The sequence below is a fragment of the Antrostomus carolinensis genome, unplaced genomic scaffold, assembly GCF_000700745.2.
Source record: "Antrostomus carolinensis isolate BGI_N321 unplaced genomic scaffold, ASM70074v2 scaffold15237, whole genome shotgun sequence".
Taxonomy (NCBI): Eukaryota; Metazoa; Chordata; class Aves; order Caprimulgiformes; family Caprimulgidae; genus Antrostomus; species Antrostomus carolinensis.
This window is the reverse complement of record NW_010328174.1, coordinates 57872-202050: the sequence shown is the minus strand read 5'-3', so window position 1 is coordinate 202050 and position 144179 is coordinate 57872. Positions and strand designations below refer to the sequence as shown.

At 35.0% G+C, this 144179-nt stretch overlaps 1 protein-coding gene across 1 annotated transcript; it reads left to right on the top strand.

Annotated features, from left to right (window-relative positions):
• Positions 1–32928: 32928 nt before the first annotated feature.
• Positions 32929–141149, top strand: LOC104528227 (adhesion G protein-coupled receptor A2-like; the record flags this gene model as incomplete). The annotated part of the gene is made up of 11 exons (XM_010172165.1): positions 32929–32993; positions 86361–86432; positions 90165–90236; positions 98041–98112; positions 98877–99040; positions 115217–115430; positions 128399–128563; positions 131931–132129; positions 133459–133608; positions 135987–136148; positions 140934–141149. Coding segments are annotated over exons 3-11 (1374 nt in total), but the record flags the coding sequence as incomplete, so codon positions are not given.
• Positions 141150–144179: the final 3030 nt, after the last annotated feature.

Sequence of the window (144179 nt, the reverse complement as noted above, 5' to 3'; positions counted from 1 at the left end):
GGAAGTTCTATTCTTCTTTCCTTTAATGGTGGGAGACTTTGGGTAAGGCTGTAAGTCCATCCAGCAGGAAGCCATCTTTAAGTTTGGCTTTTTTCCAATGGTCGTGCTTTCCTGTCCCCCTTTCCCCCTTCTCCCTATGCTGATAGGGTTACATGTAGTTCTTAGGCTTTGAGGACCTATTTTCTGAGGACCCTGAGTATACCTGAGGAAGAGCAGAGGAGGGCAACGTATGAGATATGAACATCAGAAAACGACATGACATAAATATATCTGTTAGTATGATTTAACATGTGTGTTAAATGAATGCCAGCCACTGTTCACGTTAAATACAGACTTACCTGGCATATTTATGTATTTGCTAGGCCTCATGGAGCTATAGCAGATGTTGTAGTGCTAACATCCTGAGTTTAAATAATGAAAGAAACAATGACATTTGCAGAAAAAGGGAAAGTAATTTTTCAAACACTTTTCTTTCTTTCCCTTTACTTCTAAAATACACTTAAAATGTGGAAAAACTCCCACATTAATAGTCATTTATTGTTGTACTATTCACAATTCTCTCCACTGTCTGTACAACTAAATGTTATAAATAATAATAATGTAATATATAGATTGCAGTAAAAAATAACCATTAGAGCTAAATAAATGTGATAAATTCTAATCTTCTGAATTTACAGCAAATTAAGTTACTGCTCTAAAATACTTCATGCTTATTGATTATCATTATAAACCTGTTTCTAATAAACTATTCTTTATGAAAGAATTCTCATTTATTAATTTGTGCCTATATTTAATAACTAGTCCATTAGTGAATTGGTCCATGAAGTGCTCTTCATAACAATTTTACACAGCTACACAGTAAATTGCTGACTAGGGCAACATGATTTTTGAATAAATAATATAGCCATATTAGTAATTGTTCAAAATGACTTTAAATAAAAATATCCTCCATATTTTTTAATGTATTGTTAATAAGACTAAGGGAGTGGGTTGCTTAAATCTCCCTGCAATTAAATGCTATTTAAGTTTTTATTTTCTGTAGGTACCTTTGAAAAACTCAGGTCAACTATTTGATATTGTTATTACGGTTGCTTTACAAACAAAATATTTGGTTACCAAGCTATTTGGTAATGAAGAGGGATTAGATGCCAAGCCCCAGTTTGGAATAGATTAGAGCAAATAATTTTTTAATGCTAGCTTTCCAGGGTGCTGCTTTAGCTGAGGCAGAGCGATTGTTTTAAACAAATAAAATCCCACAAGTAATAATTTATTAAATAGCACTGAAGTCAAGTTGTTTGGTTTTTTTTTTTTTCTCTGAAAATAGCTGTCAAAATGGTGGTATTGAATTATATGTTGAGCTAGTGGTTCCATATGGTTAGTTAGTCTATAAGCCTTTTGAGTTGGCTGGTGTTTTTTTTTTTTTAATTGGAATAGCTAATAAAGCTTTGGAAGAAGCTTTAGGCTGAAGACTGGGGCAGCTGGGTTTCCCGGCTGTTTTTATGTGGTACTTTGTTGTTTCATATGAGTTTTCAGTTACTAATATTGTTTTGGAATCTGTAAAAATATGATACATAACCTTTAAAAATGTTTATGGCTACATAGCTTTTAATTTTCTGCAGTCTGGATCATTGATAAAAGTATGTGAGTGGCTGTCCTGGACCAGACCAAACATCCCAGTACCCTGTCTCTACTTTAGAAGTGTTTAAAAACAAGCACCGAGGGTAGAGTAACAGTGTAATATTTCTCACAAGGATCTTCTAGTCTCCATCCCAACTCAGGGTTGTAGTTCCTGTGCATTTAACTTGCCAAAATGGATTGTTCTTCCACAGCCCAGTCTAGCCTTCCCTGTGCCAGGTCCTTGTGTGTGTAGCATCCCCTGGTAAGAAGTTCCCCACTCAACTGTGTACAGGGAAGGAATGCCCTCCTTTTGTTTATTTCTGAGTTTCAGGAGTTCAAAACTCTTTCTAATTTATTTCAGCCAGAGTTGACACGTTTATCAAACTCAGAAAAATGGAGCAAGTTCTCTCTTCAATGAAGGAACCTGTCTCTGCTTTTCTTGTTGTCCTCTTACTTTTCTCTTGTTATCATTAGTAAGCTGGGGGTGATGAAATTTCATGAAGTAAAATTAATATATACTGTTAATAGTATGCTTTCTTGTATGTAATCAACATTATGTTTAACTTCGTGAAAAGAGAACAGTGGTAAAACTTTTTTAATAACCAAAGTCATTACATTTAGCTCAATCTGTGGGGAAATGCATTGGTCTTCTAGGGGAAAAAAAGGAAGCTCTACTTCTGCTTTTAACATTTTGGATTAATGAAAAATGAATAAAAGCTTAAAGTCAGCTTTCTCATTGAATGGCCTAGTTTTCTCATGGCAGATTGATAGATTTTCCTGCTTCCCTCTGTATTCCTGAAAAAATAAGTGCATCTTCAATTTTCATTGTTGAGGCCAATATTTTGTGCTTCGTTTAGTTATTGGCACTATGGAAAGGAGAGAGGGAGAAGGTATAACTGAGAGAAAAACTTAAATTGTGAGAACAGCATGCCAGTGAAAAAAGGTTTTGGAGGAAGTAAATGGCTTTAAAAGGTTCAGAGTGCTGGTAGATTGGTCCTTTTTTTTTAATTAAAAAAAAAATAAAAATCTGTTAAAAGTAATTTTGATTGCTATTGATCCTGGCAGTGTATTTGTTCAGAAAGACTGCAGCATGGCTCTGCTGATAGTCACTTTGCTTGAGTTAAGCTTCAGTTTTGTCCCTCATGTTAATACATTTTTTTCCTTATTGAGTACAGGTTACCACTCTATTTGTAAGAGCATGGAAGGAAACGGGTGAAAGAAACCAGAAGTGGCTAAACTAGCATTTCGAGCTTGAGTTTTTTGATTGGGGGAAAACAAATGTTATTTTAAACTGCATTACTCTTTTTAGCTGGTCTAAAATAGGTCTTTTTGTAATGCTTCCTCCTTGAGATAGTCTCTCCACATTGTCTCTGGTGGACATGCACGAGACTGATGCTGTCTGAACATCTACTGTTTTTGTGTAGGCTGGCTGCAAACCCTGTGTTTCATCCCTGAATCTGGTCTTAGGGCAGGCTGCTATGCTTTCTCCTTTTAATTGTAACTTTGTTCTGAACCATTTTCCTGGTTTCCTGCCATACTGCTGACCACTTCTTTTTAATATATTTTTTTTTGAGGGGTGGTGTGTTTTTTTGTTTTGGTTTGTTTGTTTGTTTTTAGTCTGTAAATTATGGGAGCCACCTTGCAGGAAATGACCAACAGGGAAGACTTGTCCCTCAGCCTTTAGAAGGAAAGTCTTTGCCACTATTGACCATTCAGGGTGCCTAATGTGTGCTTCCTGAAAGAGGAGGTGATTAGACACAGAGTTATAAGATACATATGCCCCATGAACTAGATCGGTACTTCTTACAGTAGGGCAAAATGCTTAAAATTAAGATCACTTTTTCACTATATTAGTCTGTGGGAATGGTTTGAAGATTTACAGACCTCACAGAGGAGATCCTGCTCAGTCATCAGAGACAAATCTACTCTGCCAGGCAATTTCTACATGTCTGGACAAATGTGTCCGTGGCGGATGACCAGTCAGAGTTGAAGGCTATCCTGGAGCTGCAGAGGATGCTGTGGGAATTCTCCTCACTGCTGGGTTCCCCAGCCCTGAATGAGGATGTGGTTATAGGGAAATGGCTGCTCACTTTGAGCTTGCAAGTGTTAGCTTCAAATAGTATTTTTTTTGCCTGGTTTTGCGCTATATTGTAATAGGAGTTTTTCTGCAGAAAAAGACATACTGATCACCACACAAATAATGTTATATTAAGGTTAGTTTGATGGTGCTTAAAAGAATAATGAATGAAGGAGATAAGAATTTGAATTGATTTCTTGAACTTATGAATACTCCATTAGCTGTCCTAGTCTGTTCCTCCTTTACTTTTCTGTGATTAAGATGAAGATCCCTATAAGATTGAGATTAAATTCAGTATTGTCAAATGCTAAGTGAAAAAGAGTGTGTGAAACATTTTAACTTTACTTACATGTTGGTTGACTCTGAACTAAACACTTGTTATCTTTAGGAGTGATACTCTGAAGGTCTGGTGCACCCTATGAAAATAACAGTTTAGCAGTAGTCAACACAAGTAACCCAATGAAACATCTTGTTCCCAATGCGTAAGCCCGGTGGTACATCTGCATTGTGGACACTGTGTACAGTTCTGCTACTTCCATGCTGAAAAGGGCATAACAGGACAAGTAAAAGTACAGAGATGTGCAGAGTTCTGGAAAAGCTTGTGTGTGAGGAGTGATGAATATCTGAGGGAGTCTTACTTCAGAACCTCTATGTTATATTAAAAGTGAATAGGGAAGGTTATTCACTGTTTTCTGTAGTATAGGACTGAGGAGGCAAATTATTGGATTGGAGTTTCATAGGACATAAAAAGTATTCCTTCATGGCTCACACAGGCTGGCTGCAGAACTTCTTGCTGTAGTTCTTATATTTGTGTATCTTCTCTTGACCACTGTCAAAGACAGGACAGTGAGCTAACCAGACTTCTGTCTGACCTGCTCCCAATGACTTGTTGCTGTTCTCTATATTTTTTCATGATCCAGATGGAAAATATAAAGTTCTCAGAAGACAGAGCTGGGAGGAATGATTACAGCCTGGGGCAATTCTGTAGAGTAACTGGGATCACTTGGCAAGCTGGACTTGCTAAGTCAACATTCGTTTTAACATGGCCAAGAACGTTGTCATATATCCAGAACAAAGAAAGTAGTTTGCACTTGCACGTTCCAGAAAACAGTTCCAAAATTGTGTCACTGAAAAGCAGTTAATTATAATGGTGCATAATCAGTTAAACATCTGTTCCTGGTGTGATATTACTAAAAGTGCACTGATAATATCATCTGGGATCCAAAAGCAGAGAATAAAAATCAGAATTAAGGAGTGTTACTTTTGTTTGCTGCTACTGAAAAAAGATGACTAGAAAAAGATGTTATAAATTTAAGAACCAGAAAGTATGTGCTATATTCTTAAATGTCTTCTCATAAATCTCTTTTACTTGTTTGAGATTAAGAGGTTATTTGATCATGTCCCATAGGTGTGTACATAGAAAAAAGATGTCTGATATCAAAGATAATTTAATTTGGAAAATAATGAGATACAGTCATTGAGAGCTCAGACCAAATGCATTCAGAATAAGAATGCCAGTGGAAATCTAAGTGGGAGTAATTAACCTTTGGAACACATAGGAACTGTAATGGATACTTCATTCCTTCTTAAAATTAAGACTGAATATTGTAAAAACTCAACAAGAAATTAGTGGCTTGATGTGGCTTTTACTGGGAGAGGTTCTTTGCATTAGGTGACCTGATCACAAGGTCTCTTCTGAACATTAAAGTAAATGAACTGGTGAAATACTACTTATAGTATGTATTCACGCATAGTTATATGTATACTACCAAAACCATGATTTAAGTGTTTCTAGGTACGGGCTTAAAAATATCAAGAGAATCTATGCAATGTTTCTTTCCATATGGGAGAAGCTGTAAAAATGTGACTCATTTTTTTTAATACAGAAGTAGAATTGTGGTAGTATCAAAATAATTTTGTTGGCTGTACAGTAGTACACTGTGTGTTTGGAAATACTAAACACTGGATAGTTTCCAAGTGTCTTTTGGCTTGACACTGGCAAACGTGTTCACCAGGTGTACTTCATCTGTGAATAGTTCTTCTGCTTTGAATTCTGCCAAATACTCTGACTCTGATTTAACTCTTGAGATGTCGAACCCAGTGATTTTCATGGTGCTTATTTATTATTTGAATTTACCCAACTAATTTACTTTCTCCTTCAAATTTAATCCTCATCACTTTACAAAACACTGACCATAAAAAATAAGTTCAATAAATAAATAAATAAAAGAAGTTACAGTTTAAAAATATATCCACGTGCTTCTTTAATGAACTGTATTTCTGTTTTCACTGTCTGTTGCTGCTAGTATGATTTTTATTGGGTGGTGACTGTTGGTAAAAGGGATGCTACTAAAAACCAGTATAGCTCTAAGTCAGTGTATAGCAGCTTTATTGCAGAGATGAAAGTAAAAAAGAGATTTCTGATTTCAATGTTACCATCCTTTGATCTTTAAGTTAGTAATTAAGTTTAGTGTTTCAGTAGCCACTGCTTTTAAAGTCTTCTCCTATTCCTTGTATTTTAACTTTAAAAAAAAGTGATTTCTGTAATTTGGCACTGTTTCTTTCCTGTACTAGGAAGTGGGAAAAAGATTTCTTCTTGGTCTGCTTTAGTATTTTTTTAATAACTTATAAAACAATGAAAGTAGTATGTTATAATTTATAAAGACAGGCTAAACATGTCAGATGTCTGCTCTTTTCACACGGCTTTCAATCAAGTTTACAGCTAGTTGGAGAACCTACAACTACAGCTTGTGTGTATGAATTACTGAAATTACAACTGTTTGAAAGAACATATTAATCACCTTGAGGATTCACTGGTAAATTCTCATGTAATCTAGAATTATTTTTGTATTATTGATGGATAATCTCTTGTGTAGCAGGCATAAGTATATACATTATATTATACCAAAACTATAAACCCAAAGGAGTAATCCAAGGTATTAGGGGAAAGGATAAATCTTCATGCTGACAATTCTTTAATCACAAATGCTTTCTAGACAACTAAGTTTCTGTTACATCAATTTGTAAAGTAAAGAAAAGGTTTCACAGTGCAGCTAGCTTTCAGCTTGTGCTGTGTGTAAAATGTCACCACTAATCATTTGGAATTAAATTAGAATATAATGCATAGCTGCTGGGGGAGAGGGGTTATGCTTAAAAACAAAAAAACCCAAAACACTTAAAAAACTTAAAACCAGCAAGTTTTTTTCTCTTCTGTAACTTAAAACTGCATGACTGGCTTTCCTAGACAATGTGCAAACTATTATAAAAGTATTCAAGAGGAAAGTCCTCTGCCAGAATTCAGTAGCAGGATCTTGAAATGTTTTCATGGCATCCCTGCTGCAGGCATTAAAGGAAGTGGCTGTTCCCTTGCTCTGTTCAGAGCTCTTCACTTCATCTGTAGTGTCTCCAGATTATCAGAATGGGATTTGGTGTTGGCAAAAATGATTGTTGCCCATTTCTGCAAACAAGTAGTGTTTTCACAGAAAAAGCCTTTCCAAGTCACATCAGTTTAATAGCACCATTAATGAGATCTGTATGTGACAGTTTTATGGTACAGCACATATGATTGAGCATCGTTAGTCTTATTTAATACAATATCAATTTATACAGCATTTTGATGGAGTATATATCCAAATGTTATTGTCAATAAATCTTGACAACAGACAAGCTGAGAAAATACAAACTGACAATAGGAGCTGGCACATGAGTAGCAAAATTTATACTCTAGGGATTTCTAATAATATTAAAAGATATTGAATGACTTGAAACAGGCTTTTTCTGAATTTGATTCTTCCCTGGACACATCAATTGTACAGTATTTTATTTAGGCATTTAAATTATGAGCCTGGTGAGAGTGGTAACTGCAGATTTTGGGACTCGTGTCAAGAACACGGAGTGCAGAACTTATTCTGTGTTCTTTCAAGGTGAATTAAATCTTGTTTTATTTTAATGAATACAGAAAGCAGAAACTTACTCATGCCAGTCTGACAAAAATGTATCAATAGATCCTTTACTGCAAGATGGTAGCATGGTATGTGATTCATTTTAATCTTAAATGTGAAAGAGGTGAATTCTCTCTGTGAGAAATTATGTTCTGTATAATCTGTGACAAAAATGCAATATTATAGTATTTATTTTCTGGTGTGTGTACCTTTGTTGACTTAATTTTAGCATTTACCAGAATCTATAGTCTGGTCTAAAGTTAAATTTATGCCATTTTTGTCTGTAATATCTGTTGTTCTGGATATGTAGTGGAAAACAAGTGAAAATTTTGTTACATTTATGATACAAATGATTTGTGGAATCAAAGTTCATGTTGTATTTTGATACCTCAGTCTGTCATTTTTGTGCTAAGATATGTGCCGAGGTTGTTCAGAAGTGACATTCAATATAAAAAACAACACCTTACTGAGTCAGACCGATGGTCCTCTAGGCAAATACTATGTCTCTAAATTCTGTCATTTGAAAAGTATGAATTTAGGTTGCAGGATTATTATTTTTGAGAGGATTGGGGAAAAAAAAAAAGACAGGGAGCAGTGTTGATACAGAGCTTGTAGGAAAGCAGTAAACTGCTAAATGTCATCCAGATTCAGGTGAATATGTCAGCGTAGTGAAATACCATCCTTCAGGTAAATAATGGATACTTCTTTAGTTGCAGAGGGAGGGCTTAATGATTCACCCGCATTTCCTTTCAGTCCTATTGCATTTTCCCATCTACCTACCACTTTATTACCATTTTCTTCCATTATGGTAATACAAAGAAGAACCGTGATGCTGGATTTCTTGCACATGTTGTAAGGGAAATGACCAAACAATTTATTCTTTTCATGCATAAAAAGTCATGGATAACATGATAAAACAGTAGTAGCTCCTGATGTGCTTAATAACTGAAAGCATCACTGTATTGCTTTCCCAGGCCCGACCGAATGGGTGGTCTGTAGGGCTCAGGGCAGAGGTGTGAGAGGGAGGGGTTTGGGAGAGGTCAGTTGTTATGGGTTTTCAGTGTTTCCAAGAGGTTCCTGCCAAGCACAGAAGCTCAGTAATGTATGAGTAAATTAATTGAGCATCTGCTGTGCTTTTGATTCTACTTTCATCTGACATCCCTGGGATGGGGGTGATGGTGACCAGAAGAAATAATTTCCTTTCCCTCATCACTATGTAAAATATAAAAGCTACTGTGATGATGCTTGAAGGCGAGAAGGTACAGTGCTTTAATCCACTTAGAAATTTTGTCTGAGATAAAACTGGCTGCTTTCCTGGGATTTCCAGGTTCCTGGGATTTCCAGGTACCTGGGAGCCAGGTGGGAGGGATGATAGTGAGCAGGCACCTGGCAGCCCAGGATTCCAGCGCAGGCAATGCTGTGGATCCGTAGGGTGAAAGAGCTGGTGCTGAAGGCTGGATGTCCATCCTAGAAAGGTTTCAGTTGTTGGGAGTATTAAATGCTGCTGTAGAACTCCATTATACTTTGTGGACAAGAGGGAGAATGTGTTTGTATCTAATTACAGACTATCTCTAGTCTGGTGGTCTGACAGTCTGAATCCTCCTCTCCTTCTGAAAGGCATAAGGAGCATTCCTGGAGTGGTGCTTGAATTTGATTTCACTTGCAAGAAATCCCATCAGTGTGCTTGGATGCTGTTTTCTGGTGCAAACCAAAGCACAGAAGCCGGGACTAGCAGGATTCCCTTCAAAGCATGATCATGTCCTGAACTCAATAGGACATCAGCACGAGGACATGAGGTGTGGCAAGAAATGATTGCTTAAAGATAGAAGGGATGGTGTAGATTTTGATACAAGCTGAACTCAATGGATTTCTGAAAACTAAATCTCAAACAAATAAGGGAAAAAAACACATCCAAAATTCCCCCTCTAACTCTTTGGAAGCAATTACCAGGGGGAGATCTCAATTAAAGCCGTTTCTATTTCTGTTCTATCTTCCATAGTCAAAAGACTTTCGAGTTCTCTTTAGGGAGCAAACAATAAGGAGAAGGACTAGGCAGATTTTAAAGCTCTTGCCAACTCACACATACTTGAAAATTACTTGATGTAATTATATATATTAGTTCAGAAATTCAGAGGGGTTCTGTGTTGTTTCTGCACACAAAATTCCTGTGTTCTTGATAGGCTCTGTAGAATTTTTGTGCATCTCTGGCTTATGCTATGACATGACTGAGCTTGTGAAAGTGAGCTAGTTGTATACCTTGTAAATGACTAGGATGAAATGATTTTGGATATTTACTAGGATTAGTTCTGAAATGTTCATTGAAAGTTTCATTGAATGTAATAGGAAATAGTGGCACTGAAAGGCATTCAGAAGTGTTTAAAAATGTGCTACCTTATTTTTGTTTGCCAGTATTATGGATAGTGCATTTTGAAATGATTAAGGCATTTGAAAAAAGAAGGAACTAGTTCTACTTTCAAAATTCTTTGTGTCTTGCGATATTATGATTTTTTATTACTTAAGCTGATGACCAGCTCATAAATGAAAAGGCTGGATGGGAGAAAGGGACGAAGTCTGGAACAGCAAAACAAGAAACAGGTTCATTACTGCTGTCACTTAAGACCTCCAACAACCTTCTGACTTTGACACTTAATGGATTTGTAGGACAGATTCATTTATATTAGCTTGGTTTACTACAATGAATTTTAATTTTAACATTGTTCTATGTTCATTGGTCTATTAATGGAGTATTTGAACTGACGCATACATTGGGTTATACATCTTTCTGTTGAAAAAAAGAAATTATTGTAAGCAGTATTATGTCATCAGAGAATTCAAGTCTTGTACTACTCCAGGTCAGAATTCAGTGGATTAGGACTGTCCTAGTTTATATTTAAGCCATTGACAGGGTCTCAGACTTGAGTTTCAAGTGTCACTGTTGCCTCTCAACCAGCTCTGCAGGGCACCTTTGAAGTAGGTCCTTTACCTTTAGGGTTACATGTTCTAAATGGATAATCTTTAAATAAATGCACTCATTTTCAAGTTGTTACAGGCTACTTTTCTTGTGAAGTTTCATTAGCTGGGAAAGAGGAGATTATATATTTCTCTCTTTCCAAAAGAATTGTAATTCACAGAAAATGTTAGGAAAATACTTAAAAAAAAAATATTATTGTTATTCCCCCCTCTATTCTCCTTTTCTGCTGGAGTGCTGTTAGTTGAAACTTACCTTATATACTTCTAGATGGTCTTCTAGCTGTAGCTGGCATCAGCCAGTATAAGTCTGGCCTACTACTTACGGCAAAGTAAGTTTAAAAATAAAACTGACAGCTGCAGGAATACTTAGTAGTTGTACTTTGGAATATGTGCAACACTTAAAAAAAATACTGGTGCATTGTTTTTCCTTTTGGGAAATTCTTATCCAGTTCATATATTTGCTGGCCAGCCATTCTGATCTTCTGAAGAATCTGGGATCACATCCCATTTCAGTAAGGTTTTGGGTCCTCCTTGATCATCTTTGAAGTCCACTTCTGACTGTCTGTATCCAAACTAGAAAAAATAGCTTTGTTCTGTGCGGCCGCTCTCTGCATCAAAGTGTTGATTTGGAGACAGAGGTTCTGATAAGAAAATAAGCATAAAGGGAGTGACAGTGATTTCTTCAGATGGTCAGTTATGTATTAAAAATATCAAGTGCAATCCTCAGTGTCAGTTAAGGATGAGAATGTGATGGATGTGAACAAATAGGCTATGGTGATGCAACTGTTTCTGCATGAAAAGTCATTATTATTTATCATGTGTCATAAAAATGTGCTGGATCTCGTAAATAATCTGAGAAATAGGAGGGGAGGCAAATCAGCTGAAGTCATCAGGGATTTTTAAGTGCTGCTTCAATTCCGCAGTTCTTAATTAAAAACAAAATCATACCTTTTTTTGGGTGGATTTATATATTATAGCTACTGGATTGCTATATTGGGCCAACATGGTTCTGAGACTGCCTCAGTCATTTTACCCCATTAATAAGTTGATTTGTACAAGGTATTCAGTAGACTTTGAAGGTAATGCAGGAATACCAAGTCCTCAAATACATGTTAATTACAGTAATAATATTTTGAAAGTCTGGAGACCAGAAAAAAATATTCCCCAGAAGGAAGACAGCAGTTCCAGTGAATTAACTTTCAAAGAAAAATTTTGAGCTTAAGTGTAAAGAAAGAAGAAAAATCTTCGATGCTAGTATATTAAAAGTATCTTGAATTTTATTATGATATAGTTGTAAGAACACAGATTTTTGACGATCTGTGTTAGGAGAGAAGAGAATTAAATGAAAGGTATATATTAAAATACTTTACTAGCAGGGCTGTTTCTTAACACAGGAATCATTATCATATGTCACGTCTTATTTTTGATACTTTTATTAGATGCTTATGCATTGAACCCAGAAAAAGTAAAAGGTTTTTTTTTTTAATTTCTCAGGAGAGGAGAGGAAGGGCCAGAACTCAGTAGTGTACTGGGAAAGAAATGAGAGTACTAATGAAAAATCACTATTTGCCTGTGAGGCACTCTTGGATTAAATAAAACAATTTTCAGTTTAACTTTTTTATATACAAATTTTGGAATATGAAAATATTTGTCTTCTTAAAAACAATAACAGGTCTCTGTTTAAATAATTTTACTGACTCAATTATCTAGAAACGACAAAGCTGCCATTTTTACTTTTCTATGCTGTGGTAATATTTTGGAGTTCTGACAAAAAACCTCATCTGATAAATTTTTATACCCTGACTGTGTAAAGTCTGCTTATAGACCTTCATACTTCTTTTTGACACAAATGAAACTGGAAAAGCTCAATACTCTGAACTTTGGAGAGTGATTAGAGACGTAATCCTGGGGAAGAGAAGAGTGAATAATGTGGATGCGTCAGCATACAGAGCAAAGAAATACATCGACAAGGTATAATGAGCACTGAAGAAGGAGCTTTTAATCAAATTGGAGAGGAGGTGAAGTTAAGGAAGTAAAATTTAAGTATGGCACAAACATTGCTTATGAAAACAGCATTATTTTAAAAAAAGTTTACCACCACATTATTAAAAAATAAAAACAAGTTAAATAGTCTGTGACAAAATTCTTTGACTGAAATAGAAATACCTAAATGAAGCAGTGAATTTAGCTGATATTGAAGACAAACTGGTAAAGCCAACTAATACTTCTATAAACTGTATCTGAATGCAGGGAGTGAAAATATAATGCTTTAAAAAGAAATTTGGAAAAGAAAATGTACAATGAGAAAATCTGTTTACACTGTAGTACATTAAAAGGGCTGCAGCATACATTAATGATTTTATGGAGTAATAAGCTTATTGAGGACTGGCTTTAAACAATGTGGGGTTTTTGTCATTCCTTTGAAGTGTGCAGTACCTCACACAGTCAGAAACAGGGTTGACAATGTATAATGAAATGTATCAATCAGCAAGATAATTCTTATATTTGTGTTGTGTACTGCCAAAAGCAATCAGAAATATATTTTAAATGTTAAGAAAATGCAAGAAAACCCTCATAAATGCTGAAAAAAGCAGTTAGTTTACACTGCTGTTTTTGTTTTGATAATTTGCCAAATGTTGATATATTAAACAAAGTTCATATCCTTTTTATTTATTGGTGCATGCCAGCTGCTGGTTTAATATGATATGTGCTCAGGACAATATATGCAGGGTAATATTTATTTTTGTTTTTTGTCAGGTTCAGGTTGGCTTCACATTTTGTTATTTTACTTTTTCCTTCCCTCCACTTCCCTTAAGTCAGGAACCATAGCTTCCTGTAATGTGGTTTTCAGATATTCTCTAAGGAAATTGAATTTCTAGATTCAAAAGCTGCCCATCTCAAGTTCAAGAGCTCTTCTTTCTTCATGAAAACATATTTATGAAACTATATAGCTTAAGAAAATTTTAATCAGCCTTATGAAAGTTCTTCTTTAAACATAGTGGGAAAGCTGAAGGAATTTAAAGATAAAGGCACATTGTACAAGTTTCAAAAACTGTCTTGAAGGCTCATAGTAATACCATAGGATTTAGGAATTTAAATTCCTTTTATTATAGAATCAAAACCACCCCTAAGTATATGAAATACTTTGCCTAGTTTACAGACTTAACATTGCAAAGCAGTATGGCCAAGAGCTCCACTTTTATTTTGAGCTTATGGAACTATTAGGAGCTCGATAGCCTTCTCTGAGAAACAGAGTGAATGTTGTAAAATGCTGAGCCTGGCTGGAAAGCAAACTTAACGTATTTTTTTTGAAATTATGCTGCATGTTAGAAAGTAAGATACTGAAATTTTCACTTCCTTAAGTGATAATTCATTTGGGAATGAATGAGACTAGTGGTGGTTTGTAGTTGATTTTTGCTACTCATTCTTTCTGAAACTGTGCATTTACAAAATTATGCAATATAAAATATGCAGGTAGAAATTGTACTCATCATGAATGTTACGTGCCTTGGGCTAATACAGCTTATAAAAATTTTTTGCAAGCTTAAAGAAATGTAAATAAAATAATGTCACATGTACTGTATAAACTTGTTGGTACCATGTTATTTAAGTCATATTCAAGCTAAATAAGAAATCTGTTAATCTGATTCTTGCATGCCTCTTAAAGCCCACAATAATTTTGTATATATTTTTTAAAATTTATGTAATAAATTGCTACCTAAAATGTGTAACTGCTGACTAGTTTGTGGTGAGCTGATGATTTACAGATGGGAATGAGATTATCCAGATTGTAGACCAAAGAGCTTTTTATAGTTCTGGTATATCATTTGGATAAAATTACAGCCATGGATGCTTTAGAAGGGTGATCAAGTAGTTAAAGTGCGGTACCTCTTGTTAGGTTACTAAATCTGTTCTTCATTTGACTATGGTGAAACTTGCTGGGACATTTATTGAAATGTCTCTCTCAGGCATTTCTGAAGAGAATACTGAAATCCAAAATGTGTGAGAAAGTGACAAAAAAGTGAATTCACTTTTATAATTTCAATCTGATCCAGTTAAGTATTTGCCTAATTTGTCTCTATCCTGGGTCTTCTTCCGCCTGTTCTGTTCTGGCGGTTGTCTGCAAACCTGGACCTCTTTTCCAAATTTACTGTAGGTGGAAAGGTGCTGAGCCAAGGGGGGCAAGAGTTTATTCTGATGATGGTTTCTAAGGCATATATGTTGATACTTTGCGTTGGTAAAATGCATACTCTCTGAGAATATTCTAGCTCTGTGCAATGAGTTTATTTTGCTGAGCAATTGACTAGAAATGTGAAAAAGAGATTTATAAACTGGTCTTCTAGATTTCAGTGACACTTGCATAGCTAGTTGGTGATATTCAATAGGAGTAAAGAGTGGCAGACCAAGTATTAATTCTGTATAATTTAACATGATTGGAATTGGCAGGTTCGGGTATGAAGTAATTCTTGTAGTAGTTTTTAAACCTCTTTTAAATTTTTTCTTTTCAATCTGTAAAGGTACAAAAGCAGAAATAATACCTAAGATAAAAGTGGTGTCAAACAAAATGGCAAATAAAAAAGTACAATGTATAAAGTATCCCTACCATTGTTGCTTTATGCAACATGCAAATACATGTTATGACTTGTATTGCTTGATATTTTATAATGTCACTAGCTTTATGAATATGTAATATAGAGATAAATTGAAGAAAAAATAACTCTTACCAATTCTGGCATTTTGAAAAGCACTAATCCGTTATAGACAGAATCAGTGTTTATAGTGAAGTCTATAAAATCTTGAAGATACTTGTTTTGTTTGGTCAGGTAGTGTTAACTGCATTCTGAATGGTTCTTATGTTTTATTGACATTCTTCAAAGGACAGTAGTATTTGATGACTATATTCAGTTAAGTTTTAAGGTATTTCAGGAAGTTGTTATGCATTAATTTTGCTATTTTATTATTATCATTCCTCCCTCCTTTCTTTCTAGTTGAACTCGAACAGATGCTATAGCTGTGAAGGTATCTGATTTCAGGCTCCAGTGCTAGCAGTGAGTCCTTAAAGTTCTGAAATCTACTTTAGAAAATAGCCTTTAAAAGGTTCACAAGAGTAACCATCTTATTTTCGAGTATAAGCCATAACTGCAAATGTGATTTCATCTACATTTAAGATAAATTTTCAGTCACATGAACCATGGTAACGGTGATTTATCACAGCTGTAAAAGGTCGGTGCAAGCTCAAAACCTTGTCCAATGGTGAGTGTTTTCATGAGACTTATTGCCAAGGTAGGTATAGAGGGAGGTTTTGTTTTTAGTATCACAGATGATTTAGTTGATCAGAGTGAGAGTAGAGTGGCAATTGACATACTGAGTTAACTGTCTTCCTGTCAGACAGTATTAGGTGTGGATGAAAGGTCAATGAATGCCACCACAGTTTTTCATTGCTTTTGGTAGCCAAGTATCTACATAAAAGTCAATGTTAGTATTTCACTAAGTGACAACTGATTTAACCCTTCCTGGGCCAATTCCAAATGCAGCCACTATAGTGAGCTGTAGCAGCTATTAAATGAAAGTACGCATCATTAGCTGGGTTCAGTTGTCATCTTAATCTACAAGAATGGCCATAAATTTTCCAGCCTCACACCCTTCAAATATGTGTAGAGATTATCTGTAAAGAAATTTTGACAGTCAAAATCTTCCTTTCAAACCCAAGTACTTAAAGCACTCTGCAAAGGTGCCATTGAGTCCAGCAATCTTTTTAATTTATCTCCAGCACTGAAGAGAGAACTGAGAATACAGCAGACATCTGACACTTTGATGGAGTTCTGTAGATGTGTTCTTAGGCAGGATTTATTTGCTGCTGCTTTTAAGTTTATGATGAACTGTGTGGATCAGCAGTCACATTTTCTTGTACTGGGTTTTAGGTCTTTTGGTACACAGCATCTGCTAAGTAGAAGAGATTTCAGGCTTTATGGCTTGACTTTGCAAAGTCAGTACTCTGTGTGGTGTATTCCCATCCTTTTAATCGTGTCTGCAAATTCATGCCAAGCTATCCCTGGATTTCTATCGAATCATACCAGTTACAATTCGTGAATGCCCCTTTAAAGCTCAGTTGAATATTCCTTAGCGTTTGGCAACAGAGATGAAACTATTTTCCCAAAGAAGTCTACAAAACACTTGTTCTCTGGTATTAACAGAGATTTGATCTGGCATGATATCTTGTGTGCAGCTATCTTCATAACCGCACTTAATATAACAGTTTGTAAAGTCACTGATGTGGCTTGTATGTAGCATAATGCTGACAAAACTGGAAGTGGCCACTACCCTTTCTAGGATTGCAGATGCTTGCTGAAATGATGCTACCAGTTTTCATTTCAGTGGCATATTATTCTGAGGTGTATTACCTGAGCAAATCCCTAAGCATATCTCTTACAAGGGTAGGTAGTTAATTTTCATGTTGGATGATGGCATACAGACAAAATGAACTTGGTCTTTACTTAGAGGTTTTCTATCTCTCTGCTCAGAAAAGCCCTTCCCTGTCCATTGCAGGGTCAGTGGGTGTCCCTGGGAGGGCCCACTGCTTTCACCGCCCTTCTCCTCAGAGAGCTTTCATAGCTGAGCTTGATGGTTCAGCTGTTTTCATGCTTAACAAGAAAAGCACCAAGAAAGCTTTCCCAGAGAGATGAGCTACTGCTTTCCTGAAATGCAACTGGTTTAATGGAATCTGTAAAATGAATATATGTATGTGTGTTGGTTTTTGTACATAGTGATTTAATAAGAAGCTCAGTCTAAGGGGTGAAATTAGCTTTGCATAAACAAGTGCAGCTGGATTTGTCTTAAGCTTTCCTAAGTTGACTCATGCATTTCAGCTAATTCTTGCTTACAATTTTTGCTCTTGCGGTAATTCTCAGCTATGTAATTCTCATTCATCCTAATGCTCAGGTTAAAATCAGTGAAGTGGGAGAGAGAGTCGCTTGCTCAGTGTTGTAGCCTGAAACACTGGAAATTTGATTTTGTTGCCAACTCAGCCACAAGTCCAAAACTGCATGAATGATTCTGTCTTTGGTACTTTGATTTACTGTCTGTGAAATAATAGTATTTACATAAATGTGTATAATTTTAAGGGTAAAGAACACACAGATGTGCTTTATAAAATAAAGCACAATACAGCTTTCATTGGTAGGGTCCTGATGAGGATAATCTCATTTTTTGCTTCTACTGTACTATTCTGGATTTTGCCTTTGATCATAAAGCCTTTGTGAAAGTTTAAATATATTTGTTTCCATTATTCCTCTGCTTGTGATCTAGCTGTTCTCAATACCTATGTTATTTTGCACTGGAAGTGGAGGGAACTTGAAATCCTGTGTCTATTCAAGTCCTGTGTTCCTACCCAGATAGACAGTTGCAAAATAAAAATAGTTTTAGTTTCATTCCACTAAAACAAGTGAGAGAAAGCTTTGCGATGAAAAATAACCTTTGACATTCAGCATTCATAAGATAGTTTGCCATTTTAAATATCTGAAAATCTGTTCACTTAAAGAAGGCTAAGAAAATTCTGTTGGCCCGGGAAAAGACCTTTCAGAGTAAGAAATTATATATTTCCTTTATTATGCATATTGTAATTATAAAAAAGGACACAAGAAGATACTGCCTTTTGCTTTTCTACAACTCCCTTTTGGTCCTGGATATACTAAGCCAGTTTAGTTTAGAAATTTAACGCTAAAAAAAATTTCCAGTACATGCAGCGTGGTAATGGTCTTCAGATGCACATGTATCGCAGTAGATAGCTGTTACGTCATTCGTTATGGTAGATGTAAGAAACATCAAAAGCAATTTGAAATTCCAGTAATCTTGGCTCTGCTGAATCCCAAAATTATGTCTGAATATCTATGCAATATTGTCTGAAAGGTAAAACATCCCTGCTCTAGGTGTGATTGAAAGAATTGTCATCTTAAAACGAGACGTATTTTAGATTTATAGAAAAGGTTTTGAAAATGAATGGAAAAGAAAATCATAGCATGACACAGGGGATAATATTGCTGTAGGCAGACAACTGATGTGGACACGTTAAGCTTGGTTTCAAGTATATCAGTCTTTGGCAGTGTGCAATTGTCTTGCCATTAAAGGCTTTAAAGTAATCTTCTATTATTCGACATAAATATTCAAATTTGGTAGACCAGAATCATATATAATTAAGACATTCAGTTGTTCTTATTAATTTTTTCCTAATCTATCCTGAACATAACTGGCTTTGCTCTGGAGCAATTAGTTCATGGTCACTTTGCTCCTATGAAGGACTTGGAATGAGAATGTTTTTACACATGATTGCAATGAGTAGCCATTTTCGAAGTATATATTGGATATTTGGTTTTGTGTTACAATTTTGAAAGAGTTTATTTTTGGAAATGAAACTTCTGCTTTTACCTAATCTTTAACACACATTGTTCTGAAAGCTTTATAGATGAGGGGTTTTTGATATTTTTGACTCTTCTGTGGCACTTACTGATTGAAGATGCTAATTTGTGGCATCAAATCTCTCGAGCTCTTTAAGTGCTTTTCTGATACTCTAAGAACTTGGAGTCTGATGGAAGGTAAGTAAACGAATTTTAGAGGAAGGGGCATAACTGGCAAGGAATATCGAAGTTAGCTAAATTCAATACTGGAAACACAGCAGAAATGGATATTTAAATTGAGATTGAAGGAAAATAATCATATTTACTTTTTCTCTTTAATCATTATAGTATCATAGTGTGAGGGGAAAACTGAAACAGTATTGAAATACTCTGGTTTCATGTTGCAAGTGCTATTTGATAATTCAGACAGTGTATGTTACAGGCTTTTCTTTCTAATCCTGATCATTTTTTTGTTTTGTCTTGTTTGTTTGGTTTTTTTTTAAACATGTGGCCAGTACTTGGCAGCTTTTAAAAAATCTTACAAGATTTCAATCTAAATCCAATAATGGGACTAAGTATCTGTATTAGCAACTTGGTGCTTTAAATACTCTATGTTAGACATCTCATATCATAGAATCATAGAATGGTTTGGATTGGAAGGGACCTTAAAGATCATCCAGTTCCAACCCCCCTGCCATCAGCAGGGACACCTTCCACTAGACCAGGTTGCTCAAAGCCTCATCCAACCTGGCCTTGAACACTTCCAGGGAGGAGCAGCCACAACTTCCTTGGGCAACCTGTTCCAGTGTCTGACCGCCCTCACAGTGAAGAACTTCTTCCTAATATCTAATCTAAACCTGCCCTCTTTCAGCTTAAACCTATTTCCCCTTGTTTTGTCATTAATTGCCCTTATGAAAAGTCCACAATATGCACAAAATGGTGATCTGATAAGTGTCACTTGTGTGGGTGATCAGTAAAGAAATAACCACCGTGTGTTGCACGCATTACAGTTATAAATGAGAAAATGGCATTTTAATGTAAAACAAACAGCTGGGTACCCATGCTGATTTTGGCTGTTTTCGAACTGTCTATTGTGCTCTGCACTTTCTTGTATCTTCTTGTCTTTGATGGATTATGCAGCTTCCATATTGGTACACCCACCTGTCCATTACTCCAGCAATGGCTTGACCAAAGAATGAATGTCTGAGCTATTTATTTTAGAAATAATTTAAGGATCTGCTCCTTTTTTGTTATTCAGTTTAACTTCAAACAGGTCATGTTGCTTTCCTAAAGAAAAAAAGTTGCATTTCACTTCCAGACCAGTTTAATAAATAGCTTATTAATTGTATGTGTACCAAATGAGACAATCTTTATGTTAGTTTCCTTTAGTTGTTTTTCTTCATTAGTACTCATAGCCATACTCTCTCCCCTACCCCTGCTTTTCTTTTTTGCCTTTTATTTCTTCTGTTCTTCCTGTAGACATTCTGTTTTTAAAGTACAACTGGTCTCACTTAAACTAGCTCCTTTCATGTCATATCAGACATCCCTGAAAGGTGCTATCACTCTCATTATTTATTCAAGGATCTGAAGACAGTTCTGAAAAATGAATAAATTATTGTCATCATTATTTTAGGAAAACTTTAAAAACCACTAAAATGAATCGGGAAACCATTAGGAGTATCCAAGCTTCATTTAACATAGCTGTGATAGCTTCAGGACATGATTCCTTACAAAGGCTTTGGAATTCCTTGTGGAAATTGCTGCTAGAGTTTATTATTGTAATAGCAATGCAGTCAGCTACAATTATTGTACATCTAAATATTTTAGGAGCCATTTGGCAGCAATGCATGGTGTGAGGTAAAGCTGAATATTCTTAATCAAGTGTTAAAGAAAAGGTGGATGAATGGACTGAACATTGACTAATGTGAAAGAAACAAAGACAAAGCAAAGTAGGAAAAAGTTAGTTGTGTGATGCAAGTCAGATCAAATGTTAGGTTTCTTTGTTTGTATTATTTATAGCAGAGTTTTGAACAGTTGTGCTGAAAGCTTTATTTCAAAGATTGAAGATATAACTAAAATGGAAAGAACATCAAATATTGAACAACACAGCCTTGGGAAGATCATTTTAAGTACCTGAGCTGATAGAGAGCATTTGAGGCTAAGATTAAAAAAAGACAAATCACAAGTAAGACCATCATTGACCATTTTAGCTTGGAAGCTGAGAGGTAGATGCACTTGGAGATGATTGCTCCTGTGATACATTCATTACATGGGGTGAGAACTGCCTTCCCACACTGCTTATGAGAATCTTATCTTTTAGCCCAATTTCTAAAGGTAACCATGTTGCACTTCAACAAAATCCCTTTGCAGAGGTAAGACGCAATAACATTGCTTAGGCTCAAAATTAGTGCTTTTAACTAAGCAAACTGAGTCTTCTATCTGTACTAATTCATTATTAATTCTGTGTACTTATTTGTCACACCTTAATATATTTCCAAATTGGAAATAAAAATCTAGCTGAAAGCTTAATTATTTCTAGAAGATGACGTGAAATGTTTCTTCCTTTCTGAATATATAGTCAATAATAATATATTAACATGGAGAATTTTTGAAGTAATTTTTAAAAATAATATTAAATGGTGCAGGAAACTGGAAATTCTATACAGATTATTTGCAATAAATGTTTCATTCTAATAGTTTTCTCTTTTGACTTGGGTTGGCAATATAGAACTCGGATTTATATGACAGAGGTCATGGTCTCATCTGTGACGTATGGAACCTGAAAAAATTAGTTAAAGGGAAAGCATTGTCACAGAAATAAAACACATCCAACCTGTAGGCTACACATTGGTGATTTTGCTGTATAACCCCTAGTAAAAATATTCTTAGTCCAGTTAGGGACCCACATTGGGTAAACCAGAAGGAGATTTGGGTAAAACTCAAGGTCTGCATCCTCATGTTTAGGGTTCCTCAGTTTGATCCTTGTTGTGACAATCCTGTTTTTTGCCATAACTATCTGGTCTCTACAGTAGATGTGTGAGCAGAGTACCTGTGCAGTCTGGATTTAACTTCTGAATTTGAGTTTTTCAGGGATTGTTTAATATCATGTAGTCCACTTTATAAATAGTGCTTAATGCCAAAAATAATCCACAATGGCTAATGTCTCCATTACAAAAAAGTGTCACTGTTTCACCACTCTGCTGTGCTCTGATCTAACTGGACCTGCTTTGAGCAGGTGATACAGAGATTGTAAATTAGCTGTGGCCCTGTGTTTCCTACCTCATCTGGATGTTATGCTGATTCTCAGTTTTTAAAACCATTTTCAAGCCATGCTGCAGCACCAAAAGAACTGTAAATGGATATGATGGCCTGTATGCATTTTGCGGGGGTTGCTTGCTCTCCGATTTAAATGTGATCACCAATTGTTTCAAATTTTAGGATCTCATTCTGTCAGAGCATGTATCAAGTAGCTGTCCGAAGTACTTGAGAAAAACTTCTTTGTCACTCCCTATTAGCAGTTAAATCTCTGTTCCTCTCAGTCTTGGAAACCAAATGGAAGACTAAGAGGAGCATTCTGACATGCAGTTCTACTGGTTGAGGCAAAATAGAGCAAACAGTTTAGATTTAATAACCTAGCTCTTTAAAATGTCTCCTTATGAGAAAAGAGTTTCTCTTCAAATTCAGCTAGGAATTATTTTATGTTGTCAGACCAGTCTTTTTTTCAGGCTTTCAGTTTTCCGATATATTGCCCAAAGGATCCAGAATGAGTTTTGTATTTTATTAATTTATACATAATCATTTAAAAAAAAATAATACTGCAGATATCTCTTTTGCAAAGTACCATTACAGTCTCAGCAGGACACATGAGTTAAGATATAACCATTATACAACCAAAACAATTTTGAGGAAAATCAAAATAAATTACTACAGTGAAAAATGTGCACTGTTTTTCTGGATTTATATTCAGCAATTGTTACTGCTTATCTGTTGTAGTAACTGACACACATGAGTATTTTGAAGACAATTCTGAGCATGTTTTTCAGAAATAATATGGAAACTTTACAATGCTGTTTTAGAAATACATACAAAATTAGCAAAACTGGGAAAAGCAGAACAGGTGTTTCAGGATTTAAAAGAAGGGCAGTGGGCTGAGTTAGAATAACACTGAAAAGATCTTATGAAGGAAATAACAGAGAATAGAAAAATTATAATAAACAAGGAATGGTGACTCAGGAATTGTCAATCCTTTCCCAAAATGACTTAGAAAAAAGAAAGATGTAGTAGTATCCAAATTAGGAAAGGTGAATTATTTCTCAAAAAAAATTGACCAAATAAAATTTAGTTAATCTTATTAAAATTCTTTACCTAAAACAAGGATCCAAAATTTATTTGTAGAATGAAGCCACTGAATGTATCGTAGGTAATGTAAACAACTGGTTTGGCTCACCTGTGAGAACTGCAAGGCAGATCAGGATGCTGATGATTAGTTAGCTGAGCAGTAGAGTGTCAGCCCAGGAGAATGGAAAGGCATGTTGTTATGTTGACCTTGCTATGAATCAACATGGTAAATTACTTGCAGTAACCATTTTTAAATGAGGAACCTAAATGAACTCCTCAGTCCCACTGAAATGAGTGTAAAAATTCCTCTCCTACAGGATAAAGATGCTTCTCAGCTCTTGTCTGTCTCATTGGTTCTGAGCACACCGAAATGCTCAAATCTTCACATTGTTATTCTGCATTGTTCACTTAGCTGCCCTGCTCCTCCCGGTATTGTGTGCACCATAGCTATCAATGAGTTGTATAAAAGTTTGAATGAGAAGCAAATATAAGAATGTCATTTCCCAGTAATATCAATTGAATTGAATGACAAGCAAATCAGGAGCTAATTCTGCTATAAACAGTCACTTCATTAAATCTATTTGCATATTACACCAGCTTAGTCAATGAAGAAGAACTTGTTACGTTTTTATATTCTGTTGTATCATCAGTCTCATTTTTCCCACTAAAAATGCATTTAAAATATATATTCATTGAATTAAGGCTGTACAGTGAGTCAAAAGCAAAACCAGGAACTACAAGGCATGCGGACCCATGCTGTCACCAGTTGCCTACATATGCTTTTAGATACGGTGTTTTATTGAAAGTTCAGATGTGAGGATTTCCTTCTCATTGTAGAGAGAGCTTTGAACAATTCCTCCCTTTCTCCAAATAAAATGTTAACAATAGAATCTTTGATCTTCAAAACCTAATGCACATGATAAATTTAATTAATGTAAATAATTCTGCTAGACTCAGTAGGACCCATCACAAAGTTAAGCACACATAACTATCAACTAAAGACCATGCACATGGTAGCTATAGTGGCATAGTCGAAAAGTTCACTTAGATAAAATTATCTCTTTTTCAAAAGATGTGATGGAAATACTGTCTTATCAAAAGATCATGTGTTAGTTTTTGTGCATTACATTTGAAAAAGTTATCTGCACTCAAGTTCAGAACTTCTAAAAGCAAGATTTATCTAGTCAGTTTAATGATGTTATAAATACATGTACATGTAGTAAAATAGTAATGATTCATCACATTTTTATATCCTCAGCACTTCAATAGTCTATGATTTCAGGAAATTGCACTATATAATCTTATTCTATGTATTGTTTGTATTGCCAAACCTTTTTCTATAATCATCCACTAATGACATAAGTCTTTCAGGTGTTGACTTTATTGAATACAGTTGATTAAACTTTGAGCATAGAATCCTGTATCATACTTGGGATCTTCCCTGATCTATAGATAACCTTTACATCTTAAGATTCTTCTGGGGAAAAAAAATGTTTTACTTAATAGGATCATCTAGTTCCGAAATGTGCTGGTGCCTGACAAAAGTAATAAAACAGACAGCCACATTTCTTTTCTGAAGTACTTACAGTCCTATTAGTAATGCTTTTTGCTGCTTCTTGTCCTGTTCAGTCAATGAATATCACCCTGTAGTGGAGGGGGCTTGGTTCTAAAGCTGGGAACTCTTTAACTCCCCCACTGTTAAGAAATCATATTAAGATTTCAATGTGAGAGTGACCTTGCTGCTTCCTTTTGTTAATACATTAATACTGCTGACCCGGTATTACAGAGAGGATGAGTTGTGTCCTGCTAGTGATGATGATATTTTGTTTTACTCTTTGAATTGTGATGTAGCTTACATAAAAATGCTCTTAAGTATGATTTTAGTTAATTAAATTGGTTGATGTGATGATTTATGCCAGAACTCTCTGGCTTTGTTATTTTGAATGTGACTTAGCAGTCTCTCATATCACCTAAGAGGACTATTGATGAAAAGCCACCGGTATAAACTCTAAAGCAACAAAAATAAGAGTTTTGCCTTATATTTTGAATTACTGAAATTGAGGCTATTAAACAATGATTTTCCACAAGAGGAGTATTATGTTTCCATAACATGAGTGGTCAGCTACAGTTTCTCCTACATTCCATGTATGGAATGTATGACAGACTATTAGCATTTCTTTGCACTTTTGGAAGGACTTTGGTTTAAATAATTACCTACTAGGAAATTATAGCTTATAGTTTCATTTCTTCTTTTGCTATCATCGAATAGTGTCAAGATCTAGAAATACCTGTTCAGTTGGTACTCTTCTAATTGAAGGATAATTAGTACACTAATATTGCTTCTTTGGCTGTAGCTGTTTGGGGTTTTTCACCACAGGTAACACACTATCTACAATGGAAGGTCATTTTTGAGTATTTTTCTGTTTTCACTAATGCTTGGGATTGGTTATGCTGCAAGTGAATGGGTTTAACAGAACCTGGTATGTACTGAAGATAATGATAAAACCAGGTGGAATTAGAGGTGCTAAGTGACTAGATTTTATTACTTTCTACAGGACTTTTGTATGATTCATTTTAAGAATGCTGACAACACACTTTGTTTAGTTGGAAAAAATGATACAGTGGGCCACAATCCCCTTAGGGAAGAGAGGTGTCACTTGAGACCATTATATGCATCTTTAGCATTCTGACAACTCATCTTTTTTAAGTTTTGGTGTTCTCAAAGTCAGACAGGGTAGTAGAATTACTGTACACAAATAGTGATATATAATGAATTGATAAATACTGCTCAATTTTTTACAAATTTTTCCTCCTTTCTGTTTGGTTTTAAAAATATGTAGGTGTCTGCCATACCCCATTCATCTAGTGATCTGTCAGTACTGTTCTTCAGTCATTTTTCTCTTCACTTTTTCAGTTCTTTTATTGTTCTGTGACTGTCCTTCAGGTTTATCTGTGTAGTTCTGATATTATCTATTGAAGCCTTAGTTGGTAGCTCAGCTTTGGTCTTCTGTTTGGAGGAAAAAAAAAAGTGCAATTACTACCTGTATTTTACAATAGCTCCATATGTCTCTACATATGTGGCACAAAAAGCAGGCATTCTTTTTTCCTTTCTATTCTTACCATTTTTGTGGTGCAAGATCCTTCTTCATTTGTTTTTATGGTGCATCTCTCAATGAATTATGGATGTTGTGGGAGTAAACAATATTCTTGTTTACCAAGAAGGAGTTTAAAACCCTAAAAATAGATTTGCATTTTAAACTGCAATATTTCAATATCAATGATTCTAGTCTTATTCTGATACCATAAAGAAATTAAATATTTTTCTCACACATTTTTTCCCACCATGTCCAAGTATTTCATAGGATGTCTGCTCACACTCCTTTTGTATCTAACCACATATCATGTGTGAAGAGAACAAACAGATTAAACTGCAACATGCCAGCTGTTATCTGGTTTCCATGTAAAATGCTTAACTACTATTAGTTCTTATTTTTTAATTATTTTAAAATAAAAGATATTCCCCTCTGCTTGAATTGAAACTAGTGTGTAAGAAATTACAGAACTTGAAACACCATTTATTTCTTGACATAAGCCCAACACAGAGGTTCCACATGTACGATCTGAATGGACTTAGCTTTCTGTCTTTTGTCAAATTATCTTCGATATCCATCTAACACACCTTTTAATGTGAGAAATGGAATTCCCCAGGAATTAAAAGGAAGTGCACAGCAGGGGCAGGTATGGTTGGTCTTCTGGTTGGTATCTGCTGCAGTACTTCAGTGTACCTTCAGCTATTCTGGGTGAGTGGGCCTTAAAGAAAGGATTTCAGAGGGATTAATTTTTTAGACATTGGTTGTTCAGCTTATTTATCAGCTAGACACAGTTCCTGGGGCCACCCAGCAGAAAATCAGGTAGAAGTTGACATTTTACTGTTTTTTTCATGATGTTTGGGTGTGGGGTTTTTTTGCTTGTGGTTTTTTGTTTATTTTCCCCTGTGAATATTATCAGAGGAAATACAGATTTTCAGTAATGGGTCACACTTTCTTCTACATTCACTATGCGTTTGGGAATAGCAGTCTTCATCTAAATGTCTTTCTTGGATTTGGTTATCTGAGATGTGCTTTCTCTGTGGATGCTCTGCTGCACAAACTCACAGTCTTTAGGCTTTATGGGGTGGGATGCAGTGCTATCTCACTGAAGAAGCCTTAGCTGTGGAATTTGTTTCCTCTCTAATGCTGAGTGAACCTGAGTCCGTTGACTTTGAAGGCATGGTAAAAAGATTATTTCTCTCTGCTTGAGGGGTTATAGGAAGTTGATGTTTGTTTGCTTAATGATCAAGAGCTTTTATTTGTTCCTTTTTAAATACTGCAGTTGATTTTCTTGTACTGGGCATGTTTTATACCCGAATGAGATTTCTGTTGCACAGGATTACATCTTTTTGCATTTTTCATAATTACACAAAAGCAAAAATCATAGCATTCACTTAAGCAAACTGTGATAAGATTTGTGCTTGGTTAATTCTAATGGAAGAACCAGAAAGAAAATCAGAGAGATGGCTTGTATCCCATTAGAAAAATTCATCCTTTTAGATACGTCTATATTGCTAAAGAAAGAGCTCCAGGAGAGAGTGGAAGCAATGTCTCATTGACCATCCATGCTTCTCAGTTGTTAGCATGCTCCTTGGCATGATGACGTTGGCTGATTTGTTTGCAGTGCAGGATGAATGAAGTAGGATGCAGCCTGTGTTGCAGCCCACCAGAGAAGTACATTTGCATCCTGAAGCTCTGTGTATGGATTGCATACTTCAAGGTGTTGCTGTAGGCCATGAGAGAGTGTTTGAAGGATAACCCTTCAGACTCTGCAGGAATAGTGCTGGAGGGCTCAACAGGGCCAGGAAGGACAAACCTGGTGTAGAGTTAATGTCTTCTGATCATGATCCCTGAGGTAAACTGTAAAGAGTCCTGGGAAAAGAGGCAGCAGAGGAGTAAAATGTGAAAGGGTCAATGAATTGGGCAAACAGTTCATAATGTGTCTGATCGGTGGAATGGTGCTGGGTAGTGAATTTCTCACCAGGACTGTTTTAGTTAGATGTATCTCATGAGGGCTATGGCTGAAAGTACCACCATTTTACTTTCCAGTTACTTAGGGTTGGGATCATTATGGATAGCAAAGACAGTTTGCAAAGTGAACTTTAAGAAAAGTAAAGTTTTAAGTGGATTTTGGTTTTGGAAAATAGCCTCACTGAAATAAAGTGTGCTTATTTTCTTAGTGTTTCTGTTCTCAGAATGAAATATTTAAAATGTGAGATTCTTATCACATGGCTAGAAACTGATAATTATTTAAACCAGCTGCCTAGTTGCAATGTGTAGCAATATTTATCACTGTGACTTGATAGCACATTAGAAAAAAAAAAAAAAAGACAAGTGAAACTGCTGTGAATAAATAAAATGTGAGAAATACTTAATCATAGTGGGTGCATGGTGGTGATTTGTTTTACAAATCCAAACTATATTTAATCTTTTATTAAAATAAATTACTCTGATTCTGTTACATCTGAAAGTTATAATTATGTTATAAGCTATCCAAAATCAAATGCATGAATAGCACCTTTTCCCATGTATTTATCCCATAAACCTTTGCATCTGTAAGTACAAGAAAAGAATGCTCTTCATGTCTCTGTTTTCCTGCAGGATCCTTTGCAACCTGCAAGTGAAAAAATAGCTGACTATTTCAGCCATACTTCATACATTTCATGTCCATTCTGTTACTTTTTGAGGAAGTAATCTAAAAAATTATTCAGTGTAATTTCATCATCAGGAGTAAGAGCCACAATTTGACCAGGCATTGATTGCTTGAAAAGATTTTTTCATCATCTGTGGTTAAGCCTCATTTCTGAGTTAGTATATTGAACATTGTGACCAAAACTTTCCTCCCTTCTAGCCTCATTTCCACAGCAAATGTCCTCAGGAGAGAAGAATGTTATAAGTTGCATCAAAATATTAACAAGTGACTCATTACTGTATGAAATATAATGTGATTTAAGTTTTCCAGTGAAGTTGTTAATTGTATTCACAGGATTGGTTTTCAGTGTAAACCAAACCCTTCTTGATAACAGCCCATTGCAAGTTCTTGGGCATCACTAAAGTTAATTAAAACTACATTCTTCCCATGTAGCGTACCAACCAGCTGAATGAAGAGTACATAACTTGTATGAATTGTTAGAGAAGATGGGGTTTTTTGTTCCCTATGGACCTTATTGGAATGCTAGGATTCTCTAAAGTTGTGATTATGAACAGAAAAAGATTTGTATTTTAACTATAATAGCTATATTACTTTGTTTATAAAACCTGAATTTTAGTTGGCACTGTAGAGAAGAGAAGGCCCTGAAGGAAACTTAATTTTTGAAACCTGATCTCTGTGTGAAAGTTTCTGTGAAAGTCTGGTATAGAGATATGAAAGGTTTCATTTACAAACTCAAATTTACATAGTTAAGTTCTATGATTTTTATTTTTTTTAAATTTTGTGGTGTCTGTTATATTTTTCAAGACTCAGTTTATCTTTCAGAAAAAGCAAATGACTAAATGAGATAGTATTGCAGAACATGAGCTGTGTTTACTGAATGTGCCATTTATGAACTAAATGTTCTGCTTAATCTTGTGATTTATTACTAGTTAGATAGTTCTCTTTAACTTCTAGGAGTTTGTTTCATGTGGATTAACGACACTGGTTTCAGTCTACATGCTTAAGGCCATACAGAGGGAGACCCAGCTGTAGAGAGCAGGGGACCTCTGTGCTGCTGACTTGTGCTGCGTTTTCATGGAGTTGCCAGCAAAGTTCAGACTCTTTTTCTGGGCAGAATGAATAGAAGGCTGGAAAAACAAATTGGCACCATGAAAATTTTTCAAAGGCAGAAATACTTGTATCTCAGCCAGAGGAGAGTTCTGAAGTGCATGTATCTTTGCAAATCAGGCTTTGCAGAACAGTCCAAATATAATATTTATATCTAATGTCATTGTAATAGACCTCAAAGACGGTCTCTCTGTAACACAGCATACAACCAAATGACCCAATATGAAGTGGAATTTATGATGTTAGTCTTTCCAAGCCCAGCCAGTTTTGGGACTGCATTTTTTCTTGACTGACACAAGTTCTGTGCAGCCTCAGAAGAGAAGGTGAATAAAAGAACAGAATGAAATAATAGAACATTTCCTGTATTTACTTTTTCTAGTTTTGATATTCAGAATTTTACAGCAATCTTCCAATTTAGTCACCCTATGGGCACCTAAAAAGTTCAGAAAATCTGACAAATAATTCAAATTGAAACAGTTTGTGGTCTTTCATTGTGTCACTGCTGAAATATATTGCTAAGATGGTAGTGAAGAGTTGGTAGACTAGATAAATATTTAATGTCATGCATACGACTTTACTCTGAGAAGTAGAAGGAAGCTCTTGAGAGACATGGAGTTTCTTAGTTGATGACAGTAGACTGTGCATCTATTAGAGCATATTTAATTTTTGTTGTAAGCATAGGCTTCTCTATGCTTTCAGATGTCTGGGTTTAAGAGTTCATGACTGAGCCCTGATTGCCTACTTGTGGGTTATACTGACTGGTTCTGAGTTCTGGGTGAGGAGTAATGTTGCTGCACAAGTGCATTCAGTAACAACACAGTGTAAATAATACGGGGATCTCCTAGAGAGAGTCCATTGTAGGGCCACAAAGATGATGAGGGGCCTGGAACACCTCCCGTATGAGGAAAGGCTGAGAGAGCTGGGACTCTTCAGCCTGGAGAAGAGAAGACTGAGAGGGGATCTTATCAATGTCTATAAATCCCTGAAATGTGGGGGCCAAATGGATGGGGCTGGGCTCTTTTCAGTAGTACCCAGGGACAGGACAAGGGGCAATGGGCAAAAACTGGAACACCAAAAGTTCCACACAAACTTAAGGAAAAACGTATTTACTGTAAGGGTGATGGAGCACTGGAATAGGCTGTCCAGAGAGGTTGTGGAGTCTCCGTCTCTGGAGATGTTCAAAGCCTGCCTGGACGCTTTCCTGTGCAAACTGTTATAGGGAACCTGCTTTGGCAGGGGGGGTGGACTAGATGATCTCCTGAGATCCCTTCCAACCCCTACCATGTTGTGATTCTGTAATAACATCCAGGTCACATCTGAGCTGCTCAGTTGTCCATATTGTCTGACAGTGAGCAATCAAATCTCATCAGAATATACTTACACATGTTTATTGATGAATTTTAGAAATAACTTGCAGAAATCTCCAGATCTTACTAATATTACAGTATTTTAACTTTCCCACCTTGGTAATTTTTTAATTTTTTTTTTTCCCCCACTATGGGTCAGTGTTATGTGTTGTCTTTTGCACCTTGGGCTTGAGATTTTATGTAATAGGTGTATGCTGGAGCAAAGCACTTAAATTAGAAAATGCTAAGAGAAGACAAGTTAGTCTTGTGTAACAGATTTGATTTAAAACCTTACAAAAAATTGATTCACAAATCTCAAGTTTGATGGTTAAGAGCATAAAATTTCTTTTGATTTTTTTTTTGTTTGTTTTATTTCTGTCTTTATTGCAAGCTGTGTCTTTTATTTTGAAATGGAATTTTGTGCACAGGAGAAATATAATTTGTTGTAAATGTTACATTAGAAGACACATTTCTTAAGCAGTTGGAATTAGGTTTTTTCAGAGAAAAACGTTTCTTCTGCACATTGCATAATCATTAGATCTGTTAAAAAATTATTGAGCTTCTAAACCAAATTGCATTTCTTTTGTATATTGTAAGGTTTTCAAGTGGTAACATTTTCAAAATGAGTGCACGTTCATATTGTATTGCTTCTGAAATAACTGGGAAAACGGTGATCAAATATCACTAAACTGGAAAGAGACACTTTTGACATTGGAAGTACTTTAACATTAAGAGGAAAAAATGGACAACTCTTCCAATAGTTTGCATGCAGGGCCAGTTTACATGTGTATTTGATGGTGGTGGTATTTAATAGGCCAGGCATAGCTTGATTACTGAATTTCTACTATGCAATAGGAAAACATTTTTGGAGTCTCTCTTTTGTAGTAAAGGGGTGGGATTTTGTTTGTCTTTCCTATAGAAAATGAAATATTTGGTCTGTATCTATCAGCCATTGATGGTCTCATTCTTTGTACAGCCCTACTACAGCAACCACTGCAAAGTGACTGTATTGTCCTCTAACCTACTGGGGGAGTTTTAAACATATCCCTTGCTTCATCAGCCTTTTGCTGACTGGGAAACCCCAACAAGTACCTTTCCCAGTGGTAATTTAGAATCCACTAGTGAAGGGTGGGCATTTATCACTGTTATAATTTTCAAGTTGAAGCCAAAATTCATTTGTTGACATATTTCTTGAAAGTGCTTTTATTTAATAAAGAAGAAACTATGCCCTTCAGGAAATGATAATCTTTATTTACTGCTATGATGTGAAAATGCAAATAAAGCAGAGAATTTTGTGATAAGTATTTTCCAGAGCAGTCATTTACTATAATTACATGTTTTTAATCAGTAGAATTATGTTCTATTAACCAGATTCTTTCCTGACTTCTTGTAGGATTCTGAGTAACAACAAGATCTTATGGTTGAAGAATGGCTCTTTCTTCGGACTGAGATCCCTGGAGAGATTGTGAGTAACTGATCAGCCTTGTTCCACCTTCAATTAAAAAGTCTTTGTATTTTTAATACAAAAACAAACATCAGATAATGAAGTTGAGATGCTCTGAACTATATTGCACAGTAGAGTTCCTAGGCAGTAATCAAGTTAAGAAACAGCATAAAAATGAGTGAATAGGGATGGACGTGGAAAATACAGAAAAGCACTACCATCAATTTGGAACTAAAATAAACATCCAGTCAAAGACTTGTACTCTGCTATGTACACTATTGCAGTGAAGACTGGTATATGTAATGGTAACACTAATATACCTGACATGTAGTTTGGGTTAACTCATTGGTCTCTAATACTTCCATTTTAATTCTGTTCTACTTTTAATTTTATTCTACAAATTATTAATTTTCTAAAGAAATTGGACAGTATTTATCACTGGAGCGGACAATGACATTGATAATGCTCTGTGACTGTGTATTTCTAGCCAATATTTGGAGGGGGGAAGAGGAGCTCAGGAGCAGCTAATGAGTTAGGAAGAAAACATTCGGAAACATCAATGGAATAAATAAGCAGTAACAACTATACTGAAATAACAGTGCTTTCTGTATATATAGGTCACTCATTTGAGAATAATAATGGGAGCAAGTCTAAAAAGCTATTTTTTAATATCTGTAGGCAAGTTACTTTGCCAGTGCATCTAAAATGAGTAATTATATCATGTCTATCTTACAAATCTCCCACAGCTTAAGGTAAATTATTTTTATATTGCTTTGTAAGAATACCTTCATTATGCAGAACTGTTGATATAAAGTAATTGCTACATTCATGAATGCAAGAAGGTATTCTGTGTGGTATGAATATTTCCTTATGCAAGAAAATTACATATTAAAATCAACTTTAGCTAATATTTTACTATATATGTGTATGATATGCATGCTGTTCATGGTTGTGTAGTACGGTGGGTAAGTGTACTGATGTATTTGAATATTCTAACTGTAATTTAGAAATAAACAATGTATTTCAAGGTCTGGAGCAATCACTTAAGTACTGTGAAGCCTTATGATAAAGCTAACTGTCTGAAGAGTTATGTAAAAGAATACTAAATTTTCTCTGCATATAGCTGTAGATATAACAAAATCTTCTTTAATATTGGTAATATTAAATGGTATGGAGCAAAGAGTGGCTGTGTATTATTTACTGACTGGTTTAATCTTAGAGGTAATAATGATATGAGGTTTAGAAAGAAGCTTTACAAATATTTTAGACAAAACAATTTAGAATAGGGCATATGATTACAAATTTATGGCAAGAAGGAAAATTTGTAAATTAAATACTAATATACTGCAAGTAAAGCATTAGTGTACAGAAATACACGAAAACATTTTTTTCTGGGTTTTTTCTGGGTTTAATTTACATTGTGGAATGATACTGAGCATATACTTTTTTTTACATCCCAGTAGTAATCAAAAACCAGTTATGAAATGTTAGTATATAAAATTATATAGTGATATTATGAAATATTGCTGAGCAATTTGTAAAAGTAGTTTGCTTTGAGAAACACCGTCTCACAAAAAGTACTTTTCCTGTATTTTGTATGTGTGTGAACAGTGACTCATGAGTGATCTGTAGAGATGGCAATATCTTTCCACTTAAATTTGAGTTTTCTGAAACTAAGAATTGCTGTCTTGTGCTGCTTTGGAAAGGTTGCCTCACAAATGTGTTATGGCATTTGGATCATGATGCACCTCTGTGCCACTGGGCTTACTTTGTAGTACTAACAAGAGGCATTAAGAAGTGAATATCATTACTTAAATACTATGGGAGAATAAAAACTTTCTGTAAACAGGTTTTGTATGGTGCTCAGTTATGTAGGCCTTGATTTGGAATAAAATCAAAAGTGTAGATAAGAAAACAAATAAACTTTTTTGAAGCAAGTGTGGTGAAGAAACAGTTTGTTAAAATATGAAGGGCTTTATGGAATTTAACCAGAAGAGATCTACAGACCATAAATTCTACAGATGAGACTGAGCACCTTGAACTCATTTCTGTGATACAACCCTTCAGACAGCTTCATATTCAGGAGGCTGAGTGTTCACTTTGTGTCTGAAGCTTGGGGCAAAGACTTGACGGCTTGTAATGGTTTCAGTTACAGTGACTTCCCTGTATGTAGTCGGTGTCCCGTCTTCTTGGAAGATGCATTGATCTGAGCATTGGTTATTGTAGACATTAAGTTTTTCATATGCTCTGGGTATCATAAAAGAAAGGCAGTGAGCTTTCAAAACCATGAAATGGTGCAGTAGTGCTTTTAAGTAAGTCTCAGCAATCCAGAAGTTCTCACTTAGTTAAAATAATTTGGAGGTTCTGAACAACTAAAAAATTAAGTCTGTGTAATTTGATGATAATAGTTATTCTATAAATTGGAACAATATATTAAATAGAAAAATCTGTGACTTAGTTTGTTTTTTTTTTTTTTTTTAATCTTGTTATTAATTTGTTTCTTTTTAATTTATGGACTGTGGGATTAACCATTGCTGTTACCCAAGGAATCATAGGCTAGTGCAAATTACCAGGTTACTAGCAGATACCTTATCATGGCAGTATATGGTATGGACCCCACTCCAAAGACATTTCAGGCTCTCAACAGTGTGCAGCAAATTAATATTGTTAGTAAGAGTTGTGGCAAGTCTTTTTATGCTGGAGAGTATTTAGCCAGCTGTAGTCCACATGATGCTTCTGGAGACAAGGACTGAAGTTGTAGGACCAGGTGCTCCAGCTGTGCTTTACCCAAAGTTAAGATCTAAACTAGGAAACTAAATCTTATACTCTCATCTTGATGTCAGCTGGCACAAAACAGTATGTGTCTGAACTATTATCCACACTACTAATGTTCTTACCCTCCACAACAACCACTGCCTCACAGCTGCCTGGATAGCCCCTGCCCTGCACTAGCTTCCCACATTCCCTGTAGCTGGGGTCAATCTGTTGTGGCTGCTTCTCACTGTGGACTTCCTGGTGCTTAATGGCATTGATCTTGTACTTGGCATTTTCTGAAGTGAGTGTATGAAGTCTCTCTCCCTCTGTTTCATAACCAAATGTACTTTTTCATTAAGTTTATAGGAGCATAATTACCTCCAAGGCTGCTGCTCCTTTGTCCCCTGTGGCTGAAACCCTTTAACAGGTTCAGAAGCTATTTGGAGGGAACCAGCAAATAAAATAAGGAAACATGCACAAGCAGACTGTGATTGCATAAGCAGTGTTTCCTTGGGAAATCAGGATGAAAGATCACTAAGCAAGATTACACATATTTTTCACAGTTGACCCAGAAGAAAAGCATGCCAGGCACGGATACTTCAGCAGTTACTGTTTTATAGAAACTTACTGTTACATTTTCCCAATACTCCTATACATGTTACTAGACAAAAATAATACTGAAGTATTTGCAGGAATTTATCATTGAATTTATTTATTTTTATTTTTTTTTTTAGCTGTATAGATCAGTTTTGCTTGACCAGGTCTCACTTAGACTGTGTGTACTTTTATTAAGTGTTGCTGTAATGTAAAGTCACCAACTGTGTGGCAGTGCTGTGCAGTCACATATTATTAGATAAGTTATTATTAGATAAGAATGAATAAAAGCTACTTTCAGTGGATTTCAGTATGACATTCTGCAACTATATATTGTGGCTGTGCAGTTGAAGTAATAACACATTAACTTGAGGGAATGAAAGGGCAGGAAAGACAGGCACAACGAATTAGAACATAGTAAGAACATGTTAAATAACTGGTATAAAAATATGGTATTTAGATGTTCCTTTGCAAAACTCAAGTGATGAAAGGGTAAAATATAAAGGTTTTACATTTTGATATACTCATGTGCTTCTTTAAACATGCAATTTACATTCTCTGTATTACTGACTTCATTTCTTTTTCTGCCTATACTTCTGAAATGTGCATGCGCACATATACACACACATGAAGAAACAGAGGTGTTCCTCCTAGGCACTGTGAAGGATTGGAAATATGCTTAATTAAATTGTTAAACAATTTATTTTTTTTCAACACATATGGTTGACATCTTTAAAGTTAGAAACTTCATAAATTAAATTTAGAATTATGCGTTCTTCTTTGGATTGTTGTAAAAATAGAAAAATACTAGTTATTATAGATGAATAATATCTCTGACAGCCAGGATTCCGTTGTACAATGAAGGAGCATGCCCCTAACTTCATGCAAGTGCTTTTAACAGAAAATAGATTAATAATCTTGGAGACCTCAAATGACCACATTAATTAATCTCAAATGCCATTTAGCCGTGTTTAGAGAAATGCTGTGATGTTATTTAGGGAAAGGGCAATTTAAAAACCTATTTCTTAGAGCTGTCTGTTGTGTAAGTAGTCATGGCATGATTGAAACTGTTTGGTCTCACCTATTCTTTGTATTTGGAGAAATATGAAAGGAAGACAAATCAATACAAGTTCCTTTCAAATATCTAAGGTTTTCTTGCTGCTTTTTTGTGTATTTTAAATACCACATGGATTTAATCAATTCTCTAGAACTAATTGATAATGATAACAAATAAGTTCTTTGTTTAAATTCACCTGAAATATTCTCAAAGAACGAAATATACAAATGCTCCAACTATTATTTTTCCTTGTCTACTAATATGGCTGGGAGTGCTGGGAAAATCTAAGCCATTTTTCATGTTAAATTTCTTATTGTCTTACCCTGTTGTAATTGTTTACAAAAAACTCATTATGCTGCATTACTGTTTGAAGTGGTTTAGCATATTCTAGTAGAAGAGGACGGATGGGAATAGTCATGGGGAATGATTTTTCTCCTGGAGCGAGTATCTGTACTTTGTGTACATACTCTAAATTAGACTGAAAACAATTCATATTCCTCTTGGTGCTCGTTGAACTTTGAGTTACCCTGTTGGTTTCAGTGTCAGATTAAGAGATTGTCTTTCTAATTACGATGATGTTAGTCTTTCCATGAAGTAGGATAGTTCCCTTTGTCACTTCTAGATGCAGCTAATACAGCCGGAAGTTTTTAATCCATGTTAAGTATGCTTGCTTGCAATATATTCAGTACTAAGGCAATAGTACTCAATAAACTCAACTAACTCAATATAAATATTGAGCTCAAAACAGAATATTCTGAAAATTTGTACTTTACTGAAGTTACCTGTTCTTCCAGAGATACATCTATTGCAAATAACAGCTTTGAAGGGTTGGAGATACTCAGAAAATAAAGAGCTTTACAAATACAAGAAGGGGGAAAAAAAAAGTTGTGAACTTATGTCAGGCACCAGACAGATCAGAAAGAGGGAAGTATATATAATAATTATTTATCGCCTAAAATTAGAATAGCTTTTTGGGAAGGGAGTGTTTTTTAAGGCAGGATGAGCCTGGAGCTCTCTCCTGGAGCATGGAGAGAAACAATTTCTATCAAGAAAATGAGTGGTAAGCTAGTAAATTGGGCAGTATTTTTCAGAGCTTAATGCACACAGCTGCTTAGCCATCTCATTTTTTTTCACTGGTCATGAGTGCCATGGTCAGCCACTGAAAGATCTTTTTATCTGGGCTTTCACCAGATCCCTGTGTTAGGACCAGATTCCTTACTCATCCTGGGTCTCCATCCACACGTGTCAAAGCCAGTCTTCCTTTGTGGTGGTAACAGCCCGAATGCTCTTTTACCTCCCTTTGGTGCTTGGTTCTCTGCCATTATGATAATTATGGTCATGTTACTTGATAATGCCAATGTCACTTTTATTCTGATACTGCCAGAATATAGAGATGTCCACTTAAATGAATGTGTTCTTTAAATATCTAACTTCCTGTATCTGTCAATGAAGTTTGTAACATTTAAATGAATTATTGCTAAATAATTAAATGCATGTCAGAAAAAAGTATTTTTACATAAAATCCGTTTAGTTCCACAAAATTCAATTTCTATAAAATCATTTTGCTATCTTACAATTTTAATGGCATGGATTGATGAGATTAGTATGAGTCTGATATCAGACTGAAAGGAAATACAAAATTGGTCCTTGTAGCACCAAAATATCCTCAGTTCCTCACATTGAAGGTATTTTTTTAGCATCAAATATGGATTCCTCATTAATATTTAAAACATTTTAATTATATCTTGTAAATCATGCAAAATTACAAATTTATTTGTTTATTACAAATAAAATGTAATTTTTTAAATGAGAAGTTTCCCCTATCGCTTTACTTAGGTAAAATTATCTTATTCATAGTGGATAAACTTCCAACTGACTGTTTAAGTTGGACAACTTTATTGCTTGGTAATATTTATTTATTGGCAGATTTCTTTTGTCATCTTCAGATCCTGGAAGATGCTATGTTTTAGACATTGCATTCAAGTAAAAATACAGTGTTTTAGCTACTACATCTTTTACCTAAAGGTATTTAACCCTTCTAATCATAAAGGTGTTTGTGTAAATAGGGAATTTTATGAATGCTGTAGCAAATGCATAAGTCAGGTAATATAATACTTATATATGGGTAGTAAACAGAAGGATCTTCTGAAAGAAGAAAATCCTTTTATTTGAGACAAATGATTGGAACTCAGAGATCAAATGATGTGACAGAAGTTGAATGAAAATTTATGGCAAAATTTAAAAGAAGAAAGTCTCTATCTACCTCTCTCTGTTTTTCATCTGCAAAATAGTATTGCTTGCCTAATATCAAATCTAGTAATACTCTGGATGCAATGGAGGATCTCATTGCCTCTAGAGAAAGAAAACGTTCTAAGAAAAAGTACATTCATGATTATGTAATACCAATTACTTTACATTTCTACCTTACATAGATTGAGTCATTTATTTATTTTTGATAGACTACTTCTAACCTGACTAGCAAGAAGTCTTAACAGACACAAATACATGAGTGCAGATAGATAGAGGATACTGATGCTCAATTGGCATATTTTGAGCAGTTCCATGTGTCACAAAAATTCAGTTGTTTTGGAGTAAATGTAAATCTCACTTTTTTGTAAGCAGTGAAAAGGCAGATTCTATAGAGAAAATATCAAAAAAATTTTTAGCTTTGACTACAATAACTGAAGTAGCACTAAATCCCATGGTGCCAGTCGGACCCTGGTGTAGGCTGAATAGCGCAGGGTGTGCATGAGTCTTAGGGATGGAGACAACTCTCAACCTGTCATCTTGGTGACAAGGTTGTCTTAGTGACAAGGCTGAGGCAGTGCTGGAACATTTCTATACCTGAGAGGACTGTGACAAATGCTAGCAGGGCTGCAGGGGATGTGGCACAGGTCCTCCTCTTGTTGTCTTCATAAGCTTTTTAGGCTCAGTTTTAGTCCAGAGATAAATTCGATCCGTTCTTCCAGTAATATAATCAGATGTAATCAAGTATCACAGGGAAAAATACAAATAAGATGGATCCATATATAAAACACTTGTATTAACTTACTGTCATTAAAAGTTGATAGAATACTGCTAGCAAATAGTTCTAATTGTAAAAAATTCTATTTTTCTTTTTTTTTTTTTTTTTTTTTAAATGGATGGAAATCACTTGTAGCTGTCCTGTTTTCTGTGAATATTAAATTAGAAGTATACCAAGCAAGAGTTAATGTAATGAACCAAATTCTGACCCAGCACTAGGAATTCGAGTTTGCTGATACTCCCCTTCTAGTACTGTCATCACAACCAATATACATGTGTATTTTCTGGGTTCAGTGTTGTAAGTATAAAATGAGAGAGATCCCATGGATGCACAGACTACTGTAGCTTGATGAAAGTATCTGCCTGGTTGCATAAGCAGCAAGAGGCAATAGCAGACCTGAAGGATCCTTTGAAAACATCATGGAACAGAAAAGTGGAATTGAAAAAACAACTGGTGGTCCTTATGTAGAAGTAAAGGAGTGCAGGGTGAAATGCATTTCAAAGTAAATATTATTTGGCTGTGGACATTATTTTAATGAATTGCACAGAAGGATGATAGGAGTGTATCTAATTTGCAATTTTGAGCAACCAGAGAAGGAGAAACAGAGGCAGGATCAATGTCACAAGTCCAACTGGGTAAACAATTTCAAATTACATTTTCATTTTAGTTCTGTCACCCTTTGTGGATATCTTGATTACATCCTGTGACTAACATGTAAGTTACTCATTTAGTAATGCAAAAGCTGAGAATGTGCGTTTTTGACACATCCCCACAAAAAAAACCCCAACCCAAAACCAAGCAAACAAAAAACCTCCAAAAACTCTCTAAGCTCCAGAACCTCTTATGTTCTAGTGTGCAGTATCAAAGAGAGATTTAGCATTATGTCAGGAATTATAAAACTCTTGTTATTTTTACTATTACTGTCAGAAACAGAGGAGTTAGAAATTAAAAGGAAAAATTACATTACTCTCTTTCTAATAGGCATATGTACTGTAAGTCTTACAAGCATGAAGTAACTATCAAAGCACTTGTAATGTAGTCTGACAGAAAAATAATGTATTTTTTTCCTCTAGTCATTTGTTATTTACCAATACAAAGTCACAATACGTACTATTAGACATCACATACTTTATATTTTAGAGGATGAGACAACAGGGAAATACCCTGTATATCTACTAGTGTAGAGCTGGTACACCATAATGTGCAAAAAAAAAGGAGCAGTAATTCTAAAAAGAGAGGCTATTTCCTTTTGGATATTACAGTGCTGTTTAAAAATAGCAGTAATTAACTCTTTAAAATAGGTTAGTAAAATCAGTCCCATGTTTTCAGTGCAAGGGTCCAGAACCAGATGTATTTCCCATCTTTCCTTTCTACCTTAAGCCTGTTTTTTATTTGTTTCCTAAACTGCCACATCCATTTCTCTGGTTCTTGTGGTTTTTTTTCCCTCTGATAGAAACAGCATGGGCTACCAGGCCATGTCTTTGCTCTTAATTCCATGCTTTATAATGAGACATAAGACTTGCCAGCGCCGCATTCCCTCACAGGCACTGCTCATTGGTGTGACAGGCATTTATGCCATTCTGAATCTGCTGCTGGGATTACATTCCTCCAGTTCTGGCATAAAACTATGGTTTTAGCTTGGGCACAAAGTTGCCAACTGCTGGGATATACTTGGTATAGTAACGATATTTAAGATGTCAGTGGTTTGCCAGGTTGCATTGCTATACTTTTCAGTGTAACTATTTGCAGTTTTTTCCCTGACAAATCAGAGTTCTGTTGGAAATGCTGGCATGGCAAAATAAAAAAGTTCTGTGGGGACACAGCAGTTTCAGGAACATCCTTGTTGTAAATGTCAGTATTTCCTTTCAACTGTTTTGTATTCACATAATATAGAATCTTTTTGGAATGATAAAGCTGAACTAGACCACTTAGAACTGATGCAAGCTGTATGTCTTTTCTATAAAGAAATGGCAAACTGGTTGGTGAAGTAGGAAGAACAGAAATGTGGCTGAGGGGCAGTTTATATGAAGTCACAGAACAGCATGTTGAGAAGCCGAGCTGAAAACCATTAGTGTTAGTTGATCAATAACTGACCTTATCTTGTGAAGTGAGCTGTGATTTAAGTTGATAGCAGAGTCCTTGTGTTCAGTATTTTGTGGTTGTGATCCCTCAGCTGTAGGCTATTGATGGAATAATACTTTCAAACTCCCAGAATATGATAATATTTCTTGTGTTCATATGCAATGTGATCTCTAGCATGTTTACTGTTCAAAAGACCAAAGTTTGGTCCCTCATCTGGTAGTCCATACATAAAACATGAGAGACCTCAAGTTCTGAATAGGAATATCTCAACATCATGGTGTTGTTGGGGAAAAGTTAGTATCAGAAGAAGGTTCCAAACCTCAATCTTTCCTTTTTTTTTTTTTTTTTTTTTTTTGTGTCTTAATGTCTGACTTGATATCAATTGACAGACATCTTGCATTTGCTTACTTATAAGAAAAAAAATTGTATAAATTATTCTCTTCCAAAAGGTCATGTCTGTAGACTAGCCTGTGAGGTCTCTGATGAAAACGTGCTATTACTCATTCATATCATGCTAGTCTATGAATTCTCCAGGGGTACCTAATGACCCTGGGAGCTAGTTGCTCTCAAAACTTCTGGGGATGCCTGCAGAAAGCATAGCTTGTTCTCTGACACTTGTACTTCACAAATAATCTCTTAGATGGCAAAATAATAATAAAAAAAGAATTTAAAAGAAATAGAAAAAAGAGCTATGTTTTATGCCAGTTTAAAGGAAAAAAAAAAAAAAAAATCCCCAAAATGAGTTGTCTGAAGTAGTTAGGAAAGCTGATGTAATATAACAGCTGTGGGTAGTTTTTCTCCCCACTTCTTAATATAGGCAGAATTGATTAGTTGGATGTAGTATAGTGCTTCGTGTGTCAAGTAGGTACAAAATGGTTGTTCTCACGAGAAAATTGCATACAGACTTAGTACATGATAAGCTGTCTTGTGTTAACACAAATTGCCTCGTTCTTGAAATGGAAAGTGACTGGGAGAGCTATAGAGGATGTCTGTATAGTCTGAGCTATGCACATATTCTGTGGAAAAAAAAAAAAAAAAGAATTACAAAATTCCTCTATGCTCTACTTCAGAAAGTGTTTTGCTGAAGAGAAAACAGTGAGAAACATTGTGCTGGAATAAAAATGTAAATTTTAGTTGTTTGAAGGAATAAAATAAAATTGTTCTTTGTAATTATAGTGAGCTTCATCTTGTAAAAATAAGCAGTTTGAGTTAAAAATAAGTCACTTGTGTTAGCATGTTAGTATAATGCAAGAAACTTGTTGAAACATAAATAAAATATTTTTATTGTGCCTTTATAACTCAGAAAACAGTCAGAGGGGCAGCTTGAACCTCTTAAAATAAACCTATGAAAAATTATGAAAGATGCTAAATCAGGAAAAAATATTTTAGTTGTAGGAACCTGAAAAAAACAGATTTATTAAAAAGTGTACCTTCTCAACCATAATTGTAACACTTTTGCTGTGATCCTATAATTAATGGTCTATGAAAGAAAATTTTACAGCTTGTGCATTCCCCAAACACATGGTGCATTTGTTATCTTCTTCCTTTCAATTTTTTTAATATTCAATATTCACATTTGTTTCTTACTGCAAAGTAAATACTTTTTAAAATACACACTTTTCAGCTGAAATGAGAGTTTAAAGTACATTGTGTTCAGAACAAAACAGTGTTTTCTGTATTTTGTCAGCAGCTGAGTATAGAATTTGATAGCTTTTTTTCCCTTTCTGCCATTAATTGCTTTTAGTTATTGCTGAGAAGTGCCTCACAAGGGACAATTCTCCCATTTGAATGAAGTTTGAGTACTGTATTAAGCTTTCCTACTGTACAGTTATGTGAACTTACAAAAAATGTTTAGGAATGTAAGACCAGAATGGGTTGCAGCCAGGCTGTTTCCAGGCATAAAAAGAAAATTTGTTCAACTCTCCCTCTCATCATATACATCATAAACTAGCCACTCCGTTAATTGCTCTCCAGCACTCCATTAAGAACACTGGAACTTCGGTTCAAAATAATGTCCCTAAAAATGATAATGTGTCAAGGGAGAAGAAATTGTAATATGTCACAGAAGGTTTGGTTTTTGGGTTTTTTGGGGTTTTTTTATGTGTCTTTGCCACTGTAACCAATAAATCCTTATCAGTCCAAATCTGACAGTTACTTTAACCGTTGAGTGTGCCAGCAAGGTACACCAACACAGACACCTGAAAATTCTTCAGTACTGGACCAGTTCACCTTGCCAGTGTAAACTATCCAATGTTCCCTCTCTCAGCGTTTTTTAGCAAAAAGGGAGGAGTGGGGGAAGCTCCTGAAGCCATGATCTGCATAAAGCAAGAAATAAAATGTTGCTGGTCCTTGTGATGCCTGGTGAGGGTTCAGCTCTGAATATACAAAAAATCATGTCACAAGCTGCAATTTCTAGCTCTAGTAAGCCCTGTCCAGGCATAAACCCCCTTCTGTAGCAGTTTCAAACTGCATTTTGAACAAATAATTTGAAGGCTGCTCCAAATCTTTATTTCTGTAATAGCTGAACTTTAAAAAATTTCTGCTTTTTCTAATCTGTGATCTAACTGTACTCATAGCTTATTTTTATCCATCTGATTTTATAGTACTGTTATCCTTTAACTTAAACTAATCCTTTTCTCTTTGGAAAGTTGACCATTTATAAACAATGGTGTAATACTCACTTTCCTTGTCTAAGCAAGCCAAAAATATGATAATCTCCTAGTGACATAATGCAAATAACCATGAAATGTATATATCCTTAAACAAAAAAGTTTATGGACACAAAGCCTAAAATCTAAAAGTAAGATTATTAACTGCAAAGATTATTTTGTATGTAATGACAATATACACTTTTTATAGTCTAAAGAATGGATTTGAATCTAGTTTATTGTATACTCAGACAAGTACAATTGAGCTTAGTTTAACATTCAGAAGTGATGTTCGTGTTGTAAAACTCTTACACAGTTGAATACAAGACAGACCCCTCTGGAGCAGTAAATATCTTGTGGAAATTGACTGAAACTTTAGGGTTTAGGAAATCTGTATAAAGCTGCTTCCTCTGGTCTTGTGTAACTAACTGGTGCTGACCAAATTGTCACTTAGAGAAGCCCAGTGAAACTTTAAAGCTTTCTGCTGATGACGTTGAATTGATTCTTACTTTTCTTCCTATTTTTATTTCTGTTGTCCCTATTTTCATATTGAGTGCTGACATTAGTGGATGGGTGGGGGAGGTTCTTTTCTTTTTGCCTTCTCTAGAATGAGAATTCAGTAAATTGATCATCTTTCTTCTTTTATTCAAACTACCATCTGCACAGAGATAGAGGGTAAAATACCTTTTGTTGCAGGCTTTCTCTCCTGATTTCCTTGCATTCAGGTGTTGGTCTCTGATGATTGCTTTGTGGTTTATTTGTGTGAATCAAATTAAATGCCTTTTCTTCAGAACCAAACAAGACATTTCACTTATTTTTCCCTATTGACTGTTGTTCACAGCAGCTGCTCCCTAGTTTCATATACCTATCTACTCATGTATTCAGATTCTGTCTTACCGTAGAGAAGAAAATTAATCTTAGCTAATAGCTCTAACGTAATTTCTCCTTCATTCAGCCATTTCCTACTTTTCTACTTACTTTGTTCTGATTTATGTTAAGCAGTGACAATAGAAGGAAAAAACATTTAACGAGAGTAGAAAAATGGTATCATAAAATCATAAATATTAGCAGAGGTGGGGAGGACCCACATGGAGTGTGGGAAGGCACCTGAGTGTTTGGAAGGGGTTAGCAGTAGCATGTGTTAGAAATGGTCTTCATGCAGACTTTCTTCTTCTGTTCATACTGACATATGGAAACTTCTGGTCTTCCCACCTCTGCATTGAGTTGCTGTGCTAGTGGATGCGTGTCCTTAAGTTTTGTTTTCTCATTTCAGGTCTCTCTCCTTTGAAAATTCCCCAAAGTTCTCTGTTTTTAGGTGAAATATTAATTTCTCAGGCATGTGACTCCTTATAGCATCATAAAAAAAAAAAAATTCCACTCTTCGTCATTGTATTTGTGTTCTAACATCATTCTGTCTACTTATTCTTATTGTGTTGAAATAACCTACTGAGGCAGGTACTTAGTTTTTATGTGCAGTGTTCTGTATCTGTATTTTAACAGCTCCATAAGTGTGCATGAAGTCCTATGTTCTTACTTACTTTTGGCCCATTTCCCCCACAAATCTGTTAAAACATTTTTACATGACAATTCCTCAGTAAAAGAATTGGGGTTTAATTCTCACATAAGTGAGCTAAGCCAAGTTTCATTTCTTCAGCCTGCCTAATACCCCTCAGTAGCCCTTGTGGCTTTCCACACCTCCATGTTATGGAGGTGCTATTCCCTAATGCTTCACTCTTTTTCACAGGAACAGCCCATGTTTCTTCAGAAAACATAGCTGGCGTGCCACTGAGCAGCCATTTCATTAGCAAGCATTTTAGGGAAACAGATAGGTGCAGGCTGGGAGGTGAAACTCTGGTTGATATCTACAAAGAATATAGAACCATAATTTATGAAGGATGTATACTGAACACATGAAGTTGAACATATGCCAGCAACCAGAGCATGAACTCTTCAGGACTCTGGGTGCATGCCAACGTATGCAAAAGCTGGTATAGGCATGTCATTGTTGCTGCTGTTGCTTCAACTCGTGTAACACGCTAACACATGGTATGCCACACTTTCTTTTGCTAAATGAACCTGGCAAATTCATTTCTTTAAATACTTGATGTGTTTTAGTGAGACTGAGATTCAATGGACTAAAACTGTAGCATTTTAAATGAACTGTAGAGCATTAGCTGTGTGCTTTTCATTTATTTATTTTAATGCTTGCATATTTCAGAGGTTATAAATCTGTTGCTTTAGTGTACTGTTGAAGTCACTGGTGGTACACTATGAAGAAGTCCCACTGATTGCCCAATTTTCCTGGTAAGTTAGTCATGTATAAAAACAGATGTGGATACTGTTTTTGTTAAGTGACTTTACAAAAAACTTAAAACTTACAGAATAGCTGGGAAGGGTAAACAGCATATACAGTTCTTTGTGATCCACAGTCAGACTTCCATGAAATGAAAATTTTCTGAAACCAAAGCTTTGCTGATGAGCTATTTAAGTGACTGTGTAGTTTAACAACATTTAAAAGATTGTATATTGGATATATGAAAAACAAACCCCAATGAAATGTGGTGAGCCAGGAAAAAGCAGACAGGATCACGCAAGGTATTATCAGTCTTGCAGAATGAATGAAAGAACCTTTTACTGTCAAACCTTAGTAATGAGCTAATGTGAAAAGAGTAAACAGTGAGAGCAGCTGCTGCTGACATTCTTACTTCAATTCACAGGCTGAACTAAAACTAGAAATGGTACTTCTCTTGTTTCAATATTGAGGTAGTAGTAGAGCTGTGCAACTTGTATTGATCTTGACTTTCAGAACAATCCTTTTATTTGCACTATTATTTTGGTAGTATTATCTCTGGCTCTCGAGTCGATGTTCTGACATTAAGAATAGCACAAATAATCATGAATTTCTAACTTAGAGCTACACATGAGTGTACTGTTTACGTCAGTTGCTAGGATAAATTCAGGTTAGCTAAGTGTGAACTGATAGATCAGAACAATACTGCCAGTTTGGCAATATTTGTTCTAAATGCAGTTACATTTCATTTCCCATTGAAGTTTCAAGCTTCTGTGTGAGACAGAATGAGTGTGGATTCAAAGAAATTAAAAAAGAGAATGCATGTGCATGTATGTATAGTATCAGTGCCAATTATCCAGCAGTGAGCTTGAAGGAAGGCAGCCTGCCTGCTTCACCACTCACCCAGAAAGTTAGCAGGAGAGTCAATCAGCCAATTACCCAGCAAGCTATCTACATCCCAGAATGCTAAAAGTCAAAGCAGGTTTGGTTTTTTGTTTTGGTTTTTTTTAATTGACATTTCTCCTTTTGCATGTCAGCTATTCTGTGCGTTTTCTGTATGTTAACTTTGCGAATGTATAAGCTTTATTTTCTGGCTTATTTGCTTGTATTTTCCTAATCATATATTTATTTCATTTTATTATATTGTTGAAAACAAGGGATTTGTAAGTGTTATTTTTATTACTATTATATTTGCCTAAGCATACCCATTTAGTTTTATCCTAGCTGACTTTATAGAATTAAACTGAAGGTGGCTGTTTTGCTGCTTATTTGCTTCATTCTTAACAACGTCAGAGAAAAGACTTAAGGGAACAATGCAAGAAAGGGTTGATAGAAACACAGTATGAGGCACTGTGGCAGGTTGTTATCCTCTGACCCTTCTTTGCTCCTTCCTCCTCTTCTCTCAGAGACAGAGGCAATGGAATTGATTAGACCTTACCATACCTTGCGGAGGAAAGTTACAGTTTGGGTAAGGAAAATATCCCTATGCATACATACACTGCCCCTTGATTTGTTCTTCCTGTTTCCAGGTTCTTTTTTCTGTTATTGGCAGGAAACCTTTATCAGAAGATTTTTTTACAAGCTAGTCAGTGATTGTCATCACAAAATTAAGTGCCTATTATCAGAGCCAAGGAAATATATTTTCTCTTAACCTAAACAAACCTCTCTCTGAAGTGATGCTGGAGGTTAGTCTATTTTTGATATAACACAATTTTCATCAGCAACAAGTACATCAGGAATAATTTGATCTGCATGATTTGTACTTAGAAAAATGCTCAACAGTCCAGTTTCTACACATCTCCCGTACTTCTGGATTGCTTTGGGGTTTTTTTAATATAATCTGGACAGTCATAAATTTGAGTACCCATTCTTGGTTTGCTTGGTTGCATGCTGAGTACAGGTCATAAATTCCTTCTTTGAGAAAAAAACATATAATTTACTGCACCCTAGAAATCTTTTAAAATATATTTTATACACTGTTTTTATAACTGTTTAATAGGATTGTTCATAGAATGAACTAGATACTGTAATCAAAAGTAGTGTTGCCATTCTTCAGGCAAATGTAACATTATATAGATTATTTGTACAAAACTTCCCTTTAAAAGTCTTCCAAAATGTGGACTTATTTCTCCAGCGAAACATTTAAAAGGTTAAAACTTTAATTTTGAGATCTTATTCCCTATAAGAAAGTCTCTTCTGAGAGCTTATCACAGATTTGTTCTAATTCTGTATTTTTTAATCTCTACTGTGAATAATTTAATCAGATCATTTGATTGTTGTTTGGTTCATTTAGGTTAAGCCAGGGGTTAACTTCTTACAGAGTTTTATTAAAAAGCAGCTGGGTTCTTTCTGAGGACAAATGAAAAAGTGTTTTGGCCAAGATTTAAAGAAATTATGCTAAAGTGAGATTTTTATCCACTCCCCTCTCCTCCCTCAACACTGTTATGTTCAGATTTGAAATATTCGGACTTGAAATCTGGCAGAGATTTGCCCCTGTTTTTCAGATGTGGTCTTGCACAGTTCAATTATGATCTGTTTTCATTTGGCTGAGATGCAAGCTTTTAAACAATAAATGTTACATTTGTGCAAAGATTTATATTAAACAATGAAATCAATGATCTAACAACATTCACTTGGTACATTATATGTGTATCATATATAAACATAGTGGAAATTCCCAGTAAAAGTCATAATTGCAGTAACTTGCTGGATTTGTGTGCATAAAGAAAATAAGAGAAAAGAGTTCAAATATATGGACTGGGTGTGAATTAAATGCATTGATGGAAAAATTGTAGCCTCATTTGTTGGAGACTGGAGTATCATAATTCTGATTATCAAGTCGTTGTACACCGTAATGGAATTATAAGATCAGTGGTTTAGTATGACTATAAATGAATATCTAAAAGTTGTACAATGAACTCAATACAAAACATCTAATAAAAAAGTAAATTTTTCACCTACTAGTATCGTATTGTCACTTGAAAAAAGATAAATTTTGCTAATGCAGTAAACTTTTGAACCTAGCTAATCTGGCAAAAACCCCAAAATTAATTTATAAATTGAGATAAAAAACCTAAAGAAAAGGAAAATAAAAGTTTGCCATATGTCAGAGTTTGGTCTTGTTGTATGACAAAAGCTTCAGTTTGAGTTGTGAATGACTTATTAGACCTTAGCAATACAAGCATTAATTGCTAAAATAATTATTTTGCTATAAGAAAGTTTAGATTATTTTGTCAGAATGAATTAAGAAATACTGTGCATAAGATGATAAAAAATGACAATTAGACTATAGATTTACTTGCCTTTTCATGTTGATTTTACTTTTAAAATATTTTAAGGAAATAATATTTTAAGGGTTGCTGTGGCTGGAGGCTATAGAATGCCATCAGAAGGAAGCTGGAAATTTTCCTCATGGTGGTGTATCAAATACCTGATACTGTGAAGGATAAAATGTCACCTTTTTCTCAGGAATTCAGGTATCCTTCAGTATAGTTGCCGACTTGATTGTCTTTGCCCATGTTAGATGTGGGCATAAGCATATGAATAAATTTTGTATAATCCTATGGAATACTTAATAATAAACATGCTAAAATCACAAGACTATATAACAAAATAAGTTTATACCGAGTCAAAGACTGAGGAGTATTAATGAACAAATTACATTGATCAAATTTACATTTTGCCTATCTTCCCAAAAGTTTGTTGCTGCTAGCAGCCAGGTTGCATGATTTTGTGACTGACATTTATTGTAAGTATTTGGTCTAACCTGTCAGTTTGAATGTAGCTGTAAGGTATTGTGAGCATGAAAATTTGTAGGCAGAATAGTAGTACCCATTATTAATCTGTAACTAAACTTGACATGGTACAGATGTGGTCTTTCACTACAAAAATATTCTGTCTTCCTGAAGCCAATAGTGAGATAATTGTCTTGGGATATAGAGAATTTTCTTGCCAAGTAATTCTGGGGAATGAAAGTCAAACAGAGAACACTACATATTTTCCTAATATGGTGACACTAGCATTGGATTTATTATAAGAAGAAGCTAGATAGAATTAGAAATTAGTGTATACAGAGGTTGCCTATTTTATCAGGGATTTACATGTCCTGGATGGAGTGCAGAGCAATACCTTTTGAGCTTCTCAGGCACACTGAAGTGTCACAGCACTAAGCCAAATAGTACTTTAACCAGTATCACGGAACTATGCGTGCTCAACTGGAGATGAAGGTGATCTTTATAGATGATAATACTGTTATTAAGACTTGAAGCACTCTGTCTGAGGCCTCTGTTTTTAAAGAGATTAGTAGAAAGGGTAAAAGAGAAGATAAAAATAGGAGAAGGAGAAATGGAGTACGAGATTAAATAAAAATCAAGATGGTAAGAGCAGGGTTGGAAAACTTAGGTTGGTACCACAGTGGAGATAGCTTGGGAAGATGTAAATACAGGACACCTGTAACTGAGTGATGGGATGCTGATGTGAGAAGGGAGGGTACCAAAGAGCTGCTGAAAAAGAAGAAAAAATTCATTGCTCTGAATCTGCTTAAACCATAGGTGTGTGGTATTACTTGAGCAGGCTGGCTAGGCCTGGCCTAGGACAGTGCTGGAAACCTGAGTTTATATGTTTGTTTCATGTTCCTCATCCCTAGAATGAGTGGTGAGTACTGCAGAAGGAGACACATGCCCAGCGCAGCAGAGGACAAGGAAGAAGTAATTCACATTGCTTAAAAATAATACACTTCAGATATGCAGGGCACTGAAGGGAGGATCTGGCCAGTGAGTGAATGGTCCATGTTGCATTGGAAAAAAATGATTTAGGAGTGTCTCGGGGAGAAAAATAAATCAAGTTTAAAACTGTAATCCCTCTGCAGGGCAGTCCTTACAAAGTTATTTGCTTAACTGCAAAACTTTTCCTTTGCGCAACTGTGCCAGAGGTCTAATGACATGTAATTCTGTCCTTCCTCAGTATCTGGTGCAAGCTTGGGTAGCTTGCTTAGGGTTTGCTGATGCCTGCCTGTCTTCTATCTAAAGGCAGTGCTTTTTACCGGGTGCAGATAGCTCTTTTTGGCAAAGCGAAAAATAAAGGAACCTGTGAAAAGTCACATGGGTCATTTGAACTGTGGAAGAAAATGACAAGGAAAAGAGCAGCAAAAAGCTCTTCACTTTTCCAGTGAAAATAAAGTAACAGGATGGGAGACATCAACATTACCCAACCTGTGAGAAATGTCCCCATTACGCCTGCTCTTAAGGAGACCAAAAAAAAAAGATGATAAAGAAAAAATCAGTGCATTCTTAAACAGCAAGTAGATGACACTAGAATCATAATTATCCTAGGCTGACCTACAGAAATCCAGTGTTGAGCCTTGTTCGGACTTTTGACTTAATATAGGGAGGGCTTTTCTTTCCCTTTCCTAATCCTTTTCTGCTTTTTTTGCCATATTATCCTTTGCAGCTAAGGAGCCATTCAAGGTGATCCTCGCTGACAATTTGGTGATTGTAGAAAATGTTTGTGGCTAAGGGACATGATTTCATCCTTTGTTGGGGCAAGAAAATGCAGAAATTCAGAAGTAGGAAATGAGCTGCGGTTGCAGAAATACTGGTTTGTTTTTCATCTCTTCAGACCTTTCTTAGAATGGCAGGCTTTTACAGCAACTGTGCTTTGCTGTTTAAAAAAAGGAGGTTTCTATCTCCCATGAAGAGGGAGTCAATTAAAAACTAGTAAAGTATCTTCTTTCTGTTTTTTCCCCTTTTTAAGAGTTCTTGCTATTGAACTGTAACACTGGCCACATGTGCATTAAAACTATAAAGTCCTCATGAATCTTTAATGAGGAAATCTTCATGTGCGTACAAAGTAGATGGTTTTAACAGAGGTACCTCAGTCACTTTTAATTTTGTTTCCCTCACCATCCCCCAAATACCTCAAGGGCTCCGTTCTGCATTCCTTACACATTTTGCTTACTTGAGAAAGACTCATTCACATTAATTGAAAGACACCATCCCCTTAGTCTCTTCAAAAACCCCACGTAACAAAACCAAACACCATTTAAAACTAATTTTGATCTCAGGAAAGTATATAAATAAATTGTTTCTTGATTATTCTCTGAGCTTTTGATATGAGTTGAGGAACAGCTCAAAGAGGTGATCAGGCACTGTGTTGTGATGGAGGTAGTTAATAATGTTATAATGTTTTGTGATAGTTGCTGCTGTAATTAGGGAGGGAGAAAAAGTGTGCCCAGTCTCAGAGCAGGGGAAAGCAGCAAGTCCGGTCACATCTTGAGAGGTCAGTGAAATGACAGAGACAAGGTTGCTTCTTTTTGACTCCATGGGTAACAGCCTCCTTGTTTTGATTCACTATTGGAAATAATAAAGGTGAATGCCAAAAATAATGAGGAAATGTTTACACATTAATACACATTAAAAATAGAGTATGAGTATAAAGCTAGTCTTGCAGGAAAATCCCAAAGCCTACTAAACATTGCTTAGTTGTGAGTTTAGTGTAGTATTGATGAAAGGTTTATCTCTCTTGTTTTCAGAACTGTGTGGTGAATGCGATCGACAACCATAGGACTATATAAAGTCCCATCCTTTTTATTAATTTGCTTTGCTCAGGAAAGTTGTCCTTGCTTTATTGTCTACATTTAAAAAAGTTATTCACCTTAAAATGTGTTTCTATTTTTAAAGAAAGGAAACTGAATAGAGAAATTAATACACTGTGAAGTGGAACAAGAAACATGTTTTAGTGTGTGGGGTTTTTTGACCTAAATAAGGCTTTCCTGTAATAAACATAATAGTGTTTGTGAAGATAGATATATAATACAATAAAAGGTAAAAAAACCTCTTTTACTTTTATATCTGGAGAGGACAAGAAATAGTTGTCTCTCAGATAAGTTGTTTGTCAAAATACCACTGTGAAGTATTCCCAGCATCTCAAAATGAGCCTTAGCAATGGAATTGCTCCTCTATCACTATTATTAAAATCACATTATGAAATCTGTTTGAAGTCATAGCTGTATACAGTTTCAAATTTAGTGTGTTAGAAATATAATATTCAGAGCAATACAGCTTATGAACACACTGTGTTTTGCAGTTCTCCCTGCTACTACTCTCTCTCTAGTAAAGCAGATTTCTATTAAATGATAACAGTGGGGAAGCAGGTTAGTTTTTGTTTATTGTGACTATGGGATGAGAAGGTCTGCAGCCTGACCCCTATGCAGGTACCCACATCAGAAAACAGGAAACCAGAGGTGGATTGCTTGTGCCTGTGTACAGTAAGTTGGGCATCTTTGCTTTAAAATAGTTGACATTAGCAAAGTAACAACCTTTGTTACTTTATAGATATGCTTGTCTCTGATCAAATTACATTCCTTTTGGTATACTGCAAATGCATCTTCAAATAACATTACTTAGAATCCATGACACATGAAGTCTGGAGGTGGGATGAAATTGTACATCTTAGTGGAATCAAGATTAGGTGCCATCCAAAAATAGCTTGCAGGAGGTTACCCTGAGTTTGTGCTCATCTTCCAAGGACTATTTCAGCTCTTGCAGCACTCTGAAAGCCAGGAAATATAAAAACATGAAACTTCATTTGCCCCCACGGTGCCATTTAGCTGCATCTTTGGACCATCCTTTTCCAAAGTCTTGTCATGTACAAGTACCATAGTGTGCGGAGATGAGAGAATTTAATTTGTTTATAAGTTTATTTTGATGAAATTTATATAAAACTAGAACTGATATGTCTTGGATTGGCTATGACTTAAAGAAATTGGTACTTTGCGTGAAGTTCCAGGACTTAAGTTTTATCTGTAAAAAGAGGATAAACACATGGAGCTCAGCGTGTCACAACACTGACCATAGCTAAACAGCATGACACCACATAGTAATGTATTATGCCAGCTGGAACTGATGGCAGACAACTTAATTCAACCATCAAATTGTAACAGAGGTTAATAGTGGCAACAGCACCAGGCTATGCAGCTGCTGCTGTCCGTGGAAATTTCTCATATGTCAGTAGGTTGCCTTTTAAATGTTTTGAAATGCCACAGAGTTTGGTGTGTGACAAGCCCTCTCAGGTGTGTGTTGTGCCAGGTTGTATGCGGTGTTTTACAAGATACTGAAACATAACCCAGATTTTTAAGGAAAACTTAGTATTCCAAGGAGTCTAACACAAAAGAAGGGGAAAGTTTTTGGGGTTTTTTTTTGCAAAAAATTTTTTTTGCAAAAAATTTTCTTTTGCCTAATGCATACTTGGCTACCCAGAAGATAAAGCTGATACTGTATAAATGATAAAAGTAGCTTCATTTACAGGTTTAAGAGTCTTTTCAATTAAATATTTATTTTTGTTGCTATGCTAGACAGAAGGTTTGTGCACAGACAGTGTATTCTGTTTTTCCCACATCATCAAATGTTTAATGTATGAGCTGTAGGCAATAAGAACATAAAGCTTGTGAAATCCTTCATTATAGCATGCTAGAGTTGTAATTCTAAATATTTTCAGCTCTGTGGGTGGCTTTAAATCTGATTTGGGTTTTTGTTAGTTATGAGCCACACAGCTATGTTGGTATGAATTGGTATGATATTGAGCACTTCTGTTGTTTTAGCAAAAAAGTATTTGGACAGTTAACTGACCTAAATAGTTTCTCATCTGTGTATATGCTCGTATTACAATGCAGTTTTATAAAGTGGAAATTTAAAATAAGACCATGTCTCAAAAACATCTCTGGATTTATTTTTTTTTTTTTTTTTTTTTCAAATGTAGTTGTGGTGCTCTGAATTCAAGGAAATAAAATCAGGAATTTGTGAGTTAAAATGTACCAGTGTAGCAGGAAGTTACATGTTTTCCCATTCAAGCAGCTGTTTAACTGTTCAAAACATTGCAAGCAAATATATTCTTAAAAGTTTATTACATAAATTTTGATTATATGAACAATAAGAATGCCTGGCTACAGCTTTCAGTTTTGCATATATTACAGTAATATACATAATATTATTAATAGAATGCATTATGTAAATAATATATAATGTAATATATGTAATACAGTATGTTAATATGTTATATAACAATGTCTGTAGATACCTATGAGATTATGATTTTATAGATAAAATACACCTGCCTACCATTTCCCTTTCCCTGGTTTCCCAACAGAAGCAAGGTTTCCATTGACAAAGACTGCTGTTCATTCTTAAACTTGCAAATACAATTCCCAAAAAATTCCCATTTTTTTTTTTGTTGAGCATTTTCTCACAAGGAAACTCACCAAACATAATGAAATAAAACTCCCTTTATTTGTACTCAGGGCTAATTTATAGCAGACATCAGGGAAGATGTCCACTTGTAAGCAAAACCAACCTCCTGCAAAATATTCTGAATGACTGAAGCAGCTGTGTATTACTTGAGCAAGAATGCATTGTCTAAGTGAGGAATTTTAAATTAGTCCTAGCTAGCTATATATATACAGACTCACAAAAGAATGTAGTTGGGGGAGCACATGGGAGCACAGGGTGTGGAAAAGCATGTGAGTACCTTCTTTGTGCTCCCAGCCACCCTCTCGTACCCCTCAATGCACTTACATTCTTACAGAAGTCCCAGCGGATAAGTGACTGATTACAAAAAACCAAATATTTTATAGTTGGAAAATGGGGAAAATCTGCTGGTATTACTTCACATATTGTTGAAGTTACCACTTTGGATAGGTTTTGCACTGAAGGATCTTTTGCCCAGTATTCTGTTGTTTTACTGGTCAAGTTTAATTCAGAAGCAATGGAAAACAAAATCTTTCCTAAATTAGGAAAGAGAAAGAAGAAAAAAGTCTTCAGGCAGAACCTTAGACTTGAACAAGTGTGTGCCTGATTCCCTACAGTTGTTAACAGAGTGATGTATGTAATGCAGATTCAGTTTTAGTTGAAGTTGCTGAAAGATTCTTCCACAGCCATACTCAAACCACAGGAAAGCATTATTCACTGAAGCACTCCATATCATCTGTTCTTTTGCTGATTGCATTTTAGTTATAGCCAGCTTTCCTAGAATCATGCATTCCAAATCAGATTTATAGTTGACATGCTAAGAAATAAAAAATTATCCTTTGCCTTTCTTCTGTGAGACCTTTAAAGGAAAATGGAGGAAGTGGACTTCTAGTATTAGTAAGGACTGCTGAAGGGCTAGCTTTTTTCTAACCATTTTCTTTTATATTACTGCTAAATATAGGTACTCCTTAATAATTCCCTCAGGGAATGTTCTTCTGTTGATAAACTAAAGAACACAGTGGAATTCCCATTAATTTTCATTGGTATTATTGATGTCAATCTCAAAGAATACTTCCAACATATAATTGGAAAGTTTGTTGAGACAGTCTTGGTTATATTAAGTTAATATATCATTAATAATATTTTATATGGGAAAACAGATTGAATGTTATGCTTATTTCCTCAATTTATGAAATCTGTCATGTTACCTTGCTATTGATGTGAGGGGAAACCCGCCCCCCCCCTTTCTGTTCCCTAAAGAAGTAACTCATTTTCTATGTTGATGTACTTCCATCCGTTGAGAAAACTCTCTTTATGAAAAAAATGTCATTTTAAGGAAAATGATTAGTGTTTTTCAAAAGCCTGCATAGGAAAAAAAAAGGGCACCAAGTATTGCTTTAAGGTAGGTTCCTCATTGCTATAATGAAACAGTGTGACAGTATAGCAATCACCCTGTTCACTGGACTGGGGTCTTATGTATAATGGAAAGTGTTACTTTTAACATAAAATATATATTCTGCTTCCTGGATTTCCAGAAAGTATTACTTCAAATGAATACTATGAATGTTTAAGTAAATAAGAAAATAGTTGTTTCTGTCTTTTAACCTTTCCATTTTAACTATTTTTGTGAGATTTTTGTCAATTAAGCTCCTTTTTTCTTCTTTGGGAGTCCTGTAGTATATTTTGCTGATCCCTGAAAATACTCCTTCCTTTAAATATGGACAGCTTTTGTTTATCTAGGAGTAGATAATCAGACCTGCAGGTTCTTTCTGCAGTACAGATTAGTTTGAGCAGAGCAGTGTACATATGTAGCTATAGGGCTTTGACAGCTGTGAATTCAGAAGCAGCATCAGAGTTCCATGTGGCACAAAGCTGGAGCTCAAAATATGTGCTGGATCTCTACTGGACCTGGGAGCACTCAGAAATTTGATTCAGAGATAATAAATTTTCAGGTGAGTGACAGCAAAGTAAATACATGTAGGGATGAGTACCATCCTGCTGTAGGCTCCTCAGTCTGTCTGAAAAGCAGTGTCCTTGGAAGGACATTGCAAAGACATCTGAGTAGCAAAGACTTCTAACTTGATGGAACTGGATTTCTCTGTATTAACTACATGTTATCGCAGTTATTAACCAAACTTTCCTAACAAGTAAACTCTGCAGTCCCCTTTGCCCTGGATTAGAGACTGTACTGAATTTGATGACCCGTGGTGGTCAGCTGGATGTTTACAGGAAAGAGGATGGGATGTGGGAACCTGTTCAAGCTCATCTTCAAGCTCGTCTTTTCTCAAAGATGATGTTGCTTGATAGCAAGTCTCATGAATGTTTGTCCACGAAATCTCATAGTGAGACCAAGAGTCAGTTTACTTTAAAAAATATTTCACAATTTACCTCTCTTTTTTTCATATGGAATGGAATTTCTGTTGTTTTCTAAAAATTTGTATACAGGTTTTTCAGATTTTACTGCTTGTAAGCTAAAACACAGTTTAAGACTGGAAGTTTAAAAATATAGGAGTTTTTAATATTTTTTTAAGTAAGTATTTCAGCTGATCATAGGAAGATCATAGTTAGTCTTCAATACTCATGATGGTTTAACTGTGATTTTTTTTCTCACTTGACCCAAGTGGTAGAAAAGCAAGTGGGTTACTAGTTAAGGTACAGGGTTGTGGGCAGTTTTCACTGTGGTGTGCATGCACACACAACAGTAAAGCAGTGGAGCTGCATAGTTAACTACTCCCTTAAAAATCTTGTGTTGGAACATGCTCTTAAGACCAGTTAACAAGATTGCTTTAAAAAAATAAAGGCAATTGCATTTATGTAAAACAAGTCTTTTAAAACTCTAAAAGATGTAGTAGAGCAACACAATACAATGGTTAGTTTATATATCCTGTTTTATGGTCATTATTGCTTTTACAAGTTAAATCAATGTCAACATAAAAAACCTGTAAAAAGTGATGGGTGGGGGTTTTTCCCCAATATGTAAAATTCAGTATTTTGTTTTATGCAGGTTGTTTTATAGTATAGTTTTACTATATTTGGTATAGTTAATTTATTGTTGTGTCAAATACCATTGCCACAGATGTCATATATGAGGGTTGGACAGCTATATGGGAAACTTCAGAGGTGACCAAAGCCTCAATGAGCAGAATGAGAAAGATGCATTACTACTGCCATAGTGTGTGGTTCTGTATTTTTTACTGGAAAACCTCAGACAAAAATATGGATCGATGAACTAGATGGGCACATACTTTGTTTTTTGATCTGTGTATGTGCAGTAAATAAAATGGGTCAAATTTCCGGGTGAATGCTGACCTCTGCAATCCAAACACTGCTGGGTTCAGTGTGTCCCTGAAGTGTCAGATCTGTTATGTGCACTCTCAGATGTCTGAAAATTTTGGACAAATGAATATTCTGCATAGTGATATTGTCAGACTATGATTGTGTTTCTTCTTTGCCTTCTGTTTTCCTCTTCTCTCTCATCTTTATGCAATTTTTGACAACCATTTGTATACCCTGAGTAGTCAATGAGAAATACATTTTGTAGAAGCAGACCTTAAATATGGTACTTACTGTGGCAATGCACCTCATGTATGTGCATTGGGGGCAGCTATCATTGAACCTAAAACAGAGTTATAAATTTATTCTGGAGCTACACTCGATTTACAGTAGCTCAAAGAGTTTGAAACATTTTTTTTTTTTTGCCATTCACTATCACTAATCTTATTAAGGTGTTGTAGGTGCCAGATTTTCCATTGTGTCAAGCAAAATTTTATATTTTGGGGGTAGGAAATTTTGTATATATGGAATGTTAAAAGTAAAGAAGAAAAACAGCGTGGGAAATAATTCTTGATATTATGCAATATGGAAAATATGACAAAAGTGCTATTGGACTGGTTTGTGTTTCCTGACCTTTACCACCTGATGTCAACTTTGTATCCCATTACCTGGTAGTGACAGATATAAATTCATTATGCTGTATGGCAGTATAGAATATTTCAGGCTATTGAATTTTCATCTTTTGAGTGTGGTTCAGACTTTTTGCATCTCACTGATTTAACTCGTTCACAGTTGACAACCTGATGCTACCTGGGTAATGCTTATTTACCTTCTCCTCCTAAACCTTCTTCTACTTGGAAAACTCTTCCTTCATTTTCAGCCCATACCTCTTTTTGAAATTTGGATTTACATCCTTTCATTTTTCATTATGGTTTTATGCCTGCACATTTTCAGACAAATGGAATGGCAGCTGCTAGTTTCCCTATAATGCAGCCTTCCAAATGATGTTGTTATGTTTTCTGCATCTTGGCTTTAATAACCTTCAGCACTTTGGTTTTCAGGTAATATGAAGAAGTACGCACTCCAGCAGTTTATGCAACATGCTTTGTATTTGCTTCTTTTTAAAAACTTGACTAAATATTAGTTTTTCCACCACCATAGGTTTTAATCCATACCACACATTTTACACTTACGATTTAAAATTTGCATTTGTTTTTCTAACCTAAAAATTCATTGTATTTGAAATATGCTCCTTCTGTAAATACAGCAGAAACAAAAAAGGTCATGAAGGGCAGTGTTGCTTCCTGCACTGAATGTGACAGATGTATTGGCTTTGTCTGTCATGTTCAGCCACAGATGAACAGGAGCTAATGCAGAAATCTTTACAAATGTTTTATTTTGATTAATAGTTATAGTAGAATCCTAAATGTGTCAGTTAACTCTCTCCATGATGTCAATATTTAGAGGGCCAAAGAAATACTTTCTACTGTCTAAAATGATAGACTTTTTAATGAAAAAATGGTATATAAAAATCATTCCACTACTAAAATATATGCTAGTATAGAAGATTCTTAAGTCCACACAAAAACATAGAAACACCATGGAGTTAGAAAATGACATTTGTTAATATCTGTGAATAGGGTGATATATCTGTATCACAATATCTGTGACAACTTTAGACATTACATTAGATGTGGCATATATCCACTATTGCCTATTAAAAGTTTTGTATTTAACTTTTTACTGATTTAAATATATTTACAAAAATTATTTAACATCATTTATTTATATTTTATTTATTATTATTTATGATTTTTATTCATAAATTAATATTTTTATACATGTGATTGGATCATGTTAAAAAAAGAACAAAAGAGAAGCCAAGCAACTCTAGTGCCTGTGACTGAAAGCAATACCTAAAGGTAGTAATTCATTTGGAACTCTAGCAGCTAATGTGATTAAGGCATGAAAATACTTTCTCTCAAATTATCTTTTCTGCTAAGTAATAGGCATGCCCTGATTAAATAGAAAGAAGTAGGAACATCTGTACAAATTTCAGAGGTCTACAGGGTGTAACCCTCTCTTTTATGTAAGCCTACAAAAACGCCTGGAACCACAATACTTTGAATACTTTTGGTACTTTTTAGTAGTTTTACTCTGAAAACACCCACTAACTGTTCAGTAGATGTATTTCAAGCTTGCTATGTAAATTTTCAGTTTTACATTTTTAAAATAGCCTGGTTGGTTCTTTCAAATTAAGTAAAATTGAGAAGTTGTACATATATAAAACTGTTCTATTCAGTTGATAGTGTAAACTTTTCTTTTAGGCAGTTGCTTCTTGAAAGTGATATTCAGCACTCAGATGTATTTCACTATAATGTAATATTCTAGAAAAGAAGTCCAAGCCTTCAATTGCGATTCCCTAGGCAGAGCAACTAAAGAGAGCAGCTTTCTGGTCCTTATATGGTCCTTATCTGCAGCTTGCTAAAGTTTCAGACACAGTAGATTTACTGTTTATAAGTGCATGTCTTAAGATTGCTGAGCTAATAGACATCAGACATTGTCAGTGAAAACATTTTTATTTAATAGTTTCTTGTCAATCAATATTTCACCTTTAGTCTCTCTTACCTGGCTGAAGTTTAAAATCTGTTTTGATGTTACTGGTATGTTTGACCGGAACAGGTCTACTACCTTCACTATTTACGCAAAACTTTGTGGTGTGTAAACAATTTTACTTATGTGTGGTTAATGCTCATGGTGGTGAGGTGTAAGTGGATGGTGCACAGAAAAGGCATACGGCTTTGTGTGGCAAAAGAAAATTATGGGCTTTCTTTTGGTCTTTGTCTGAGTAAAACTGCAGAACCATTCTTCAGAGGGCAGCATCAGTGAGGAACACGGTGGATGCCATTTAAAGAACTTATTGGTTAAAGTAGAAATAGATTGAGCCCCTTTCCCTTATGGCTGATTGGAAAGAAACAAAGTTTCCTTTTGTACCAGTACGTTTATTTTAATAGGATCAATTTTATCAATGTGAAATTGGATTCAGTTAATGATGATGGTCTCTTACTCTCAGCTGAGAGCACTTAATTGGCTATTGAAGACAGCAGTATAAAATTTAGAGCATTTATGCTGCTCTTCTATTATGATAAAGTATGTATAATTGATCATATTTTCTATATATTTGTTTATAATTACATTATTATTTAGTCTTTTAAAAAATAATTATAAATACTTGGAAAATAAAAGGTCATGTTGTCCCTTCATAACTGTTTAATTAATTGGCCTCTAGCAATTTGTTTCCTAGACATTGCTGCTGCATGACTGAGGCACTGAAGCCTACTCCTTCCAATAAAACAACTGAATTAAACAAAGATAATTTGCTGCCCTCTAATTACCTCTTTGCTTCTGTTTCTAGGTCACAGTAATAACCGTTATAGGGCTTCTGTTTAAATACTTCATATTTATAGATTTTAAAATAGATGCACAAGTCTCTGTACAAAAATAATGAACAATGGGGTTAGGAAGAAACAAAAAGTCCTGTGGATGAGAAATCATGAAGGGAGAGTTGCTGTACTGGGGTCTCTGGTTGCTCTTGTTTCCTCATCATGTGTTGTATTAGGTAAGGGTAAGTTTTGCCAAACCACGTGCAAGTTTCTAATGTACAAGCATCAAAACCAAGATGTTAATTCAAAGACTTTTCTGTCTTACCATTGCCAACTTGTCTATCTGTTAGAAGTGAGCTACAAGAGCTTTTTGATTTTGTGAGATTTGTTTGAACAGATTATTTGAGGGGAAAAAGAAAAAAAAAAAGGGAATCAAAACTCATATTTTAAACATTTATATATCTGAGTAATGTCAGCCACATTCAGATATGCATATGGTTTGGGGATATCTAGCAACTTTTTGCTTGTTTTTTAATTTTTTTTATTAACCAGCAGATTAGACCTAGGTTTAATGTCGAAGTTTCAAACGTCTACAATGAAGTCTTGGCGGATTACAAAAAAATTTACAAATTACAAATTCTGTAACAACTTCCTTTTGAAGACTTAAAATGGAATATGGAGCTGTACTAATGAAACAGGGAGCTGTTCAACTAATTGGTGGAGGATCTGCTGTGAGGCAGACCTGCTTGTTGCAGTTTGCTAAAAAAGAAAAATAAAAAGGCAATGAAATATTGCTGAATTATCTCTGAACTTTTCTTTCTGGTTTTAGAGGTACTCTTTTGCATGACAGAGGCAGTTTATAACCTTAAGACATCCGTTTGTGTTTGTGTGCAAGTCAGGAAATGCTATTGAATGCATCATCAATATAGTTGTGACTAATTTATTTTTTTACTTGATAAAGAGTTGTTTAATTTTACAGTGGAAAACTTCAATGTCAGGGATTAAGAAAGTCGATAAGGAGGATACCAAATACCCGATTTAGGAGGATATTTGGAAGGCTGATGACAATTGAGATCTTATCTATTGGAAATAGGTCTGGGTTTCCTAAACTAGGAGGGAGAGAACATCACTGTCACCTTCTTTCCTTTGAGAAAAGTTGTGCATTATAGGCCATGAATGGAGGAAGTACCTTCCCTGCAGTCCTGTGTGAAGGGAATTTTGTGCAATAATGAGTGAGTTTTTCTGATGAACCAATGTATTTGCACTTTGTGGGAGAAAACTTTGGAAGAGACTTGCAGGGGTTGGGAGTGCCAGCTGTGAATTCTAGTATTTCCTCACCTTGCACTGTGGTTGAAATCCAAAAGCCATTGTCACCCAGATCTGTTTGACTGTTTGACTTGTTGGTCTCAAACTACTAGCCAAATCGATGTCACTGTTTTGGGTAGCTCATGCCAATAGGTTGCAAAAAATGCTTTATTCATGCCTGGTACAACCTCCCTTATCTATGAACTCCGTACTTGAGAGCTGGAAAAGTTTTTGCACGGCTTCATGAGTATGGGAGGTCCAAAATGCTGATGATAATTTCAGTGGTACAGCGTAGCTCTCACCTACTGTGCTTGTGGCCGTACTTCTGATATCCCAGTAACTGTGAGAAAAGTCATAGCAACTTCCCATTGCATCAGCCAGCTCTGTTCCATCGTGTCAGCATGCTGTCTGTATAATCTCTGTATCAGGGCATGCTGCTCTCTTCTCTCAATGACTAAATGATGATGAAACACATGTGGTGCATCCAGCTCAAGTACGTGAGGGAGGCATGACTCTGTTCCTCATAAGCATTTATTATGAGTTTCCACTACTGGCCACAGCTGGACTTTTAGTCTCGTCCTGTCTGGTAGTTCTTGAGCTCCTTTTGTGTAGGAAGCCAAAGTGTTTCACTTGAGGCTCTGGCTGCAGCCAGGCATTTAAAGCCTCAGCACTTGCCTTCGTAGATTGAACCCACAGAGTCCTGAAAAAGCAGCAGGACACTCGCTAACAAATCTAATAATATCTTTCAGAAAACTGTGTCCAATGTGCCAAATGCTATAAATACGCTGTAAATACGAGGTTCCAACTACTCTGTCCTTTTCTTTTGGTTTTTCAAATGTTACTGTTGCTCATGAAGAGAATGAAAATGAATGAAAACACAATGAAACAAATTGCAGTTCTATAGGAACATATTCATCTGGGACCAGCAGGCTTGAATTTTCAAAATAGAAATACAAACAAATGATCCCTAATGAAAAACTATGTAAAAATAATGGTATCATTTTAGACATTTTTTCTTCTTTTTTTTGATGTTGAAATGAGCAATTATCAGTTTTGATTCAGTGTTTTACATGCAGTTGACAGTTTATGCCTGGCCCAGTTCATAGAAAACTCATGCATCATTATATTTTTGTGCACTTGGAAGAATGCATTCTACATTCTTCCAACAGAAAGCAGCCTCTTTAGTATGTACAATATGTTCATTAAATACCTTTCCTTGTTTATACAAGTGCTCATGTCTCCATTATTCATTCAAGCAGAAACTAATACAAAATGTGGTACATCTGCTGTAGCATGTAAAAGTAACTAAACAAAAAAGGACCCTTTTACTTAGGAGGACGTAATTTTGCTCACTTAAGAGGAATTCTGATGCATGATTTTTTCTATAGTTGGAATGTCATCTAATTTTTGATGGCTATCAGGTGACAGTAGAGTCTTACATTTCCTTTCAAAACTGGGGGAGGGGTGTTTTCTGTAATTCAAAACTGAAAATTTTTGTATAAATGCATTGGTGACACTTCCAGTGGGAGTGGTGGCTGGAATTCAGGGGGTCACTGGGGCTCACTGCTGTACCCAAGGTAAGTGACTTAGTAATGTTTTCTGTTGAACCAGCCCGATGCAGATAGCATTTATTTTATACATGCATACAAAAAGGATCAGTTTTGAGAATTAAAACTGACAAGGCATGTGCCTAGGTTCAGGGAAGTGCTAGATTTGAATGTTTGCTTCACATTGGGCAGTGGTGGCCTTTCCGTGTCATGAGGCATGTCCTGCCTGCTGGGCAGTCAGCCGTTCTCCATCTCTCCTATTTCCTTCAAAAACATTGAGAAACTGATTTCTTTTTCTAGTGCTGAATGAGAAAATAATAGCAAGCCTCCAGTTTCCATGAAATAAAAATGTTTTCTGGCCCTCCCTGTTGTTACTGTATTAGTTAGCACAACTGAGAAACCTTTCTCTAATACAGTGTCCACCCAGATATGCTTTTTATTAAAGTTGTGACAGCTGGTTTCATACTCACAGAAACACTGGAATATAATTTTGCAGATATTCTTTTAAAGTTTGAAGGTGAGGACTTTGATCTTCCTGCACAGTTGTAGAAAGATGGCTGCATTTTAGAGGAACGATTCTTCATCCCAGTTTTAGGGTGGAGCATCTTGGCCTTTGTGTGCAGACCAGACTGTGTGCTGGAAAGATCTGAAGAAGTCTCAGTGATTTGGAAATCAGAGCTGACTACTTGACTACTGGGGAAAGCGTTGTCATTCCCAGGGAGCCAATATGTGAGGGCATTGCATACCAAGGGATCCAGGGATCATGTGCAGCTAGATATGTGTCCAACCCTCACCAAAAGACTCTTACGCTTGTTAAAGCGTATTTGCTGGAGGTATAAGGCAATATCCTTATAAGATCCTTCTTGATAAAGCAGAAACAGTTCTTTGCATTAACCCATGCTGCAGCAATTGCTATAGACATTTAGGTAAACTATCAAAATCTTGCAGTATCTTTGAGCAACAATTTCTTTTTTTCCTTTTCTTTTTAGGGGATATAATCAGTTAAATTGAGAAACTCATTGTGTAAATGCAGCTTTAAAATAACACTCGACTTAGCTATTCCATTATGTATATCTACTGTCAACAGTTTATTTTTTTAATGTGAGTTTCTTAAAAGTTTGGAAGTTTTCTAAATCCTGATACTTTAATGGAGACTATAGATGGAATATAATCCTCATCTATTCATAACCAGTCAAAAATAAACAATTTTTTCAAGCCATTAGAGCATACAGAGGAAAAGTTCATGAACCAATCATTTGGGGCTTTTGGCAGACCATACGGAACTTTTCTAACAGCTATTTATAAGGTCCTAATGTGTTTATTTTCACAATAAATCTGACTTATTGCTGAATGTGTTGGTTTCATAGTAAAATAAACACTGAAGATTACAAACATAACCTTTTGTAAAGTCTTCTGAAAGCCCAAGGCTTAATTTAATAAATGTGATGTTCTCTATATTGCCTGGGAAATGCATGCCAACTCAGGGAAAAAGGGAAAAAAGAACAACAGCCCGAACCCTTGCTTTAAATTCGAAAATCAATTGTCACGAAGTTTACATTATAGCTGAGCCATTTGGCCTGTAAAAAGTGTTAATAATTGATAGATTGATAGATTTAAGAACTAAGAATGGATAAATGAGGGAAGAGATATACATCAGTGCTGTTGTTGAAGGGCCACGTGGAAGAAATACCGTGTCTTTATAAATACACAAACTTAACTTCATTTAGAGATTGTTTAAATATACTTTGCTAAATTCTGTAATTTACTAACAAAGTTACATGGAATTAAGCAGTTTTAAAGTGCTCTGAAAACATTTACATTATGGTTTTTACTGGTTTAATTAGAAGAATTTAAATCATTATGCTGTAAATCAGAGTACTTGTGCAATTTCTCCAATATTTTGCCCCTTGCCAGTGCCGGAGATGAGCATCCTGCTCCACTAGAGTTAGTGGTTCGATTACCAGTGGTGTTCAGTCAGGATTTCAGCTCAGATGCGTAATAAGATTATAAAATCTTTAGAAAAGGAAATAAAAGAGTAACCAATCCATAAAATAAACTTTCTCTTTTTATAATGTGTCCTCAGAGATCATCTCTGATATGTATGTGAATGTCCTCATTAGGCATATAATTCCTGATTCTTTTAGTGAATCCTACTAAGCTCTTAACCTCAATGATATGTTTTGGTAATAAGACTGTAGGTTAATTACATATTGTGTGAGAGTACTTCCTTCTGTCAGCTTTAAATATATTGCTTTTGAACTTCATTAGATACTCCCTTGTTCTTGTCATATTAAAATGTATCACTACCAACCATCAAATAGACTTTTGTGTTGTATTCATTATTTTATTTGTCCATTGCTAAACAGACTTAATTGTTTCTTCTTCATGGTAAAGTCCCTTCAGACTTCAGCCAAATGCTTTAGGTTCCACATAATGAAAAAGTTACTTTACGTAAGTTTTATTGCGCTTGTAGTATGTCCAATTGCACGGGTGGGAAATGAACTTGGCTACAATTTGGTGTAATGCTGAGCATCCAGTGTCAGACTGCTTTATATAACATAGCATTGTTTCAATATATCATTTATTTTCAAAAGAACTTGAATCATGGCCATAGAATGTGCTTTATGTGCACGCTTTGTTCTCAGATAGAAGCCTGCAGGATCTCAAACAATTAAAAAGAAGTTGTCATTCTAGTTGCTGAAATGCTTGTGCTTTGGGGATAGTTTGGGAACGGCTCCAAGGGACATGCCTGGGAGGGTGGACCTGGATAGCAGATTGTTTTTAAGAAAACATCCTTCTTTTGAGTGATTTTATGTAAAAGAATAAAGAGGCCATTGAAATCCATTAAAAATGCTTTGTATTTTTGGAAACGGTTTTTAAAGTTTAGAAAAAATGGAGCAGCTGGACTAAGGATCTTAATACACTATACAGTAGTTATCTGTTTTCTGGGTGACACTGCAGACATTGGTAAATGCCAGAAATGGTGGTCTATGCCAGGTTGTTTGGTTTTTTTTTTTTTTGTTTGTTTGTTTGGGTTTTTTTGTTTTGTTTTTCAGAAATGGGACAGGCTTTTTCTGCTACCGGGAAAGCTGCAAATTTATGATACTTCTTTCACTAATTACTGTATTGTAGAGCTTTTATGAATATTTTGTCTTCTCAGTGAATCACTTAAGCCATATTTGATTAGTTCAAAAGAAAAAAAGGTTATAACAATAAACATGGTCATCACATTCCCCATTTTTCTGAAAGTGATTAAGACTTTACTGGCAAGAGTTCACGCTGTGGTAACCTATAAATCTTATGCAGATCCTTAAATACTGGAGTCATAAATACATTAGCTAAGTCAGAATGAACAGATTGGTTGGAAAGAAGCTTTTTAGTAGAATCAGTATCATGAAGAGTCTGTGCCTGGCCAAATGCTCACAGTTTATAGAATTAGCTTAAAATGAACACTCCCCCAGCATCAGAGCAATCTGGGCCGTTTTCATTTGTTTAAATCATGTTTTATTTAAGTTTTGTTTCAACTGCTACCTTGCATTTCTGTTGCATTTGAAATAGTTGTAAGACAAGAATTTTTTTGGCTTCATTCTGGTCTCTCAGAGGTCAGTGACAAAACTCCTGTGAATTTTATTCTGATGTCTTTAGGGCAGGGAACATAACATCTGTGACTGATCCTGCAAATGATTGTATATGGATGAGCTTATGTCCAATCATTCTAAATATATCCAAAATCGGAAAAAATGTGTTTGCACAGCACAAAAGAGCTCCAGCCCTGACTGGAACTTTCTGGAGGCTTCTATCAGATAAATATAAAATATTTTCTATTTTCTGGTTGTTGTTCCTGGAAACAAGTTGTTGAGCCAAAAATGTACAAAAGCACAAGAATACTTCTATTTCAAATCTTATTGATGCAGCTGCTGAAATTATTCTGGATATCAGCCTCTGTATTTTATTTAATATGTGAATGGCCAGATTTATCAGCTTAGTATAATGTAGCAGTGCTTAGTCATTCCTAGCACAGTGATTTTAGATGGTTAACTTGTACAAGACTGGTACTATCCCAACTTTTTAGTAAATCAGGAGTAACAACTTACTCCGAATGGTGACAAAAGTTTCTAGATTAATTGCAGTATTGTGCCTCCTGAAAAACTCCCACATTGAAGACACAATCAAATTACAAAAGTGAGAAATAAATCACAGATAGAAGCATGCTATTTCTAATGTCTTGCCATGAAACAGTTTAAATCCTCTACTGAAATGCTTGCATGTACTCTCTCAGAATCCGCTGGTGTGTGAAAATAACTTTTTTTAATTACCTAATTCTGCTGCTCTCTGCACTTGTAGCTAGCATGTCAGGGAATTATTTTAAATTTGTACCACCTATATAATGTTGTTTTGGAACAATCACCCATACGTTACATAGATTCAAAGTTAGAATGATTATCTATATTTAGCTTTATATGAGGAGCCTTCATTTTAAACAAAACAAAAAAGAACCTCACCTAACTGTCAACATTTTCAACACTCAAAATTTTTTAATAGCAGCAGTCACCAACGCAGCACTTAAAAGCAATAAAATGAATAGTTAAATACACCATAAATCTTTTATTTCATACATAATAAACAAGTTTGTTGTCATCATCAATTATGGAGAAATACATGCATAGTTGCAACTAAATCTGCCAAATTTATGTGATGATGATGGGTTTTGCTGGATTTTAACTTGTAGATTTTGACTTTCATAGAATCATAGAATTGTTTTGGTTGGAAAAGACCTTTAAGATGATCGAGTCCAGCCAAATTTGTTTTTTGCAAAATATTTTTGAAGCCTGCATAAAGGCACTATTATCACTTTCACTTGTTGACTGTAGGTGTTTTGATAAATCATTTGCATTTTAATTTCTTGAAAACAGTATAGTATATTGTAACTTACCAGAAATAGTCCAGGACACTGTGAGTATAATATTAAAATAATGTGGGGCTTGCATTTGAAGTAATGTTATTAATGCACATTTATAAATATACTCTTTTTAAAATTAATGCACATTTATAAATATACTTTTTTTAAAAATTATTATTTTCAGAAAATGTGGGGGATATTTTGTTTTGAGGATTCCAGTTAGGGAAGGATATAAGCTTCTCATTTTGTGGTTCTGTATATTCAATAACAGATATTTGCATATGCTTTTTTTTATTATGCTGACAATTTCAGAATCAAGATATGATTAACATACTTTTCTTGAGCTGAAAAACTTATCTTCAAAGTAAGTTAAACAGGCTTTACTGCCTTTTACGATTTTGGTTATTGTGTGAGTTTAATTTTTCTTAATTTTAGAATGGTTGAAATAATGTGTCATGTTTATTTTGTTTTATATACCACTTGACAGGAATGTGGTGGTCTACTTACTCTCATGAAGTCAAGATCAGCCTCTTAGCTTCTCTCCCTTGTGCACGGATCTGCTCAAAAAGAGATAGGGAGTGAAGAAATCCAGGCCTATATGTTTGCCTGCATACAGCTCTATTCAAATCAAAAGGCTGCTGTACAACGTTGTTCCCTTTTTAGGACAGTTCTCCATTAATGAGTCTACTTCCAAACAATGGCAACATTTTTTTTCTTTTTAAAATTTGTTTCTTTAGGTAAACTATATTATTTAAGCATTGTATTTGATTTGTACCCAGTTCTTTGTAATAGGCATTTTAAAAAGAAATTATCTTTATTTTCTTCATGTGAAAAATATTATATATTGAAAGATGAGCATGAAATCTATGTGAAAAATGTTTTGTTAAATCATTAACACTAGGTTGTTTGTCTGTTGAATCAACGACCTTTCAATGGCAACAGAGATTTCACTGTGATAGTTTTTAATATTCTTCTTTTCCCATTAGGACAAGGAGCAACAGTTTTAGAGCAGCCTCTGTTTCACTTTGATATGAATAGATAAATTGTCAAAGCTGCCAACAAGAATGCTTCCGTATTACGGGGTATGTTGTAAGCAACACTACATACAGTGTTCTTGCTGGTAAACACAAACTGTGCACATTTAGTGGTGCAGCTCAGTTCTCATCCTTCAGCTGAATTTAATGAGCTGAACATTGATGAGATTTTGGAGAATTGGGTTAGTGTGTGCTGAGTGGGAGACAGATATGGGATGACATTTTTTCTGAGTTGCCCTTTCCCACCACTTATCAGCAGAGGGGAAGGGATAAGAGTGGAATATTGCACAGTGTATGTTGTTCCACAGGAAAGCACTGTTCTCCAGAATTAACCCTTTTTAAAATGCTCTATATGGGAAAGGAAATGCCAAATCATATTTAGCCTTCTGCCCCATGTCTTTTTGAAATTAAAAAGAATGATTGGTTTTCAAACTATTGCCTGCAGTGTTTCTTAAGAGCATTGAACTGTGCCATTACTTCTTAGAGATTTGAGTTGCAATCTCAAACACGTACCTTAGCTCTCTGCTTTGGAAGCAAGCACATGTCATATTAATTATGCTCTCTGCTCCAGTGTGCTACTACTCTCTTGTTTGGTTTTTGCTTGTGGGATTGTAAAGAAAGTTGATTCTAGTCTTGGCCTATTTCAAAGCCATCTGGAAACAGCTAAAAACAGACTAAATGCCAGCCAAATGGGTAGTAAATAATACATACAGCCCTTAAACAGAAAATTTATCAACTTGCTAGCTGAGGGAGTCACTAAGGCTCCCATCAGCTACAAGATATAGTAGACTTAGTGGTTCTCAGCAGTGTCATGCGTAGCCCAGATACTTAGCTTTCAAAATGGGATTCTCATCTATTCTTTGGAGGCCTAAGCTCTTTATACAGCGAATGGGGAGAATTAGGTGTGTAAGAAGAGGATCCAAACCAGCCGTCATGCTGAGGGACTGAACAGACACTGAGTGGCTTACACAAAAGCTGAAGTCTGACATGATTTTTTCCTGTGCAGCACTATGTTAGAAGCCTTTGTGGGACTGGGATTTGCAACCTAATACTTCTGAAGCCATTCCTCTTCATAAGCATAGCTGACTCCATATTTGCTTTTGAAACCTGGTCTTAAAAGAAAGTGAGTGTGCTTTTGTTCTTTCTATACTAGTCTACTGGCTGGAGTAGACTGGTCTACTGGCTTCCCTCTCTTGGGAAGAGAAGGACTAAGGTTCAGCCTCTTCAGCCTGAGCACATCACACATTTGCCACCTCTGTGGGAAAGACCTTAACCAGGATGTGCGTCTGGCTGAAGTGGAGCTGTGCCAATACTCAGTCAACTGTTTAAGATTGATGGGGCCAGAAAGAAAAAAACAGAAGCGGTCAAGCACCAAGGGTATTTCATCCACAAGGATAAAATGGGTTTTGCTATAAAAATTCATTTGATAAAATACAGAAAAACTGTTTTAGCAAACAGAGACTCCTGTCTGTTTCTTCAGCTCCTGTGTGTTTTTAAGTATAGGTATACATCCCTTCTGGGCAAGGGCGATACTGAAACAGTGGCTTTCATTTCCCCAGCTCTAATCACTAGGTTGTCATAGAAAAGGCAGATGGCAACACTTCCTCACCCCCTTGCTGTTCTCTGGGATGCTGGGCTATGCTTTGTTTTTGGGGCTTTGCTGAGTGCACCCCCTTAGCCTGCCTGGCCCTGCAGAGAGCCGCAGTGTGGGCAGGTCCCAAAAGAGCTTTTGTACAAGACCAGCTCTGAGGTGTTCGGCCTGTCCAGCACCATCACTGCGCTTCGGGAACTTGGAAAGTGAAGACTAAGGTACCTGCAGCCATTTGGAGATGTATGTGAGGGGGGGCTGTGAATTGCACTCCAGGACTTAGTACCTATGTCCACTTAACTTTCACTTTAGTCAGCCTAAGTGCTTTTTTGGACCTGGGCCAGCACTTTTCCTGTCATGCTTCAGGTGGCCAGTATATATTACTGTGGTGCTGGTAGGTATTAAGTAATTTCTGAGTTTGATATGCTTTTGAGTATTTAAAAGTGTTCAAAATTATTTCAGCCATTCGGGTCAGTTGATTTGAAGAAGACATTATCTACTCCCGCTGTTTATTTCAGAAATGTTTGTACTCCTGTTTGTGAATACTTTACATGATTTGACTAGTTGTGTCCCAGCATTCTTTACTGATACTGCTTGTATAAATAGAAGGGATTTTTTGTGTCTCAATATTGGCTAAATTAAAATAACCTACAAAAGGAAGAGTCTCCAAAGAACAACATACGCATTACTTATTGAGCTCTCTGCCAACTGTTGCTGTTCTGTTGAGCTGAGTCCTTTTCAGAGTTCTCAGGAAAAGGATGGATTCAAAATTTGGTATTGACCTTAGAAAAGTCAAAGAGTGACCTGCTCCCTGATAAACCAGTTTCACATTAGGCCATCTGTTAAGGAGATTCACAGTCATCTAATAAAAAGGTCAGATTCTGCTAGTTCACAAATAGTTACAGTGAACTTTAATTCACCATTACCTAGAATTTAAATCAACATGAAGCACGGAGTTGTTAGTTGGGTTTTAGCTGAGAAGGTTTGAGATTGCTTGAAAAAAATGGCAATTTAGAAAGGAAAAGTGAGTTTGAAACAGCATTGTTTCCCTGGTAATAAATCTCTCCTAAAGGTGGAGCATCTTTCATATGAGGAACGGCTGAGGGAGCTGGACCTGTTCAGCCTGGAGAAAATACGACTCAGAGGGGATCTGATTAATGTTTATAAATATCTAAAGGGAGAGTGTCTAGAGGACGGGGCCAGACTCTTCTCATTGACACCCAACAATAGGACGAGAAGCAATGGGCATAAACTGCAGCATAGGAAGTTCCACCTGAACATGAGGAAGAACTTCTTCACTGTGAGGGTGACTGAGCACTGGAACAAGTTGCCCAGAGAGGTTGTGGAATCTCCTTCCCTGGAGATATTAAAAAAACCATCTGGACAAAATCCTGGTTCATGTGCTCTGGGAGTCCCTGCTTGAGCAGGGTGGTTGGACTAGATGACCTTCAGAGGTGCCTTCCAACCTCAACTATACTGTGATTCTGTGAAATATTTTACTGTTTTTGAATAAGAGAGAGACACAGCACGGTCCAGGGTCAGGTTTTGTTTTCTTGACAAGTGAAGTAGCCATTGAGGAGAGATGATTTTGCAAAAAACAGTTGAGATGTTTATGCACCTCAATGTAAACTGCGTACTAAACAGTAAATATTGTTTTTCAAATAAAATAATATAATTTTGTAATTAAATCAATGTAAAATAACAAATGTTACAGTGCTTTCTAAATTTTCCATAGATGGATGTTGTTCTGTTGGTCATATTATTTGAGACTTTGAAGGAATAAGAAAAGTGTAGTACTATTGATGAACGGTAATATAAAGCTTAGTTTATGAAGGGCTAGTAATGTCTCATCTGTGAAAGTTTCCTTCACGAAGAGATGCAGGAGACATTTGGAATACAAGGTCTAATTTTACTTGATCAGTACTTAAATAAATATTAAAATTGGATGTAGTATGTAATTGAAATCCTGGGAAGAATTCTTCATGCCGTCATATTTTACTGGTGCAAAGGTCATTATCTTTGTGCTCCTTATGTCTCTCCTATAATCAAGATATTTTTGCCTTTATATAGTCATTTATAGTACATTAATTATCCTAGTACCTAAACAATTAATAACAGGACTATAGGAAGATTATTAGATTTGTTTAGTAAGAATGATGTTTGCAAGTGATGACCATAATCCCCAATTCAATAATTCATTTTACTACATTAAAATACTGAGAAGCTTTTTTAAAATTTTTGCCTAAAAAGCCTTTAGATCACAGTCTAGTACTGTGATGTGTTTTATGAGTGGATACTGGGTTAATCACTTTGTAAAATGGTAAAATACAAACATGACGTATCTTTTCAGATGTAAAAGAAAAAATGTTTCAAAGTGGGAGGAATGAATATAAGACACTTATTTTTATGAAATATAATCCCAGGGAAATGTATTAATGGAAAAACGTCTTCAAAATTATTACAGTTGGTGTTGCATGAATACAAAATGTGCAGAACATGACAAAAGCCAGGACTTTCTACTTGAAATTCAGTGGATAGCAATGTAAGCAAAGGGAAATAAATATAGGGAAAACAAGCACTGTTTCTGAGAGGCTGAGGCCAAGACGATGTGAAGAAGGTAGAATAAGAGATGCCATGAAGGAAGGTATGAAAAAACAAGCTGGGAAAAGAAGTTTTATTAGTCTCTGTGATGAGAAGGATAGAAAAGGAAGCAATATCTAACTGAACAAAACATACTAACAGTGTTCAGCAATAATTATCTCCAACAATAACATACTCCTTCTTTCCCTGCATCCTTTTTTTGTGCTTCCTTTCCCGTTTCCTCCATTTTTTTGTATACTTTCAGGGCTTGGAGACCTGTTGGTGTTCCCATGGCCCCAACTACTGTTGTGTGTTATTATGGCTGTGTTGATTTTTGTTGGTTTTTTTTTAAGTAGTCTTTGCATATTCTAATAACTGAGACATTTATATAAACAAAAGAAAATTTATTTTAAAAAACTGTAGTTTTGTCTGAAACACTAGGAAAAAAACAACAAAGCTTGGAAATAATTGAAAAAGAACATTGCAAGTGGGACCACCAGGGATAAGTTTTAAAGTATGTGCCAACTTCGATTACTTTTTAATAGGAGAGATTTTGGCTTGAAATTAATATCAGTCTGGCACTTCTGAGGTAGAAGAAATATAATTTTTTCAGTTTGTTTAAAATTATTTTTACTTGAAAATCTCACAATGTATGCATTGTATAGTGTATAAAGTATATATTGATGAGAATGTTTAGGGATTGCACACTCATAGAGACCCTCTGGTCTCCTTAGTTTTCATCCTTCTAGTTTGCTCTATCATTCATTCGTATTTCATACTAAATTTTAGCAAAAAGTATTTTCAAATTTCTGCAAGTACCTGCAGGAAAGTGCAATTATAAAAACTGTGCAGCAAAAATACTCAAGAAAGGTCTTCAGAGTCGTTAAAGAGGATACTCATTAATCCCAATTTCTGAAGGAGAAGACATTTCTGCATACCTTCTTAATGGCATGCATAGTTGTTTTTTAAATTACTTAAATTTGTCTAAGTTATTACCAAAGCCCCGGTTTCTATAAAACTGGGGCTTCTGGGGAAGGATTCCTGGACCAGTCTTTCATCAAGATTTAATTCCTTTGAGCTAAGGTGCTTACAGACAATTTTACCCTGTTATCCTTAAACTACTTCTTATTGAGAGTTTAAATTGACAGAATTTCTATGTAATTAATGTTCCTTCTAACACTGGCTGAATGAAATATTCAAATTATCTCTACTTTTAATTCCCCCCCCTGCGTTTATCTGGAAAAGGCTTCCTGCTCTAGGTGCTGCTGGAGTGTATCTGGGCATTGCCATATTCCCAGGTAAATAGGAAGAATGGCTTTGAGTGTACTTGTTCCTGGAGATGGGAAGGTTATTGCAATGTTGTCCTGTCTATCTCCCATCAGGAGCTAAATAAGAACTGCAGGTCACTCAAGATTCAGTATATAATCAGTGACTATGTTCATTCTGATATCATTCATTAAGGTTCTTAGTCTTTTAATAAGATTACATAGAAATAGTAAGCAAGCAGAAAGATGGAGTCCCTCCTTGACATTTTATAATTGAATCACCTTATTTTTAGAATTGTTCTACCTCTATCTTACAAAAGCACTTCAATAAAATAAACATTATAGGAAAGATTATTTTTATTTTATTGATGTCTACTGAGTAGTAAACTATCTTGATTTTGGCTCAATGCTACTCTAAGCTAATCTTTGGGCCATCTGTGGGTACTTATCTTTCCTTTACAGCTCAGGGTGGAATTCTTTCTTCTTTTCTTTCGATGTTTTAAGCCATGGAGAAAAGTATTTCTCTGAAGTTCTAATTGAAATTCAATACAGAATTGCTTGTATTTTTCCAAGTCAATATTGGTTTAGTAACAGAAAAAAAGTCAAACGTTTCCTTAAACCACCCCCCCCACTCAAAACTCCATGATACAATGGTTTGTATATTTTATGATTCTTATACCTAATAACAAATGTTCATTATCCTGATACCTCTGATAACATAGGTTAAAAATGCAAATCTTCCTTTATTATTATGGAAAATTAAATCAGATGCAGTTCTGAAAATAATCTGTAAATTTCCAGTATTTCATTTTCAAAATTGCAGTTATGCTGTTAAACTGCGATTCCAGAGTTTGAAATTTGACCTAAGGATGTTGAATACACATTGCTGGAAATCTGTAACAGGCAAATAGGAAAGTCTTAGAATCTGGAATAACAATTCCTACAATGGAGTTTAAACCTTTCTCAGTAGAAAGTCAGTTTTATCCACTTTCTAAGTGTCTGCTTTACATTTTTTTTTGGTCTGTACACTTAAAAAAAAAAAAAAAAAAGTTGAGTATATTTTTCTCCTTACTTTTCCACTGTCTTTGCAAACAACTTTCTCACTGGTTGGAATTCTCCTCAGAAATGACTTTTTTTTCCTTCTTCTTTATTCCTCAATGGTTAGCCTTTTTTCAAAAGGAGTGGAACACATGTCAAGAAACCTAACCCATGCTGAACTGCCTTCTAGGCATGAACACACAGAGAAGTCCCAGTGGGTGTAGAAATTAAGGAAACCTTTGGCTCTTTTCAGCCACTCAAAGGTTTCTGTGCTTGTCACATCTCTATGTAGTTATGGATCAACACAAACTCTGCTATTGTAATCAATGTTATGCCAAATCTGTTGCTGTACTGCAGGGCATGATTGCCAACATTCATGGAGGTATTTTCTGCTGGCACTGCAGAGCTGCCTGCAAAGCTGCAGATACTGAAGTTCACTTTATGTGCTTCCCTCGGCATTTATTCCTTCTGACCTTTCAGTTGTGTTTTAGCCCCAAACTGATCCACAGGACTCCTTCTGCTGGGCAACACAGACACGCCATCTCAACTCCCCAAGTTATAACTGCCAAACATGTGCTTTTGCACCTACATAGTCAGTAGCTTTCAGGCCTAATGTGACCCTACGTTATAAATCTCTAGTTTAGTGACATTTTCCAGGAAAAGCAAATGAGCATAGGAACAGCTGTGTATGTTTGGAATTGAAATATTTTGCTGAATTTTTTTATTCTTTAAGACAGGCCAAAGAAACAGAATCTGGAAAACATAAATGGTTTTTCTCTATTAGAAAATACATTTCATTTTGAGCTATCATTAGCAAAATGCTAAACGAAAGGCAGGTACCAAATGTCTTTGCATCCTCATCCCAGATTCTAATTGGTTGCTATTTAGAATGAAACTAGAGTTTATTCTGGATAAATTAATCTTTTAAAATGACATTTTCTAATATACACATGTAGAAAAATGTATCAACAAAAAAATTGCAATTAAAGTCTATCCTGCTTTACCAAGCTTTTTACTCACTTTATCTTATTTGGCATACAGCTTCTTCAATTAAAATACTTTGAGCCTTATAGTTTTTATTTTTGCTCATGATTATTACCATTAAAATTAAATACATTGTAACATTCTGTGCGCTACTTTGAGCAAAAAAACTGCCATAAAGCCTGTATCTGTTTTGTTTCAGCTGCCATTATTGGTACTTTGTTTAACATTTTTATGCATGTTCCTAAATAATGAATAACTGCCAAATTACTGCAGTACATTTGATGTGAATGAGTCATTGTCCTTAAGTTAAGAAATAAAAGTGTGATGACCTTTCTGTTGTTCTGTATGTCATTATTGCCATCAAGTGACTAGTTTGAAACTTCCGATCATTCATTAGTACCTTTAACAGGCAAAAGGTTTTTTTTTCAGTCCTTAATGTCTATTGTTTTAGGTAACCCAACCAGTAATGGCTTGGATTAAAAAAGAAAATTAAAGGAAAATACATAATCAACATACACCAAAGTGCTAAACAAACAAAAGACCTGTAGCCTTTGTGTCTGCAAATGTGGACAATTATTGGACAATTACTGTTTCATGGGAGTGCTTTAGTTATTGATAATGTCACCAGGTAATGGGTATCACTTAATCTGCCTGTTTCTCCATCTACAGTGTGTGACCAACAATGCATTCACCAACAATAGAGTTTAAAATAAGTTTTTATAATATTCAGGCCATGAAAGTATAAAAATGATTCACTGACTCCTGACAGGTACTGTACAGATGGATATGTTTGAAATGTCTTCAAACACATTTTACCAATATCATCTTAATTTTTTGTTTCTGTATCCAGGACTACTAACCCTGACAGTCGGTATTGTGACTTCAGGATAGGTGCTAAATGTTGTCTTTCAGCGTTGGCTATGCTTCTTTCCTACCACCGTGATTGTAACGATATTTTAAAAGTGAATTTTCTTCTAGGGTCTTGAGTCTGCATTCAATTCTTGGACAAAGGTGCCATTTAGTTTAGCAGGAATATTTCACATGAGAAAAGTGGAAGATGTGACCTTATCTTTTTTTTCTGTTGTTGTTGTTTTGTAGTAATATGCAAAACGTGGAAAGTCAGACATATTTCATTGGTAGTTGGCGTCTGCTCAACAACTGATTGCTCTTCTCAGAGCTTTTTTGGAAAGTCTGCAGCACCATAATGATAGCTTTCTAAACACAGATGTCCTCTTGGTACAACCTATAATTTTTTATGAAAGATGTATCGATGTCAGGAATTTGAACAAAGTACTGGAATTAGTTGAACATTCTTGTTATGTATATGTATTCAAAATATCTTAAGTACATATATTGTAAGTTGGGGGAAAAATCTGCAGTGTCTGAAGGCATAGATGTTCGTACAAAATGTCAGAATGTAGTTTAAGATAAATTGATTCTTGCGTTAATGGACTGTGTATACTTTAGTGATTTTTTTCCCACTGTTTTATACTGTGTAAGTGCATACTGTGAACTTGAAACACCAAGAATCTCAAGAACACATTTAGATAATCAGGGATTTGGCCACGGAAGATGTCTCATAGCTGAGAGGCCTGGAGTAGCTATTAAATGTTCTTGTAAAGTCCCATTAGTAGCCTCCTCTTCTTGTTTCATTTACCTCTCAGCTAAGCTATCAGGAAGTTAATATTTCAAACACAGATTTCCCCTCCTTAAGTCAGCTATTTTTGTTGAGGTAACTCCTCTTAAATGTCTTTAGTAAGGAAAAGTCAGTTCAAAGATTAATGTGTAAGATGATAAACTCCCAGCAGCTTGTGGTACTTAGTAAAAGAATCCTCAAGTGTTTTTACCTGTGGAACTATTATTTGCATATACATACGAATTATCTACATACATGTAGGAAGACAGTGCTTAATGGCTATTGTAGATAATTTGTGTAAGTTCAGACTTGTAAGTGAAAAAGAAACTCTCCTCTGTTAATTTAGTGTAACCCTTTGAGGTTGGTTTTGAATGATAACATGATCCATTCTGTGTTGTTCTTTTACCTGTTTAGGTCTAGTTAAGATCAGAGTACCATGCAGCAGGTACATCTAGAAAATGTAATAAAATTAGGGTAAATATATTTCAGTAAATATTGTAGTATTTTATTTTTGTGCAGCTGTGCAGCCTTGATATAAGTGCTGCAGTTGTTATGACTACAGCTAACTTCATGTAGCTTCCATCTAACTGTACTTGAAGGCACTTGGTTTTGATTTATTTTCAGGTCATGCCACTAGATATATACACCCACACCACTAATGACACGTCATTCAGATTCAGAATAGATACTTATTAGTTAGAATGCTGCATCAGAAATGATGCAAAACCATAACTGTTAGTTAGAAAATGCTTTCTTTTTGGATTTTAACTGGGTCACGCTGTGGTCATTCAATATTATCATACTGAGGTTCTTTCCTTTTCCTCTTACTTTTGGTTGATGATAAAATCACTTGCATGGTATGTATGCATGTGTGCCTGTGTGTGGCCCAGGCTAAGTTGCTATTTGGCATGCCTTGGATCATAACCTTTTGCCAAACCTCAGCAGTAGCTCTTGGGGAAAAAATGTAAACATACAACCAAATTTACTCTGGTTTCTTTATTTATCTCAGTGAAAGTTGATACTCAGTGCTATAAGGCTTCAATATTACAAGCTCTTTGCTAAATTAGAAAATGGGAGAAACTAATTTAAATATTTTAATAAAAGTAATTCTGTAAGAAATACAAGTGAGAGGCAAGCAAATAGATTCTCCTAATGTAGAAGTAAGGATTGTAAGTGATTAACAGTTGTGGTAATTTTATTTATTTATTTTAATAACATTTTAGTTTTCAAGAACGACAAAGAAGAAAATACCTATTTTGTTAGGCTGGAATTATACGGAAACATGATGGAATAATACTAATTACTAAGAAAGTGCCAGGATTGTGGGTAGTATAATCGTCTACAATTTTCTGAGAATATCCTTACTAAAATAACCTACCTAATTTAAGTGTCCTTTCGAAAATAAGGAGACCAGATGTCTTGTTTGGGACAGTGCAAGTGATAGACACTTTTCCCTGAAATGGTCTGCCTTCCACTAACATTAAACTGTCCTTTTTTCTTCCTGTAGATGATAGTTTAAGATTATGCTGATTTTTCCTATGTGGTTACAAGTTATGGGGAAACAGAGCAGAGTTTCCATAAACTAGAAGGTAGAGGATTTCAGTAAATGGAAAACCTTTTGTCTACTTAGTTATTTTGACTGGCATTAAAAATCACATGCCAACAGTTTGCCACTCATACTGACTTTTTTATATTTGCTGTGAGTTGTTACCACTGTTGGCTGTAAGAGTTGATCACTTCACCTAATTTCAACTTGCAGAGCATTTAGCATTCCGTTAACACGGAATGTGTGTAATTGATATAAAGATGAAAACTGTGAGTTTCCCCTGCCTAAAACTTGTATCTTTGCCCTGCGCTGTGCCTATAAGTGGTTTTCAAATATGTCCCAGTGTAAAGCCTGAGATAAATCAGCATATATTAAAAGGATTTATAGTATTGGGTTGGGGTTTTTGTTTTGCTTTGTCTTTTAAGTTTTAAGAATACAGAAGTTCACAGAAGAGTGACCTTTCAGTCTTTTCCATGTGGACTCAGTTCTGTAAGTTAAAGAACTTCTTTCAACCTGAGTAGTTACATATTTAACATATATTGTTGATAGTGCTGTCTAGAGAAAGGTAAGCCTTGATGTTTGGTGTGAACAGAACCAGAGCAGACCAAACTGTTTAGTATTGAATATTTGAAGGTTAAAAAAAATGAGGCATTGGCTGGCCTCCACACAACAAAAATCCTAAATCATCAAAGGAAAATACACTCATGTAGATTAACTTTTACCATGCGTATTGACTGGTCTTTGCAAATTGATAGGACTCTGGAGAAGAGACTGCAGAAGTTTTGTATAAAGGGTTTTGCTTATGAGAAGATGTGGAAAATTCAATGTTAAAGGTATTGTCACAACTTCCTGAGCAAATGAAGACAGAAGAAAGATGAATCTAGTAGCTGCTGCTGGTACCAGGGAACTAAGATGAAAATGTTTGACCACAACATTTTTTTAAAACATTCAAAGCTGCTTCCAATTCTTAGAGAGTGTTTTCATGATAATAAATGTAGTCCACTGTATTTCATTTGTGATTAAATCAGCTCCTGTCACTTTCATCCAAATCCAGTAGAAGGGAAGGGGGCAAAGCAAGAAAGAAAATGGCTTTGCCTGGTTTAGGGAATTGGGAGAAGGGCAGAGTACCTGCAGGAGGATGACTGTAGCCCCTCATTCCTCTCTGTCGTCCATGAGGTCGTTGTGTGCTTTGCCGGATAAGAATCAGTGCAAGCAGCAACCTTGTCTGTGTTTCTGCCATTGTTTTGCTTATGTAATTTCCAGGATAAAGGAAAGAGCTTAGACTTATACCTAAAATTAGTCATAGACTGTGCAGCTTTCTTATCAACACTCAAATCACCATCAAGGTCCTTGCCCAAGGTCTTCCCCTTTCTGGCACCTTTACCTGTCTCCTGAACTGACAATTTCCTTTTTTTTTTTTTTTTTTTTTTTCCCCCTCCTGTGTGCTGCTTTTGCTCCCCTTGCCTCTGGCTCATATTGCTGATTTCTTGAGACTATGGGTGATTTCATGGGCTCTGACTTATCTCTGTGCTGCACAGTAGCAGGGAAAAGGAAGCACTTTTGGGTTTTGTGCTTTTTACTAGCTTAGCAACAAGTGAGGGACTGCCATTGTGTCTCTGGCAAATAGGAATGACCTATGCCATCTAATGCATATGCTTAAAGTGTCTATGTATGCATAGAGTCATGCATTACTGCTTAAAAGTTACATCAGTACTGGGCAACTGGAATAGCTGGTGCATTTTTGATATGTTCCTGTAACATCCATTGTATTTGCGTTGGACTGAGATTAGCATGTTTTATTGAGTTTATTTGCATAACGAACAAATAATCATTTATTAGTGAAAAAAGCAACTGAAAAAAAGGAACTTTGAAATATCTGAACCAAGCTAAGATACAAACAGTAAGAAACTAAACCACTAATTTTCAGACATGCCTGGCCAAAAAATTTTCTAATATATTTCATTGCTTTATGAATGCCTGTAACTTCCGTTAAATTACTTAATCACAGATACTCCTGATAAGTAAACCTGTATGCTTTGTAACACGTTTTAAAAAGACTCCAAGCGTAGCCTATTGTTTGATTCCAGTTTTCCTACCTTTCTCCTAGTCCTTTGCTTTTTTCAATAACATCGCAAGATCAGGTGCAACGTGTAGTCATGATGAAAGCACTACGTAGAGCAAGCTGGAACAAAGAAATGGTAGTCTAAAATTATTGGACAGGTGATGTTATCATGTATCCTACTTGTGATACCATACCTTGTTGATTATGCAGCATAAACTCTGAGCTCTTTTTTCCACAAAAATTGCAGTCTTGGTGTGCCATGCATTTGATAGCTCTGCATTTCTTATGAGTAAGACGAAACATCTTGTACACAAGTAAAAAAAATGTCTTATCACCTTCTTAAGGACTCTTAGTGTTGCACGTTGCAAACCGAAAGCCGAACTTGACCATTAAGAAGCTGACTGAGATCTTTATTAGGGACAGATCGCTCATCAACATCATCACTAAAGCAAATTGGGTGTGACACACAAATTTTTGGAACTGTGTTCAAAAGATCTGCAAAAATGACTGCCAAAAAAATATATCCTACTGTGAAATAAACATTTGGGATGAAATCTTGCCTATTGAGGGCAATCACAGCTAGTGGAACCGAGATTTTGCCTAGGGTATGTTTTTTTCGCAGTTAAAAAAAAAAAAAAAGTCATAAATAAGATGACTCGTGGCTGTTGATACATCCATACTTTGGCAGAGTCAGGCAGTGTATGTGCTGTAATACCCTGGAAGTGGCCAGTCTGAGAAACAACACTGATATTTTACTGAGCACCAGTCGTTCCCTATGAATTGCAAAATGTCAGAAGATGAACACTGACTCTACAAGAATTTACAATATTTATCTCCTAGGCCTGCTTATCTAACAGCACTGAAGGCATTTCCTCAGGGTTCACATCACAAAAGTCTTGAGACAATTCAGTAGTAAATCTCCATGGGGACTGAGCTGAGAGCAATGTCATGGCCCCAAGCACTGTGCCAAGAGCAGATGAGATTACTAATGCCAGTGAAATATTCTTTATCTGCGCAACAACCAATCCTCTAGATTGTCACCAAGTGCAAAATGAAGCACCCATCTGCCAAATATAAGAAATTACTTGTATTTCAGGACAGAAACCTGACTTATCTGTTTATGTCTCACATGCCAGCTGCTTTTCCTACATTAGGTGGAAATGAGAAATTTATTAAGTGTAAAGTGCACAGCACAATGAACAAGGAAACGAAAAGGCTTTTGGTTTGCTGACTGATTATTTTATTCAATCATTGATTAACATGTTTTTCTGGGGTAAGAATGGCTGGTAAGGTTGTTTTGAAAAGTATAAATAGGAAAAGAATTAAAACAAGCAAATATTTTTTTTAACATCTAAACTTAAACATCTCACTTGGAAAAATATGTTTTTATAAACTGCAAATGATGTAATGTTTTTAATGTTACTATTTCAAAAATATTAATTCTTGGTGTTAGCTAAGACAAAGGTTAGAATTGCATCGCATTTCACACTCCTCGTGTATAACAGTAGTACAGTAGGTAAAGTGGTAATTAATTGCTGTTCCTACTATGTCTCTCTAGAGATCTGAAGAATAATTTGATCAGCACAATTGAGCCAGGGGCCTTCTATGGACTTTCTGAATTGAAGCGCCTGTAAGTATTAATTCCATTTGAATTATTCTGAAAATTGTGTTTGTATCGACATTTCTATCCTTGGGCAACTCAAATATGCCACCAAGCAATAATGACATAAGGACACTGGCTGTAAAATAGAAAATCACACACTGTGCTTTTTAAATTTAAATGCCTTTTACTTCTTATTTACCTTATTTTTTTCACATTTCTTCCTTCTTTTTTTGCCTTTTCCCATTTAAAATTATCTGTTTCCTCTCCAGTAAATGTCCTAACAAGTACAACTACAAATTTAAATAACGTCTAATTAATGACTTAGCAGAAAATATATCACAATAGACATTAATCAGAAATAAAATTAATAGTTTAAATATCTGTAAGCAATGTTTTGTGTTATGCTAAGTTTTTTTCATTGTGTAAGGTCTACTTTTCTTCTATCACAGACCAGATCTATAAAATAAATTCTTGGAAAGGACACTTTGCCATGCTTTAGAATTTATCTACCATTTTCATACCTCTCACTTTAACTCTGCTTGATATTTTTTATTTTTAGTGTGGTTTTCTAAGCAAACAAGACTTATGCAGTATATTCCCTGTCCATCATTCTTGCATTCCTGTCTTTATAAATGTTCTCATAGTACTTTTGAAAACACTGACTGTTTTTTAAACTACATTTTTAGGGGGTAAAAATATCTAAGTTACTAGGATCCTACAAATGAGCCTTTTTGCTTTTAATCAGCAAGCACTACAGACTCCTTAGTTCTACTCAGCCTAAAGTAAAAGTGAGGTGAACCCTTTTTTAATTATAATTTTCCAAGTGGCAGCACCCAAATGTCCATGTACTGGCTAACCAGGCTATCAGCACATGCCATAAATCTGCCTAGCCATTGTGTGTGCTTTTTTAATGTGATGAGAAAACCTATGAGAATAACAGGGATTATTTTTGTGGAATGGTAAGATTTAGATGAGAAGGAATGCAAATCCCCAGAAAAATAAATTTGCAAATCCACAGAAAAATAAATTTACAAATCCTTCTGCTCTTTTGCTCTGAGGTTAAATTCCCTAACAGCTACATACAGGGAGAACTGCGCAACCTAAGTAAAAGGTTTCCATCTCTGATGATGGAGGTAGCAGTATTTTCTAACACCAACCACTAAGCTTTAGTGTGTTTGAGTAGAAAGCCAATGACGTAATAATGAATAAATCAGAGCAGCATATCCATTTTTAATACAAAGAAAAACATTAGGTTGCAACTTTTATACAGGGATAACAAGACAATGAAATCATGAAAATGAGTGCTAATTGCTGCTTTGGCAGTGTACTCTAATAACACAACCCTGACCTCTTGTGGGAAAACCAGGAAACCTGTGCAAGTCAAGCACAGGTCGGTCAGGAGAGACAAATCAAGGAAGAAAAAGTCAGTAGGCACTGGGAAAAGTGAGAAGAAAAGACTCTTCAGCAAGCTAGGAATGGCAACGTTGAGATTTATCATGCTAGATCTCAAAAAAACCGTCGTTGCTGCTATAAGCAAGTAACACTGGGAGCACTCTAGAGACAGGAAATCCATTAATTACTAGACTGCCACATATTTGGTGCAAGTCGGTGTAGTTTCCTGGTAAACAAGAAAATCTCTGCACTCCTTCACTATGCAACTGTTGGGTTGCAGGCAGCAAAAGGAATAGTGTAAACTCCTGTTGAATGCTGAATACATTAATTGCTTTAAGACTGTAGTTTACATCCACATCTTCTTATTTCACATGTAAACTACAAATGATGCTGTGTAAAGCAGAAGCTGATGTAATGTGGGCAACTGCAAGAGATATCTGAATGTTTTCTGTGAATGACTTGGAGAACTGTTATAATTTGTATTTGAATGGCAAATGGAGTTATTTCAAGAGTTTACTCAGAAAGGTACACACAAAATTGATGAAAACTGAAAATTTATGAAGCACTAAAATTATGGCACTCAGTTATTCAACAGAGGAGAGTTTTGTTTTCTCTAACATCAATTTTACAAGTCAGCATTAGTAAGTTAAATGTCTTACTCCTGGAAAGGAACACCAACTTTGTACATTACAAATTGAATTATGTCTAATATAACATGTATTAGTCTGAAGGAATGTGCAGCAAGCTGTCTTTTCTTTTTGCTAATTTTTTTTAGAAAACGTGTTTTACAATACAGAGATTTGAACCACTGCTATATATCTTATTGTGAAAATAACAGTAACTGAAGTAAACATTGAGAAAAGGCTATGTAGCCATTTTACTGAGTGCCACACTTAGAGAAATAGACACTTGTTTTGATTAGTTTAGATGAAATTTACTTTTGCTACCCAAATTATGACCCACATAGTGATATATTTTTTCCATATGTGTTCAGAATTTGCTTGGGCAGAAGTAAAGCATTACCCAACCAAGAATTCTGGGTACCTTCTTGTTTACTATTTACATCTTCTAATAGAAGGATATATAGATAGATATATGAATGTATGTTTGTCTTAAACTTACATTTTTAGATTTTCTATGCAGGTCTCATTGAGAGAAGTTGAAGAATAATACTAATATGCAAGTATTGCACTATATTGTTTTCAGCACTGTTTTCTTAGCTGTTGCCTACTTAATATCCCTGACAAGCATTTAAGATGTTTCATCATTTAATTGTACAACAGTATAATCTTTGTCTGATAGAAGAAGACTTTGTAGTGGATTCTAAAGAAATTGCCTTCACTTTCTAGCTAATTGGATATGTCTTCATGAAAGCAATAACTGGATTTGTCAAACTACAACCTTCATTCTCATGTTTGATTACTTTAGTGTTCTCATGTAACAATGGGGAAACAGGGAATCTGCACAATGTAACAAAGGAATCAGAAGACTGCCATTGATTTTAAAACACATATATTCAGATAAATTTTAACATTTTAATGGGTGTATAATAACTTAAAATCCTTACATTACAGCAATTATTTTAAAAAAACTATACTTAATAAGAAGGCAAATTTGAGTCAAGGTTGAAACCAAAATATGTAAAAATTAAACACTAGTCCAGAATGCACCAAAGGGCAGCATTCATGTTGTTATCACAATGTAATTGTTCATACCTGTTTTTATCTCCTTCCTGTAGGTATCCTATACATTATGTGGTAGCTATGACTTGTACAGAAAACATCCATTCACCTTTCTGCAGACAAGAGTTACAGAATGTAATGCCTTGCGCTATTTGTTGTCTGAGACAGCCATAGTATTGCTCTTAAAAGAGCTTGCCAAGTGCTTATCATTGCTAGCTCAAAAATTAATTGCCCTCTGGTTTCTGTGACTTCTTCAGTAAGAAAGGATGCTGTCAATGAGAAAAGACATTAGTAAACAGTAAAAATATGTCAATTTTTGCAGAATATTGCATGCAACAAAATGCATAGTGTTTTTCATATGTAAACAAAGAGGTGCTAACTTTGATAAAGAAAAATCTTTATATTGAATATAGTTTTCATTTTTTTAAATTTGCTACATATATAAAATAACATTTTAATGCAATTATTATAAGTTACATTATGGTATATTTAATTGTGGAATATTGCTCAATGTTAATATAAAAGTTGTTAAATCTATTTAATTCAGTTATGTTACATTACAGAAGCTTTTATGTCTTGTTTATCTCTAACTTGTGAAGTGTTAAAAATAAAGAGGCTGTATGTGATTTTGTAGGTGTGCATATGAATAAGACCTAATGTTTCATGGTTTTTTTGTTTGTTCTAGGGATCTTTCAAATAACAGAATTGGTTGCCTAACACCAGAAATGTTTGTTGGACTTAACAGTCTTCACAAACTGTGAGTATAACACCACTTTGGTTTTAAACAGGAGAAATCCAAACTGTCACATGGCTTACCTAAGTACAGATGGCAATAAACTTTCATTATAAGAAAGTTACAGGTTTTGTACTTAAAAGAAGTCCTCTCCAGAGCCTTTAATTGTGATAACTTGATATTTTAAAGATGCTGTTCCTATTTGTAATTGTAAAATCTATCAGAACTGCAAAGAATTAAATTTCATTTTCACAAAAGAGCCTCAATGTGACATTTCTATTTGAATGCATTTCTATTTGCATGTGTTGGAGACAATTAAAGGTCAAGCACACAAATGAGACTTATACTGGTTAAAAAGGATTCATTGCTCTTTCTACCCATTACAGCTCAATTAGAATTTTATACATTTTTTTTTTCTGAAGTGTGTTTCATAAAATACAAGTATATATTGAAAATAAAATTATGGAGTATCAAGAAAATTTGGAAAATCAGGGTAGTTCAAATTGCTTCAGAAATATTAATTTTAGGCTGTGTGTTTAAGATGTTGTATTATACATTTTATTTTTCATAATACTTTTTGAGTCATTAGTTTATCACGTGCAAGTCCACTGGAATATGTTCTAGGAGCAAAGCAATCAACTTGCATATCCATAAGCATGCCAGAGAGCCTGTGTGATCAAAAGATTATCAGGCTGTTCAGGAAAGAGCACTCAGAAAACATGAGATTATGAGATAGTATACCCAGGCTGTTCAGTTTTAGGGAGAATCAGATGACCTGGAAGAAGAGATAAAATCTATGATTGCAAAGTTTGCTAGTAGATACTAAGTTAACCAGAGAATTGGAGACAAGAGTTGATTTTGAAGAAGGACAGAAGTAATGTACAGGACTCCATGACTGGGAAGTACAATGGCAAATGAAATTTAACGTAGGTAAATATTAAGTAATGCAAGGGAGAAAAACCAGTCTGTTCTAGGATAACCATTAAAACATAGGAGAGGTGTTTTGACATTGTAGTGGACAATGCCATTGAAACATCTACTCAATGCTCTGTATCATTTAAAAAAAAATAGAGTATTATTAGAGGAAAAGGAACAGAAATTCATTCATAGTGAGTATCCAACATTTGTTCTGTGACAATGTTTGGCTGTACTATCCCGTTCCTCCGATTAAGAGTGTGTCAGTATATCTCTGCATTCTTCACTGATGCTAGAGATGTCTGAAAAAGGCATAATATGCATGCTGAATGCCTGTAGTTACGGGGCTGATCAAGCCACACAGTTTCATTTTGTAAAACAGATTTACCATATCCCTGCTCATTCTAATAACCTGTGTACCTGTCCAAGTGTTGGCAAATCTTTTCTGAGCATATCTGATATCCAAAGAAAGTCTCACCAGTTCCCTCTACACTATCATTAACCTTTATCATTAACAAAATACGGTAACTGTATTTTCCTCCATCTAGTCTTTTTGGACATCGTAAGTAAATATTTATGTTTTCCTCAAGATGGGGCTAACTTTCATTTCCACGTGGGTGCAGATACAGGGTTTTCTCTATTGTTTTCCTTCCGAGGCCTCAGTTTATAGCAGAGATTTGAATTAGACTTTTCTTAATTAAATTCTGAAGTGGCATTCTTATTACACTTTTCACTTTGATGGAATAATGAGACCTCTCATCTTCAAGAATGTTCACGTTGTATGATAGTTCTCTTAATATTGACCAATCCTTAGTTTTGTTATTATTTTGTTATTTTCACATGCTTAATGTTTCTGACTCATTAGTGAAGGCACTGAATGCAATCAGTCACAAGACCATTTCTGCAGAACACCAGTAATGTCTCACTTCCCTCCCTTCTATCCTATCTGTTGTTTTACAGTGTCTTACAGTAAATGCACTTAATGCCAGGTTCTTCAAGCTTTTATGAATGTTATGTCCATGTGTCAGTGGAAAAAATGACAATTCTGGTAACTGTAGACCTGCTAGTCTGGCCTTGTTGTATTTGAGTAACCGAATGAGTTTTGAAAGAAAGAATGTAAAAAAGTTTTGTCAGATCAGAAATGGGGGAAAAAAATCAATATCCATCTATTGAAGATATATCATGTAATCATATAAAAAGACTGCTAATTTTCTAGACAAGGCAAATTATTTATTGATTTTCGTATACATCTAACATTATAGTACATAAGCAGAAGAAACCCATTAACTACTGTTTTTGTGTGAGTGGAATTAGCCTAGAAAGCCTCTAGTTGCCCAGGTATTTTTTGGATTTGAACTAGTTCTGCAGATCAGTAGACATACTGTAGGTGGCCTTAGGAAAGATAATTTACAGAATTTAGTGTATGCTTCTCCCATAAATACCTATAATCCAAATGACAAACCTTACTGAACAGAATAGAAAATAGCAGTGTGGTGGTTTTAGCCTGGCTGGCAACCAAACACCAAAAAGCCACTCACTCACTGTCTTCCAGTAAATCATTTAATGTTATCCAAGTAAATCATTTAATGATTGCTGTGTCAAAAGTTATGACTTTCTCTTTTGTAGGAACCATCCTCCTTACCAAACCAAAGTCAAAAGTACCATTACTCTTGTTGGGTCAAGGATTATTTTGTGATCAAATACAACCCCAATATCAATCAAGAGGAACTGTTCCCCGCTATTTATAGTATCATTTGTTCCTCTGTCTCAGAAGTCTCATATAATGACATAATGCTGATAGTACTTATTTAAGCTGGGATCTCAGTTTACCTCTGGTGTAAGAACTGGTGGTTGCTTGTTGACTGCAAGGTAATGCCACCTGGTACTTTTCTAATGCTTTCTAGCTTTTTTCTCTTTGGAGGTTCATACAAACTTCCCAAAATTAAGCTTTTTAAACATGTTTAAAATACAATAATTCACCTTTCTGTTGCTAGTGATAACTCTGGATTATGTTTACTTGTAATTTCAGGAGTATGAGAAAGCTGTTCTCTGAAAAGGTTAAGGAGAAGCATTTACTCGGTGTAATATAAGTGTATATAATTGTACCAAGGAAAAGATGACAAGTTCTTAAACATGGAACAGAGCCATCACGTGTGGTTTATTGCTGAAGGAGCAATATAAAGATATATGCATATGCGTTGATTTATGTAGTTGTTGATTATGGTAATTAGAGCTCTCCTGTGTAGTTAGCAGAGATGGAGGAACTTTGCAGGCTGTTAACAAAACCAGTAGGGAGAGCCGTCAGTCCACTGAAAGGAGCAAAGAACATAAATCTTTTAATGCTCCTTCTGTGAAGTACAGAGAAGAGATTTTCTCACACTGTTTACAAGCACAAGTACCAGGTGAAACAAAATAACACAGTGTGTTTCACTCAGTCTTGTAAGCCTAATTCAGTTTGAAAAAAATGGAGTTAGGCCCAAACCAACACAGGATGTTTAACCAAACGATATGATGCATATATCTAAACGGAGTAGGGTAAAGGTATGTTTAAATACTTCACTAAAATGAAGGATGAGTTTTGTGCAGTCTGTTTTAGAACAGGACAACCTACAGGATTCTGTAATTAAGAAAAAAATAATTAGTAGTATATATTATTGTTTTGAAAACACACATGCATACAGAAAACAAAAGAAATCATAAACCTTTTGATAATTTAGAAAAGAGGTCTGATTGCAGTCAGGATGTGTATTTCAGTGAATAGGAATTGAATTTCAAGTTACTAATGACAGCTAAAATTTCAGACAGTTCCTGAAATGACTGCAACCAGTGAGTTGTGATTGTGTTCCTTGAGACTAATCTAATTTTTACACCCTCTTGGATTTGATGATTTGTACTCTGGAAAACGATTCCAAAATGCTTTCACATCATATGACAGATGCATCTGACATTGCCGCAGACAGTATAAGAGAAGATTTATTATGTCTTCTAAGATACTAGCTTAACTTTTTTGGCTAATATATTACCCTTTGGCTGTGTTTATGCTGTGATGAGGTGCATGTATTCTAACTAGGAGTGACATAATTAAATGCAACAAATCTTCCAAATCTCCTTTGGCCCCTCAGTGGCCATGTTTCAGTGCTTTGTTCCAGAATTATGTATGCAAATGTATTTCTTCTAGGTAATGGAGCTGCCATCTGCATTAATTCAGTTTATATTTAATCTAAATATCAAGAGCTGTGGAATGCTGGGATGGTGCCACTGTACTGATATACCAGTTTTAATTTATTTAGTCCCCCATAAGTTATCTCTTCTGGTTCTGAAATGTTACAACCTTGAATCTGTTTCAACAAGCAGCTACGGCTGGATCTTCCTTTTGAAAGTTTGAAACAGAACTTCCTCCTTACTTCCAATTGTTTGATTGAAGTATATCTGATTTATTCTTCATCCTGCCTCTGATTCGTCGTCAGCAGTTAGCTTTATGGTAATACTATACCATAAATTCTTGTGTGACTTTCTTGCTGTCACTGAAGCACCTAATCACTTTGTATGGGTTCAGAAATAAAGTACAAAGCCAGTAACGTGGTGAATCAAACAGAACCCACTTTAGCAACATCAAGAAAATATGCACCATCACCTGCCCTGTCTGTATTTGTGTTTTTGTCATTTTTTACCCCTCCTATCCCAGCCTTTTGGCACAGAATATCTATCTGTCACCCTTGAATTCAGCTTTTGCTTTTTAATACTGCTCATGAGTGAAGCATTCTTCATACGCATATACTCCTGCTTGTATATTTTGCCTCAAAATGATCCTTTGAGACACATAAGTCCCTTTGACTGTTTTATGGCGTTCGTCATTTATATGAAAGCTTTTGGCAAAAGTGTTTTATTCATTTCTGTAAAAGCACAAGAGTATTTGGTATATATAAAAAAAAAATGTAGGCCCTAATATGTAAGACCAAAATGTTTTACCTCTGATATAACAGAAAGCACATGCTACTGTTAATGGAGTAAGTTAATGGCATAGTAAGTGCATTAATTTGTTATGTTTGAAATGTTTGGAAACTTGGTGATACAAATTTTTTTAGAACAAATGTCCTTTTAAATCAAGCAAGAGTGGAGTTCTAGGATATCTGAAATGGTGGAATTTCACAACATTATGCATTTCAACATATTTTAACATATAACATAAATGATGTGAACTGACAGAACCAGGCATTTGCAGGGTACTGCAGATACCTAGCTCAGAAATGCATATGCTATTGGGGTGATTTAAGAAGATTTCTGAAAGTTTTGTTAGAGAAGTAGCTATTCTCACTGTTGGAGATCTAGATACTGTGTTTCTTGGACATAGAAATGTATTCCTTTATGACTTATACAGCCCTTTGAACATGATCCTAGTTTGTTAATTATTAGTAGTAGTATTACAGAAACTTCAAGCCAGGTCATTGCCAGAAGAATATGAAAAATTGGCTTGCTGTCTTTATTCTGACTTTTGAACTGTCAGGAACTCAATTTTCCCAGCACTTGGCAAAACCACTGAAGAAAAGGGTTACATACTTCTCTGTCACAATAAAAAGAAGCCCCAAATCTGTAAATGGAACCTGATTTGAGAATTTTTAGGTTAACACAGTGTAGGTCACTTCTGGCTAGGTATCTTGGTGGTTTTCATAGGACCTATGGAAAGCACATAGATTCAGTAGACAGGGAACAGACAGGTGCATAGCTACCATACATCTGCTGAACATCAGCTGTGGAAATGACTTACAGTTTTTCCCTGTTTTCTAAAATATTGATGAGACATAAAGCCTTCCTTTGGTCCAAATGGAATTACAAAACTTCAGACCTAGTGTTTTGTTTGTTTTGCTGTATGAAGCCTGGCTAGCAATTTAAGGGAAAGCTGGGATTTGCATCAAATCAGAAATGTTGTTGTGAAACTTTAAAGTTTTTTTTTTTTCATTATTTCAGTGATGAAAAATTAATTGTGGGGTAAGGCAGAGAAAAGAAAACCCCTGTATTTCTGCCTTCTGGCTGCCATCCATGCAAGGCTAGGCAGATTGCTTTCCCCATGCTTCAGTTCAGCATGATTGTCCTCTGTCAGTAAGTTTATATTACTGTAACTGCTTTCATATTAGTGGAACAACTGTTTTACTTCAGTGTAAATGTCAGGGTTATCAGTTTCTGATTTAGTCCGTTTAACGTCCCACTTCACTGAGCTGCTTCAGTATAGGCCTCCTCTGGCCTTATGTCCAATAAGCACGTGAGTAAATCCATTTTATTTTAAGTAAAGAGGTAACTGAGTCTTTGTGAAATGCTCAGTATTTTTAGTTCCTGTTGCTACACCCAAAATAATAAATTGATAGAACTAAGTAGCTACAAGCAAACATTAATTTCCACCTTTAGACATACCCACACTTGAAGAGATACTCAAAAGCCTTTCTACTTCCAAGAGCTTTGCACCACAGCTGTATCAAAGGTGCATTGTTAGACAAAATCTTAACAATGATTTCAATTATATCAACACATCTCATCGTTACTCAATATAATGAGAAATAATTTCACTTAACATTCCTGAGATAGTTTATTTTTCTGTATTAGTAGAATTTTGCTTTAAATTACCATGAAACTTTGAAGTTTTTTTTCATTATTTCAGTGATGAAAAATTAATTGTATACAAAAACAAGATTTGTTATTGTTTCAAGAATTATGCATACCTTTCTTAAAGTAATTTATAAATTAACAGTATTTTCTCTTTTCTCTTCTTTCTTGAATTCATCAATCCATATGTATCTGTACAGGTTTCTGTAGAAATTGTGATTCTTGAGTATTTTATTCTTTCTTACTTCATGAGGCTGGTTCAGCCTCTTTGTGACTTGGTAGATTTCTCATTGTTGAACATTGCTCCTGATCTAAATTTGTATCTTCACTTTAGTATACATTCTTTACTCTGTAGACAGAAATAAAACATCCTTTTTAATGAAAAAGTGATTAAACCATTTTCTTTGACATTCTACTTTTTAAATATGTATATGTAACAATAAATCTCTAAAGAAGAGATCTGAAATTTCCTTGATAGCAAAAATTTTGTAACCATCCTTGAATTCAGACACGTAGGCTTCAGGCACTGGATAGAAAGGAGCATACATCAGTATTTCAAAAGTAGGTAATTCATATGCTATGAAATGTTAATCTTGGATCCTGCACTAATTTTTCAGTTTACTGGTGTAGAAAAAGACAGTATTACTTGGTGTTAAGAATTTGGTTTTTATACTATTAAGGCACTGGCAGAGCAATACTGTTAAACTAGGCAAAATTTAATTGCATCTATTTTCAGGTATTCAGCCTAATCCATTCAGCTATCAAGACAAGAAATAGTAAAACAGTAGTTAAAATGTAAGTGTCCTTAATTTAAGGATGGGAAAACCAGTTTGTTTAAAGTCCTTTGTAATAAAACTATTTGTGTGGTTACTTTGAAAACTCATTACGATTTCAAGGAATTGCTTGAATTCTTCTGAACATTACTAATTAAGACACTGGTTTTATTTCTTTACCTTGAAGTGACATTCTACATATACTATAAAAATACAAAATAGGTCTCACTGACTAATGGTATGAATATTTTCACTTAAATTCTAGAATATACTCTTCTAGAATTCTAATCTATTAAATATGTAGAAGTATCTCTGTTTATTAGACCACGTGAATTATATGTATGCTGTGAAAATAAAAGAAGTAAAAGTGTATTATTTGATTTGTATATTACTTTCATTTATGAAAAAACCCCATAAAATTTAAATATGTTTTTAGAGTTATTACGAAAGTAGATTCTTAATTATTATTGGGAAAATTATACTCTACAACAATTTTGTTTTCTTCTTGAATTTTTTATAACTGACTGTAAATTGCTTTTTTCTAGGAATTTGTCAGGGAATATTTTTTCAACTCTCATGAATGGACTTTTTTCTGAGCTGCTAGCCCTGAAAGCACTGTAAGTATCATTCCTTATGTCAAGAAAGACATTAGAATAAACATAGGAGAGTTGAATATGAATTCAAACAGGATTATTTCTGGCAGTGCATTCCAAATGTAAAATAGGCAGTATTTTGTTATCAATGTCTGTCTCACTATTGATGAGCTACCGACTTCTGCCTGTCCCAGTGAAATGGATAGAGCTGACAACTTGACCCCATTCCTGACTAGCCCAGTCTAGCCATCCTGACTAGCATCCCTGTTTTTTTGTCCTTTATGATCTTATACCTTTCCATGTTTTCATGCAATATAGTAATAAATAAATTTATTTCATATAATAACTCTAAATACACAAATATTTTTCCTGCAATTATAGTAACAATTCCCAATTATTTATATTAAGTGCACCTCTCTGAGATTTAAAAGTGTATACTGGATTGTTCTATGGTCAAATTTTTACTTTAAAGAGTTTTTAGTAAGGGAAAGTATATTATAGTATGACTTTCTACAGAAGCACATACTAAAATTTAATTCAGTAGTTAGTGGTGCTGTTCTGTAACCAAAACTTTTGGCACAATGTCTTGGAAGTCACTAACAATGGGACAATGTGTATTAGTTGTCTCAGGTTATCTTTATATTTATACATCTATAATTACACATCTGTAGTTATGCATCTATCTAGAATTAGTTCTCTTGGGAGTTAGATAATTTGAATCTTACAGAAGAAAGTATGTTTATGAAAATTGCGTGTGTACCAATTGTGATCTCTCTTTGCCTTTGTAGACATTTCAACACCGATTCACTCATTTGTGATTGTAATCTAAAATGGGTCTTGCAATGGGCAAGGAATGCTTCAGTTCGAATAGCGGAGGAAACGGTTTGTGCTTACCCCAGTGCTTTACAAGGACTGTCATTTCGTAACCTGAAGGAAAACCAGCTGATATGTGGTGAGCTGTACTCTCAGTTAACATTACAAATCGAAGTGGAATATGGAGAAAATACTAAAAAACAGAAATTATGCCAAAAAAATAAAAAGAGTAATAAATCTGACTTGCTTATAGGCCCAAGAAATTCAGATATATGGCACAGAAAATACAGCAGAGATTGAAAGAGAATGGAAAAAAATACAAGTTTCTTATTTCATACAAAGTAATATATATATTGCAAGAACACCACTGTCCTGTCTAAATATAAGATAGCATGTAATTACGATTTAAAACATTAACCCTTGATGGTAGGTAGCTCTGCATTGTATACTGCATGAAACTGACAATTGCTACAGTGATTTATAGAATGTTCCTTTCAAGTTATATCTCTGACACTGTAAATGTCAGATTTCATTCTTGCATTTTTCATTTTTATAAATCAGTAACTATAACTTTTAGAACTGCATTCTGGGAATGAATAGAACTTCTGCAGTAAGCTTCAGTTAGATCAAGTCTGTATTTGAAGATGTATAAATGAGTTGCTTTTTGGAAAAGATTTTCCACCATAGCAAGCATGGTGGATATGGTGTGAACAAGGAAACAAAAATATATGAATGAGTAAAGAAAATTCACCTTGCACTGAACACTGTCTAGCGAAGAGCAGACTAAACCAGAATTTTTTAAAGTATCATATACTGCAGAGAAAAAATCATTACCTAAGATGATGCTGGTGGGTTCCGTAATCAGAAGTATAATTTCACATGTATTTGATTACTCACAGAATCTTTGAATCTTTTACTTTCTTGAATGACAGAAAATTGCTGGGATGGTGACTTTGCTAATGTCTTACAGAAACAAAAGGAAAGTATGCTTTTATCCTAATAATCGCAAGAGGAATGATGTGTGTTACTAACACATTTATAGCTGAAGGGAGATCAGGGTTGACTAGAGTAATAACAAAACATTTGGTTTTGACAGCAAATGCAAATGTTAACAAGTTGGGAGAGATGTCAAAGGATGTGAATACTAGCTACAGACGGTCCATCAGCTGAATTGTTAAGGAAACACAGATACCTTTCTGGAGGCAAATAAGGAATAAGCTCTTGTGAGTGAAAGGCAGAGAGCTTTCCAGTAGTCTGAACATTTGAAAATCTGCAATACTTCTCAAGTAACAAGCTGCCATTTTATAGAGACCCAGCATGGGCATCTTCATAGAGATCTATTTCCCAGCAGGAAAAGTTCTTCTTCTGGCAATGCTGGAATAATCAGAAGAATTTATTAAGGACTTTTAATTGGTATTTCCAGGTTGCCCATGAATATGAGCCTGTGAATTTTACAGAGGAAATGAAAGCAATTTCTCAGAATTTCATACTTTAATTCCTAATTCCTTACCACACCTCTGATACAGAATTTATAATGCCCCATCTAGTTCTCACTGCTATTTATAATGTCCACAGAACACTTGACAAGATTTGTAATGACTGCCAATAGCTTGACATTGCTTTTAATATCCGATGGTTATATTTGCTGAGCCTTCCATCAGCTCTGTAGTGTCTGCCAAGTAATATGAGCACCACTTCATGGTGCTCATAATATCTGTTGGGCAGTTCACGGTGCCCACAGCATTTAGCAGTTTCATTTTCAGTAACTTAATTTGAACTTATGCATAGTAGAAGGCTGTCTGGCACTAAAATAATAACAGCTATTGAGAATGTTTTAAAAATAATGTGTGTTGAAATATGCATAGAGCTAATCAAATTAAGCATATCTTAAAGAAAATATTAAGTGTTTTAAAAATTAAAAACTCTGAATGTGAACATCTTCCATACTGTCACACATTTGTATTTATAGTTACTGCTCTTCCTTCTGCATGCTAGGAGATGTCATGAGGTATTGTAGAAGACAAGCAAAGAAAAGAAGAATGGAAGGGCAAAAATTTAAAAAAAGAAGGGAAATGGCAAAGATCTTTTCAAGCAAGTTAGGGAATGAACCAAAAAGTCAAAGTATGTGGAGAGGAAATTAGACAGTAAAAAAAATTTCTGGATACCTACAGGGAGCAGTTTGCCATGAGCTTTTAAGATTTATTCTATGTTTTGATGGGAAAAGCAGTCATCTTTCAAATTTCTTTTTGGCAAATCTTTCTCAGGCACCTGATAACTCACAACAGCCAAAGTAGTCGCCCACTGAAAACAGTTAAAAACCTACTTTGGGGATTTTTGTAAGAGTTAATTTAAGTAACTGCACAGTTGGGAATTCATGGGGTTCTGCTTGCAAAATACTTACATTTTCTTTAACAGAAATTTACAACTTTCAGAAATGTTTGGCTATAAAACAATTTTTGACAATGTTTGAAATAGGGCTGAAAAGTTAGTTTGATGATAAAAGGTAGATTTGCCTTTGTCTTTTACCTTAATTATGAGGTACTGCAGTGAATTCATAATGATATGGATGGAGTATCTTTCTGAAAAAGGTTTTTGACATTGGCTTCATGCAGTGTCTTGTTACTGTTTCTCCATGACTCCAAATAAAACTTGCACAAAAACTTAGAGGAGGAAAACTGCATTTTCCTGAGTACCAGTGCTATAAATTCTACCTGACATCTGATAGGAGTCTTTGATTTTTCCCTTGTGCACATCATCATCATCAGAAATGGATTCTGTAGGCCACTCAGAAAAGACCAGTCTTTCCACTCAGGAAAGACCTGTATGAGTTTTTTGTCTTAAGAAGATTACAAAAGATTGATCTTAAAGCTGTGTTTTGATTATTTACACTGATGAATGAGATATTAGAATTTAGTTTCTCAGTCCCAAAGCTGTATTGATGCTACTGAACTGACAACAATATGTAGTAAAAGTTCACTTGTTCTGCAAATTATGATTGACATACAACTCTGGTGGAGCCTTTTTCTGTTAGAAAACGTTGATTCATCAAAACAGGTGTTTGGAAAAATGCTGACTTTCTTGTCTCCCCCAGTTAGATTTTATTTAAAGTTTAGAAAGTAGTTGACATGATATCAATAATGATTTGGCTAAAAATGATGTAAATATTTACTAAATTACACAAAAAATATTGCAAAGATCAAAGTATAAAAATCATTTTATAGTGCTTTAAGATATTATTATTTATTTGTTTCCACCACAAAGAGAATTATCTAATTCTCCTGGGACAGCATACTTTCTCATGCAGGTATACTGCAAGTTATAGTATTGCTTTTTTGCATATATATATTTTCTCTACAGATGTGTATAAATAAGTAATTGGGACCATGCTATAACATTTTTTCAATTAAAAGAATAAATTCATTCAAAAGTAAGAAAGGACATAAGGATAGTAAGAAATAAATTATTTTTGCTTAATGTATTTATGCACAATAAATTAATTTTTAATTCCTTATCATTATGCATTTTTTTATGTAGAGAGTGGATAGGTTTAGATCTTTTCTTGGTGTCAGTAGCTTTTCAAGTTTATGTAGTCTACAAGGTCTAATCTTGGTCATCATCTTGTTGCATGGACCTATAAAGCAGTCAGGTTAAAAGAACTACACGTAGTGTCTTGCAGTTCTCAGGAAGCCTAAATGTAGAGAGGCACCTAGATTTTTTTTCAAGTCACTTCACTCTGTTTGACCAGATAGTTTGATACGTATACATCCATGCCATCTCATCACAAGCCCTTCAGGCAAGCAAGTTTTGTTATGTCACCCTTTCTCTTCCTCTTTTTGTCCTTACCTTTCCTAGCAGTCTGCCGAGAGGCAGTCTGGCAGTAAACCTGATAAAGCAATCTTCAACAGGCTTGACTGGCTCTCAGGCCATGTTAGCAGAGCTCATTCTAGCCCTTTGCGTCAGACCCTTTCATGAGGAACTGGCTAACTGTGATATCCCAAAACTATTCCTCAGGGAATAGGGGAGAGAATTGGAGGGGTAAAGGTAAGGAGATTCACAGATTGAGATAGGAACAATTTAATAACTAGAATAAAATAAAACTTAAAGTAATAATTACAATAATAATGATAATGAGTGATGCACAGTGCAATTGCTCACCACCCACCGATAGTGATCACAGAGGAGCAAAAATACTGAACCTGAAACCACAATTCTAGAAGAGAGAGAGCCAGAATTCCGTCCAACCTTAATTTATATACTGAACATGATGTTATATGACATGGAATATCCCATTAGCATATCCAAATGCCAATTTGAATCCATCACTGCAGACTAGCAAAACATGGTAAGCTGGAAAGTCCTTGATTTCCCAGCAACAACTAAAAACATCAGTATATTATCAACATTCTTCTCATACCAAATCCCATATTGTGTCCAAAACATAGTACTATTCTAACTACTGAGAGAAGAAAATTAGCTCTATCCCAGCCAAAACCAGGACAGACTATAGGACAAGAGTTAAAAGAAGTTCTAAGATACGGTATTATTTATTCATCTATATTGTGCACATCTCTCTAAAACCCATGTTGTTGCAATAATTACAACCAACAAGGGCAAACGGAGACAATTAGCAAAGCTAGTATTAATGCATGTCCTTTGTATACCATCCTCGGTCAAGAAACTTCCAGATGAAGGAAATAGATATAAGCTCAAATGTTAGATACATTCATTTTAAAATGCAGTCTTGGGGGGGAAATATGATGGAAATAGAACTTGCAAAGCACAGAGTAATGGCAAATTACAAAATAAAATATTGCAGCTAAGTAATTTTCCTTGCTTGTATTAACATGGCTGAGAGCAGCTGTTTTTATGGGGGTAGAGTAGCCTCCCTCGGCTCAGGAGCCTGTTTCTCAGAGGCGCTGAGTATCCAGAAGCTGGTTTTGAATTCTCTTGTTGCTCTGGGTGCTCTGTGTCCATGAAAATCAACTGTAAGTGTGTTTCACATGGCTCAGAGGAGTTGTTACTGTATGTTATTTTGAAAGTATGTATTAGGACAAAATGTGTATTCTATTCATGGGTAGTGCACCCATTGGTTGCGATGAATAGAATTGTAACTGTTTACTTCAAACTTGCAGTGAGAAATTGTTTGGGTTGGTTCATAATTTACTCATAGTGTTAATAGTAAATTAGGACTACCACAATGGATGACAAGGAATGAGTGCTCAAAATACAAAACTGGAGTTTTATCTGTATAAGATCTGTGTGATTAGGTTTCTAGCATGCCTTAGGAGGTTGTCTACTGAGAAAAGTGTTAACACTAAAGAAGAATAAAAATCCATCCTACTGAAAATAGAGGTGAGAAAGAATGGAAGATAATAGCTACAAGTTGTAAGTGTCCAACAGTGTTGGAATTATTACTCAGTCTCTGAATTCTGTAAACTACTTTAGTTTAAAGTGTTAGCTCATGAGTGAAATTAACAAGTTGTGACTCATAAAATATTATTGAAATAAGCTTTTTTTGGTATAATAGACTCCCTACTTAGGAGGTGTACTTCGAAGGGAGGGATACAAATAGCAGAGCTAGATCCTTTTATGGCTTCTGTATTCTGCAATACAATTCATTAAAAGATTAATGGAAAATGTAAATAATATATTGTGAGGAGGGGATATAGTTGTTAGGGAATTGTTTGTACTTAAGCAACACCGTGTCTTTTGTAGTTTGTCTCACTTCACTGAGAATCAGAGTAATCATCCTCTAATGGAGAAGAGTCAGGTTAAAATGCAAGCACTTTCTGCTCTCATGCTCTGTAACTGTACACATAAAAACGGGCACAAAGCAAAAAAATAAGAAAGCACATTTATATTCTTTATACTTGTGTACTTAGAGATTTCTTGACCATCGTAAGATTTAATTTCTTACATAGAAAGTTATTAAGTACTTTCATAATTACTTACGTACTGTCACGTTTTCTCATATATATTTCTCATGCTCAAATATCAGCTGAACATTAAGGCCTATTTCTCTCAGGCCACATGCAGCTCCCTAGTCTATTTTCATAAGTAATTTTTTTTTTTTTTTCAATCTTACCTGAAATACCACAAAAATTCAGAACATTCAGGACATTTTAAGTCTATTAGTGTAAAACGATTGGGGAAAAAAGAGAACATTTTATTTTCTATACTTCCCGTATAAAGTACTTTAATTTTCTGAAGCAGCTTTTTATTCTTGACAGATGTTCGTATACAGTGTGGCTTTAACCACTTTCTCAGCAAGAGGAATAGCAATGTTTTAGATGCTAGATATATTGAAATGACCTTATAATTTTACCTGATGTGCTTGCACATTGTTTTCCTTTCGTCCCTAGGAGAGTAAGTCTGTTTCCACTGTGCAATAGTAAGAACTTTTAAGAAGTATATACTTTTAAAATGCCAAAAATATAAAAAAATAGATTGATATTGGGAAATTCAATCTTTGAAAGGAGACTTTTTCAACAGTTAAATTTAAGCCTGGAATCAGCTGAATGCATTCAACTTCATTTTGCATCAGCTTTTAAGAATACTTTCAAATATTTTGTGCGAGGGGTATTGGGTGAGAAATGAGATTTGAAGTTGCTTTTTTCATATGGTGACAAAAATTAATTATCTACATTGCCTTTTGAGTCTTAAAATGATAATTGTATACATCTGCAAATAGATTGTTCTTAAAAGTTTTATTTCCTACATGAAATATATTGCAATAACAAATACTGGCTCAAAGTTTACAAGGAACATTTTTGCTTGATTTATTTCTCTCATAGTACACACAACATTTCTTTGGTCTCATTTGTTATTTACTTAAATTTAGGAATGGACTTGAGATTATTTTTTCAACCATTTCTTTATTTACAAGTCGTTCTTACTACATTAACACAATGTAAATATTGAATTGTGGGGGTTTTTTCAGTACGTAGTAACTGACTAAACTCGAAATCTCAAGTACAAAGAATGATGGATTAATTATCCAGATTTAGATTCCAGTCCTGCCGTTTCTTGGCAGCCTACAGATAGCCTGCTGCATTCATGCGGAGCATCATTGTCTTCAAGAATATGCAAGATCAAGACTTCAGCTCCAATTCTGCAGGGAATGCCTAATCATGTGAATAGGTCTAATTATATTGAAATAGGAATATTCCCATTAGTAACCTTTCACAGGATTAGGTTTTGCAAGATACAGATAGTGATACAATTAGCTGTAGTTAAATCCTCTTGCCATTGTTTCTATTTTACAATGTTAGCAATTCAGGATTTTCTTTAATAACAAAATATGGATAATAGCAGAATGTCTGTAAATCAATAATGTAACTGTACATTTTATGTCTTTCAAAGATGAGTGTGGTAGATTCATTTTCTGTCAGAGCTAAGTGGCCCATTTTAAATATCAAGGTTTTCAATACATAACCATTTGGTAGTATGAAACCAACAATGCTCTAACTTTTTGGCTCCAAATCCTAAATTTCTCATCCTAATATGATCAGTCTCAAACTAGAAAAAAAAAAGGAATATGATGCCCTACATTTAATATTAAACATTATTATCTGATTTCTTTAGTGGTAATTTAGAACAATGCTGCAAGGTTGGGAGCACAAAATTAATGACATTTAAAGCTTATAAGCTTGAGATAACAGAATTATTAAAATGGTTAATTGAGAAACTTAAAGGATGAGGTTTTACTACTACATATTTTCTTGCATCTGTGCTCACACATGAAAATATGGTTCAACAGATGCTAAAAATGTACCATTTTTCTTCTCATAGCTTACTTTTAAACTACATCGGTGATTTTTAATGTACAGTTTTATCTGATTTTCTAAATTGTCTTTGCCTGCATGTTCCAAAAAGCATGCAAAATAACTAAAGGAAAATGTAGCTAAGGTGTAGTGAGTAATATCAGTGAAATGAAGCTTCTTTAGTCTACAAAACTTCTGCCCTTGGAGACTTGACTGGCCATCTCCAAAAGCTAGTTGCTCATGAGCAAAAGCAATGATAAGACAGTCCGCCTTGACTTAAGGCCCATGGAGTATCCCAGAATCTATATTCTTTATTCTTAACATGGTAACATTTACATTATAAGACTAGGGTTAAGTTTTATACTGGTAATTTCTGGATAAAATTATATAAGCTTATTTGCCAAATTTATGTTAATACTGACCAGTTAAGAGCACTGATTACAGTTTATTGTAATTAATCTTAATTGTTCTCGTGGGAGAGTTCCTTATAAAGCCTCCATCCTGACATGCTCTGTTCTAATTAAGTGGAGTATACCATAGTGATATTTCACATTTTTATAGCACACTTCATCATACGGCACTTTCTTTAATATATTTATGAAAATGGCTTTAGAGAGCTGCAATTTCTGACACTGTTAGCTGGGCTGAGAGGAGTTTGGAATGGAAAAATGTCATACAATGACTGGGACAAGTTCTTCCTTCAACAGAACTGTCACTTGTTCAGCATCTTTTATGACTTTTACATTTCTTTTTCAGTTGACATTCTCGCAGCTTAGATGGGTACTCACGCAGCCTGCTGGACTCTGGGCAGTTAGGGGCAATCACTGCCACTCTTGTGACCATCCCTTGGTCTGAGTGTGTAGTAATGATATGAAAATAAAAAGAAGGCAGCTAGTGGTGCTAAAAGTTTGGAAAGATGAGTGGGTGCTACCACTTCACTTCCCAGATAGATAAAGTTAATCAATATATTTTGTAGACCTAGGTGCTTTATCCTTGCCACTGCTCAGCCATTTTTATTAACTGCAAGCTGTAATGAGTGTGCATAGGCATAAGTCTGCTGGCTTGCTTGCCATAAAGATAATTTGAGTAATCAAAATTAGCTTTCTAGCAATGGCTTCTGATGCTTGCCAGTAAAGGAATTTGTGTTGATGAATCTTCCAATAACATACCTGTCAATATGTCATGGTCTTCAAGTTCCAGGATGTGGCAAATAATCAAATGCTCCCCAGCTTCTAAAGTAGACTTCTGGAACAATTTGAAAATGAGAAATTGAAAAGTGGCAGCAGTTTTGTTTGATAAGCAAGAAATCGGTGATGAAAAAAAGTCTTTGTCCATTCTTTTAAATTTCTGCTAGATATGCCAATGCAAAACATGGGCTTTATTTTGATTAACTGATTACCTAGAATTAAACATTGAATTTCCTATTGTGGAAATTTTTCAAGTAGCTGTTGCCATTTTACAAATTAATGTTATGATATTTAACATTTATGTGAAATGCTATTAAGTGAAACCTACTACCTCTCTATTTCTCTGCCTCTAATTTACTACCAAGTAAATCACTGCTGTCATCAGTAAATAAGAAAGTATTTTTCCAGTGCTCCCTTGCTTAAAATGGTTGTAATGGACACAACATGCATCAGTCCCTAGACCCAGTGCAAAACTGATAATTTAGTTTCACGGGGGCTTATAAATCTGGGGGAAACTGCTGTAGGTAGAGAGAAGTTAAATAACTTTGTCATGGCTGGACTTGTCATCCACCTGCCAAGTGCTGGGTGAAACCTGTATGAGTTGGATTTGCTAAAAGTGACTAGATTTGAATTGTACTTTTTCCAGCCCAGCTTTTCTTAGTTTCTGTGCAGGTGTAACTTATTTTAATTAAGTAAATCTGAGAAGTTATGGAATACAAGTGCTTCTCAGTGAGGCTGTCATCCAAAGCTATGATTGTCACTCCTCTTGGCATAACTGTACTGACTTTAATCTTCTGTTTTGTAGATATGGGGTATATTTATGAGTTTAGCTAACCCAGATAACTGAAGCATCAGTAGCAGTGGACTGTGACAGCCTGGGCTCACAGTGCTTCTAACTCACTCAGGATAAATCCTGGGATTGCTACTTCTGTTCAGCTCCCTGCAGCAGCGTCTACATTCTTATCAGTGCCTCAGTCCACTGGCTCTGCTATGCCTGCTTGTGAGACATGCACCCATTTTTGCTCTTTTTCTCAGCTTTGATGGCTTTGCAGAAGTTTGCAGGAGTAAAATGTAATACAAAATTTGTAACTTAAAGTAAAATAGTATACATGTTTGAAGTCTTACTCTTTGGTTAGTAGCTGCTATTTCAGTGTAGCACTTAGCATTACAAAACATAAACCTGTGATTTAACTGTGTGTTGCTGAGAAAAAAAAAATACATCTACTTTATGTTTCTGTCTGAAAAGCATGTGTGAGTGTGAAAAGGACTGATAAAATGGTGTGGAATATGCCTTGCCCTGCCAGCATTATGAAGTTGGTGGATATAAGAAGATATTACACAAACAGAAACTACTTTTTCTGCAGTGAGTTGTAATAAATATGGTACAAAGCCTTCTTGTCCTAAGCCCGAAAGACTTATTTTGATGTGTTTAATACATGTTGGCATCTGTATTTTCTTGATATTATGTTAAAATTGGAGCCAGACAAAGCTTTTATTAAATCTGAAGCTTGGCTCCAGTTCTGTATTCATTCTTGACTGCCTTGGCATATGGCACTGTCTGTGACCTTCTACACCAAAACTTTAGTTATTGTCAGCAAATTTTGCAATATGAAAATTGGCATTGGTGTACTAGCACCTCCCCTTCTTGGCAGAACTGTCCTTCAGAGCAATTCTGATGTCTCTTGTCTTCAGTTCCCTTCAGTAAATATCAACAGATATAATTTGCTGTGTCAGCAATTCAAATTTTTAACTAATGTTTTTCAATTTGTTTTTCCTCATCTGTCCTTTTTATTGGACCAGTTCCTTTACTTTGTCCTCACTTCCACCTTTCCCCCACTGTGCTTTCCATGCACATTGCTTTCCCACTGCGATTGTATACAAATATTAGAGCTCTAACTCCCACTTTTGTCAGCAGGATGTGCCGCACTCTGTAGGCACACTCAGTTAAAATAAAAAGCCCATTGGCAATACAATAAATCAAGTGATTAACAAGAAGCAAAATGCCAACCTCTAGCTTTTTTCTGTCCCAAAAGCTTGTGGTGCACTGTAGCAAACTGGATTTTCTACCAAGAGGCAGAATTCAACTGTGTATCCTGAGACATGAGCAGTAATACTGCACTGATGTGTGGGCAACCTGGAGAAACCTGTGGATTTCCTATTTCTGACTGTGTAAAAGCTGCCAATAGCAAACAAAGCCAGTTAATGAGGGACAGAAAATGTATATCAGAAAATCGTTGTTATTGTAAATCAAGAGTGGAATGTGTTAGTGTATTAACCAGGATTATGCACTTAGCAGCTATTTAGCTGTAGAGGGTTGTGCTCCCCAGGTTATAGGTTGTGCAGGAGAAAATGCAACAAATGTGGCTGGAGGTAGGACGTAGTTTCATTTTCCTCTGATCATGTCTCCAATACATTGTACTGGTCGTGTTGAAGAATGTCTAGCCAACTTTCTGTGATGTTTAGGCAAATCTATTGCATGCACCATTTTTTTTTTTTTTTGTGCTTACAGATTTGATTTTGGTCATTCACTCAGAAAACAGTAGTGTCCATTCATTAGAAATGCATACATTCTAAGTGTGATCATATTGTATTTAAAATGTAGCTAAAATGCAGGTTAAAAATGCATTTTATGTTATGTCCTTTAAAAGCATTTGTATTTCATGTATGTCCAGTGACAGCAGTGTTTCCTTCACATTCTTCTCTTTTCCATCTTTTAGAACAGTAAAAAAAAAGCCAAAATTAGATGGAAAATTGAACTATTTTTAAAATCTCAAGAACTGAATGGTAAGGAAAAGACAGAAAGTATTTAATGTGTGTGCATGTGTGTGAGATAAAATATTTTATAAAAATATTAAGGGCATACACATTGGAACATTTCCTTAGAGCTTCAGTGCACCTTACTGGTTTTCTATTTTAGCGAATCGTTATTAAAATAATTTCTATTTTTCCAGCTTCATATATGTCTTGGGGAACTGCATGCATTAAAATGTGTGCAGGGATATACTTTCTGTGAGAAGGACTTTTAAGTGTTATTCTAATTCAGTGGTATTTGAGTAACCTGATTCCTCCTCCGTATGTCGTCAGTATTCTAGTCTAGAGCTAATCTGAAATACAAGAATAAAGAATCTGGCCTTCAGTCAACAAAACCCTTTTCTGCTGAGAAGTGAAAGATAAAGAAAAAGATGTAATTACTGTAATGACAGGTTAGACCTTTAGATTCATGCTGCAATCAGTGATCCCTGTGGTGCTCTACTGCAATCACGGTTTAGTGCTGACTAGAGCAACAAGACAGGTAAAGACTGTAAAACACTCCAGCAGCCCTTGATCTTAATGCCTACAGAAGAGTCACACTTCTCATTTGCAGATGGTGGTGCTGGCTCTAGACTTGAGGGCAGCAGAGTGGATTGTCTTGGAAGGAGAATCTTGGAATATTTTTGATGTGTGTAAAAATTAAATAAATAAAATCCCCCTAAGTTAGTCCCTCCCCTCCCAGGATGCAATAGTAAACTGTACATTTTTTTTTAATCTTATGAGTCTGTTGTATCTGCAGTACACACACACACACACACACACACACACACACACATATATGAGCATCACAGATTATATATATTTATTTGGTCTTTAGTAATCACATAATCAAAGAGAAAATTTCTGTTGTGTAGGTATATGCTAGCTAGAGCTGTTATATTTCAAGTGCTGTCAAATCAATGCCAAAATCATTCCAAATACTTTCAGAGTTTTTTACTTCTTACTTTACTCTTAAAGTCAAGCTTTAAAACATATGTACAGCATTAGTAAATACTTTTATTTTTATTCTGAATTTGAAGGATTGTTGGATTATGGATTTAAAATAAGTATTTCCAGCTGATGCTGACGGAACTATACAATCATTTTATAACCATTCAGGATAAAGGGTATTGGCCCTAATCCTGAAACTCTTATTGATGCAATTAATCCTCATATCTGTGAGCTGTGTCACTGAAGTCAACTGTAACTTTTGCAGGAGTAATAGTTGTAGAACCAGCCTCAGCCATTTAAGTCATTATTATCCCTGGAAAACAAGAGATTAGCTCATTTTTTTGTAGACATCATAGAGATTAAAAGTAGATGTTTTACAAAAGTACTTAAGTGTATCTTCCATGGTCTGGAAATGTCAGAATCCATAGTAATTTTACTAGTTTCACTTTGAAAATGAGCTTGCAGCATTATTTGTTAATTTGGCCAACCCAAATACGTACATTCTCAAAGGGTTCAGCTGGTCAGAAGGGTATTCTTGCCTAATGTTAAACCAAAAGTATGTTTCATTCACTTTACATCTTTGTTGGCACATAGGCTGATTTGAGAAGAAAAAGAAAATTAGTAGGTTGTTGATATGACTGATGTCAATCAAAGGATCATTTTCACCTGTTTTGATATGCTGCAGGAAAAAATGGTTTCATTTACTTTTGATCATTATTTGACAAAATCTGTACAGAATACTTCATTCCCGCTCCATTTCTGGGTTTGGTGGTTCCCAAGGCTGAGCAACAGAAGTGATAACAGAAAAGCCTTAGAGAACAACTATAAAGGCAGAGATAAATTCAAAGTGATAGTGTTACACTACATCCATACGCCAGGCAAGTTATTTAGCTTGACTTAAGAAATATTTATGCTGTAGTTCACAGTCCTACTACTTCATAGCCTGTGACACATAGCACAATGTGTCACTCACTGCATGACCAAAAACATTTGACAAGATACAATATCCTCAGTTAAAAATTACTATATTCATGATGTTTTATTTCTATGAGTAGTAGATATTGCTGTTGAACTCGTGACAGTATGTTTATTTTTCTGGACTCTATTTTCATAATAATTCCATTAATTTATGGCTAAATTTCCACACCATAACTTTTCCTTATATTCTATAATTGACATCGTAATGCAACACCAAGATTGCAACCTTTTGGAGAGAGGTTCTCTCCATCTTCTAGTAAAAACCTTTAATATAAATGACTAAGACCAAGCCTGCAGCTATTATGAATGAGGTATTAATTGGTTTACTTTTTCTTCTTTTAGTTAAAAGCCAAATATCATATAAAAACACTAGGTATGTTTCAAGGAATTTTTAGTAACACATCCATGTCCACAAATAATAGGCACAATCAGAAGATGAACTACAGGATGTATACACAAGTAAGGAGGGATTTCTGAAGCCTGCTCTTTATAGTCACAGCAGATTTACAATGTTACAGAAGATAGTAGCTAGCCCCTTAATCCTCTGTGTGCTTCTCCCAGACAGCAATATCACATATTAAGTCTTGTATAAATCCTGTGTATTATGCTGGTCAGTATTCTTATTCTGTAAAAAAGTAGAAGTGATCCCTCTCACTGTTTATTCAAAGCAGGTGATGAACATACTATTTAACATTTAAATTTCCCAGTAGTATTGAGGGCCCAAAGCAAGGTTTATAAATACAGCTTTTCACAATTAAAGTGTTCCAAAGACAACATCTGAATGACATAAAGAAGCACATTAGTTTGGGATGCTGAGTAAGAAGAAGAACAAACACTATGGGTAGTCCACAAATTTTAGCAATTGTAGAACCAGTGATTATGGCTTGCATTCTGGTTAGGCAGGGTAAATTAATCTGTATTTATTATGGGCAATAGAGGATTTTGAGGAGAAATTCTAAGGAAGATGAAATGGTGTGCAGTGAAATGGAAAAAAAAAAAAGTTAAATTACTCATCAGAAAAATAGATGTTTGACATAGTTCCTAGTGGTGCAAGTGTGGAGAATAGATATTAATGATGAGAGGCCTTTTAATGAAAACAGAAGGAAAATAATAGAGACGATCTAGCTTAAAAATTCCATTTCCTCATCAAGGTAGAAGGATTTACAAGGTGCAAAACTGTAGACATTTTGTTTAAGGTATTTTAAGGTAAATTTTGTTTACAATTGCAGTTGTAAAGTGAACCATGCTCAGTCAATTGCTTTGGCATTGTAGGCTGAGGTGAAAAGGTTGTATTTTAGGAATTATTGTGCAAGATGCTTATGGTAGTGTGTTCATCAGTCACATGTGATTCCTTAGTATTTTTATTACATTTAGAATTCTGTGTGATGGTAACAAAGTATCAGAGGTAGTAATTTTCTTCTCTTGCCTAAGGAGACTATATCAGAAAAAAAATAAAATAAGTTTTTTCCTTTTTTCCATATTATCCCATAGAAGACAATCTTCTTTCTTTAGGTGCAGAGCCTCTGTTTAAATTACTTTTCCTAAAATGCTCCTTTTCAATGTTCTGATACTGATTTAAAGAAATACCATTAATCTCACAGTGTATAAAAAATATTTTACAGAAATTGTGTTAAGGTAGTGTCAGAATCTAGAAATAAAAATGGAAGAAAACAAATACTGTCTAGAGATTTAGTCTGTACAGGCACTGTAGTATTAAAGGCTATAACCTTCAATCAATGCCAAATCTATGAAATTAGCAGACCTTCAGCAGTCCCAAAAATGCATATGCCTTCCAAATTTACAACGCTATTTATTTTTTATTGTGTTTAGGCATTTGAGGATGTGATGATGGCAGCTGGTTTTTTGTAAGATTCTGCTTAAAATAAGAAAGTGCAATATTTTTATTATTAGGGTGTTTTCTGGGGAAAGACATGGGAGATAAGATTCATAAAATAAAGTGAAATGCACTCCACTATTAAAAAGCAGAAAAAGCTATTTAAATATTTAATTTTGAGTAACCATCTAGAGAGTAAAGATTACTTGTGAAAGAGGCAGAAAGAAGTAGAGACAGGGAAATGAGAAATCATAGGGACAGTTGAACTTCAGGGGAAGTTTTAACTTCTGTTATTAGTATTATTATTATCCAAATCCCAGGCATATGAGATACTTTAGGTTCCCTAGAGTGAGTAAATTTTGTTCTGGAGCATAGGGGGAATTTCATCCACTGACAGTGAAGTGGTCTTATGAATGTTAACTGTACCTGTATTAATCACTGTATTTTTTTCTTTAATTGGAAGACTGATTTTTTTTTTTTTCTGTAGTAATGCATCCTTCTTTGAGTAGGAGCTGCACTGGAGCATCTCAAGAGATCCCTTCCAACCCCACCCACACTGTGAAACCCATTTTCTCCAGTTATTCCAGTAATCCTGTAATTATCTGGGCTCACACCAATGAAAGAAATGTTGTCTCTAGAATTCACAACATGATCAGACTTAAGTTTGTGGGCATTTATATTAGTGCTTTAATGTTAAGATCTAGAGAAGCTACAATGGTTTACAATTAATTCACAGTATTCAGGAGAGGAATTAATTGTGAGGTATTTTTTTCCTGTTTTGTTTGGTTTGTTTTCTTCTCTTTTACCAGCAGCTGGGCCTCTGGAACTTCCTCTTTTTGAGCTGATTCCTTCGCAAAGACAAGTGGTTTTTCATGGAGACCGCTTGCCGTTTCAGTGTACTGCAACATACGTTGACAATACCACCCAAGTATATTGGTACCATGCTGGTCGTCTGATCGAAACAGATGAAGAAAGTGGCGTATTTGTGGAGGACAGCATCATTCATGACTGCTGCTTAATTACACGGTAACGTATACTCCTTGTAATAGTCAGACTTTTAGGCAAGGTGAACAGATACAACACTTGCAATAAGCCTCATTAAAACATGGGTCAGGAGTTGTTTTATTTGAAGCAATTGCATGCTTGAATTCGAACACACACAGGTATAGGTTTTTCATGGCTATGAATGGCTGTGGTTCCAAAACGTATTTCTTGTGTCTTAAGTATCCAGATTTGAGCAACTATGGATTTGAAACAGATAAAAACAAAGTTTCTTACACAGTAAACCATGAGAAGAAACTGAATTTAGAATAGCTTCAGTAGTGTATGAGTGACTTACAGACAAACTACTTCTTCGTGATGCCATCAAGAAGGTTGGATTTTGATCTACCTGTAAAGAACTATCAATTTGAAAGGCTTGGATTAATTTTTGTAGGCTCCAATATACTGCATCCTATGTTCTTTAATTAAGTAATCTCATACCTGTTTCTTATTAAAATTTTTCTCAAATTTCTATGGCTTTTACCATCTGTGTGCTTCTGCGTGCTTGAGCCACAGATGTCTACAGAAACCTTTGCTGATGTGAAGAATGCAAGAGGCATTAAGTAGAATAGGCTTCTATAAAAGAAGTAACAGCTATTTGGCAATGATCATACCGTTCCAGTTTTGCTTCAGTTTTCCCTTTTCAATCTTATTTAATAAATTATTACAGATTTCAGTGTTTATTTTTGGTTTTCGTCACAGAGCACAGACTTGTCACTAAAAGCTGTTGCACACGTCCTTTTGTCCTCTGCCAATTTCCATCATTGATCAAAAAAAAGAGTCTGATTCTGGGTCTATGTTCTGCCTTTGTCTTTGTAGAAGATGGAGTGAAAATAGCCATGCTAATTAGCTCTGGATCATCATTAACATCTTTTCACTCAAACAGTTTCTATTAATATAATTGACCTGAAATGCTTCTTGAACTATCAAATGAAATTTATGAAGGGAGTCAAATTAATTCCTCTCCACTGGGGTTTTACAGCTTTATTGATTTTAATTTTTTCTACTCACTGATTATTTGACCCCTTCTGGAGTCGTATAGATCTAGAGGCGTAGATCTGACCTATTCTCACAGCTATGGGCTTTCTTCTAATACCAGTGTGTATGGCTGTAGTGGATAATGAAAAAGACTATTAGACCAATTAGTGTGCTAATGCCAAGTGCATGAGCTATTATATAACTGCCAAGTCACTTAAATTAAAACATGTTCTTCATATTTCCATGATATCAAAATTAAAAGACATGCTGTTAATCACCTCATTATATTTTTCAACTGAATTATATTTTCCACTATATAAGCAATTTGTAAAGCATAGTAATAAACTGAAATAAATTGTCTAAAAATGTTAAGAGCTTCAAAATAGCTATCCTTTTTAAAAAGCTAGTTTAGAAGTAGCTTGACTGAATTTCACCTTGTATTGCTTAGTTTTTGCCAGATTATAAAATAAAAATAATTATCTACCATAGCAATATTTTAATAAGGATCACTGATCTGCTACCTGCCTCATTTACTATGCCATTAAATAGATAACCTTGATGCTCATTTTGCATTATGTACTGGGACCAGGTATTCAGAAAGAATATTCTCTAAATATGTCATCATATTTGCTGTTATAGACTAGAAAAATCCAAATTATGTGATACAGTCTGACAAAATGAGACAAGATATTTTAAAAATTAAACTCACAATCCTTAAAAAGCTAAAGCTTAAAACATTTTAGTTGCTCATTTATTTGAGCTATCAACATCATCAACACTGTACTGCATTGTCCTTATCCAGTCAAAAATGCTAATTCTTTGAGCAATCATACCTATGCTTTGATCAAAAGATTGATTATTAACTTACTAAAGGCATAAGATACCTATACTTTTGAAACCAGCTTTCAAAAAACATACTATTTTGAAGTCAATTTAAAAAAAAAATATAAATTAGAGATGCATTGTGCCTTCATGTTGTAAACGAGAAAACATTGGTCAAGTAATGACTGTAAAAACTCTCTTCAGCATTTCTTAATTTTAATCCATCATCATGACCATATATACTATAACTCCATTTTAAAATTATTATTACATATTAATATGTAATAGCATGCTTATTACTTTACAATAGTATGTAGTAATATGCTTATTATATGCTATTGCACACTAATTTGTGATATTTCTTTAGGCTAAATCACAGGTGTATGAGACACTGTGAAACATCAGAAGGATTATAACTCCCTGATGTTAAGTATAAGATTTGTAGTAAAAATGAAAGTAATTTAAAATCAGTTCTTACAGTGTCATATTTTGCCTTCCTATAACTACTCTTTACGGCAAACTTCCACTCTGTGACTTTCTGTGATTTCACTAAAGGACAGGCTTGGGTTTGGGCTGCTTAGCAATTTAAAGATTTCTGGATCTAGTTTTGAACGAAGAGGTGTAGTCCTGTTCCAACAGCTACTTATTCAAACATTTTTAGTTGGTTATTTTCTTGAGTAGTTCCAGATATTTCTGGACATGGATTTACAACACAAATGTCATACTAAACCCTTCTGTTTTATTAACTAGCACAGTAGAAGGATAAAATATCCAAATGTGTATTTTTGTCTCCTATGATAAAGCAGAATAAACTAAAATAAATGTTTTTGTTACAATAGTGAAACTAAATTTTTGAACTGGATTCCGGCCTGTGACATTTTTCTTGGCAAAGAGTATTCCCTTATAGGAGATCTTGAGAAGATGTTTTCAATTCGACTGCAAGCTCGCATTTACCATTTCTTGCCAATGATAATAATATTGGATTTTGCTCATGTCAAACTTTCTGTCATTATGCCTGTGTATAAATGTCATAGTCATACATGAAAATATAAATGTGATCTGGAACTAATTTCCTGTCATCTGTGAATGGATGTAGCTGAAATTTTTACTTGTGTTTCCATGAAGACAGCCTAATTTCTGAAGCCTGGATTATTAGATTATCAGTTTGATCACAATAAGTGGCAGTGAAACAATCCATATCCCTGAAGCCACGTAGAAGGCAGATTATGTATGATTCGCTGCAGCACAGCATCTTTCCCAACTTCTCTACTGTTCACTTTCAATGTCTGGAGATGCTAGGAGGACAGTTATTAGAATATTAAACTAAAAAAGGAAAAATATTTTAGTTTTATGAACAAAGCAACTCCGCAGTAGTAGAGAGATTTTAATTTTTAGGAAGTTTCTTCTTTTCCCCATAGCCTATGACAATTTTAAAGTCTTTTAGTTGTGTTCTGTAAATACTTGTGTAGAGTATTTAATAGTGCTTATGTCTCTGACAGCTGTAATAGCTGCTCTGGGACCGTTGCAGTTCACAAGTGCTCTTTCTGAAAACATGAAACTGTGCAGAAAGTTAAGAACCCATAAAAAGGGGTGTTACAACTGGAAAAATTAACATACTCCTAACTAAACCTAGGATAGCAGGTGTTAGTATCAGATGTTTTTCAGAGAAAAAAAAAAAAGGAGGTAATCTTAAGAATCTGGGGTTTTTTAAAGCATGTAGTGCTTCCTTACATTTTGACAGCAGTCATTGCCAATATGGGAGGTTCAAAAGTAGATAATGAAAGAAATAATAATAATGTTTGAAATGAGAACATGGAACTACAGCTGATCCTTTAGGTGTTACAAGGATAGGGGCAATAGTAAGAAAGTAGATCTTAAAATTTATATATAAAACATGTATACTTATTTCAGAAAGCTGCTTGTAGAAGTATATGATTATGTGAAAGTCTCCAAAACTTCCACCTGAAAAAAGAAATGTCTAATAGCAAGGAAGAGTTATAAACCATGATCCACTTGTACTGTAATAGTGAAGAAATTGGGAGAAAAATAAAAAGGAATACAGTGTTGTGGATTAAAAATTACGATCACAATTTTTGTAATCTAAAGGGTTTTTCGAGTTCAATTAATAATTTTTAAGTGTTTGAAATGATCAATGTAGCTATTAATAAATAATTTGGAATTTGACTGAGACAATTTCGCTAAAAGAATTCAGGTATTTAAGGTATTATTAGTGAAATAAATAAATATGAGTACAAATCGATTTCTGGAGTAGCCAAGTGGTATCATGACAAGTTTGAAATCTAGGCAGGCATACTGTATAAGAAAGAACAAAACATTTCCAGAAATTCTGGGAGAAAGACAGAAATTCTATACCTATTTTTTGTGGAAAGAATCCAAATGCCCCCTGAACTCTTAACAGATTCTGGCAAGAATACATCTGGAAAAGGTATGAAGCAATCAGTAGTGGTTTGGAGTGATAGTGGGTTAAGAAAAGTCTGAAAATGGAACATCACTGATTAGCATGTTGCTAGGTTGGATGCATAACTGAAAGTTCATCTGTGTGCCAAATCATGGCAAAATATTAGAGATTCACTCCACACAATACTAACAAAAAGAAATGTTAGAACATATCCAAAAGATCTGATGCAGAAATGCAGATATCTCACAAGAGCTTTGTGTTATGCTGTCATGAGCATTTGGAGATGAGCAGCTGAGGGTCATACTGAGAAGCCCAGGGAAATCAGCAGAAATAGTTTAGTACTGAGATTTTCTTGGTTCACCTAATTGGCTGTGTTTGACCCTTAGCTGTCAAGCAGTTAGGAAATAAATAAAGCAAAATAACTATTTAAATTGTAAATCAATGTTTCTGTACTGTTTTGAGATTACCTTAAAACCTGTAGTCAATCATCTACAGTTTACTTCAGGCACTGTCGGTACCAAAGGACTAGTGACAGATGCACCTTTACCAGCAAAGTTCTCATATATCAGACAGGAAGATAATATTTAAAATGCTTTCAGAATATTATGAAATGCACAGGCAAAGGGTTTGATTATCTGATGTTAAGAGAATCTTCATGCAATTTAATTTGTAAGATTAATTAAACCTAGGCCTTTTCTCTAAAAATCTTTCAATTATCTGAATAAAACTGAATGAAAGTTTTACTTCTAGTCAGTTTGGGGAATAATTTAAAATATAACCTGTAGAAAAGTATCCCAATAGTATGAAAAGCAAAAGGAGCAATGACAGTACCCTCTACCATTAAAGAAATAAAAAATCATGTAAGAATTGTGCTGTGCCATAGAAATTGTAGGCTGTGGTGGTTTGGGTGGATTCACCCTTTTGCTTGCAGCTTGCAGCCAAACACAGCCTGCTCTATCACCCTCCCCGCCCCCCCTCACCCAGGGAGTAGGGGAGAGAATTTGGAAAGAAGGGCGAGGACTCACGGGTTGAGATAAAAACTATTTACTAATTAAAAAGAAAAAATGATAACGATAACAACAGTGATAACAGACTATACAAATGAGTGATACACAGTGCTCACCGCCCACTGACCGATGCCCGGCCTGTGCCAACTAACGATCCCGGAGCCGAGACGGTCCCGAACCGAAACCCCGGAAGAGTGAGCCTGAGCGATCCCCGAGAGAAGTGCCCTGTCTTCCGGTCAACCCTGGTTAATATACTGACATGACGTGATATGATATGGAATATTTCATTGGCACAACCAGATGCCAGTTTTGGGTTTTGCTCCTCACTGTGCTTCTCCCTCCCAGTCCTGGTGCAGCTGTGAAACAGACAGCGTGGCCTTGAGCTGCAGTAACTAAAAACATTGGTACTTTATCAACGTTCTTCTCATGATAAGTCTGAACTGAAACACTGAAAGTAAAATACTGCTATTCTAATTACTAAAAAGAAAATTAACTCTATCCTAGCAAAACCAGGACATAGGCTTAATTTGAATAACTGCTTATTGAAACATGATCGAGAAATAGATATTTTAACTGAAAATTTATCTAAGTATTTTTGGCTGATAGACTTAAAAACCTCCAGAAAAATATTAAGTCAGAACTGTAAGAAAATTTTGATGCAATCCTTCTTGGAAAACTTTAAGATAGTATCCTTTTTTTAGTGTTGAGACTAGATTAAGCAGATGCCTTGCACTAAGTTTTGACCTCTCATGTCTATCTCTGCTTATTTCCTGCAGCTATGTATGGTTCCATCCAGCGACACCCCTGAAATAAAATGTTAAATTCAGTACTAAGAACAAAAATTTGAACTTTCTCCCCTACACAAGAGGGAAATGATAACAGTTTTGCTCTGTTTTTTTAGGGCCAGAATGATTTTAATGTGGCCCTTCAAACAGCTGCAGCAATACAGCTGAGGAGATGCTGCACTGCAGGAGTGGTTTGGAGTGAACAATGTAAGGTATAATTATACGTATTCTTGCAGTCCAGGCAGTAGTTTGTAACCCTGTGCATCAGCTGTGATTATCAGAGCAATTCTGAATTACGTTCAGACTCTGATGTAGTCCTTAATCACCCCAGATACTGATGAAGCAAACCATTTTTTAAAAGCAAAGCGTATTAGAAATATTAAAACGAATCACACAGTCACCGAATTGTAGAGGTTGGAAGGGACCTCAGGAGATCATTTAGTCCAACCCCCCTTGCTAAAGCAGGTTCCCAATAACTGAATTACTCTTTACTTTTCTTGTATTTCAAGCTATTCAACCTAGAGAACATGTTGTAAGGCATATTTGTTATGGACTCTTAGAAAGCTTTTTTACTCCATAGTGTGCTGAAATTCCATGAAAACAGGTCCCAGCCGCTCCCCTTCTTTCTCCCTACAGGATAAAAGAACCCTGTTTTAATTGTTTGTGGTATTTTAATTGGATGACTCTTGGCCATGACAAAATAAAATTTACACTGTTGGAAGTACACTATATACTGGAGAAAGAATAGAGATTGTTCCTTAAGTTCTTATGTAGGAATCTGCTATGTCTTAATTCCTTTTTAGATCTTCCCAAATTTCTTGCAGGTCAGCAAATAAAACAGGTCCATATTCTAGACCTAATATACAATTACTCTGTCCTATAAAGTACTCATTAAATAATTAATTTCTGCATATGTAAAATCACCACTGACTAAGAAGAGTGGGAAATTCTGTCAAAGTAGTGTGCATTCGACATATCATTTGAAATTGTAAAAATTAATGTAGTAGTTTTTTGGTTTGTTTTCTTCTGTGTGTTACTTGCGGTTTTTCTGGGGATTTGCTTGTCTTTTTTTTTTTTCTTTCCTTGCTTTAATCAGGTAGTAGGTTTGTCATAAGTAGGTTAACACTTCTGAATGATCTGGGAAATATTTTACTTTAAAAGCTTTTTATGAAATTTTGGCTGTTGGACTGATTGTCATAGTGTCATTTTTGTCGGAGTACCTCTGTTAGTGTACACATCACAAGAGTTATGCTAATGAAATAAAGATTCTAATGGAAGTAACGTTGCAGCATACAGACTACTTAAGGGCAGATGAAAGGCATACAGCAGGTGTAGCACTGTTTCCCCAGAAGACTGCACTTGTATACATCCTGCAGTCAAGCAGTTTGCTGGTAGAACAAAATTAATAACAATAAACACATTTGAGCATCCTCAAACCTTGCACCAACTGACAGAGTGGCTTGATGATAGACAACTGATTCATGAAGTACTTTAAATAAGCCTTGGCCCTGATGTGCTCTTTTCAGATAGCTTTACAGCAGCATGTCGTCACAGACCTGACAGCTGTCTGAAGGTGTCTCCAGCAAGAAAAAGCTTTGAATGCTCCAGAGGTGTTGATACCAATTTTTCCACCTCCCCACTTTATGTTCTCAGCTAGCTAGACCGGCATGTATCGATTCTAGGGCTGTGAGAGTACAGATAAATGCAAACATCATTATGCACACCCTTTCATGCAGCACAGTAGCTGTTAGTCTGTCTCTACCTGACAAGCTCAATGAGAGAGAAAAGGATCATACAACAAGCCATGATTGTGGTATGTTGTAGAGCTATTTAGATTTCTGACTCAGTTTCTGGAGGTGATTCATTTAGTCACCCTTAGTAGTATTTGCTTTCTCAATTTTAAAAAGCAAGTTGATGGCATGTAAATGTAGGTCACAGATTCTCTGACATCCACTCGCAGAAAATGCATCTCGCTGTTCAGCAAACATTTACATAGCAAATGGATAATATTAGCCTGTGACAACATTTTTGAAGATTTGCATTTCAGCCAAATTTGAGCAATACAAAGGAAAATAAAGTGAGAAGGTTTATGAATTGACATATGAGTCTTTTCTCTCATTTTGGAAGCAGGTTTGATTTTTTTTTTTTCTTTCTCTGCCCTGTCAATATGTTGTCATTAAAATTAAGTCCTTTCCATTGGCATTTCTGAAGTCAGCTCCAACTGTTGTCATGTTCCCAGCATACTGATGTGAACAAATCAGCTGATAGGTAAGTAATAGTAAAAGTATGCTATAGCACATTAGGTTTCTTGGGTAGATACAGATGGCATTAAATGGTAAGTTGTGCTTCATTTTTATATTCGATCAGAAGAAACAGAAAACCATGTGTACTGAATTTCCTAGGTGTATGACAAATTGACTACACCTGAAAATATTTGCTAGACATCTAGCATAAAATGAGTATAAACTTTAATCTTTAATCTTCCTTTTCTCTTGCTGTTACCTGGACAGAAGCTTTCTTTAAAGGCCATCAGCCTTCTAAAGCTGTTTCTTTCATGGGTAAATAAGTAATTTTGTCAGAGATCAGACTAGCAATTTAAGTTCCGTTAAAGTGCCTAGATTTACACATTCTCTCTTCATTTTCCATGTTTTAACCTTATATCCCCTGTGAAAGGCTGCTTTCTAAACCGCAGTGTACTCTGGAGATGAGCACTTATTTTTAAAATTCTGTGTTAGTATTAATAATTTAAGGTGCTATGGGTTGGAGGCAGGTTATGCAGGCTTTCTGCCTGAACAGTAGAAAAGCATTCGCTATTTATCTGTCTGAAGAATATGGGGAAACCTAAATTTTATCTGTGTTTGAGTAATTAATTTTTAATTTTCTTCAGGAAGAGCAGTTGGTTCTTCCCAAGTCTTACAGGAACTCAAGTCATACTTTAAAATTTTTTTGTGGAAAGCCAATCAAGAATTATGTTAAAGTCTTCTCTTTATTTGTACTCTTTTTCTTGGCATTAAAATAACTGCTCAGGCACACAGTAAATGTCGCTAAGGTATTACTTCAGGACGTGGTTGAGTAACTTTGCATAATGAGACCTACTTCTGATTGTCTAATTAGTTATGCATAGCTGTAGCAAAGCAAAACTGTGCCTCAAATAGAAATCTTTTGTCGTAGGTTACTTGATTACATGAGTATGGCTTCCACCTGTATTATGGTTCCTCTCTTTGTAATGACTAATACTATGGGCTTCTATTGAATATTGTAACAACTTTTTCATGCAATTGCATCAGCTATACATTTTAATTTATTTTTCAATATACCAGTCATCACATTTGAAAAAAGAATCCTACCATGCATGACATTTCCCGGTACAAAGAAGAAACGTGTACATTGTATTTCTTCCTTTCAGTATTTTTACTGAGTAGGCCACTATCATTTCAGAAGAAAACTTGAGAAAATCTTGCTAGTCATCCTTTTGTTCTCATCAGGTAGCAATCTTCACATTCAGTTTGCCTTGACACCATCTCATGAATGTCTGACTATTTGTTTTATGTTTTTGTAGGTCAAAAATTTCCACAAAAGTAGCAACTATCACACCTCTGAAGAGTGGGATATGATTGCTCATGTAGAGGGAGTAGGAACTCTTTCTGACTCATACTCTATCTTTAGGAAAGCTGCATAGTAAAGGCAAGATCATTTCACTTGTGGCCTGACGTTTATTAGCTTCTGTGAGATAGGATTATCAAGAAAAGTATGGGCAAAGGTGCTGTCCTCTTTTAATTCTGTTGTGCTCTTGTCAAGCTCCTAAACCATAGACTCCTGCCATGTTTTCAGATCATTGGAGGTTCTTGCCTTTTGACAAAACTAATTGCCATGTCCAAGAGAAATCAAGAATGCCTTTCTAGTAAGAGTAAGAAAAACAATGGAACTTCTGAGCATGCTAATGTAACAGTGCCGAGACTTAAAATATGTAACTGACCAACATGAAAATTTTATGAAGAGGTTTAAAATTCTATACAGGCCCACCCTTTCCTTTTGGTCTGCCAGGACCGTGAAGTTGCCAAGGATTGTAAGTTAAAATTAAAAGACTTTTTTTTTAATCCAGTCCCCCAAATTCTCCAGAGGTATAAGATCAATTTATCATTTGTCATAACCAGATGGTAAGTAAATGAACAGTTTCACCATTGGGCTTGCTATCCAAAATATTCCTAGAGGAATATAAATGGATGCAACATTTACAGTGGCCAGATGTCAATTCAGAAGACAATGCCATGTTCTAGTCATTATACAGCTTCTTCTATATTGCATAAACCTCTTCTGGCTTATTTTGATTCACCATCTGAAGTAAGGGCCACAGAAGTTTAAAACTGTGAATGTGAGGATTTACTCATCATTTTAGAGAACTTGATCCAGTGTTCAAGTATGGTGTTTCTAGCAGAAGCAACATTGATGTGTCAGTAAATATTTGTCTGTGAAACTGAGAAACTTCATCTAATGATAGGAGATCCAATGAATGGCAGATAAATGTGCATCAGAACACTATTCAGCAATTTAAATAAATGGAAAATGTACCTTTTTTCTTCACATTTAATCTTCATATTGATTCTCTATAAAACTGATAACATGCTCATGTATTACCTTTACCTAAAATCACCATGGTTCCCACTTTTATCAAATTTGAGTTGTTAACAATGATTATAGATATTTTATAGGAAATATATCAAAAGATCAGCACATCTATCATATCTTCTATTAACCTGGGAAGTCTCCAGGTCTAGATGCCACAGGGGAGTATTTATGCTGCTTATTGTTTCAGTGAAAAAAGAGCTTTTATGGAAATTTTTTTTAATAAGTTCTAGGAATATATTCTTTCTCAACTGTCTATAAAGATGATGTGAGATTGTTGTGACATATGAAATAGAAGATTTCATTAAAAATTGTTATAAACTGACTAATTTAAGTATTTCAACTTGAATGTAAAAAGATGTATTAAGAGTTAGCTAAGAGGCTGCTGTTATTGGGCTTTTTTATCTGAGACTTCTTAAGAGAACAATTGCTTCTTTGACACAAAACTATTCAGCTGCTCTGTCTGAAAATGACTAGTAATGCTTTCCTTTATTTTCTGCAATAAAAACATGTTAGAATGCACTGTAATAATGAAATAGGGCATTACTAGGTACTTGGAGCTCAAAGCAATGATAAATAGGAACAGTGTGAGATTTTTTTAAAGTTACTGTTTAATGATAAATTTGACTGAATATCTGGAGAACTACACAAAAATTCTGAAGCAATTTAACTTCATTCAAAGGCTATTTACTGTGGTTTGCTTGTTTTCTGGGGACCAAGATAATGGTTCTGTAGTAAGTACTTGAGAAAATCATCTTTCGTTGTATGCATATTTCAAAGGGAAAATTACATACACAGCTGTCTAATCCCTTCCTACCTTGATTGTTAGGTCTACTTTCATGTGTATCAGAAGTAGTCTATATACAAGGAGATTAATTTGATCCTTTCTTGTAGCAGAGTTAATAAAAGTGCATATATAATATGCAAAGATTTCAAATGAAAAAGGATGAAATTTTTAGAGAAGTTTAAAAGAATAAAAAATTAAAAATAAATTATATATAATTATTCTGTGTCTATCTTTCAGTATGCCAGCCTTTTTACAAAAGTGCCAAAGGCCACAAGTAGAATTTTTTAAGATTTTGTTTTAAATACGGATTTGGAATTAATTTAGTAACTTTTAAATTCTGTGCTTCTCTTTTTATAATGTACTTTCTCCCCCTTTCTATCTGTACTCTCTTTCTATCCCATAACTTCTAATGGTCTAAACCAGAATACATATTCAAAATCATATGTGTAAAGCATAGTAAATATTTCAGATAATTACTACCTTTTTTCCTCTCACAACTACTTTTAAAAGCTGTACTTTCTTTAAAACTGCAGTAAAATTTCTTTCTAGCCCAATGGCAGATTCAAGATCTAACATGTTACCTTCTTAAAATGTAGTAGTTAGCATTATTTTTGTCTGTGAGACCTATGAAGTTAGAGTAATTGGATAAAATTCTATCCTTGATGAAGTAAATTAAAAAACCTTGACTTCATTGACTTTATTAGAGCTTGGATTACAGACATTAGATGAAGGAAAGCTTCTCGCCTGATTTAAAATGTACAGAAAATAATAACCAGAACAGTTCTAGACAGTTTTAAATGTTTCTGAAAATGTTTCCTACTTCTCTAATTGCACATAGAATATTTAGCTTAGTCAGCTAAATATTGGTGTGGTACAGTCATGCCAAATATTTTTCTTGTAAGAGAAGCCACAAAGTGTCTGTATATTTAACTTGTCTACCACTCATTATAAAGAGTTAATGCAACCTTAATTTATTGATATTAATAACTACATTTCATATTTGGTGGGGGATGGTGTGTGAAAGAACTCTGTGAGTAGTACTGAAAGAAATATCTGCATTTGCCTCATCTCATTTTGCGTTCCTCAGGAAAATTATATACAGCTTCCAAAGTCGATGGCTATTCTTTTCCCATGCTGCCACAGGAGCAGCAGATTCTGCTGTTGAAATGCCATTGGAGCTGCCATTACAGCTCAAGGGAAGCATTCTCTGTGAATTGGTTGTGTTGTCAACTTGAAATGCATTTCTGACTTTCAAGTGCTTGTTTATGCAACAATAATGAAAAAAATATATCTGGGGAAAGGAGAATGGGCATTGATACATAAATGATACACTTTTGTGATGGTTGGTAATCTGTGTTATAGCCTGTCATGACCTGAGTGGTCACATATTGTCTGTCCCTATAATAACATAGAGCAAAACCTGCTTTTATATATTCATACAAAATCTCTGAAGATAAATTAATATCAGAAAAACAATAACTCAATCTCTATATAATTAAGCATATACAATGATTAATCTTTTACTTTTATAGTGAACTTATCCTATCCAGCATTGATATTGATGCAACTGGAGACTGGGAGTGTCTAGTGAACAATTCTTATGGAAATACCACTAAAAAAGTAGAAATTGTGGTACTTGAAACAGCTGCTCCCTACTGCCCTGCAGAAAGAGTTATTAACAACAAGGGAGATTTCAGGTATGATTTTCTGATTTTGGAGTGTGTTTCATATATTACTATAGATACAGATCATATTCATGCCTATGTGATAGTTCAGTGTCAGTTACAAAGATGCTACTTATATTAATTGTCATTTTTAAGTAATACAGTAGGAAGGAGGAGCACTGTGTGATTTTTATGGGAAATGGCAGCTAGAGCCTCAAGAGCAGCAGTAGTTTGTGAAAGTCAGATAATCTTTCTTCTAATTCCTCAGTGTGAGATTATAGAAGATTTCAAAAGATGCAGGCTCTTTACAGCTAAATGAGAGAGGGTTAAAAATTGTTCTTGGTCTTTTCTAAATTACGGAATATGATAACACTGCATTAAAGCATCAGAAGATTAAATCTTCAGTATGTTACTAATCTGTTCCCGTTCTGCTGGTTTTGTTCAGCTGAGAAGTAACAAATAACATGAAACTGTTAGTAAAATATTTCACTGAAGAGAATTAAAGTAGCAAGGAAAACTGCTTAGTAAAACAAATAGATTGTTTGGGGAGTTTAAGGACACAGAGTTTCACCAATATATCATATGATTAGAAAACATATCCGTCCTGTTATCTGAATTTTAGAGTCTGCACAATTTTTTTTGTCTAAATTTAATTTTTGCTTCATCTACTTTTACCTATATATGCTGGTGGGTTTTTAAAAATTTTAATCTCCATAAACAAAAAAAAAAAAAAAGAGTTAAGGATTCTGTAGGATTTGGTATTGTTTTTGGTTAGCTCTAAAATACTTCAATGATATGCATAAAGCTCTTAAACAAAATATAATTAGCTGCTTGACAATAACATTGATGTATGATGGCATTTCCATTGAGAAATCAAGAAGGTAATTTGTTACCAAGTGAATTATAATAAGAATTCAGCTTGAATAGTTTATGAGAGGAAAAGCAGACAAGAGAGGAAGCTTTTCTTAAACACCAGAGCTTTCTGCAAATACTTCTGACCTGAAAGCCTCTCTTCATTTCTAAGTTACCTTTAAAACTTTTTCAAATGCCTTTTACTACTATTTCTTGTGTTTGAATAAAAATAAAGGAATGAATTAGGAAGAAGTGGAAAAACCAACTCACATAATCTGTTTTCTCTTTACTATGAAGCTATTTTATTATGCGTTAACCTCAGTTCCAGTGAGTATACCACATTTGCTGAATATATATTCATATACATATTTAATCTGTACATATGGATTAAAATCCATTAGAGATCTTTGAGAATCTCAGCTATAGATACTTCTGTCATCACAAAAGATGCCGTTTTATTTTCTCATAGTGGAACGTGCTTAAATGAATTTTAATTAGATCTTTTAAAATATAAATACTTCCTATCAGAAAACACATACTGAATCTTTGAGATGACAATTTTATGAAGTTCATGTTCTTGCCATAAAATGACATCATTTTCTTCATAAACAAATATATATATATTCTATGGACTGCACAAACTAACACCAGGGGCATTTTTGTCGTTTTATATAAATCAAAAGAACAGGAGTGCCCATTTCACTCCCTGTTGATCATCTTCCTAGAAATCCATATAAATTTATTTTAAAAATTTATATCAAAGGGATGCTGAGTCCATAGGTTCTTTTGGCATTTGAGGGAATGAATTTTAAATTATAAAGAAATTATCAGGCTTAAACTCAGCATTAGCACTTGAAATTGTTCCAAAGGTTTATCCTCAGAGATGCAGCTATCACACCAGTAATTTCTCTTACAAAGGTCTTTGAAATTTTGGTAACATAGCAAGTATGTAAGTAAAAAGAATTGAAGCACAAAAGCAAAGCTGGAAAGAACAGTTCTTTTATTGGGCAAAAAAAGGGAAAAAGCATTAACTGTTAGGGAAGTGTGGTTCTTTCAGTTGACCAGCCTAGGTGGTATTTATAATTGCACAGCTGCAGTAAGAATTAGGCACTGTGAGTCAGAATGAACTGGCTTTATGTACTAGGAGTTTTTCTCTATGACGGCCATATTTTTCCTCATATTTTGTTTTCCAGCACTCTGTAAGATAGTTTTGAAATACAAATGGTAACATTATTATGTGCTATCATTTCTATTCGTAAAGGCTAGATTCTGCTGCTGTGATAATACTAGTTTCAGAATTGTCTCTTTAGCTTTACTTTTGAGGTAAGAGTGGCCCAGTTGCATTAATGCAGATGTTTTACTAAAAATAACATTTCAGCACAGAGGCAAAAGGAGAGTATCCTATTGTACATCAATTTTTGTGAAGCTCCTTTCATGTTTTATTTTGCATCAACTCTTTTTACATCACAAAATGAATTATTCCAGTGTCAGTTAGCTATACATAAAAATATTTTTCTTCTTACTTTTTCTCTGTTTGAAATGAGGAAAACATAGCTCAAAACCTGTCAGCATATTGTGTAACAATGTCCAAGTGGATCTGCAATGTATCACTAAGAGGGGTTAATATGTATGTTTGAGCAAAGTTTGATTGTCAATGTGTGGCTTCACTGTCAGGTAGAATATTTTTATGATTGGTTGGGTTCAGTGATTACATCAGCACAATTAAAGTAAGAAGCACATCATTTTCAGACATGCTGACTTTCTGATGTTACGCTTCTGGTTTTGTTTGATTTCTCACAATTACCTGTCCATACTTGCCTGGAAATGGCAATGGATTTGGTATCAAAGGAAACAGAACCCAATTGTACCATTCTAGGTAATGCAGCAGATATACTGAAAAAGAGTGTTGTGTAATAGACCCATGTGCAAAATAGAACAATTCTGGCAATTCTTGAATTATAGTTTGCTTTCAAAGCCTGTTTTGGAATCACAGGACATAGATAATATATACCAAAATAGTTAATTTTCATGGGCTAGCTCCCTCCTCCATGAGACATAATCTCTGCTGAAATTTTGTTTATTGGTTTCTGATACATTTGGGGATTTTTGCTTTTTGAGATGTTATGGCAGAGAGAGCTTTGTAGTGTTGGGTCAAAATGCAAAGTAAAGTTTGTCTTGTACATTTTGAGCATTTACCTTTTACAGCATCTGGTAATAGGTTGGGTTTTTTTTACTTTATGGACTTCCTGCTCTGCTTTGTGCAAGTGGCAAAGATGAATGTAGGGAAAATATCATCCATATATTTTTCCTTAACACCAAACGCCTTCCTGAAATTAATGCAGAATTATTGTGTGACCAGCCAGACTTAAACCTGTATAATTTTGACATTTTCCGAGGAAACAAAGTAATTCATTAAAGAACATAATGAGGTAAAATTTAAAATAGTCTTTTTTCTCATATATTCTGCATATTGCTGCTATATTGTAAATTGCCTTTGAATAAGAAGTTTCATGTTGTAATTTTTTATTCTCGTGTCGTCCATCCATAGATGGCCCAAAACTTTGGCTGGGATAACTGCTTACCATCCCTGTCTCCAGTATTCATTTAACTCGATTGCCTTTCACAATGGTGCAGGAGAGTCTAAGGCGTGGCGTAAATGTAATCGAACTGGACGCTGGGATGAAGAAAACTATTCTGAATGTCCTTATTCACAAGAAGTAACTCAAGTTCTTCATGCTTTTAGTCAGGTAATGTATGAAAAACAGAGCTTCCTTTCTCTAGTACTGTTTTTATTGAATAGCTCACAAGAAAATGTCTGTTCAGCCACAAGTTTGAGATAGCTGGACTTTAACAAAATGTTTTACTGGAAAGACAATGTGTTTGGTAATTGAAGTTGCAGTAGGAACAAGTGTACAGCATTTATTGCCCTTATTTTAATTTGTTTTTTTTTTTCTCTGAGTGCCTGGAGTCTAGGTGACCATTAGTAATGTTGGCAGGGTGATCAGTACTTCATTTCAGCTCCTTCATTATCTCTCCCCTCATTAATTCTCTTGAAATCCTGTATCAGAGTTTTGTCAGCTGAAGTGCCTTTCCTCATTGCCATTGTCCGTAATATATTTAAAAGAGCTGCAGAAACGAAGCCTACTTTAGAATGCCTTTTTGGTGTCTTCTAAAAAGACAGTTCTTAAATGGTTTCTTGTGGACAAGTAAAAGGGAGAATGACATAAAAAAGTAAATGGATATAAATCAATAGGAAAAAAAGAGCATAACAGGGAAAAACATGGAGGGTGGCAGAGACCTGTAACTGCCATACTAACTTTTACCACTTTCAGTTTCCTTGGTCATTTCTTCCCAATCAGTAGTGGTAGATAACACCATGGGAAGTTTGTTTTCAGATGTGTTCATACTTAAAGAAGAATAATTACTATGTTAGGAAAGCCAATGGGGTAATAAAATAATTCTGTTTGGAAGGAAAGTCTCTAGAATCCAGTCCATTCTCCTGCTCAAAGCAAGGTAAGCAATGAGTTTAGGCCAGGTTTCTCAGGGCTTTAATCAATCAGGTCTTTAAAAGCTCTGAGCCTGGAGGCTGCACAGCCTCTGGCAGTAACCTGTTCAAATGTCTGACTGTCCTTGTGGCAGAAAAGATTTTCTTCATAACCAGTCTGAACTTCTTTCAACTTACTGCCATTGTCCCTTGTTATCCGCTGTGCACCACTGTATATAAGAATGCCTACTGATAGCGTTGTTGTCATGATGATCTAAAGATATAGGCAAGGCAAGTTTAGTAGATTGGTATAATATTTTACAAGGCCAGTTACACTCTTTATTATAAAAAGTAGATAAAAATCTTCAAAATTTGTTGGCTGCTTGTGGTGGTGTGTTTACATAACAGCAATGATATATAAAACCTAATGCTGAAGATACATTCATACGCCCCTGAAATTTATGTGCATGGTACTACTGATGCATATAACCCCATGTGAAATTATAGCGAGCATTATACAAATGGATGTATTTTTTAAAAGAGAACGAAGCTAGCTGATTTATTACATCTAACAATTCCGATGTATTTTCAGATGCACATCAATTTGACAACCGTTCTTGAATTTTCCCGCCAGCTGACAGCCTACACAAGAGGTGCTTCCCACTTTGCAGATAAAATGGATGTAATATATTTGGCTTATATAATGGAAAAGTTAATTGTCTTCGTGGATGAAGTTGAAGATGTAAGATATCTTCTCTATCGTGAAAAAAGTATCACTTAGAAGTGAAGTCTTCACATATGTGCCTGTTCTTAATGTATGCAGGCACACACTGAAGAGTAGCTTCTAAAATTGATTGCTGGTTTTCTGATTGCAAATGTTCTGCATATACTGCGATATGTTTCTTTGTGCCAAAAAGGACAAGTAAGCCATCTCATCTGACTGACAAAGGTGTTGCTGTTTAGGAATAAAAATTGGTTTTCAGTAAGCCACTTCTTTAATTTTATTTTTCATTTTAATTTCTACCATGTCTAACATATTAGAATGAACTCAAGATGCCTTTCTGTCTGGCCACTGGAGTTATACATGCTTGTTTTCTCTATTTCACTGAGAGCTTTTCACTGAGTTTTGAAAGCATATGTCACTTCATGTAAAGAGAAGAAAATCTGTCTTTAAGTACAACTTTCTACAGAAACTTTTAGCATAATGGATGGAATTTTAACAGGGAAATCTAATCAGAGAGTTATGCAAACCCTATGGGAAAAATAGGTGTTTATAGAGAACAGCTATGTTCATCATAGTTTTACTGTTAATTTTTAGAGTAACTGCTTGCATAAAAAATTCATAATGTGTAATTTTTGTATACATGATAGCTATCATTAAAACATTTGTTTTCTTTGGGTTGGCAATGTTCATTCCATTCTGGCTCTGGGGATTGTAACAGTTAACATTTTAGTGCCAATTTGAGAAAGCCTCCAACTTCAATTTCATCATCATACGCCAGACCTAAAGTGTGTTATTAAGTGCTCTCCAAGAATCATATTTCAAAGCTACAACTGTATTTTGGCTCAAAATCCTGATAAAATCTTACTGCTTCTTGACAAAACAAAAATTTGCCATCCAAAAAACCCAGTTGGATTTATCCATAAAGGCTCTTTGTTTTTCTAGCAGCTGATGCATTATGCATTAAAACAGTGCTGTCTCTAATCTTTTAATTGATTTCTTCCACCTTTCAAATAGGTTTCAATTTCAGGTTTTCTGTATCAAAACATCTCTATCTCCATCACTTATCTCTGTATCTCTTACTTCATAATCCCTTATTGTTTTCATAATTTAGAACATTTCTGCTAATTTGTCTCTGTGTACTTCTTCTATTTTGAACTTTACACTTTTTTCTCTCTCTCAAGTTTACTAAGTAGGTTCCTCATTCATTGAGCTCTTTATTTACCACCTATTTATTTGCTTTCTCTCATAAGGTACAAAAAGACATGCGAAGTTAAAGCATCAGTAGTTTCACACATGAAGCTGCACTCATGTAGTTACGAATAGGATTGAACTTCATTTCATACAAGGCAACATATGAACAAAGGTGTATTAGTTTGGAATTGACTAGCAGCTAAAACTACAGTTATATAAACCCATTAAAAATTAATGCAAATATATACACAGAGGTTTTCTGTGATTTATCAAAATAATTTAAAAACCATTTTAGCTAAACTAGTAGAGTTTCAGTACATCCTCTCTGGAGAGTACCTCTCCCAGTCAGCACAGGAATATTCATTTTTATACAAGTTAGTGGTACTTTGTCCCATATGATGGTTTGCCTCTCAAACAATATAGCGTCAGCAGCTGCACTGGGACATATTTGCAATATACTACAACTTTTTGCCAGGAAGATGTACATGTATGAGCCCAAATTTGAAATAATCACCAAAAAATATTCACAGTGATGTTTATTCTTTCTAAATGTAATATATTAATAGAAATTTGAAACACACTTACCAAAATCTGCAAAATGTCATCTGGCAAAACAAAGATTTATCACTTTGAGTTAGCCGCAAGAGTGAATTAAAAAATCCAAAGCTATAAGCCCACACTTTATGGCCAATAAGAATATATATATGTGTATCAACACCTGAGTTATATCTCAAATTTACACTACTATGTCTGTAACAAAGTTGTCTTTCAAATATATTTTCCCTCTTTTTTTTTTCTTTTTCTTTTTTTTTTTTTTTTAATCCCAAAGTTCGTTTGATTAAACATGAGGCAGTTCTTTAGAAAGGTGTGGTCAATTTTAATTAGTTTAAGAAAGAGGGTGATAATTCTGGGATTCCATTTAGCACCCAATGAGAGAATCCATTTTTGTGCTGTATCTTGACGATAAGCTTTAAAACTATGAATAAAAAAGCTTTTCCTTGAAGTGAGCAGCACTTTTCTTTCTTGGTCTTTGTTTTTCAGCCCATTTAATTTACTTAATAGAGTCAAAACTGTCTTTGAATGATGGTTACCAAGAGAAATAGGATGCCTGCTTTCAGCTGTACTCTTGTATACTTTTGCCCTATTTTGGTGCATTTTCCAAACAATACCATTTTTGAGGTTTTGTTTGTTTTTTTCTCTTTCAGATTGGGGATGCTCTTATTGAAATTGCCAGCAATATAATGTTGGTTGATGACCATGTGTTGTGGATGGCTCAAAAGGAAGACAAAGCCTGCACCAGGATTGTAAGATGCGTGGAACACATTGCAAGTCAAACACTGACCAGCAATATTCAAGTTCTATCAAAGGTATTTCATAAAATTACAAAGCTTTTTTCAAAATTTATTTTTAAAATATAATTTTTCTTCACAGTTTTTACAACCAACTATAATATAGAGAAGTGAGATTGTGTAAGCCAGATACACAGCATAGCCAATTTTTGTAGATGTACTTGGATTCTGTGATTTTTTTTCTTCTCCTAGATTCTATTTAGAAGACAAAAATATTTTTTTGTCTGTCACTGATGGTATTAAAAAGTGTTTTTTCTTGGCTTTGATTTATTGTATTTATTCTTACAATAGACTGTTCACAACACTATCTTGCTAGTGTTCTTACTATTCACTCAGTTTCTATTTTTCTTGCCACTATAGTATGTGTTTATTTTGAAAGGTCCACACTGAGTGAGTGAAATTTTTAATAAGAGAAAAGACAACATGCTCCCTTGTTTAAAGATTTGAGCATGCCTTTCAGAGAGGATTCTAGACAATATTTGCTTAGAGCAATTAGAAAATGAGCAAAAAAGGTGTATCGTGTCATAAAGATTACTAATCTGTGGTTAGTTTTAGTTTTTCTAGAAGCAAACTGTAGCAGTATAAAATAATTGTTCTTATCCCTTGGCCTCCACCTACATGAATTTTTCACTTAGTTACTGAGGGGTTGTCATTTGGACACTGAGAAACTGTCTTTTTGCTAGTTTCAATATCTAAATAATAGGAAAGCATCTAAATTAGAAGCTTGAAACTTGTCCTTTTAGAATTTTAGATAAATATTTCAAAGCCTTGGGTTAGTTTGATTGCTTGCTTGATTTTAAACAACCTTTATCTTTTTCTCAGTTGTCCACTGCATTTACATGAACACACTATTTAAAAGTGAGTTCAGTGTTAGTTTCAATTACAGCAATAAGATATAAAAATAAAAAAAAAAAAATAATTATAGACTGAGCTGAATTATAGGTTGAGCCAAATAGCATAATGGCCCTAGTTCCTTTACTATATATTTTTAGAAAAGCAGTCTTTTAAACAAAGACAAAAATACGAAGTGTTTTCTAAAGGAAGTTTTAAAAATTTAATAGCCATTTACATAAAAGAATAAGATTTGAAAAAAAAATTATTTATTTATATTAAATACATAGAGACAATAATGTCCCTTTTATAAGTATTTTGCAATGTGATAACTAGGGAGGCTCTATTGCTTTATACTTACATTTATTTTAAATGTCAAATGCCAAAGGTTATTTTTTTTTCTCATCACTGCTTCAGGAAGCTGTTGACATTACTGTAAACAGTCATTCTATGTACTCAAATGTAGATCTGTGTCACTTTTTGCTGTGCTTTATCTTTTTGTTTCATATAGTTTTCTGTAGGAGAATTAGTTTACTATTGAGTGCAATTTGTAAATAAACAAAGCTGTGGAGTTTTTCTGGTGTCATCTCATGCAATGGCAAACACTTCTGTTCCTTTGGGAGGCCAGCCAGCAAACTGTCTTGCAGAAATTGCACCTGCTTTCTTTATTTTAAACAACAAAAGTAAAAACCGCAAAGCTTAGGTAGCCACTGAAAAAAAGGAACCTCTGTAAACCGTGTCAGTTCTATAACATATGCGTGACTCTTTTCCCTGTGCATTAGAAAGATACTTGGGAGCCATGACTGTTACTCTACATCATTTTTGGGAAATAAAAATGTTTTTCCAGTTCCATGAGGTTGTGGAATGACTTAAGTTCAAGGTCAGAAAAATGCCAGGATAGATACCTTTGTTTAGATCTTAAGTCTCCCTTGCTGTCCAATGGCATACAAAACACACTGCAGAAAGAACGGCCAGTTCTTTCAAATACTAGATAACTTCATATATACAAATATAAAATATGATATAGCTAATGTTTCATTTAATGATCAGATAACAGTAAAACAAAGAAGATGTTACTCTGCTGTATGGTATTTAAAATCTTAGAGAAGTCATATAGACAAAAGGTTCTTGTGAAGATGCCACAAGGACCAAGGCCTCCCCAGCCAGGGGGCAGGGCAGGCCGGGGGCAGCCAGGGGCAGCCCCAGCCCATGGGGCAGCCCCAGCCCATGGGACACATCCTCAGTGGTGGTGATGGCACCAAGCGGGGAATGCGAGGCTGCAGATCAGGGTGAGGGTCAGGCCTGGTGATGGTAACCACTTCAGGCCATGGCAAGGAGGCTGGTCCCCACATCAGTGGTGGGCCTGGGGCAACAGAGCTGGTGACCAGGCTGTGACGCAGCCTCCATGGAGCCCTAGTGAGGCCTTGGAGGAGCTTCAGCTTGACACTGGGCCAAAGGGAAGGTATCTGTATCCCTCAGCACCCCCAGATTAATTTCCCTTCAGTATCGTTCTGAGACTCTTCTTTGCTTTTGCTTTTCTTTTATTTCTGTGTATACATGTCAGATGTGCAGTTTGAAAAGGAAGACTTCCTGCTGCTGCTGAAACTTAGCTCAATCGTCCTGTCTCAGGCACGTGCAGTAGTTTTCAAATCCACCCCTGAAGAATTTTCATTTAATTTTCCAGCTGGTGAGACTGTCAGAATATTTTAGGCTAATTGCAGTGTGGCTTTTTGTGCTCTCAGTCTTTGCAGCCTTTGGCACTGCTCTCGGCTTACCCAGGTAACAATCCCCTTTGGTCCTTCTGCTGGGTGGTGCCTTTAGCTGAGGCTTAGGAAATGGACACTAAATTATCATTTTCTATATCTGTACTGCTTGGAGACAAGATTAGCTTGTGGCTTTTCATAACATGTGTCTGACTGTGGCTTGTTTCCATGGATAATTTTGCTCTGAGTTAATCTGCATCCATTTTGTAGCTCATTTTAAAATCCTACATAATAAACACTGTTTTACCTTGCATTTTACCCATCTGTTTCTATATGCTGAGAATGGCATGTTCACACTGTTTGAACATTGTCAGGCCTTTACAGGTATGTTTAGGGAGCGGAAAACCCCAGGTGTTTGAAGAATTTAATATTAAAAATTTCAAAAATAGGGCTCACTTGTGAAATCACTTGACTCCTCATTACAACATTATCTAGTGAACATCTTGTTCACCATCACCCCACAAATGTGAGATAGGGAACTAGTATTATGCCCATTCTACACCAGGAAACTTGGAGTTATGAATAATTAAATGTCTTTTCCCAAAATTAAGGAAAACATGTTAACCACACAGGAGTTTTAAGTGAGTCATGTAGCTTGATTCCCATGATATGGATAAAAGTATTATGCAAGCAGTAATTTTTTTAACTTCTTGAAAGGCTACCTGCAGATGGTACAAAAAATTACACAGGTAAACCGAGTTTCAGGTTTTAGGACTTTTCAATAAACAGCCATTGGATCTTTAATACAAAACTTATTTGATTCTTAATGATCTTTGGCATATTTTTTATGTGTAGGAAAAAATCACCTTCAGGCAAGGACAGTAGAGGTGGAAATTTAATTTTAAAAAGGGGTGTTTTAGGAATTTAGAAACAACTCAAAAGAATCTTTAGGCTACTTCTACTTTAAAAGTAATATATATTACTTTTATATAAAAAGTATAAAAAAATACTGAAAGCTTATCTAATTTTGACAAAAAGTAAGATAAATTGCTTAATGAGATTTCAGTACTTTCATTTTGGACATATGCAGAATCATCAGTGACTGAAGAAGTTGCATTTGAAAACCTTTTCATAAGTTCAAAAGAGGACCAGCAAACCATGCACTGTCTCATGCTAAGATTTAATTTGTCTGATACCATGACTTTTACACAGTTAAGCTACCTTCTATCCTGACCTTATGTTTTTATGCAAAACATTTTCTTTAGATTCATTTATTAGTGTGAATTAATGTGATTTTCTTTGATGGAGTCATTTCATGTCAGTGCAACTCATGATGCCCCAAATTCAGAAGGATTCACACCAGTTGTTACTAGATTGATTTAAGGTACTTCTGTATCACTAGCTTGCCTAACAGAAGCAAAATACTACATAAAATATATGTAAAACTGCCATGTTTATACATTTGTCCTTCTGATAAACCTGCTAGTTCATGGTTTAAGTCATGTATCTTTACATTGCAATCAATGTGCAAAATACATACACTTACAGATCCCTAAAAAATCTATGACTGGAAGCAGAAATCATATCATCCCATCAGTGTGGTGCCAGTCTAAGCTAGTCAACTTGATTATAACATGAGCTATTTATCACATGCACAGGACTGTGCTGAAAGAAATGTACTAGTTTAAGTGCAGAGTTGCATATCTCTGCACTGTGCTACAGTTTCCATCTAGACACATCACCTCAGTAATGGGTAGGCCAAAGACCTATAATGTGGTATATTGAACCATATAGTCATGTTCAATATTCTAATGGAGTATGACCTGTAAAAAACCAGTCCATCCACCAAATAGCTAAGCATCTTTCTGTTTCATTTCTGAGGTACAAGCACATCCTTGTTAATTTTTAAAATAATTCCTGTTACTGCTGTTGCTAATTCACTTTATCACTGTATTGCTTTAAATCAGGATTGATCCTGTTGAAGGTGATAATGACACAATTGCAAAACTGATGTAATAATAACTGATATAGCTGAGATAAACTGATATATTCCTAAAGAAGATTCAAGCAAGCCCACTATGCCATTGTAGAATTCTAGATCAGTTTTTTCCAAAAAGTTCCATTTTCTTTCTTACCCTATGAATATCTATGGAAGCATGTGTGTGCACAATCCTTTATAAAGTATATACAGTAAATATACAATGCACATATAATAATGTAATTATGGTTAGTGAGTTAGCAACTTACCTGCTTCTCAATGTTTCCACAGGTATCTCATAATATTGCTCTGGAGGCCTTTATGATTAAGCCATCTAGTTTCACAGGAATGACTTGCACTGCCTTCCAGAAAATATCTGCAAATTCTGACAAATTAGTAGTGCATGATTTGGGAAGCTGGGAAACAAATCACCATCCTGATCAACATTTGAATTTCAAGTGCAACACTGGTAATCTGAATGGATCTTTGGTGAATTATTCTACCAGGGTAAGTCAACACAATCATGAATATAACTTATCTATTTCAGTGTGTTTTCAGTAGTACATTTAAGCAGAATACTGATTTGGAATGTCTATTTTATGTGTTGTTAGCATTGTAAACTGGTTAATAATTTCAACATGTAAGTGGCCTAGAACTGGTGTATTGGGTGTAGCATATTTTGTTGTGCTAATGGATATTCCGTTAATGTAATCAGATGGAATGCAGAATGTGAATAGAAATAAGTAAATGTCTTGTTCTTTCTATCTCTGGGTCCAGTTCTGCGAACTTTGCTATGTGTAAGCAATCTCTTCAAAGTAATTTGGAAATATTTGTTTTAATGAGATGCTCTTGGGGGATTTTTACATTGGAAACATATATTTTTTTAGGGAAATTACCTTTACTTCCACAAAATGATATTACATTCTCTATCTTCTGAACTTTAAACAGAAGGAGAGTGCTACATTGGAGTTTTTGAGTAGTAGCTGAAGAAAAACAGTAATAAATAAGCCTTTTAATAGAATGCACAGTTATTATCAAATAATGAAGTGGAACAATTAAATTTTGATCTAGCAGGAAATGGAATTTTGCATTTGACTGATCATGTTATTAAACTTAAGTATTGAGGAGTTGAATATGTGTTATCCTTCAACTGAATCTCAGTTTAATAGGCTTGTTTCTTGAAATACTATGACAAAATGATACTTTTCAGGACAATATTACTAGTTTATTGAACTTTGAAGGTATTTTGATTTAAGTTCCTTTCTCTTTTATGCATTTTAATCTTCTGTATGGACTATGCAGTCAGTGACGTATAGTTTGTGCTCTCGGGATCTTCTAGTAAAAAGGAGTCATCTTAATAATGGAAGAATAGGTTAATTTGTTTCCTGCAATGGAGTTAATTTCTTCTGTGGACACTGTTATCAGGTCTCTCTGTACAAAAGAGAAAGTTGTCTTTGGAAAGAGTTTAGTTTGACAAGCATAACGTGAAAACTAAATGTCAGAAACGTGAAAGATACAAGATTTCTGCAAGAAGCAACCCTGGAACACTGTGCAATATATGGGAAAGCATTATCAATATAGAAATATGCATGAGACTAACTGAATTCAAAAGTTTCCTTTATCAGCTCTAAGAATATATTTTTTATTACTTCAAAAACTGAGTACCAACATTTCTAGTAAATGAATCTCTTGAAAGTTTTATGGTCAAGTAATGATGTCTTTTTCCTTTCTACCATAAATGCAAATTTCTCATCTCTCCTATCACCATCCATATGTCAAATACACACAGTAAGTTAGAATATTTATATGAAGCCCCTTTCTAAAATGTTGGCAGAATGTCACAATAAAAAGGGACAGAAGGGATACTCTGCTGACCACACAAAGAAAGAAGATAAGAGAAAGAAAGTAAACTTATTACCATGCAAAGCAGTTTTGGAGTATGTGATATATATTCTGACAAAAGTTACTTTATTAGGTGGATCACTATTTATCACCTGTATGTGAATTTGTAAATATTGTAACAACATAATACAGGAGATTATAGATTCAGCTAAACGTTAGTTTCATGGCTTTAGGTTTTAATACTAAAGTGTACTCAGGTTTTAAATGTTTTATATGAATAAACAGACTGAAAATATTCATTTAACTTAATCCTAAAAAGCAAGATGTTTTAATTCATTGTTGTTCTCTGAAACCTTTAGGCCAAGCACTCCTTTACTTTGTTCTGAAATGGGTTGCATTTCTTCATTGTTTAATAGAATGATCTGTAGAATTATAACTGATAACAGAAAATGGGATTCTTTTCTCATCATCCACTAGCAAAACAATTTTAATATTTACTCAATGGAGGCAAACAATAAACCTACTTGATTGTGCTATGCAAAGCTCAGGAAAATAGAGAATTTGTGATGGAGGTGGCAGTTATTTGTTTTAGTTACTAATGTTTAGTTACTGTATTTTAAAGTGATACTCATTACTATGTCTGACTCTTTAGAACTTCATCCTAGATGCTGAGATTATTCTTACAATCTTCCTCTATTTAGCACAGGATTAATAATAAAGAAGAAAAAAATCTAATGAAAATCACTAAGTAGAAATGGTAATTACAAATTTACTTCTAATAAAAATGTGAAAAGTTGTCCTTAAAAATTGTATTAACAGAGAATGTTTATGTATTTTTGTGCTAAAAGGTGTAGCCCTCTTAAAAGGTATAAGATTGTAAATCATCTGCTCACTATCTGCCTGTTGCTAACCAGTTGCACTAGTAAATTAAAAAAGTGAATACTCATGAAGTAATTTATAGGCAGCTGATGGGAGAAGACTGAAATAGATTATCACAAACTCTCTTAATAGTACAATCAAAGCTTTTGTAGTTTACCCATAGTGATATTTCCTGGCAATGGTAGGAAATTGATACAAATTTAGCCAGTGGTTGTCTGTACATAATTTAACCTGATCTGGTTATTACAGGATAGAGAGCCCCCAAAAGGAGAAGAAATATTAAAAATTTAAATAAATAAGTAAATAAACAGTTAAAAAAAGAATAAATTTTGAAAATTTAATACTTTAAAAGGCACTGAAAGAGATCCATCATTCAGAGAATTTCAGGAGATAACTGTTAAAATATACCTACATCCACTTATGGTTCAAATATATGGCAGGTCTTTTATAGACTAATTTGCAGTGTTTCCAAATACCCTGAAGCAAAATATTATTGAAGTTTGATACACAAATGTTTATATTTAAATATAATTCTGACTCTTTAGCCAGTAACGAGTCTGAAAGGTTGAAAAGAATAATTTATCACTATTGCAGAACGGAAGTTTCCTCTGGTAGGATTTAGACCCAGATGCTTTCTCTTAGATCTCATTTCTGCTGTTTGTAGGGAGCTTTTGCTGCCTGACTGAACTCTACTGGTTGAAAAAAATGGCTCAGTTATGTCTTCCTGGTTTTTGATAGTGGCTTGTGTTTTGACACAGTGGTTGTTTTCATCTCTGTTTAAGTAGGCTTAAGGGCCCAACCTGAGACTTCAGCCTG